The sequence below is a fragment of the Thamnophis elegans genome, chromosome 3 (assembly GCF_009769535.1).
Source record: "Thamnophis elegans isolate rThaEle1 chromosome 3, rThaEle1.pri, whole genome shotgun sequence".
Taxonomy (NCBI): Eukaryota; Metazoa; Chordata; class Lepidosauria; order Squamata; family Colubridae; genus Thamnophis; species Thamnophis elegans.
In genome coordinates this window covers 30,495,975-30,612,818 of record NC_045543.1, presented here as the reverse complement: position 1 = coordinate 30,612,818, position 116,844 = coordinate 30,495,975, and the positions used below count along the sequence as shown (strand labels likewise).

The 116,844-nt window shown below is 37.7% G+C and overlaps 5 protein-coding genes across 8 annotated transcripts; 2 read left to right on the top strand and 3 right to left on the bottom strand.

Annotated features, from left to right (window-relative positions):
- Window positions 1-3,717: 3,717 nt before the first annotated feature.
- Window positions 3,718-24,980, bottom strand: MMUT (methylmalonyl-CoA mutase). Of its 2 annotated transcripts, none has more exons than XM_032213358.1 (13): window positions 24,871-24,980; window positions 23,444-23,865; window positions 21,819-22,186; window positions 21,563-21,720; window positions 20,529-20,700; window positions 18,782-19,030; window positions 15,602-15,713; window positions 13,859-13,974; window positions 11,334-11,449; window positions 7,952-8,083; window positions 5,605-5,752; window positions 5,194-5,361; window positions 3,718-4,349 (listed from the first exon to the last, which is right to left on the bottom strand). In XM_032213358.1, the coding sequence occupies exons 2-13, from the start codon at window positions 23,820-23,822 to the stop codon at window positions 4,221-4,223; spliced, it is 2,247 nt and encodes a 748-aa protein (XP_032069249.1). In that variant the 5' UTR covers window positions 23,823-23,865; window positions 24,871-24,980; the 3' UTR covers window positions 3,718-4,220. The 2 variants fall into 2 exon arrangements, with proteins under 2 accessions (XP_032069249.1, XP_032069250.1); XM_032213359.1 differs by having other exon boundaries at window positions 4,221-4,349; window positions 24,913-24,977.
- Window positions 24,981-25,044: 64 nt separating this feature from the next.
- On the top strand, window positions 25,045-43,260 carry LOC116505403 (centromere protein Q-like). The gene is made up of 8 exons (XM_032212622.1): window positions 25,045-25,126; window positions 29,423-29,484; window positions 31,000-31,120; window positions 31,953-32,021; window positions 36,750-36,879; window positions 40,298-40,417; window positions 41,312-41,389; window positions 41,512-43,260. The coding sequence occupies exons 2-8, from the start codon at window positions 29,451-29,453 to the stop codon at window positions 41,653-41,655; spliced, it is 696 nt and encodes a 231-aa protein (XP_032068513.1). The 5' UTR covers window positions 25,045-25,126; window positions 29,423-29,450; the 3' UTR covers window positions 41,656-43,260.
- Window positions 43,261-46,681: 3,421 nt separating this feature from the next.
- Window positions 46,682-64,308, top strand: GLYATL3 (glycine-N-acyltransferase like 3). The gene is made up of 5 exons (XM_032213300.1): window positions 46,682-46,760; window positions 51,286-51,401; window positions 55,357-55,475; window positions 62,722-62,848; window positions 63,263-64,308. Exons 1-5 carry the CDS (start codon window positions 46,683-46,685, stop codon window positions 63,684-63,686), a joined length of 864 nt encoding a protein of 287 aa, XP_032069191.1. The 5' UTR covers window position 46,682; the 3' UTR covers window positions 63,687-64,308.
- Window positions 64,309-64,446: 138 nt separating this feature from the next.
- LOC116505849 (cytochrome P450 2K6-like) lies at window positions 64,447-100,209 on the bottom strand. 3 transcript variants are annotated; one of them, XM_032213287.1, is made up of 9 exons: window positions 99,914-100,209; window positions 98,283-98,445; window positions 90,330-90,479; window positions 84,731-84,891; window positions 83,146-83,319; window positions 78,329-78,473; window positions 76,984-77,168; window positions 75,587-75,728; window positions 64,447-64,791 (listed from the first exon to the last, which is right to left on the bottom strand). In XM_032213287.1, the coding sequence occupies exons 1-9, from the start codon at window positions 100,094-100,096 to the stop codon at window positions 64,589-64,591; spliced, it is 1,506 nt and encodes a 501-aa protein (XP_032069178.1). In that variant the 5' UTR covers window positions 100,097-100,209; the 3' UTR covers window positions 64,447-64,588. The 3 variants fall into 3 exon arrangements, with proteins under 3 accessions (XP_032069178.1, XP_032069180.1, XP_032069179.1); XM_032213289.1 differs by lacking the exon at window positions 64,447-64,791 and adding an exon at window positions 66,408-66,929 and having other exon boundaries at window positions 75,583-75,728; window positions 99,914-100,205; XM_032213288.1 differs by lacking the exon at window positions 64,447-64,791 and adding an exon at window positions 66,408-66,933 and having other exon boundaries at window positions 99,914-100,205.
- Window positions 100,210-106,420: 6,211 nt separating this feature from the next.
- LOC116505684 (cytochrome P450 2K1-like) lies at window positions 106,421-107,117 on the bottom strand. The gene is made up of 2 exons (XM_032213032.1): window positions 106,979-107,117; window positions 106,421-106,799 (listed from the first exon to the last, which is right to left on the bottom strand). Exons 1-2 carry the CDS (start codon window positions 107,115-107,117, stop codon window positions 106,615-106,617), a joined length of 324 nt encoding a protein of 107 aa, XP_032068923.1. The 3' UTR covers window positions 106,421-106,614.
- Window positions 107,118-116,844: the final 9,727 nt, after the last annotated feature.

The window sequence follows — 116,844 nt, the reverse complement described above, 5'->3', positions numbered from 1 at the left end:
CCAGCTGACGATGCAGGGTATTGGGTGCCAGACCGCTATCGAGTCTGACCTGTAAAAATTCCAACCCCTGTGGCACGGAGGCCAACCAGGGCTCAATGTTATGAGGCCTGCACCATGGGAAGAAAGTCACCCAAGTGGCATTATAAATGCGTGTTGTGAATGGATGCCTGGCAGCTTGAATAGTGTGGATTACCTTGCTGGAAAAGTTAGGACACATCAGGATATCCCTTTCAAATGCCACACGGCAAGATGTAGCCACTGGGGCTCTGGATGGAGAAGAGACCCCTAGTTGAGGGATATACTGTTGTCCAGAATTCTCCATGGTCTGGCGACGGAGAGATTGACCAAGTCGGTGTACCAGGGGCTCCTTGCCAGTGAGGAGCTATGAGCAGTACTTCCGCTCCTTCTGTCAATATCTTCTGAATGACTCCGGATGAGAGGCAGAAGTGGAAAAGCGTAGAGCAGACCTGGTGGCCAAGGGCTGCGCAGAGTGTTTACTCTCTTTGCCCCTTGTATGGGAAATTGGGCGAACAATCTTGGGAGATGCATGTTGCTGGGATGTGTGAACAGGTCCCCGGTTGGAATCCTGAACCTGTGTGTCAGTTGGGAAAGAGTGGCCAATGACACTGACCTCTGTGACAGTACCTGACTGACCAACTTGGGGAGGCTGGTGCATCTGTCCGGAGATAGGTATACCACACATGTGGCTGAGTTGATCATGGCTCCCAGATGCACCAGGCTGGTCAATGGGAAGAGATGACTCTTTGGTAGATTCGCCGAGAAGCCGTGCTGATGTAGGATCCAGAGAGTGATATATAGGTCTCAATGTGCTTGTGCTGGGGATGACAAAAGAATCAAGATGTTATTGAGATAACACTGGATTCTTACCGGAAATGACCGCAGATATGCCGCAACAGCTGCCAGCCGCCTTGTGAAATTCCTGGGTGCAGAGGACAGACCGAACGGCAGCGCTCTGTACTGGTAATGCCGGTCTGCGAACTGGAACCACAGGAACTTCCTGTGAGCTGGACGTATGGGCATGTGGAGATAAGCCTCCTTGATATCTATGGACATTAGCCAATTCCCTTGACGGATGCGGCCCAAGATGGATTTGAGGGACTGCATCTTGAAGTGTTTGTACGCTAGATGCACATTTAACTTTTTCAAGTCCAAAATAGCTTGCCAACCTCCAGAGCTTTTGGGCACTAAGAATAGGATTGAGTAAAATCCCCTGCCCTCGTGTGCTGATGGAACTGGTTCTATGACTAATATGTCCAGCAGGTGCTGGATCTCGGTGTTCATGAGATTCCTCTTTATTTGACACCGGAACGGGACACCTGATAAAACATCTCGGGGTGGTGGCGGGGAATTCGAGGGTGAGGCCCAGCCTCACCTTCTGTAACACCCAGGTAGACGCTTCCCACTGTCTTACGAAATGGGCAAGTCGTCCGTCGATGGGATGGGGTGGTTGGGAATCCCTTGTATCTGCGAAATGGTCAGTTGCTTGACCCCCAAAAGGACCATTTCACAGGAGGTTGGTGCTGCTGTTGCTGCCTGCCTCTGTCGCAAAACCCCGACCTATCCTGAAATCTGTCTTGGTACCTGTCAAATCCCTGATCATATGGGCGATGGTACTGGGATGAATATTGAGAATATTGTGAGACTCCAAATTCCTGGTCAGCCGACTGAAAGGACTCACGTCTAAAGTAAGGTTGTGCCCTGTGATCTGCCCGCCTGTGAGCCAGGGGAAGCACCTTACACTTGTCCTTATTCTCCACAAGTATAGGGACAAGAGCTTCTCCAAAGAGAAGTCCGCCATTAAATAGAGCAGAGGCAAGACACCACTTGGAGCGCAAGTCAGCCTGCCAGTGACGTAGTCACAGGAGCCTACAGGATGTGACATTGGAGGCTAACCCTCTAGATGCAAACTTAGCAGGGTTGAGCATCGTGTCCAATGAAAACTCAATGGCTGCCAATAACTTGTTAATGTCTTGGTGGAGCCGGAGGTTCTCCAGAGTGACTCTGGCCTGCAGTTGTTTGAGCCAGACCATAGAGGTCCTATTGAAAAAGGATGCCACCATAGATACTGTCAGCGCCCAGGTGGCCGCCTGATGTGTCTTGTGAAGAGTCATCTCCGCTTTGCGGTCCTCTGCTTTTGATCCATCCAATACATCAGAAGGCACAATAGCTGGCGGATCCACTGGAGGAACTTGTAATAAAGTTTCAATTCTGAGCTAGCACTATAAAGCTTCCTATCATTATTGCTTGGAGGAGGCACTGAACTGGGTTGGGCCCACTGTCTTTGAATGACATCAAGAAAGTTTGGGCACTGGAACTGCTTCTTGTTCTGGTGTCTGCTCTGCGAAGAGGCACAGTGAAGTCTAACCCCAATGCTGATCCAGCAGGATTAGCAGTACCCCCCACGTTAGCTGTGGTGTGGCCTTGTAAAGTAAGGACTTAAAACAGATGGTGGCGAAATAGGCCCAAGAAGGCTGGCTTTTCAGGGACTTGGCCTTAATCGTCTGAGAATTTCTGATCCCCTAGGTCCTCCTCTGCAATCAGTGAATCATCATTGCACAGAGAATGAGCCAGTGAAGAAGGCTCCTGAATAACTACTAATGGTCTGGTCGATGACCGTGACCTGGACCCTTGTTCCCTGCGCTGTAATTCAGATTCCACCCCTTGTGCTATGGCTGTAGAAATGAGGTGGTGGATCTCTCTAGGCAGGAACAGGGCTTGAATTTCCACAGGGCGGAGCCATGCCGTTGTGGAGCTGAGGGAAGTCAAAGGAACCGATTGTTCTGGTTGTTCTAGCAACGTGCCAACACCCAAAAGGCCGGATGTACTTAAAGGAGACGCTGAAATCGTGCTGCACTGAAGCAAGACGATCCACGCAATGGTGAGATCGGTTTCCTGGCGCTGAAAAGGAACTTCCTGGCGCCAAATAAAATGGCCTCCTTGTATTCAAATTAGCTCCAAAATGGCCAACTGTCACTCAAGCAATAGCCACTCTCAATCGGTGCACGATTTGAATCTTCTTTCCTCAGAGTGTGAAAAACACGGTGCACCGGGTCTTTCGGCTCCCAATTGCCCAGGGCTGGTTCTAAAGACAATCCCAGTAATAGGCAGCAAGAGAATGGTGTACCTGACTCTCAAAACCTCACCTGCTGCACTCGCGGCAATTAAGACACCTGTCCGAGTGATCAGACAATATTCCGGCTACAAATAGATCGCCTCTGGTCGCTGAATCTACTAAGTGATCTCTATTTGTGGTGGTTCTATCCAGCAGACCGGGGGCAACCAGCGCATGCAACTGCAGCCGAACAAACACAAGTAATCCTTAGCAATTCATAATTAATTCAGAGAAATTACAGAAAGAAATTTAAAAACTGAAAATAAATACACTAATTCAAATAAGCTTGCTTAGAAAAATTATTTATGTCTTTCCAAGGCTGGACTGAGTTAAAAAAAACTGGGCTCTACCAGCTAGAGGGGGCATGGTCAAGACTTTTCTAACTCAGTCTCAAGGCTATTGGACAAAAGTTAAACCTATGCTTGGATTCTCCAAGTGGCACACAGGAGAACATAGCTCATTCTTTCATTTCATTCATTTATTCTCTATCGCTACCTATTTCAATAACTCTGGGTGGCTTACAAAAATGTAATACAATTAAAACATTTACAACTTTATAAAACAATGTGTCTCTCATTAACATGTAAGGACTAACATCCACATGAATATTTATTTCTCTGCATATTGCTCATGTTACATCAATAAAGTTTCCATCACATTGTATAAACTATCCCAGCAACATATTTGTGCCAAAAGCTAAATTTGAATACATTTGAGATGTTGCCTCTCTACTCAATTTTCACAGCTTTATTTTACAATTTGTTTAAATGCAGAGATTGTAAAATAAAGCTGCTAGAATATATGTATATATGAAACAACTTCTATGCAATAGCTATTTAAGCATTCAATTGAATTTTTATTGAACCATTTTGATTTTATTGATAAATTTTATACATCCCCATTCATAAAATAATGTCTCATGTTTAAGTCCACATACATTTTCTACTTTCTTAGAAAGCACAACAAAATATCAGATATTGAAGCTGATTTAAATTGATTATTTTCCTCGCAATTGATCATATCACATTCATATAATAAATCTGTACATGTATATAATGTGAAGAATTAATTATTAAATGATAATGGTTTATAGTGATTGCTGCCTCTTATCCAGACATTTTTCAATATCATCAAGAACCTGGACAGCTGCTTTAGGGATTCGAGTTCCTGGACCAAATATATTGGAAACGCCAGTTTCATACAGGTAGTCATAATCCTATTCAGGGAGAGAAAAAGACAGATCAACATATATAGATAAGATTTTGCTAGTAAAGTTCTGCAGAACATGTATTGCAAGATGACACTTTCATGGTGACCTGCTGAGATGGCAGCAAGTGGGAAAACAACACAGTAACCATGGACTAGAAAATTGATGCTCTTATTACAAATTCTTTGAGTTTGCATAGTCATAGTGAGAATGCACTGCTTGAAGCCACTGAGAAGTCTGCAATTTCTAAGCAAGTATTAATCTAATCTAAAATTAAAAATCCTCAGAAAAGTGCATATTACCTCCTGCATAAGGCAGCTACCATGATTAGGAGGTCCACAACTATTAAAGTAAAAAATGCTCAAACAAAAAAAACCACTGAAAAAATAGGCTTTGTATTCAGTATAGTTTTACATTAGTTTCTTTGTTTATATATATTTAAAAATGATCTATGGGTACACTGTTGACTTAGAAGATTTTGTACCCAAAGGTACGTTATGTTCTCACAACTATGTAACTGCAAAACATTTTTCAAGGTAATTTAGTTAATGTGAGAGGTTGTTATACAGTTGGATATACTTTGTACCTTTAGTATTTTGAAAATATTCAACATCAGGTTCTTGGTATTATTTAACAAGATATAGTAGATGGGGAAAAAAAATCCTTGAATGATATTAATAATTTGTAAGAAATGAAAAAGATAGAAAAATGTAAAAACAATCCACCAACCCACCACAAACAAATCACCCCAGATATAAAATAAACTTCTCCCAAAGTTTATAATACTAAGAGGAACTGAATAATCTCCCAATTAGCCTGTGTCCTTAGATGTGCAATGTATGGTACTCAATACCTGAGGAGGGATGACACCTCCACACATGACAAGAATATCTGGGCGTCCAAGGTAATTTAGCTGTTTGATAAGTTCAGGAACAAGAGTTTTGTGACCAGCAGCTAGTGTGCTCACCCCTACACAGTGCACATCAGCATCTACAGCCTGCTGGGCCACTTCAAGGGGTGTCTAAGCAAGAAAGAGCAAATAAAGAATATGTAAAAATTAACAGTTTGTTTATTTTTCATATACAACAGCAGAACTAAAACACTGTATGAACTACTGCAGCAAATTGGTTCTTATTTTTCTAAAATCTTTAAAAAAAAAATTTAATACTTTAGCATTTTCGAGTCACTTGGATCGGAGAGAATATAGATTGATTTAATCTGCCAATCAGAAAGCAAGCAACAAAACAATTAAAAGGCTAAATACCTGGAATAGTGGACCTATATCTACATCAAAACCAAGGTCAGCAAATCCTGTAGCAATTACTTTGGCTCCTCTGTCATGGCCATCCTGGCCCATTTTAGCAACCAGAAGACGTGGTCTACGACCTTCCCGTTCCAGAAACTTGTTAACTCTAAAAAAATAAATAGCAGACAGAGTACTACAGAACCACTGAACATGTTCACTGTTAGTCGAAGAAAATATTAAAAAACCATTAAGGATGAAAATTGGAGATGTACACAAGCGCCACACATGCATTGTAATGGCATGTTGAGGGCTGCCCTGCAAAAGAGGACAAGATTTTAAATGAGATATTTTTGAATTTTCTATGATTTATTATTTTCTTCCTCATACACATATCTTCAATGTAAGTGCAGGTAGACCCCGACGTACTACCATAATTAAGCTCCAAATTTCTGTCGTAAGCGAGACAGTTGTTAAGTGAATTTAGCCCCATTTTACAATGTTCTTGCCACAGTTGTTAAATGAATCACTGCAGTTGTTCAGTTAGTAATATGGCTAAGTTTCCCCATTGACTTTGCTTATTAGAAGATAGCAAACAGTGATCACATGACACTGGGATACTGTAACTATCATAAATATGAATCAGTTGCCAAATGTCTGAATCTTCATCATGTGACCATGGCGATGGTACAACAGTCATAAGTATGAAAAACAGTGATAAATCACTTTTTTCAGGGCTATTTTAACATCAAATAGTCACTAAATGAACTGTTAAGTCAAGGACTACCTGTATTCTCCTCTGAAAGGAAAAAGTAAACAAGATTTCTAGCTCCAGCTATGTGTGTATTATATAGTTTGTTGTATTAATTTTATACTGGTTGGTTTTTCATTCTTTGTTAATTACTAATATTCTCCCCCCCCCCCCCCAAAAAAAAACCCCGGAGTTATTGCTGTGTATTTTAAAAGTAGTGCAGAATTGTTTCACTATTAAGGCAGCTGTAAATGCAATCGTTTTTTAAACTAACGATAAAGATAAAAATTGCTGAGGGTTTCTGTTCTTTTGGAACAAAGAAATAAAGCATGGTGCTCTAGTCGTACCAGGCTTGAAACCTGGAGACTGAATTCTAATCCCACTTTAAGCCTGAGGGCTGGCTGGGTGATTTTGGGTCAGTCAGTCTCTCAGATCAATATACTAAACAGGATTGTTGTTGTAGGGAATGTAGGATGAGAAAGGAGTATTAGGTTTTGTTCACTGCCTTGAGTTATTTATGAAAGTAACAAAGGCAGAATATAAATAAATAATAAAGCAAAGGAAAAGGGGAGAAGAAGGGATAAAGGATTGGGTATAGACGGAATGGAAAAGTAGAGACAGAAAGAATAGGAAAAAAATTGAGGAAATAGATGAAAGGTAGAGGAAGATAGCTGATAGAAAGAAATTTAGTGAAGAATATAAGCAGGAAAAAGAAGAGGCTTTAAGGAAATGGAGGGACACGGCAGTTCATGTCACACATATCCTGGAAACCATAGAGTTATTATTTCCAATGTACAGACATAACTTTGAATTGTGTAAACACTATGAGCATAAAATTACATGTACATTATCAGTTTATAGTTTTGAAACTGAAAATTAAGAAAATATGTTTTTAAAATCATATTCAAAATATAATTGGCTAAATTTTAATTTCAAAATATTCTCAAATCTCATTAGGAAAATGATAGATTGTGAATGAATTATTAAACAATTAAACTAAAAAATAATGTGGAGTCCCTACATAGAAACATTAAACGTTCTTTAGATATTCAGAAAAATACAAAGGTTTAAAGGTATTAGTGGATCTTACAAAATTTTGAAAAATTACATTTACTAAAGAAATATAATTGGCTTAAAGAATGGAAAAGAGAGAAAGAGACCTAAGATATACTGCTGGTAATCCTCAATATACAACCATAAGTTGTGCCAATCATTAAGTAAGTCACCATGTGAGTGTGCTCAATTTTATGAGCTCTTGCAGTGGTCATTAAGCAAACTCCATGGTTGCTAATTAAATGTGGTGGTTGTTAAGCAAGCCCATTTAGCCATTTTTCTTGGAAGATGGAATTAAACACTATTTTCAAGTTAAAAAGTCATAAATCAGTGTCACACTGCCAAACAGCTGTAAATATGGGCAGTTGCCAACCACGCAAAATGCAATTGTGAGATTATGTGGAGTGGCCATTGGAACTTTGAAACTGAGTTGTAAGTTGCTTTTGGAGATCTGTCTTTGCTTCTCTAAGCAAGCAGTCGTAAATCAAGGGAATTTGACTTTGGGAATTTGAACTCTTGGAAAATAAGACACATAAACCCAAAGAAAAAGAGTACATGTCATACCTGCTGATGGCTTGAGTAATCTCATCACTCTCTCCAAATTCCTGACGGTAAGCACCACTCACCATGCGATCACTGGCTCTGTGCTCACCAAACACCTTTTTCATGGCATCTGTTATTTCACCAACTGTACATCTGAAGCAAGAATACAATCAAAACATTAGATTTATTTCTTTTGAAGATGTATAAACCATCCAAAATACCATTAGCAAAATATGTATGCTTGTACTATAGCAGTATGCTGTACAAATAGCATACTTATTCACGTTTTCCAGTTCAATATTTAAAATTATAATAGCATGCATATATATATGCATAATCTTTTAACATATATATCTTGATTTTTGTTCAAAAATGCAAGGAAATATATACCATGCTCCTGCTTCTCATCCCCCATCTCCTGAAAATCCCCCATTCCCGAGGTAGGTGGGCTGATAGATGCCTAGCCTAGGGTCACTCAGTGAGCGTCTCTGGATAAGGATGGATTTCTGCTGTTAATCCACACCTTTATTGCTAAATCACTCTGCCTCCTAGTTCAGTTTTGTGGGATTAAATACTCTCAAGGAGAACTGTTTTTGAAGTGATTAACAGAAATTTACTGTTTTCAGCGGAATGCATTACAACGAATAGCATGATTGAGATATGTGATTATATCAGTTTCTCAACTACAGTATGGGCTTTTACAGTTCTTGTGTAGGCTTTCATGTCAACATGGTGGTAGGCATTCAGAATTGCATGGGAATAAATTAAAGCTAGGTTTTAGCACATCCAACTACTAAATCTAGCCTGGTGCCTTAACCACTAGACCAAATTCTTTTGTATATAATCTCATATGTCTATGGAGATTCTCCATGGAGAGTCATGGTTATTCCAAAGGTGTGTCCCCCGCTCCCCCAAGACAACTAGGCTTTGTTTTTCCTTGAAGATGTTTCTCTTCTCATCTAAGAAGCTTCTTCAGTTCTGCAGTAATCTCTTCAGTATACATTTTTGGAAGCAATGGACACACTGGGTATTCTAAGCATATTCTAGTAATTTATCTCCATGTTCCTTCATACCACGAAAACCCTAAGTGAACCTCAGGTGCTTTGCAGATTGAGTGCAGAGAGGCACTATGCCTCTCAAGTATACAACTCCACTATGAAATAAAAGTGTAGCTCTAAATGGAAGGAGGAGCCTACGTTGCTATGAAATGGTCGCCCAATCTTGATGCTCCGAGATCCCCGCCAATACTTTTATCGCTGGGTGGTCCAATCGGACATAAACCGTAGAGACGGGGAATAGGAAGACTACGTTCTGCTGATCACAGAGACATCACAAAGTCACTGATTGATGCAGGAGAAGGTCTCTCAACTGACATTAAAAGCTCAGCCCCCAAGCTGACCAAGTAGGGATGGCTCCAAAATGGAAGGAAACGGAAGAAACAGTGTTTACAGCTGGTGAGGAATTTTTATCCGTTTTAAAAGAGCCTGCCTATAAAATACTTAAAGCTAATTTAAATCTAAGAAAAGAAATAAGTGGCAGAATTAAGCTTTGGATGGTTTTGTCAGTGTGTTATCTTAATTTTTAAACATTATTTTCATGGATGGAATTTATGCAAATCGTTTGAAATGAATGGATCCAGTTTTCTTCTTCTATAATTTTAACTATTATTTTCACAACCTATGGACTAAACTTCTCCTTATTCATCACTACATGTGTCTTTTACTCTTTCTTCTCTATTTCATGTAAGAATTTGACTTTTTTTAATTTGGAATATTAAAAGATACAAAAAGAACAAAGAGAATTGCAACAATTGTAACAAAGCGAGAGATAACACTGCTACTCGAAGACTGGAAACTTGAGTATTGAAAACAAAATACTTTTACTTTCCCTGCTGATTATTCTGGTCTGGAACTTTAAAGTATCACAGTTTGTTTATAGAAAGTGATAAGAAGTAAAGCACCATTTGTTTATACAAATGTTCCTTTGAAGTATATCCTTAACCAGAGATTTCATGGTGAACCTAGGTATAACCTTGTAAAACTCTTCCTAGTCAGAGCAGCAGTGTTTTAACAGCTGGAAACAATGGCTTATTTCCAACAACAGAGAGAAACTGTCAGCTTGCAAGAGATGATGTTTGCAATACAGAAACTATCAAATACATTTGAGAAAATGTTTGAAAAATTAGAGCACCTAACAGAAAAATATGATGAAAAGGATGGAGATGCTTATCAAATGGGAAAAATAGAGGGTAGAGTCCCAAGCAATAAAGAGAAAAATGACTACAAAGAAATCAAATCTGCTGACATCTATGATGAATGGTTTCTGTCTGGAAATGGAAAAAGTGGAATATGGAAAGGGCAACTAGATGGATGGGAACCCTACCCTAGATGGCAAGACATAGAAGAAGAAAAAATAAAAGAACTTATGGACTTAAAGGGAGAAATTTTATTAGTAACACCATCGATAACAACATTGACAATTAAAGACAAGCTGATTAAGGAAAAAAGAAGGGCATCGAAATTACATGAGAGAATTAATAAACAGTGAGTTGCAAAGAAGGACCCATACAAACTTGATTAAGGAGACGATTAGAGGACTGTTGCCACAAATGGCAAAGACATGAGCCTGTTTCGCTACTGGAAAGATACAGGCTGATAGATGAAAGTGTTTAATTTAAAACTAGTTGGACTTAGTGAAATTTAGTGACAATAGATATGGTTAAATAAACAATTGAAATGATAATAATGTATACATATGTATTGGTATAAGAAGTAGTAATTGGATATAAATATTGAATGGTACCTATAAAAGGAAGATGAAAAATGGTTTGGTTACATATAAAGATTAATAAAAAAGAACTAAATTATGATAATGGATATAGTCAAATAAAGGAGAGATAATGATAACAATGTATATATAGGTATGTGTATAACATGGGAAAATTGGATGTAAATTGTAAACGGTGATTTGGAAAGGAAGATTAGAAACCTTTGTTACTAAATGTTACTGATGTTTAGCTAGAATAGGCCATAAGGAATAGTGTTATTGGGATACTAGAAATAGCAAATGAGATGCCAGTATGTGGCTATGTCTTGCATTTTGGTATGTTTTATGATGAAGGACATTTAAACAATTACAGTCAAACGAGAATGGGGGTAGGATGATGGTAATATGTACAAATATATTTGATTTAAAATACTAGAATTAATATGAAACATGGGTGACTGTGAAAGAAACGCACAAAAAAGTTTTGTAATCAACTGATACACTTTCTACAGTATGTAAAGAAAGAGGATTTTTTTGTGTTGTGTCTGTTTTGAAAAAAAAAAAACTTTTAATAAAAAAGTGTAGTTCTAAAGTCCACTTAGTTATTTGATAAATGTACACATTCCTTTTCACCTACCTTGCACGTGCTGCGTCTACTGCCAGGGCCAGCAAGTTACCTTGCCTTGTAGCCGCACATTCAGTTAAAGCAGTGAGGCATTTTTGGGCTGCTACTTCATCTCTGCAAGCTTTCACCTTTAAGGGGAAGTATGAAAAAAAGTAATATTGTACACTACTAATCCCAGCCCATTCAGTGTATAAGACGCACCCAGATTTTCAGCCTCTTTTCTGACGGAAAAAGGTGCATCTTATACTCTGAAAAATACAGTATGTTGATGAAAAAAGACATATTGAACCTCTCAGTTACAAAATACGTGTATGTATGAAACTGGGGTTTGAAGCCAAGCAATTCAGTTTCAATCACAAACCAAAAGGTTGCTAAGTTTGCAAATCAACTGCTCTTAAACTGCTAAAACCATTGGTCCTCCACTTACAACCACAATTGAACCCAAATTTTGTTTTGCCCCATGTTATGACATTTTCTTGCCACAACTGTTAAGTTAATCATTGCAGTTGTTAAATTAGTAATATGGTTAAGTGAATTTGGCTTACCCATTGACTTTGCTTGTCAGAAATTTGCAAAATATGATTACATGACCTCAGGACACTGCAACTGTCATAAATATGAACCAGTTGCCAGGCTTCTGAATTTTGATCATGTGACCATGGGGATGCTTCAATGGTCATGTGAAAAATGTTCATAAGTCACTTTTTTAAGGGCAATTGTAATTTTGAATGGTCACTAAATGAATGGTTTTAAGTTAAGAACTACCTGTAGGCATAAATTCTGAGATTCTTAACCTTAAATATTGAGGCCTATTAAATAATCAATAAAATGTGTAGATTTTACTATTTTTAAAATCAAAGCCATCTTAAGAATATTAGTTTTCCTTGTATCTAATGTATTACAATTGATTTGGAGTGTGTCCAATTTTTATCAATTTAAAAAACCAAATCACATGATTTCCCAGCACTTATATTCATTCATTTTAACTTTTTTAAATATTAAAGTGTTACATGTATTGTGACTCCTGACCACTACCTATCAACTATACACTTTTCACAAAAAATAACAAGCTCCCATGAAATGTGCTGAGATATATCTGAATATAATAAGGAAGCCATTGTTTCCTATAGTTTCTATAGTTAATGAAAGCATGTTACTTCTCATTAGAGTTGTTCTGAGCTATTGTTTTAAACTAGACCAACCTTTTGTACCTTACTATAAAGCCATATTATAGATGGCTAAAACCTAAGGTTTATTTCATGAATTATGCAACCATGTTCTTCAAAGCAAATTTCTGTTTAACAATGGAATGTAATGGAATCCTGCCTTCAAAATAATTTCAAACATCCAAAACAAGTTTAGTCTTTGCACAATAATTTGTTAAGCTATTTGAGTCATTTCCTATACCACGTTCTTGAAGATCAGTTTTAGTTGGCTGTTAGGTTCAATGGAATGTAATGGAATCCTGCCTTCAAAATAATTTCAAACATCCAAAACATGTTTAGTCTTTGCACAATAATTTGTTAAACTATTTGAGTCATTCCCTATACCACATTCTTGAAGAGCAGTTTTAGTTGGCTGTTAGGTTCAAGGTAAATAAAATTGGGGGGGGGGGGGGGCAAAGCAGACAAATGTCTCAAATGTTTATAACTCTGAGTTCAGATTTAAGTGATCCAAAATAAGCCACTGTCTCCCACAACTGTTTATTAGTTCATCTGCTGAAATGTTACAGGATATTTACAAACATTTCCAATATTTACAAAACTGATCTTAAAACTAGAAAATGTAAGAGATAGATAGTGCTTTAAGCAGCAGTGAAATTCATTTTTTTTTTACTACCGGTGTGGCTTGGTGGGTGTGGCAGAGGAAGAATACTGCAAAATCTCCATTCCCACCCACTCTACAGGAAGGATATTGCAAAATCTCCATTATCACCCCACTCTGGGACCAGTCAGAGATAGTATTTGCCGGTTTTCAGAACTATTAAAATGTCCGCTACCGGTTCCCTAGAACCTGCTGAATTTCACCCCTGCTTTAAGGTATTCATAGGGTGATCTTCAGCAAAATAAGGAATAGACAAACATCAGTACTGAAAAGCTGCTTCTTTCAAGTTGTATATATGAATATTATACATAGTAATAACATGCAATATGTGTAAACAACACTCTTGGCGTTACGGGAAAGGGGAATCAGATTTTTTGCACGTATTTACTATAAACCTGCACTGTAAAATTCAGATTCCATACATTTACAGTCTTCTGGAAACTTCTGTAGAAAAGACCAGAGCTGTGATAGCTGGAGCTAAGAGACTGTACTAGAAATCTCCAACACAAACCTCAACCCTAAATAAAGAACAGATTAAGATAGTTCATATAAAACACTCTTTAAAAAGACTATGAAGCATTCTTTTTTTAAAAAATCATCTGTTGCTGAACAATTTGACTATAACCCTATTCCTAAGCACAACTCAGTTTTTGTTGAGAAAATGAAAAACAAAACATCTTTTCTTCTTCTTAAAAGAACTGCACAGCATTTACCTTTATCAGCTTCTCAATTTGTTTGTTACGGACTGATGTATTATCAATTGCCAAAACTTCAACAGTCTCTTCTTTTTCTAATTGGTATTTGTTTACTCCAACAATTACTTCTGAACCTGTTATTTTTCAAATATTTTTTTAAAAATAATGTTTGTTATTCTGTACATGCAGTCAGCTGAAATGAGTTCACAAAGTGAAATCAGTTCAAATACACATTCAATATAAAATAACTTTTACACACAGACCCACATTTAGAGAAGCTAAGTCATTTTCAATGTACAGTGCATTCAGAAAGCATTCAGACTCCCTTCACTTTTATCTATTTTGTTATGATGCAGCCTGATTCTACAGTTGCTGAAATTCATTTTTTTCTCATTAATCTACATTCAGTACCCCATAATGACTGAAAACAGAATTTTAGAAATGTCTCTACATTACTAAAAAAAAACCCTGAAATATCACATTGGTATAATAATTAGACCCTTTACTCAGCACTTTGTTGAAGCACCTTTGGCAGAAATTACAGCCTCAGGACTTTTTGGGTACGATGTGACAAGCTTTGCACACCTGGATTGGGGAATTTTCTGCCACTCTTTCTTGCAAATCCTCTCAAGCTCAGTCAGATTAGATGGCAACCATCAGTGGACAGCCATTTTCAGGGCCCTCCAGATATGTTCCATAGGGTTCAACAGGGCTCTGGTTGGGCCACTATAGGGCATTCACAGAATTTTCACTAAGCCATTCCTGTGTTAGGATCTTTGTCATGTTGTCATGTACTTTGCTTCATTCAGCTTTCCCTCAACCGGTCTCCCAGTCCTTGCTGCTGAAGAACACCTCCACAGCACAATTCTGCCACCCTGCTTGATTTTTGGGAAGATATTGGGCAGGTGACGAGCGGTGCCTGGCTTCTTCCAGTTATAACATTTAAAATTGAGGCCAAACCGTTCAATTTTGGTATCATAATATCAGAGAATATTTTTCCTCATGGTCTGAGAGTCCTTCAGGCCAGGGGTGGGTTCCTAAAAGCTGAAAAAACAGTTCGCTTCACGTGCGCTTTGCCCATGCGCTCTCACTTCTCTCACTGACTGCTGAATTCCCATAACTATTCTACTTCAAAGAATGTTTGTGCACATATAGTAAGTGTAGTTATCATAGTACAGAATCATTTTCAAATGTTGGAATTTGGATTATATATCATATATATAGTGGAAAAGTTAGAAGAAATATTTGTGACTGTAATTTACAGAACAAAATAATAATATAGCTGTCTAACCACAATCACTTCAAACATATTTAAGTCTTGTAGAGCAATTATATGTTTTGTCTTAATAAATTATTGAGCAGGAAAGGAGCCAAATAATTACTTAAGTGAACTTAAATGCTTTGGTCTGTCCAAGAAATTTGAGGATGGGAGTGGGAAACAGTCTTTATTCTTCTATTTAAAAGTTATGCAATATAGAAGACTGCTTGAGAAATATGAATAGTCTCCTTGGTCATACAAAACTAACAGCAGTCTTCATGCTAAACAATACAATGTTCCAATGCTCTTCTTTTATTCAAAATATTGCTAAAAGTCAAAATGTCTTCACTGTTTTACATTTATTTTGGAATAGAAGTTAAAAACATACAGAAAGTTGAAATCAAATTCTTATTATTCATGCACATATATTAACTTCAGTGAGATAAGAGAAGACCTTCTAAATGCTTACATGGTTGAAGAATAAATAATTTTGATTTCCTTACCAGAATCAATCCTGGCTTGTCTTCGAGCAGCACATTCTTCAATGTGAAGTTTTGGTATTCCTTCAGCTACAGCTTTGGCCATTCCACCCATCTCCTCAATCTCATTGATGAGCTAACAAAGAAAAGTTGTTAATGACTATAAGTGTGCTTATTATCTAATATTATATTTATTTAATAAAATTTCTAGGCTCCCTAGTACATAAAAATTAATTACCAAAAAGGAAAAAAATAAGAACCCTCTTTAATAAAGAAGTAGTTAATATAAGAAAATACATTTCCTAATTCTTAAAAGGATTGATGTCCCATGATAGTTTAAAAGTAGCTTAAACTCAAAATGAAAGAACTTAAAAGTTCTTCTACAAATGGTGCACACCTAACCCCCAAATTCAACATATTAAGTATGTTCTTAACTGGTTTGAAGTAGAGAGGCTAGACATCGCAACGACACGACATGCAATCTTGGGGCTCCAGGATTACTGTCGATATCTCTGTTCCTGGATGATCCTTTTTGACCTAAACTGTGTTGAAGGAACAGTGATAGAGAAGAGCATGTCCTGCTGATCTCAGGGACATTGCAAAGTCCCTGATTGATCCAGGAGAAAGCTCTTTTTTGCCAGCTACAAGAGAAGCAGTCAAAATGGCTGCAGAAGGTTGGGACAACTCCTGAAACAGAAGCAGTACAGGAGAGACAGTGTGTCAAAATGATGAGAAAAAAATGTATTATTAGAGAAGGGAAAACTCAAAAGACTTGGGAGTTTAAAATAAAATTGAAGACAGAAGAAAATAAGTGGCGAATTAACCCTGGTTCAAAACTATCGTGTTATCTTTTCTACCTTAACCTTGTTTGTTTTCTATGGATGGACTTTTTACAAATGCCTCTTACTTTTAACTGGACTGGTCTCTTTTTTTCCTTATTCCTCTATACTTTTTCAATTTTTTGTATTGGGTTAAAAGTTTCTTCTCTCATAAGGCTTGGTCGGAACGTAATTTTTAAACATTTTTTTCTCTCTTCCGGAGCTTGGAGTTTACAGAGAGGCAAAAACAGATGGAAAAGAGGTAACACTGCCATCTAGTGGCTAGAGGCTTGGCAATGTCTGATATTACAAAGCTATTTGTTTACTGAAAGCGTCAGTGGAAAACGTTTTGTTTATACAGGTGTTCCTTTGAAGGAAAGAGAAAGCTTTGATTTGAAAAACTCCACTGAATTTGTTTGAAATCTAAAAAGTCTCGGATGTTTTGGCAGTGTTTATAACCTGGAAAATGACACAATGTGAAGAAGAATTCACATTGCAAAGAATTTTCTCAGAAATTCAAAAAGTTTTAATAATCACAGAGAGAATTGAAAAGAGACTTGAAATTATAGATCAAAATACAGAAAGTACGATGAAGTTTGAGGACAGAGCTCAAGAAATCACTGAGATATATGAAAGTGATAATAAAATTGTTGACACTGACATCAAACTGAGAGTGGAGGGAAATGACAAGTGTGAAATATGGCAAGGAGAGATTGATGAACTGGAACTTTATTTCAGATGTCAGAACATAGATGAAGAAAGGAGAGAAAATTTGGCAGAAATAATGAGAGTAATCTTGGCAGAAGCACTAATGATAACAAAAGTTAAGGTGATAAAAGGAGCAGATAGAGGGTTTTGAATCCTTACAAAACATGCAATGAACAACAAGTTCTTAAGAGAAGTCCATAAGACACTTAGAATACAGACTTTACAAATTGCAAGAGATATTAGACTACACTATTTCCTGAAGGATACAGGATGATGAAATGTCACAATAAAATTTAGATAAATGTAGTTAAATTTTGAGTGCTATGTACAATGTAATAATAGCTATAGTCAAATAAAAGATTAATAATGATAACAAAGCATTTATATATACTAGATTGATAGTAAGAAATTTTATACTGTGAGGATTATGGAGATGATGTTGAAAAGCCTTTTTATAAAAGATAAAACAATTCTATGAAGAATAGAATATAGAGATGTAATATCATTGGATGATTTCAGGATGACATAATGAAATGCCATAATATAAATTCTTCAAATTTAATATGCCTTATGTTGACAGGATGTAATTATAGCTAGGCTTAATGGATGTTTAATAATTATAACCATTTGTGTGTGTGTGTGTGTGTGTGTGTGTGTGTATATTAGATTGATGATAATAATGGGGCAAAACATGGAATTTAAAAATTACTAGAGAATGTTATCAATGCTAAAATAATAGAATGACTTAGAATAGGATAAAATAACTCTTTATTATTGGATATATTGAAGATGATATAATGAATCATTATAATATTAATGGTTATATATTTAGAATACCTTGTCTAAAATGGAGAAACAATAGTGATAATCAAACAAAGGAAGCATAACAATGTATACAAAGATATCTTGATTGACAATATGTGAATTTTGATAAAATTCAAGTGATGACTATGGAAAGGACGCAGAAAGACCTTGTAACCAATCGACACATTGTATGTAGTTGAAAAAGCTTTTGTGTTATATGTGTTGTGTGAAAATAAAAAAAATATTATTAAAAAAAAAGACTTAACTGGTTTCTCCCTTAATCCACAAACTTGTCTTCTATTTGGCCTAAAGCCAGTTGGAGTGCCTGGAGTCCAGTTGCACTCCTTTTCAGTCCTAGTAAGAAAAATATGGTTGGCTTACCTGAACGGTCGTTCTCTGGGCGCTGCGAAGAGAGTCCAAGCATGGGTTAACACAGTCTATCTGCCCTAGGACTGAGTGAGTTTTTCCTCCTTTTGCCTCCATTATTCAGTTTAAAAAACGAAGAGACCACCGAGCAGGAAGCCTGTTCAACAGTCACATCCAGTCATCATCCTCAAAGTTGCAAGGACCCCGGGCGGGATTGGACTCTCCTCGCAGTGCCCAGAGAACGACCGTTCAGGTAAGCCAACGGTCTTTCTCCAGTGCGCTGCTTGGTGGGACATGCCCAAGCTATAGTGTCCCTGGGTGGGAAGAGACCTGAGTCTCCGGAGCCTCTGCGACTTTCTGTATAATTCTCCTTCCAAAAGAGGCTTCGGCTGAGGCAAAGATGTCAGTTTTATAGTTCATGATAAATGCAGTTGGAGAAGCCCACGCTCATATAAAAGATTACAAAAGCATCTTCTTATTCCTCATTCTCTATACTAAACAAACTAACCTTTAAAGCAGCTTCATAAACATCATTGGTAAGAGATTCCATTAGAAATGAACCACCCCATGGATCAGCAACTTTAGGTATGCCAGATTCTTCTTGTATTATTATCTGTGTATTCCTTGCAATTCGAGCACTTTTCACAGTTGGCAGTCCTAAAGCTTCATCAAATGAATTTGTATGCAAGGACTGGGTACCACCAAACACAGCTGCCATTGCTTCAACTGTGGTGCGGATGATGTTATTGTAAGGATCCTATTACAAAAATAATAACTTTATTTTTAAAAAATGAAACAGATGCAGAGTAATACATGTTGTCTTTTGAGCACAGCAATATTCTGAGTAATATTATTGAATTAGACTTTGACATGTTATGTCCTGGAAACTTTTAACAAAATCGGATTAAAAATATACTATGGCAATATAAATATTATTTCTGCAGGTTGAACCTATCATAACCAGATGAAAGTGAGTTACATTGGGTTGGGATGCTCCCAATGATGAAATGGAGGGTGGAGAATCAGAAGATCAAATACATTATAAGGGAAACTATTTTTATTAAACATCTTAAACTAGCTTTCCCTAATATGAAGTCTTTCAAATGTGTCAAGAACACTCCTAGGAATTCCTACCTAAACTGCTACTTGGCTGGCCTAGAACATATCTACTAAACGTCAAGCTGATGCTTCAAACTTGTCACTGGTTGTGTAATGGCTCCTCTCCTAACTTGAGAAAGTAAAGACTCTTGAATATTTCAAAAGGAATCTTTAATCAAGCAGGATGGAAACCATTAGAAGCAAAGTAGCATCTGAAAACCTTTAGGCCAGGCAATTTGGGATAAAGCTGATAATGACCCTTTCCCTTTGTCCGAATGCAGATTCTGACCAATACACAAGTGTGAAGATGCTTCCTTAACTCTTCTGCCCTGGGAGTAATTAAAGCACATGTTCCCATAGCTATCTCTAGTTAGACATCAAAATTATATATCCCACATGGCTACCATAAACATCCCTCGAGAGATGTTGGGACCTTCAGTCTCCCGGTGACAGGAAACCAGTTGTAAAGTTGTAAAACTCAGTTGTTTCAGATGTAGCTAATGATTTAACTCCGAGGCTCCCCTCCTCCCAATTGAATAGCAGTATCACTTTTAGGGATCTGACAGGTTGTTGTGAATCTATTTGTATGTACAACAGTACTAATGCTAAGATTGGCAGAGAAGCAACTGACAAGTCTTCAAATCAATGTCCCAAAGACTGTAGTTGCTTTAAGTTTTTAAGGACAGATGCTTCTCTCACTAATGTGAAACACCACTTTTTTCTACTCTGAACAGTTCTAACACTCCTGAGTGCCTAAGTTCTCTTTCTTAATTTATAAAATTTTAATCAAATAAAAATATGTTTTACTCTGTAACACATCCGCAAACACAGGATATTAGGTTGCAGGAAAATCTGGGCAAAGCTTTAATGATCAATGAAATAATTAAAATACTTGTGGAGAGTAATGTTTTCATTTTTTCTTATTCCAGCCATTATGCTGCAGATTCCAGGAAACTAACTTTGCCACCTCCTCGTGTCCTCAGCTGATCCCAGAATCTTCCCCCAAATTCAGCAGTGGTGGGCGGGGGGTATGAATTGGATTTATCTCTAATTAAGTTCTAAAGAAAAACACCTTCAGGAGTGCAACATGTTGAGTATATACTATATTTACTTCTTTAAAATTTGCATGTCATCATAACTGATACTCTGATTTGTACCTGCTCAGTTAGTGACCATCCTGAAGTCTGACAATGAGCTCGAAGGAGAAGTGATTTGGTGTCCTTGGGCTGAAACATTTTCTCTATTAAGTGAGCCCAAAGCCGTCTTCCAGCTCTTAATTTAGCTATTTCCATATAGAAGTTCATACCAATTCCCCAGAAGAAAGAAAGTCTGCAATAAAATAACAGGATCATATCTAGAATAAGCAATAAATGATAATATAAAACCTATATTTTAAATTTAATTTTAAAAAAAAATCCTAATTTTCTTTAGGCTAGTAAAACTACAGGCAATTTACTAAAAGGTCACTGAATCATGGCTATAAACCTGGATTTTTCTATGTAAGAACAACAAATACTATATTTTCAGAGGGATGGAAATGATATGTAGTTCATAGTGAAAGCAGAGGTTTGATGAACGTTTTAATTTAAATTAGTAGTATAGTATTCCACACTCACCTACAAAACCACGAATAAATATATACCATCTTTTAAAGTTAATAATTATAACTTATTGGGCTATTCATGCACTGGGAATACTGATAGGAAGTATTTTAGTAAGATGCCGAATTAAAAAACAAAACACCCCCCCCCCAATCTATAGCATTCCTAATAGAATAGAAAATAGTACCTATTTTATTTTTATTTTATTTTGATTCAGATAATCAAAAAGGAAAAAAAATGTTCCTTTCTTGTTTATCTTTCTCCCCTCCCCACTAAATGAATAAATATTCTGTTACATCATTCTGTTGTTCTAAATGGGTACAATTCAAGATAATAACTAGTATTAAATTGAATGCAACTGTTAGAACTTTTATCTCCACCTTCAAGAACTGACTGGACTATATTAAAACCATACTAAAAAAGATCACTTACGTAATTTAACTAAAAGGCAAGAAAATCCCACAACTATAATAGTAAGCCATTGTAAGACTATGGAATATAACAGTTCAATTCACAATATGTGCTTTGACCCTGAGGATAGAGAAGACTCCACCTCCCCCGCCACCCCAAAAAACCCTGAATTCATGTACCTTGGTGCAAATTCATCAATGGTGAGACCAGCTTTAAGTCCAGTTCTGCAGTACTCCAAGCCATCAGCTATTGTATATGCTAACTCCAAAATGGCATCAGCTCCAGCCTCTTGCATATGGTATCCACTGATAGAAATAGAATTAAATTTTGGCATGTGCTGTAAGAAAATATGTACAAATTTGTTCTGTAACAAACACTGATCCTTATAGACATGATAACCACTTGGTAATTAAAGGAAACAAAACTAAACAATACCTTTGATGTATATTGGAAGATGTCAGCAATTATTTGCATTGATGGTTCTGGTGGGAAAATGTACGTATTTCGAACCATGAATTCCTTCAATATATCATTTTGTATTGTCCCTGTCAGTTTGGATTGAGGCACTCCTTGTTCTTCCCCAGTAACAATGAATGTGGCTAAGATAGGAATTACTGCCCCATTCATTGTCATTGAAACAGACATTTTCTCCAAGGGAATTCCATCAAAAAGAATCTTAGTATCTTCTACTGTGTCAATGGCAACTCCAGCCATTCCAACATCACCCCGAACTCGAGGATTATCCGAGTCATAACCACGATGAGTTGCTAAATCAAATGCGACGGATAAACCCTGCTGACCAGCTTGAAAATGAAATTAATAATTTAGTAAAAATATACAATATGACATATACAATTGTATCTTCATCTTTGTTAAATGGAATTTGACTGAAAAGGGTTATTCGTTGTTCAAAACAGTACAGACCAAAGGAATCACATTAAAATTTAGGGAAGAATTCAGTGTTGCACAAGCAAACGTCCAATTACACAAGGCTTTCTTTCATCCTGCAGCCCCTCAATTTTCATCAAAGGACCCACAATCCTCCAACACTCAGTTATTCTGAGTAAGCACAGAGGGCTATTTGTTATTGCAGAGCTGCTCTTCCTGATTATATTCTTGTAAGCAATTTTATTAATGAAAGAAATCCATCCTAAATATTTAAATAGATTTCATATTATGTATTTACAGGACTGCAATTTATTTTTGAGCAGAGAAAATATTCAACATTTCTCAGTCTTTCTAATGAAATAAATTACATCTCTTCTGAGCAAGTACTTACAAAAATATAAAATGTAAACTGAGTGCTGTATATCGGGGTGTCAAACTCAATTGAGGGCTATATCAGGGTTGTGTTTGACCTCGAGGGGCCACAGTGGATGTGGCCAGGATAGGCATGGCCAGCTCGAGGTCACTCATGTCTGGGGCACCTGTGGTGGCTAGAGAAAATGGGCTACTGAGCTCCGTTTTCGGCTGCGATGCTCTCCTGCAACCCTCTGCCAGTGAAAACAGAGCTCTCCTGAGCTCCATGTGCAGCCCTCCTGACCTCCATTTTTGGTGACAGAGGCACCGCAGGCCAGTCCTTCACTGTTTCCAGGGCGGCCCTGCAGGCCAGATCTAAGCACACCACGAGCTGGATCCAGCCCCTGGGCCTAGAGTTTGACATCCCTACTATATATAATCATCTGAACAGGATGATTATAGTTCCTAAGCAACTTATTTCTGATATGAATTACCTATACATATATGTAAATAAATTAATATAAGTAAATACAGTTACAACTGAGAGCCAATTTGATTTAGTGGTTAAAGACATTTGGCTAGCAATTGGGAGACCATGACTTTTAGTCCTGCTTAGGCATGAAAGGTGACTTTCAGCCAGTTACTTTCAGCTCTTAAATAAAGGAGCAGAAACCCACTTCTACAAAGGTGGCCACGAAAACTGCAGGGATTCATCTAGAAGTCAAAACTAACTTACAGGTATAAAATATATATTAAAAATATCTGATTACAACCGCAACAGTATTGTCCTTAATGCCCAATCCCTAAGGAACACATCTCACCCTTGATGTTATCTTTATAAAACTTGTTGCTTTCCTCCACAGTACTGAAGCCAGCATATTGGCGGATGGTCCAAGGCCTGTATGTATACATGGTAGGATAAGGACCTCTTGTGAAGGGCTTTACTCCAGGTAATTCTTCAGGAAAGCCTGCTGTGTCACGTGTAGAATACAGTGGCTTGATGGCAATTCCCTCTGGAGTGTGCCATATCAACTCTTCAGGGCTTTTGCCCTTTAGCTGTTTTTTAGCCATTGCAGTCCATTCAGGATGGAGTACATGCTGATGCAGCAAACGCCAACTTGGTTGGAGGGGAAACAGACTTGCTTCTCTCTTGCAACATAAGGGCCAATGACGCAGAAGTCCATTCTTGACCCGTAACATTTTCTACTAAAATAGTCGTGAAGATGTACCTGTATTCCAAGAGCTGGATAAAATTAATGAAGCAATTCGTTATTTTTAAGAAGGCCAAAGAGGGAGTATATCTTCCTTTTATATACCCCCATGTAAAACTAGATGCATCCGTTTTGTTTCATGAGAAGAACAAGTTGTGATTTACAGACTTCTGAGATTCTAATTTCAAATTAACTTTTACATTTGTTTTGCACAGACTGTCTCTTAACAGCTCAGAACCTAAGTGCAATTCAGTTGTAGCATGCCTACAAATAATCTTAAAGATTGGGAGCACAAAAGGACCAGGAAGGACCAGGATTGTTTAGAGCTATTAAGCAAGCTACTTGATATCTCCACCTATCAGAATATGGAGGGAACAAAGAATGAAATGAAAGCAGGCACTGTTTTTCTAACTGTTCACCTTAACAGGTGACCTCAGTAAAAATGCCATAGGGAAGAACAGCTGTTAGGGTCACTGGGTGAGAATATATACTAAATTAGTAATAAAACATCTATATAAACTCATGATGCCTTTTAAAAAAGACATCACACTTTTGATCAAATATAAAAAAGTAAAATGTGTGAATCTTGAGTGTAAACTGTTACCTCACATTTTACAAGGCAAATGAGGAGATTTGGCGCTTAAGAGACTGGCATTCATCATATCTCCCAGTGCCCGACAGTAAACATGTATAGGCCTGCATTGTTTTGATTGTCTAACTATTATTTCCAAAATGTATGTATGCCCAAAGACACTTCCTTGCAAAAGAGGAAGACGGATTAAGAGTGGTGGTAGCTCCGCGATAGGAGAATATGTCAAAGTAAACTAACACCAAATCACAAGATGTGTTCACACGGCACACTGACCCATAGAAACGTATCTATAATTTCTAGAATTAGCCTAATTTTCTCGGGTACCGTGACACAATAAAGGAATCGCCGTACAATCTGGGTTCACGCCGCCCGCAAAACTTAAATTGGCCTAACTGGTTTGCGACTCCTTGTGTTAGGTTAAAAAAAAAAACAATGGCTAACGCACCTCAACCACATCAATCAGCACTTGCGGCTGTCCAAACAATACCTATTAACCGACGCCACTACTTTTCACTGGCGAGGAAGATCGACTTCTTTGCGCAGGCGCCGTTGCGTTGAAAGCCCACCCAGACACGCAAGCGCAATTGCCCTTCCTTAACGCATGCGCACTAATACTTGCGGGGGAAACCATGAGCGCCCGCAATTTTTGAATTCGCACGAACGGCCGATCTGGAGAGGGAGTAACCGTAGAAATAAAAACGGTGAGTTCTACAATGGGTGGGTAGCCTGCATTGTGACAAAACTGGCATTTCAGTAGGGAGTTCGGGAAGAAGAGCGCAGGCTTTCAGCTGCCGCGGATTACTTTTGTAGGATAAATTGCAATGTACGGTAACTCCCGTGCGGCGTTTGAAAAGCGAATGGGTTTATTGGGGCATTGAAATATCGATGCTGGCATTAGGTAGAATAGCCTTATAGCCTAGTGGCGTTTTCAGCCGGGGAAACCGTATTCAAAGGACAGGTTTAAGTAGCGGTGCACTTCGCCAACTCTAGGCGACTTACAATAAGTAAAAACAATAGAATAAAGCATTAAAATATTACAATAACAAATATTGACATTAAAATTAACTTTAAAATTGACAAAGATGGCGAGAAAGACTGCCAGCTGCCGAACCTCACCAGGTTCAAGGTTGATTCAGCCTTTCATCCTTCAGAGATGGGTAAAATGACTTAGATTGTTGGGAGCAATATGCTGACTCTGTAAACCGCTTAGGCAGAGCTGCAAAGCGCCGTGAAGCAGTATGTGAATCTAAATACTTTTTTCTGGCTCTTCTCACTGAAGCTGTTCTCACATAAAAATGTGATTTTGAAGGCTGGAAGAGATTTGATTAGTTGTGCAAGTTTCCTAGTTAAAAAGCTGATGCAAAAGTATTGCCTGCATCCTGAGGATATAAACTGCAGGTGATATTATCTTTGATCATCAATCTTGCACAATCTGGTATTAAAAAAATTCCCAACTGATATATTGAATAGATGTTTAGAAAAAATAGAAATCAGCTGTAATGGTTTTGCTCAATGCAGAAAATGTCTGTAAATTACTTAGGGTTGTAAAGCACTATGAAGTGATACATAAATCTAAATGCTTTTGCTATTAGCCACCTCCAGCAGCTCAATGGGGGGGGGGGGGATTGGCAAGCCCTTTCAGAATGTTGCCAAAGATAACCTGTTTACAAGGCTGCATAAGGCTCCAGTTTCTGGACCCCCAAAATGGCACCGAGGATCCTACTCCCCACTCCCCATTAATATCATTGGCAGTAACCAAGACAGGGAAATGAAATGCAAAACGTGCAGCCTAGGATAATTCTTGCTTCAATTTAGGGGCATTTGGCAGCAGAGATTCTACTGGAAATTGTTATAAGTAGACTTCTGCGACCTTCTGACAAACAGAGTCAAACCAGATTCACTTAGCAAGCCTGTTACTAAACTGCAGTGATTCATTTAACAACTGTGGCAAGAAAGGTCGTAAAATGAGGCAAAATTCACTTAACAACTATTTCACTTTTTTATGTCATCTTTTTATATATGACTTAATAATACCTGCCTATTCTTTTTTTGCTGATATAGCTGCATGACTTTATTATGTTGATTTTTATTTAAAGGACTAGAATTTCATTCTAAGACCCAGTCCTATATGTGTTTACTCAGAAGAAATTGCCATTGATTTCAGCAAGATCAAATGAACAGGTGTAAAATTGTTGTTAAAATTCCGCTTATACAATAATACCATTTTCTGAGCCTAACGTGTATTGGAAATATACAAGTATATTTTCAATATACAACAAATATATGCAAAGTGTTCTTTTCTTTTTTTTCTTTTTTGCATAAATAAGACCATTGGAAAAGCACTAGGCATTGTTTATAATTACCGTATGTATTATTGAAGTAGATTGGCCACTAGGAGGTATAGAAGCTCTACAGTGAACATGCTGAATAGTTATTATATAAAGGGCTCAGTACTTTTGAAGTGTTGGTGAAAAGAATAGTGCTGTAGCTGTGTGTGTGTGTGTGTGTGTGTGTGTAGTATTTGTGCCCAAATGTAACAAAGGCAACAGTAAAATATTGGGCTTTCTGTCTGGATGGTCTCTTGTGCCGAGCTGATGGACAGAGAATGGAAGCAGTTAGCTTCCTCCCATAATTGGGGCATACCAGGGGTTGTGACTTTATGTGTGTGTGTGTGTGTGTGTGTTTTATTTGTGCTGATAAATAAATAAAGGGAGACTAGTATAGATCTATTTCAAGCTATTTAGCTCTCATCAGCTAGCCATACCCTTACTGGGATTCGAACCTGTGCTGTATTGCATCTTAGGCAAACGTCTTAGCCATTATGCCACAGGTCTCTTCCTTATGAGCTAAAGCCAGGGAAGAAGGTATATATTTAGTGTCACAACCCCTGGTAAGCCCCAATTATGGGAGGAAGCTAACTGCTTCCATCATCTGTCAATCGGCTCGTCACAAGAGTCCATCACGACAGAAACCCAATATTTTTACTGTTACCTTTGTTATATTTGTGTTTTTTATTTGTGCTGATAAATAAATAAAGGGAGACTAGTATAGATCTATTTCAAGCTATTTAGCTCTCATCAGCTAGCCATACCCTTACTGGGATTCGAACCTGTGCTGTATTGCATCTTAGGCAAACGTCTTAGCCATTATGCTAAGTTGTGACACTAAATATATACCTTCTTCCCTGGCTTCAGCTGATAAGGAAGAGACCTGTGGCATAATTGTGACGAGCCGATTGACAGATGATGGAAGCAGTTAGCTTCCTCCCATAATTGGGGCTTATCAGGGGGTGTGACACTATACACACACACACACACACACACATTTTCTGTCCCGACCTTTTATTTATTTAATTATATTGTAAAGCAAACATTGCAGAGGCTAAGCAACCAGTTGTAAGATGAAGTACCTATAAGTATCTATTTTTATATAGTTGACTGAGCTATTGAAATCTTTATTGGACATAATGTAGTAAAACAAAAGCTGAAGGCATTGCATGAATATGAACTTTATATAGGGATTTCAGTTTTGATTACTGGTCTATATAAACAAAAATATAGCAAGACATGTTGCTATATGTCATCACATGCTCTTTTGCAATGAATTAACCTCAACATTTAATGAGTCCTTTGTACTAAATGTCCAGAAAAAATAATGAAAAAATTGTATTGTATTCCAGAAAATTATATGTTGCTGAGCAGTATCAAAAGATGAGAGTAAGATGTATCAGCAACTATCATAGAAATATGTCCTAATATAAAGTAAATGCTGTTGATCATTATTGGGGCTTTACAATGATTTTGCAGTGTATTGTCACAAAAGAAGCATGCACTTGGTCATTTGAGGCACATGCATTTCCCAAATGGTCAGCACAGCTTCTAGGATTTTTCAAATGAAGAATTGTTTTACTTTGCTGAAAAAGTTATCTGTGTTGGGTTCAGCATGTGCATATAAGTGATATGGGAAAGACTGGAAACAGCTGGAGCAAATCTTTCAGAGGACATGGTTGTTTGGGGGAGGATGCTTTTCTTGTACTGCATGGTTTGAAAAGTGCCCTTCAGATCCTTTGCACAGCTCTAATAATAATTTATGGTACTGCATAATTCTAAGTTTATCTAGTTAGAAGTATACCACAGTGAAATTATATGGCATTCAGGGAAATAAAATAAAATTCTATGGGTAAAGATGGTATTTGGTAAAGATAGGATTAGAGAGAACAAACGTTTTTAGACCCAGTATGAGAATGATGAGTGCAATGATTATCTTAGAAATAAGACATTGTGGAAAGTTATCACCCAGCCCTCTCCTAGAAAAATGAAATATCCTAGGAAATATTGAAATGGCAGATAATATTGGCCCTTTACCCAACTCACCACATGGCATCTGAGAACTCAACCAAACCTGGATTCAAAATACAGCCTAGAGAGTTGCCCCTGCATGGCCCCATGGAAGTCTGACAACCAATCAGAATACAAGCTCAAGACCAAAGGACAGAGAAGGCATAAAACCAGGAACTCAGCATCTCAGGCCTTCCTTCTCTTTTTCTCCACCAACATTGAAGCATGTGATCACCTTTTCTGTTCAGGACTCAAGCCATGTGGTCCTGTCCACCATTAAACCATCTTTCCAAGCAGCCTCCATGTCTCCAGTGTCTTTTTCCCCACTTGGAACCGAACCCAGAAGGACATTTCTTTCAACAACATAAAATTCAAACATTTCATAAATACAACAGAACATGCTACCTATTTATAAAGGAAATTTATAAAGAATGGCAGAAGAAAGCTTCAGACAGAAGAAAGCCCTGCTATTTGGTAGGACTTCATTCCAATGGGTATACACAGGATTGATAAAGAGCAAGATTGAGTGGGCATATTAAAATACATTAAAAGATTACCATAAGCTATCATGCAGGTTGATAAGCCAAGTTGTATAGAGCATACATTTTTTTAAAAAACTGTTGCCTGTTTTTAAAATATAAATGTCGTGTTTTTGGATAGAAAGAAATACTGCTTGCTAGCTTGGAAAATGGAAGAGGAAGAGGAAACAATGTTTCTTGACGGTATTATTTTACATTTCTTATCTATAAGAACCCTGAAAATGAATATCTAAGACATATTAGTATTTATAATGCGGTTGTTTTGATTTATTCTTGTCTCTTGACTGTCTTTACCCTGTCCCACAGAATTTGGGACAAAACTGGGGCAGTGATCGACAAAAGAAAATATTTGCCAGGTTGATTTACAGACATTTCTAAAAATCTGTTTTCATTCTGTCTTTATGGGGTACTGAGTGTAGACTAATGAGGAAAAAAATGAATTTCAAAAATGGTAGAATCAGGCTGCAGCATAGCAATATTGACAATAGTGAAGGGTCTGAATACTTTTTGAATGCACTGTATACATAGGTTGGACAATAAGAAGAAAATTCTCATACAAATACATTGTTATTTTAAAATCTCAGGGTCCTTTACATCAAATAACTAACTATATGAATTGAAAATAAGTAATCATACATAGCAAAATAAATTCAAAGTATGTCTCAAACTTCAAAGCAAATGATAGAAGATAATGTTAATTCTGTAAAAAAATATTTGACAGAACAAGTTAAACTAACAAAACCAAAGAGTCTTGTGTTGTTTTTATTCTTGGGAGACTTAAACTTAACCTTTCAAACACATTAGGTAGTGTGCTCCCTTTCCTTGGTAATCCACAAAAGCTTTATGGAAATTTTTATTAATAGTGCATACATTTTTGAAGCTTTTTCTTTTGTCACCCTATCAGAAATATAACTGAACACCTGATATAGTTATAAAACTATTATTGGAGCAAAAACCTATATAACAGTAATTCTCCATGTAGAAAATAATTTCAGTGCTGCTATCCAGCACTCCCTTCATTTATCAAGTTTTAAATGACAAATAGTTATTGAATTGCATGGTCTCACTCAACATTGAAATAAAATCTATATTTATTTTGTAATATCTGTTATAAAATAAGATCTCGAGGATTTCTACAAGAATGTATCATGATTTTCTGGTACAGACATCATGTAACTGCAGCTGACAAGTAGACACGTGAGCTGTCATTCAGCTCCACCGCACATGCATGCATGCCCCCCACCAGCCAACTGGTTGTTGAGTCTGCTGTGCATCCATGGAGTGCATGCGGGGGGGGGGGTGGTTCTGCTACGCATGCATGGGGAGTAGGGCACATGCATGAGAGCCGTGTGTGCATTGCATTTTGGGGGTTGGACACACGTTTTGGGCACTTGTTTCAGAAAAGGCTAGCTACCACTGTTCTATACTTTTTGTTGGTTGTTTCCTTAGGATTGTACTGCAAAAACGCTGATATAAAAATCTAACCAAATCCTAATATTTTGAGAACCAGTTCAGGATTTAGCCACATTGGTTTAAATTTATTTGTTGTAATTTCCCTAGTGTTTATAAAGGAAATCTTTTACTGAGAAAATACTGCAACATCTCACTTGAATTATATAACACTAAGTATTATAACACTAAGCATAGCAGTCTAACCAGATTTAGGTGAAAGTCTTCCAGCATTCTTACTTTTTGCAGTTGAAACAGAATCTCCGGAAACAAAATTCAAGATAGTATCTTCAAAACAAAAGGTGAAATGCCAACGACTTCCAAAGAACATTAAAAAGAGTCTAGAATCCAAGATCCATTGGACAATAATGTAAGTACTCATTATCTCCTCCCTTTAAGGATTAATAAATCCAGTTGTCATTAATAATATCTTCTAAGTAAAAGAACTTAGGAAATTTTTAAAAAGATATTGATTTGATTATAGCAATAGGAGTTAGACTTATATACCGCTTCATAGGGCTTTCAGCCCTCTCTAAGCGGTTTACAGAGTGAGCATATTGCCCCCAACAACAATCCGGGTCCTCATTTTACCCACCTCGGAAGGATGGAAGGCTGAGTCAACCCTGAGCCGGTGAGATTTGAACCGCCAAACTGCAAATAACAGTCAGCTGAAGTGGCCGGCAGTACTGCACTCTAACCACTGCGCCACCTCGGCTGGATTTTTGCAATTTTGAATGATTTCTTTAATTGCACAATAATTTTGATTGCACTGATTTCACCTAAATGGACACCTCTGAAATGCAGTTCTGGTATTTGCTGGATTTTTGGCAAAAACAAATGATGTCTTCACTTGCACAGTAGTTTCAGTTGCACAGAGTGCATGTAAACACACATCTGGAATAAAAAGGAATTAGTATTGATTGCTAGCTGAATGCTGGCACAATGGTTTCGGTTGCACTTCTAATTACATGTAAACAAATACATCTGGTGTTACATAACATCAACACATATAAATGCTAACAATTATACAGGAAATTTTCAAAAGCAGAAAGCAAGACAAATCAATCCTGTTTATACTGAGAATATCTTGGTGTGCAAATGATTTTGTGTCTGCTATTAACACTTTTTCCAGGCAAAGACATAAAAGCATCACATAATGTGCATATGGGTAAAAAATGTTAATATATTATCTGTCTTTACAGAGCTATTCTCTATGAAATTACACAAGATTACAATGAAACTGAAAAGCACTTGAATATCCTCAAGGAAAGGTAAAGAAAACACTTAAACAATAACAGCCCAAAACTCCTGCCAATGTTCATCCAATGTTAGGATAATATAAATGCTTTGAATTCAATAGGTTTTATCCTCAAAAAAGATTTAAAATAAGTTGTCTGCAGTTAGCAGTGTAATACAGGTATTCCTTGAGTTACGACAGTTCATTTAGTGATGGTTTGAAATTATGCTACCCCCCTCCCAAAAAAAGTACTTACGACCCAGTTCTGAAGTTATGTATGTTGCAGTACCACAGCAGCCATTCATCCTTCGACTGACCGCATTGACCCTGTAACATGCACCCTGCCTACGCCCCCCCCCCCCCATTCCACTCCCACTGGATCTGCTTTGCTAGCCCCCCTCCCCGGATTCCACTTGCTCCTCCTCACGTGTTTCTAATCGCTTGCTTACCTTTCGAAGAGCTCTAGAGCAGGCTAACTCATGTGACAGAAAAATGACCACCTTTTACTCTGATACTGGTGAAGCTGTAAGAATGTGAGATCTAAGGAAAACAGCTTCATCAGCTTCTGACTAAAAAAACTTGGGTTTTCTGCCACAAAGCTAGCGTCCCTGCAAACCTTGTTTGGTCCCAGCCTGGGCAGTGCCGCAGCAGCCTTCTGCTTGTGACTGGGTGGCTAGTTTGAATCAGCTTCAGGGATTGTTGCATGAAGGCAGCGGCAACTAATCAATGCAGAGCTTGTTTCCTTTGTCTCAGGCTGAACTGCAATCTCTGTCTCTTACTCAGATGGTGGTAAAGCTGTTTCCTTAGATTTCACCTATGCAGACGCAGCTGGGCAGGATTCAGGGGGGCGAAGCAACTATGGGGACCCCAAGGGATCATGAGATATCTCAGTGGATGTGGGGGGAGGCTTTGGGTAGTTGGAAGCAGGTGGCCTGTTCCAGCTCTAGGTCCCCCCATGGTCTTTCCCAGCCTGAGATACCTCATGTGCACTTAACAACCTGTGCATTAGATTAATGAATGCATTAGGGAAACCAGGGAGTCCCAGATAAGGAACATGGGATAGGTCCTGGGAGGCCGTGTAAGAACATGCATGAATGGGGGAGGGCTTGGAAGGCTAGATGCAACACCCAAGTTTTGGGAGCAAGTTGTAGCAGTGCAGAAAGGTTGGAGAGTAGATTGATGACGTCATTTTCCTCATTGACATTACATTCCCGTCATTTTCCTCATTGACATTACTTGTGAGAAGCCAGCAGGAAGGATTGTAAATCTCCATAATGTGACCATGAGGTGTGGGTTGCATGTCATAAATGTAAGTTGGTTGCCAAGTGCCTGAATCTCAATCACCATATGGGAGCTATGACATCTGGAACATTGCAGATTAGCTATAAGTATAACTAGGAAGTTCTAAGTTCAGGGTCATCACAATTTTAAACAGTCACTGAACAAGTGGTCAGTAGGTGAGGACTACCTATATACATCAAGTAATAGTACAAATAGGGGTTTCTTTTCTTACATCATTAATAGCCAAGTAATAGCAATCAAATTGAAATGGTGTTTCTGAAATTCCTCTGAATTCTAAATATGCTCAAGAAAGCCTGCACATAAAACAGAGGATAATTAGGACTTCACATGTTATTTACACCAGTGGTAGTCAATCTGGTCCCTACCACCCACTAGTGGGTGTTCCAGCTTTCATGGTGGGTGGTGGGGGTTTGCTGTAACTCTTCTTTGTAAATTTTATAAAGTTACTTCCCTACTTTATAAATCACCATTACTGTGGAACCTGTGGACAGTCAGAAAATTTTACTACTAACAGAGATACAAAAGTGGGCAGTAGGTATAAAAAGGTTGACTACCCCTGATTTACACAGTGCTTCTTAATGTACCCTGAAACTATTAGTTATTTTTGGAGCAACTATGCCACATATTGGGTCAAGTTTAGCTTGTCACTGACTGTCTGGTATTAGATTTTTTATAAATTATTTCTTAATGTTTTTCCATGTTTATAGGAAAAATCATTAGAATATCATTGGTTCCTGAATTTTAATATTTCTGCCTATAACATCTAGAATCAGAATTATTGCCAATTAGAACCTAATAAAACACATTCAGCTTATTAAAAGATGAAAAGATAAAGAGAAGTAACATATTTATTTCAATTGGTATGTTAGTGCATATGTTGAAATGTTGAACGTTCTAGTATGCAGCTATTCTCTTAAGCGTTTCCACTCTCTTAAGCAGGTGTAGGAAAATAAGGTATAAAGGTAGTCTCAACTTATGACCAGAATTTCTATTGCTAAGCAAGGTGGTTGTTTAGTGAGTCATGCCAGATTTTACAAAAAATTTTTTGCCACAATTAACCGAATCACTGCAGTTTCTAAATGAATCATGGTCATTAAACAAATCCAGCTTCCCCTATTGAGTTTGTTTGTTTGAAGCTAGGTGGGAAGGTTGCAAGTGATCTGGAATGCTGCAACCATTTGTGCTGGTTGCCAAGTGCCTGAATTTTGATCATGTTACTAGGGGTACTTATAAGTGTGAGGTTGTAAGTGTGAGGATTCGTAAGTCACTTTTTTCAATGTTGTAACTTCAGACAGGTGCTAAACAAATGGTTATAAGATAAGAATTATTGTATTTTTCCGAGTATAAGACACAACTTTTTCTCCCCCAAAAGAGGGTGAAAATCTGGGTGCGTCTTATACACTGAATACAACATTTTTGGCCTCTTGAAAATGCACCCCACACATCCTGTTTTTCACAAAAATTGATGCACAGACGGTTTGAGAGGCCTGCAAAGTGGGTCTGGGGGCTGGGAAGGGCAAAAAAGAGTGAAAAAAGAGCCAGTTTTTTTACAAAAACAGGGCTGTTTTTGCCCACCCTAGCCCCCAGTAGCACTCTAAAGGCCTCCCACACACTCTGCATGCCCTGTTTTTGTGAAAAACTGGCCAGTTTTTGCTTGTTTTTTGCCCTCCCCAGCCCTCAGGAGCACTCTAAAGGCCTCCCACATCCTCTGCACACACCATTTTTGCAAAAAACATTCCCAGTTTCGCCTTCCCAAACCCCCGCGTGTCGCATTTTTGCCTTCCCTGGCCCCCAGGAGCACTTTGCAGGCATCTCAAACTCTCTGCATGACCCTTTTCCACAAAAAACGGTGTGTGCAGAGGGTTTGGGAGGCCTGCAGAGTGCTTCTGGGGGCTGGGGAGCACAAAACCTTTTTTTAAAAAAATTACCTCTTTAAAATCGTGGTGTGTCGTATACTCCAGTGTGTCTTTTAGCCTGAAAAATACAGTAGCTGCACCAATAACCATAAACTATAAACCTGGCTAGGTAACTAATGGTATATGTGAATGACCTTGGGTGATTCACAAGGTGAAGAGCCACAGCCAGGGGAACAGTTGAATAAGAGGCATAGTAAACATTTCAAAAGGAACCATTCCTATTTTCGTGAGCTGTATAGGAGAAAAATACTTTGAAACGTACAAGGTTCTTTTAAAATAACCTTACAATAAAGAAAAATGAATTCATCTGGACATGTTTCCAATCTGAATTACTTTGTAAACCTGATAGTAACTTTTAAGCATATGTTAGAAAGAATTTGTAATATTATAAGCTGCCCCAAAACACTTTTTATGAGAATGGTGGATATTTAAATTTGCCAAATTACAAAGTTTTCTGAATTTTATGCAAATTGCTTCAGCAGGATAAATAACTTTTTCTATTTCTATATAATACAATATGTATTAAGGGACCTACCCCACCATCTCTTTGATATTCTTCTGTGATTGCCAATATGTGTGACTTTACTTTTTTTTAAAAAAAATCAATTTCTTTCATTAAATAATAATATATTGAATTGCACAATACCATTCTTAATTATAAGAAAATTCTAATCCTTGCATGGTCCATATAGGCATTTTCAGGGGGAAATGGCATATATTAGCTTAAGCCATAGTGTTTTCCCTTAGTTTTACTTTAAGTAGATGTTTGAACTAAATAACTGTGGTCTGTAATTTAGGATTATTTGCTTTAACCCAGTAGAATACAGCTTTATCACTAAGGCAAAGGCCTACGTTATATGTTGACTTCAAACATTTATGTGTGCATACTGTCACTATCCAGATAAAGACATGTTGCACTAATTGATATATAGATAGCCCTTGACTTACAACTATAATTCAGGATGGTAATTATGATTATAAGTTGTGATGGTCATAAATCAGATCATCATATGACTGACCCAGTTTTTCCAGCAGTTATTAGATTGAACACCATGGCAGTTAAGCAAACTCATTGTTTGCTATGGGTGATTTTTGCTGGAAACTGGAAGGAAACAGTTTTTGGTAAAAAAAAAAAAAAAAGTAAATTGCAGTTACATGACTGAGGCCACAAATGGGGCTAGTTGCTGAACACCCAAAATGTGGTCACATATCTGAGGGGGTGTCAAATTCTTGTTGCGGGGGGGCTGTTGTAACTTAAGCAATTGATCATACTCAGTTTTGGACTTGACAGTTTTCTCTATGGGCCAAGTGCTTTACATTTCTTTTGTTGACGTCAAAGATCAGAGATGGTGGGAAGCAAATATATTACAAATTGAAGAACTTCATTGATCTTCAACAGGGAGACATTTTTAGCACAGTAATTTTAGTGCTAGTATCAAGTTATCTCATTTGGTTTGATATTTTCATTGCATGATTTCATATATTACAGATAACCATGATAGTATTAACATAAAGTGATAATATTGTTTAACAATTTACTGAAGGCTTCTGAAATGTATTGCAACTTTGGAAGTTCCTGTGGATGAGCTGAATTATCTGAGCAATGTACAAAAGGTTCTAAAAGAAGAAAACAAAAAGTATATTTTAATGGAAGAAGGATTGCAGCATCTGGAGGTAAATAAGGAAGAGAAGATGGATTTTAAGAATTTATATAACACATTGTGTGAGTAAATAGTTAATATGATATCCTAAACAATGTTCCACAAATGAGATTTTCCCATAGCTGTGTTATACAAAATCAATGAACAGTCTTGCCTGACTTTATTATTTCCATTCATATATTATTATTACTACTCCAAGCATCTGTAACATGTCATAATAAATTATTAATCTTCCATACATTGCAAAATGTTGTTGATACTTATAAAAAGGAATATCACATCATTACTGTTCTTTCCTTTTAAATCTTTTTTATTTTGCTTTAAGGTGAGTTATGAACTTTAAAAATCAGTTGGTCGTCAAAGGTGCAGAGAGCCACTATGATTTGAAACACTGAGTGGTGGATTTTGATTGATGGTTCCTTCTGAATAAACTGCAGAAATTGAAAAGTTTTCTCAGTTGGCTTGAGAGTTGAGCTTCCAGAGTTCTAGAATTCCATCTGTGCTCTTAATTCAGTGGCACCAACATGGACATTAAGGTTCACCTTCCCCATCTCTTAATCATTTTGGGGAATAATTAATGTACAGATGAAGAGATTTCCTCTTCCAAACAAAAACAAGAGAGACTTTGCTTTAAAAAATTTGCAAAAGGGTTATTAATTAAATTACCGAGCAATATTATTGAAATATGTTTACAAATTGTTTACAACAATTTTAGCTGAAAGACTGAAAATAATTTTACAAGATTTATTCATGGTTTTTGATAAAAGACCTTTGAAGGATGATGTTAGAACTAAGTTTGATATTTGGAATAACATAATGAAAAACAAGCCACATTGATCTTTTTTGATGGAGAAAAGGCTTTTGACAATATGCATTTGGCTTTTCTTAAATATTTAGAACTCATGAATTTTGGACAAAATTTTATAAAATGTGTGAAATTGATTTTACTTCACTGAAGGCACAAATAGATATTAATGGAGATTTAACTAAATCATGCGAGCCACTATAAGCAACAGTAAAATGAAATTAAGAAAAGATTTGATGATAGAAGGATATACTTATCAATGTTTTTTTTATATCAGAAAAGTTTAAAATGCATAAAAGGTTTTATGACTTTGAATGATGTAAGACTAATTTTGAATCAGAACTATGTAGTAACAATGAACGTGTTATTGCTAAAATGTATGAACTTCTGTTGAAATGTGAAACAGAAGAACAAGTGAAATGTACAGTATGTTAAAACAGGTTAAAAATTTTTTGATTACAATATATAAATGAATCAATGGGAAAAATGTAGTTGAAAAAACTGCATTTACATTATCTTCTAATCTTAAAGAGAAGGTTTATAAATGATGTATTATTGGTGCTTGTCATCAGAGAAATACTCTAGAATGTTTAACGGTACTTTAAATCTTTTTGGAAATGTGAATGACATGAAAGAACATTTTTATCATGTCCATTGGATGTGTAAAAAAGCCAAAAATGTTAACATACGAATATATTGTAATATTTTTTCTGTGCACTTTAGATAATTGATTAGCAATACATTCATTTATTTCCTCTGGGTGTTTGGATGGTCTGTAGTATACACCTATGGCAACGTCATTCTTTTTTTACATTAACCCAAATGGATTCAAGAAGAGTTTTTTCCCCCTTCATTTCTGCAGAAGTGTAGTTATCTGTTACATACAATATAAACTCACCTCCTCTTGTCAGGTCTGTTTCTTTTGAACCATTTAAATCCTCCTAGCAGTACATTCAAGTCATGGGTTTTATCTCTCCCAAGTTTCAGTAATGACAACAATGTTATATCTGGCCTCATGCACTAGGAGGTCAAGTTCACCTTGTTTGTTCCTCATACTTTGAGCATTAGTATATAGGCATCTGAGTTCTTTTTGACTGACTCTGCATTTGCTTCCTACATCACCTATTTTATATTTGAGTTTCCCTTTCTTCTCACCATGATTGAATGTCTTAAGGTTTATGCTTGGGATTAGGTTCTAAAGCTTGATCTCCCTCCTCTTCCAATTTTAGCTTTAAACTCTTTGGATAAGCCCAGTCAGATGTTTTTCAAACATGTTCTTCCTGGTTCTTGTGATGTGTAGCCCATTTCCTGCCAGAAGCCCTTCATTAAAGTAATGTAGATTGGTCTAAGAATACAAAGTTATCTAGACAGCACTATCCATTCAGCCAGTGATTTACTTCTAAATTCTCTGTGCCCTCATTGAGTTTAAATGCAGGGTTTTATTTCTTTATTCGTTTGATCTTTTGTGGTTAATGCTGAAATATTCAAGGTTGCACTGTTTCACCTGCCATGTTCCATGCTGTCTTTCCACCATTCTCAGCTGTTGCACTGTAAGTCTTTCTGCCATTCCGTTCCAACGCCTTTCTGTTCTGACACCATGCCTTCTCCCTCTTTTCTTCTGTTTCTTTAACTTGCTTAATTTTATCTTATATACATGTTAACTTTTCCTCCTTTTTCTTCATCTTCTCTACACTAAGTTTCTTGTTGCACCCAATGCCCTGCTGCTGCTGCCCTTGAAAAACATATTGTGTCATTTGCATCTCCTGCCACTGGTTGCACTTGCCAGTTGTGCCTGCATTCTTGCTCGCTGGTTGCACTCGCCAGATGCATCTGCTACCAATGCTGCTCAGTAAGCATCTTGTTGCCTAGTTGCGACTACTGTTGCACTGGTCACACTCATAGTTACGCCTGCCAGCTCAGCAGTAGATGTGGCTGCTCACTGATTGCGGCTGCTACTGCTAATTGCCTCATCACCATTGCTTTGCTTTCCTCCCATCCCCCTCCTTTTCTTCTCCTGTCCTCCTCTTCCTGTTCCTCTCTTTCTCCTTCCTTTACTTCAAATTTAACTTTGTTTGAACTTTAGTTCACCTCCTCCACCCCTTTCCCTCATGGTGGAGCATCTTCCAATTATTAATGCACATGTTTTTAAAGGCTAAAGTGTAATTAAAACCAGAGGCTTCTGTTTTGGGACTAATGGATAAGCAACTGGAAACATAGTTGATTTCATTTCCTTGAAAGACAATACCTACATTTCTAGAAGAATTTTTTAAAGCTTTTAATAAAGTTTATATAAACTTTATATAGTTCCTCCTTCTCAAAGTAGAATAGAAAACTAAATTTTGAAACCCAAGGTGCTGCATATGTGAATCCTTAAATGACTTTTTTTTATTCCAGTTTACAAATTATAACTTGTAAATTATAACTTGTAGCATAATTACAAATTATATATTAATATTTCTAATATTTATTTAACAGGAAATTTTTTCAATACATTCCATGTAATGAGAGAAGAAATATGTTATATAAACTTTATGACTTATATAAAATTTGTCTTAATTCTAACACAAATGCAGTATATCCTTACTTTAAATACATTTATTGCCATCCTCTTTCATTTTAACCATAGGAAGAAATAACCAAAGATGTCTCAACATTACATACAGTGGATGAAAAAGTGCAAATACTTCAAAAGAAAATAAAAGCATTAAAACATGAGCTGGCAACATTAGAAACAGAAGCAGATGAGGTATTTGGGAGCCAGTGCTGGATTTAGTTTTGGGCAGTAGAATTATACAAGACTTACTTTTTTCTTGACAAAGCAATTTGAGAAATGAAAATAACAGTCTCTTTTTTCCAGAAGCAGATACAGGTAGTCTTCAATTTACAAGCAGTTGTTTAGTGACTGATGTTACATCAGCCTTGGAATAGTTCTTTATGGCTCTTCAAGTTATTCCAGCCATTGTAAAATGTTGTGTATTGGCTGCTTGGCAACCAGTTCACATTTATGACTGATTGCAGCATCCCACAGTCACATGACCACAATTTGCAATACAGGTAGTCCTTGACTTACATTTAGTGACCATTCAAAGTTACAATGGCACCGAAAAGAACAACTTAGAATTGTTTTTCACATTTACGGCCATTGCAGCATCCCCATGATCACATAATCTAAATTTGGACACTTGTATTTATGATGGTTGCAGCATCTTGGGGGTCTTGTGATCACCTTTTGTTACCTTCTGACAAGCAGAAGTCAATGGGGAAGCCAGATTCACTTAACCATATTACTAACTTAACAACTTCAGTGATTCATTTAACAATTATAGCAAGATATGTAAAATGGAGCAAAATTCATGTAACAGCTGTTCTTGATTAGCAATGGAAATTTTGGACACAATTGTGGTTGTAAATCAAGGACTACCTATTTTTTTTGTTAGTTTCCTGCACCCATTTGGGAGAATGTATTCAGGTAACAGTGTGATTCACTTAATGATTGCCATTAACATGATTATAAAATTGAGTTTGGTCATGTGGGTACCTTGATTTAACATTTTTTTCCAGTCCCAATTGACTATCTTTATGGGGAAAGAATTAAACATTTGGTGTTCTATATCAACATTGTTTTCTCCGTTCTTTCCAGTTATTTCATAGAGATGCTAAACATGACCTAGGTCTTCCTGGTCTTTCAGTGGAATATTTCAAACTACCTACTCTTCAGGTGAGTAGAAATAATGGTAGTATGTTTCAAGTCGCTTGTCTTGAACGTATGCCATTGATTGAATAAAAAATATTCCATTCATTTTAATTTCATTTTGTACTGTTACACTTTCTATTTTATAGAATGAGATTTTGAAGATTGGAAACCCACACGCTCTTCTTGATGACATGAATATCATTCAGCAATCAGATGAGATGAAGAATATGATGGGATTTCTAGAACAATTATATGAAAAGGCAGACCATCGATGTACAGAAGAACAATGAAGTAGCCTATATCTTTAGTTCCTTTCGTCTTCCAAGGAAATATTTGAAAGAAATAGTTTCCCTAACATGATTTGCATTCTGCAATTCTCCAGTGACATTGTGAAAATTTTGGATGTAATTAAGAAAATATAATCTATGATTTTATTCGGGTAAAGATATCAAGAGATAGACTTTTCACTAACAAGCTAATCCCATTCTTTTGACTAACTACCATTAAGATTTGATGCAAAACTCTTCATGTTGACAAAATAAATTTTTAAAAGCCTTTGGGACTAGTATTCCACATAAGGGGTTGTAGTTTCTTTTTGAATATGCTAGTGTAATTTAGCTGCAAGGAGATCTGATGCTTGAGAAACATGTACAAATGCAGATAACAACATTTAATTACTTCATTGGCAAGCTGATTTAAGCATAAACAAGTTTTCACTAGAGACTTACGGCTCAGTTAAACTCTGAGCTAATGAGCAACAAGTTTCTGGCTCTGAAAAATCAAAGAGTAGCAGTTTATTTTTCCCCTGGAACTGGATATTTGTCATCTGCAAATTTTTGTGGATGTGGGTAAAGAATATAAGCTGCTTACTTAGGAGGCTAATGCTCCAGGATTCTTAAATATGTTTTTTTTCTTTCACTCTTTCTTTCACCTGTAGTTGCAGAGTATTATACAGCAGGTTAAGGTATCTTTCTTCACTTGGAATTGTATCTGAGAAAAAGAGAATGAGAGTCAAAACAACACTATGCTCAACCAGCATTATTATTTTTTGGGAACCTATAATACTTAAATTTCTAGATCTTAAATGGAAAAAGCAGTTGCTTCTTCCATTTTTGTCTTTAGAAATAGGTCTAGGGGGGAAAGGTGGTATTAGTTTCAAGAAAGATTAATCATGTCATTCTTTTAAACTGTTGTTGAATGAGTTGCTCACTTGGCCACCAAAGGTAAGTCTTTACTCCTTCCAGATGGTGGTGGGAGAAAATCTTTAAAATGGACTGGGCTTATTGTGTTGTTCTCTCTTTAGATATCAGGCAATATCATTAGTTGCTTCAAGTATCCCGGTTAATACTGAACATTAAGATGTCCAATCACATCTAATGAAAATGATAATTTTATTTTTATATTTAAAAAGATCAATCTTGTATATAATCAAGCAATAGACCTGCTATTGGCTGTTGCCTGTCCTTTGAAGTATAATTGGTTCTCATGGATATTGAAATTAATACTTAAAAGTAGGAGAAGCCTAAATTTGAACTATTTTAATTATAGAGTATCATTCTTCACTCAGATTACCATTGAAAGAAAATAATACCTGATTCTCCTTGGATTTAAGAACAAGATTAGGGGATAATTCTCTTTCTCAGGGTTGTATTTCTCTCTGTTAATTTTTAAGGGATATTCGCTTTTGGAAAATAAGATAAATTTCTGTAGTTATCACCTTGGCCTAGATATCCTTTTTCCTTTTTTTGAGAGAGTTGTATATATTAAAAATAAACATGCTTTTTTGATACAGCCCTAAAGAATACTGTGTTGTCAGTGAGGTAAAGAGCCAAGGTGGCACCGTGGTTAGAGTGCATTACTGCAAGCCAGCTGCAGTTTGGCAATTCAAATCTCACCGGCTCAAGGTTGTCTCAACCTTCCATCCTTCCGAGGTGGGTAAAATGAGAACCCAGATTGTTGGGGGCAATACACTGACTCTGTAAACTGCTTAGAGAGGGCTGTAAAGCACTGCGAAGCAGTATATAAGTCTAAGTGCTATTGCTATATTTTTATAATTTATTTACATGTTTCTATGAGGAAAACCTACAGTAGTCTGGTTCCCAGAGGTAAAATTTTATGTATGGTTATAAGGGACATCAGAAGTTTAAGTAAAGGAGGCATGTTTGAGAGACAGATTTTAGTTAAAATGTGTAAATAAATAAAATATTATAAATCTACATTTTCTATAATAGAATATTGTATTTTAATTTTCAGTCTGTGATATGTTTGTATTCAGCAATGATTTTATAGCTTTCTGGGATAAAGATTTAAATCACTAGTATATAGACATGTAAATTGTCAAGGACAATTTGGCTGTGGCAGCTGTCTACAAAAAACAAAATAATATTGCCGTAAACTAATAAAAAAGGTGTTTACTACCTAATAGGAAACGTTGTACTGCTTTTTAAAATGTCAATTTAGCTTAAACACAAAAGTTTTAAGTATAAAAATTTTCTATAGACATAAAATTACTTTAGATTGACCACAACAATCGTCCTATATTCCAAAATAAATGATTCTAGAAACAATTACCTATATTTCTGTAGGATACATTTTTACAGGTGTTTTATGAGTTTTTCTTTGAAGTTTCTTTTCCCTTTTCAACCACTCTATAAGAGAAATATATGTGACCCTTGTTTCTTTTCTTTGGTCCATACATCACTTCAGGATCATTCTGCTGAAATCTCAGGCACAATGAATTGTATGGGGGTTGGGGTGGCTTAAGGAATAAAATAAATTTAAGTCTCTGATACGCTTGATGTATTTACATTCATTGACATCCCTGTCTCACACTACCTCTTAAAACACTCCTATCAAAGTACCACTAACTGCAAAAAGCATCCTCATTCCTGTTATACTTTTAGATGATATAGATATAAACCATGATCCACAAAAGATTAAGTCAGGCAAATAAGATTGTGAAGAGATAGAGTTGCATACAGAAATTTTTCCCTGACAAACATATAAAAGAAAATGGGTATCAAATATCTGAAGCTGAATGTTTTAAAGGCAGAGAATTTACCTACTTTTCACAATTATGCACAATTTTGAGAATTCTACAATAATGCTTAGAACTAAGAATGACTTGATTGTATTGATTAATAGCAGTTCTTATTTAAAGTATGTCAAAACATTTTGTTGCAATAAATGCAAGAATGATTGCAGAGGTGGATATGTGTAACAAAATACACACAGAACATGTATGATTTATTCAGCCAATATTTCAAATCCCTCCTCCAAAAGTGGAGCTAGTTTCCACCCACCTGGTGACCCATCCTAGAAGGTTTATATATAATCTGAAGTGCAAGTCCCTCTTCATGTTTTGGCTGTGTTCTCCGTCTGTATAATAACGCTCTAGAGTCAACTCCAGGTATGTGAGGACAGCTCCAGCTAACTGAGAATTGGGATTATGGTCTTTGAAATGATTGTCTAGACAGATGAATGCATTAAGTATTCAGTGTTCCCTAATTTATGAGTAATTTCTTTAAATGGATAGATCTTTTTAAAAGTACCTAATTTTGAAATGCAAAATTTCCAATGATTTTCTTTTTACTACCTATAATATACATTCTGCATGCCAGCAGTATAATTTCTGTGTTTCTAGCTTGGGACTGTTTTTTACATGCACTCTTCCACTATCTCAGTTCAAAGCTGCTATATATATTTTCTTAGTATATGGCAATGATGGCACCCAAACTCCCAAAATGCAGTGCGCACAAGGCTCCCATGCACATCTGCTCCCTATGCATGTGCAGCAGAGATCTCCCGCATCCATTCACCCCACACATGCACAGCAGAGACCTGATGACCAGCTGGCCGGTGGGAGGTGCATGCTCGCCCTGGAACTGAACCAGGGCAATGACTCACATGCCCACAAAGAGAGCGCAACGTGCCACAGGTTCGCCATCATGGGTATATGGTATTGAGTTTGAAAAGCAATATAGTTTAAGACTTTTCCTGTACTATACAGGATATGGTATTTTTTCAGCAATAATGCCTGATTTTTGTTCATTGTGTATTGCTTTGGATAGCCTTTAATGAAGGAACTAATATATTCAATACATAAACTCAGAATCATACAGAATTGACTAATGAATGGAAAAAAGGACATAAAGCAATCACCTAATAAGTGCTGGTAGAAAACCAATGACGTAATGTTTACTGGGAATTAAAATGCTGATTGGCAATTACAGGTAATCCTCGACAGATCATTTAATGATCGTTCAAAGTTACAACAACCCCACAACAACAACAAAATGTATGACTGTTTCAAAGTAACAAATTCTACAGAAACCACCCAGTCATTTGCCCTTATGAATGACCAGATGGCTTCGGAATTCTTTGCAGAGATGCTGCAGCATGCCCCACCCCCATCCTGCCCTGCTGGGTCCCCAAAGGTATGGGCTTTGCCCCTCACCAGATTTCAAGTGGTCCTCTTGCATTCCTCGCACACTTATCTTCTGAAGATCTGCAGAACTCAGGAAGCTGGGGAGGAGGAGGCCACATGGGAGGATTTACACTGGCTGGAGGGAAGCAAAACCAGCAGGATTTCTTCTCAGTTGTGCTATGTGACCTGAATATCTTCAAAAGATAAGTGAATATGATTGGGTGGGGCCTGGAGGAGGCCCATAGGTCTTTAGCAAATCAAAGGGGCAGGAGGCAGATCATGGGATATCTCAGGTGGGGGAAGTCTCCCAGAGTCACCTGTGCCAACGCTAGGCTTCCCCAGTTTCCTCCATCCCTGAATCACCCCATCCTCTACCTAATGACCCATGCACTTGACCCATGCAATCATTTAATGAATGCATCAGGGAAAGCAGGGACAGGGAAGTTGTTAATTATATGCTTCATTTAACATAGTCCTTGAATCCTGACATGAATGGGCTGACTACATTTAACGTAGTCTAACTCTTGATATGAATGGGACCTATGACATTGCTGTCATGTCAAGGACTACTTGTACAGGTAATCCGGTTTATAAGTTCCACTGTAAAGCCTTGGTTGGTTTATTCTTGAGGCCACCAAACTCCATGAGATAATTTGTGTCTGATACAGTGATACAGTTGGTATTGAATATTCAGAGCCCTCTTTACAGTATTAGTAAATGTAGAAACATCTTTACAAAGAATTTAAGATAAAGTTCATATTATTTAAGGCAATGTTAATCTTACAAAGCATTGAGTAATATCTAGGAACGCCATTTGTCCAATCCATCGAAGTTCTTTTTTCCCCAGATATCTCCTTTTGTACTAGGTTGCTGTTAAGTGGGCAAGTGGAGATGTTGGTGCTTAACTGTTCCACAAAACTGCAGATTCTAGAACAAATGTTAAAGAAGAATTTTCCTGAATCCCTCAAGGTAATGTAGATAATTCAAGATAAAATATTAGAATACATGAAAAGATCAAATCAATCTGTTTTTATTTATTTGTCACATGTATATAACTACTCATCTAACAGTGATTCTGGGCAGCATACATAATAACCATTAAATACCACAATTTAAATTTTAAAAAGATAAACAAAATCCCTATCATACAGTCATCTAGCAAGCTCTATTCTGTCATGGGATCCCCAAGCTTGTTGGCAAAACCACATTTTGAGGGCCTTCCAGAGGGCCAATGCGATTGAGGTCAGGCTTACCTCAGGAGAAATGATCCACAGGACGGTGGTCTGAAGAGCAAAGGCTTTCCTCCTAGGTCTGCTCAATAAAACTCAAGCTGATGGTCCATAATATATCCCTGAACTGATAAGATGATAGATGTAACTGGGGGCAGGCAGTCCCTCAAATAACCTGTCCACACACCATGTAAAGCTTTAAATTGGCCCAGAAGTAAATTTGTAGACAATACAGCTTGCAAAACAGAAGTATAATGTGTGCAGTTCTTGGAGCACACACAACTGCCTATGCTTCTGCATTTTGTAGCAGCAGAAGCTATTTCAAGAGCAGCCCTATGTACAGCATGTTACAGTACTCCAGCTGGAAGGAGTCTGTGGCATGAATAACTGAAAGTAGAACTTCCCAGTCCAGAAATGGGTGTAACAAGTGCAACACAGCTGTGCAATGGCCCTTCTGGCTATAACTGCTACCTGTTCTATGACCAGGACTCATGAATCCAGAAGAAACCCCAGAGTGTACACTGGGTCTCTTTGTCGCAATGCAAACTCATGATGATAAATCTCCAAATACAGAAGGCTTTAAAGCCCAAAGCCCCTCAGTCTAATGAGGGTTTAATTGATATCTGATGTTCCCCATCAGTCCTTAACAGCTTCCAGAAATCAAAATAGGACATCAACAGTGTCAACTCATTAGGGATGAAGATAAGCAGCTGGTGTGATGCCACATTTCATGGCAATGAATGACCTAATACAGCAGCTTCATCTCCATGTCAAATAGTAGAAAGTACTGAACCCTGCAGCACCTAACAAAGCGGGCCAGGAGCAGGAACTTTTGTGGTATTGGACTTCACGGCCAGTGGAGGCATCAGAGTATAGAGACAGGGGAACATAGGCAGATGAAGCAAGTTGAAGCATATTATGTAGTCATAAATATGAGGACTGCTACTGTAAATGCTGGAATTTTGGTCATGTAACTATAATAGCTACGATGCCCATTACTTCATGGACTGAGTGTAAATCTCATTAGTTCAGCACTACTGTAACTGCGGTCACTAAGCAAATGTGTTCCCTTGAAACGGAAAACATTAATTCAGAAAGTAGAGGAATTCGGTAAAGTTGCAGGCTTAAAAATAAATAAAAATAAAATGAAGATAATTACTAAAAATCTTACACAAAGGCAAAATGAGGAATTATAGAGAGAATTGGAAATACAAATAGTGAAAAAGGTAAAATAAATTGGAATCTGGCTAACGGCTAAATGTTCTCCTATAAAAGAAGACAATTATTCAAAATTACTACAACAAATACGAAAGGACTTGGAAAATTGGTCTAAATTACAATTATCGCTGATTGGAAGAATTGTGACCATAAAAATGAATATCCAAGCAAAAATTTTATTTCTATTCCAAACAGTACCAGTAAAATTAGGAAAAAGTTTCGTGGAACTAAATAAAATAATTTTAAAATTCATTTAGCTGGGAAAAAAGCTAGGATAAAATTAAAGCTACTACAGGACTATAGAATCAAAGGAGGATTTGGCCTCCCAGATTGGAAGCTTTACTACCAGGCAGCAGCGGTAACATGGCTCAAAGAACGGATAGTACTCCAAAATAAAAGAATATTGATGATAGAGGACCATGATTTAGAGCTGGGCTGGCATGCCTTTATCTGGGAGGGAAAGAGTAAAGCCCATAAATATTTTCAGAGACACCAGGTAAAAGAGCTTTATTAAAAATTTAGATGAAAATCAAAAGAAATTTCTACACAAAAATTCCCAGATGGATATCAACTATAGAAGCAATGATCTACCCCAATGTAATAGATTTGAACAGGATATTGACATATAAGGAGTTATTGGATGGGCAAGGAAAACTTTAAAATTACAGGGAATTGAAATAGGCTGGTGGCAGTATAGATTCAAAGAAGATATAAAAAGGATTTAGAACAGTACGGATTTCAAAAGGAACAAGAAATGGACAAAATAGTAACAGGAACAGAAGAAAAAATGATTACAAAAACATACAATTGCCTTTTAAAATTCAAAATGGAGGAGGAAACCATGAAGGAAACAATGATAATTTGGGCTAAAATCTTCGGGTACAATATTGAATTGGAGCACTGGGAAAAACTATGGGGAAAAAATTATAAATTGACAATGTTGGCATCATACAAGGAAAACATCTACAAAATGTTTTATAGATGACATTTATCCCTGGCGAGATTGCCCAAAATGTTCCTAAATTGATCTCCAAACTGTTGGAAATGTAACTACCAATAGGGGACTTTCTATCATATGTGGTGGACATGTCCAAAAGCCAAAGAATTCTGGAGAAAAATTCAGAAATGTTTAGAAGAAATAACAACAAAAAATTGACATGAAGCCTGTGCTGTTTCTTCTAGGAATAATAATAATAATAAATATTAATAAGGATATCCAATATATAATGCTTCTTATAATCATTGCTGTCAGAATCTCATTCGCCCAAAGTTGGAACCAAAAAACCATTCCCTCAAATGCACAGTTCATAAAAAAGATGATGATCATAAAAATCAGATCATAAAAAAGAATGCACAGAGATGGACAAACTAACGATAGAACTAAGAGATAGAGAGGAAACAATCTACTACAAGATATGAAATAGGTGGTATAACTGGCTTAAAAAGAGATGTAAAATCAATGCATAAGGAATACATAGTAAACACAATAAAAGGAGATGACATATACTTAGAATGTAATAGAGATGGAAATATTGTAAAAATGAGAAAGTATGAAACAAAGAAGGTTGAGGTTTGTTTTATTTATATGCCGCCCTATTCCCAAAAGGGACTCAGGGCGGCGAACAACTCAAGCGGGAAAGGGAACACACAAATACAAGACAAGCATTTAAAATAGCCAACAACCACACCTGTCGAGAGGGGAAGGGAGCTCATCAACCCCAGGCCTGCCGACACAGCCAGGTTTTAACGGCTTTTCGGAAGGCCAGGAGAGAGGTGAGGGTCCGAATCTCCGTGGGGAGTTCATTCCAAAGAAGAATATGTATAAGACAACAGGTTGTAAAATGGAAAACCCGAAATTAGAAAAAAAGAAATACCGATAACGGAAAGCTGTAAAAGTGTAATTGTGATTTTAATGTTTGGAAAATGTCAAATAAAAACACTTAAAAACAAACAAAAAACAAAAACAAAAAACAAATGTGCATTAAGCGAGGACTACCTATACATAAGACCTATACAGAAGACATAAGTATGTCTTCAACCTGCCACCAGTTGCTTAATGACCATTTGAAATTATGACAGACCCTGAATGAGTCCTTTATTGCTTGTAAAGCACTTCTGGTTGTTTATAAAATGTTGTGCCACACTCCATCTTTCCCCCATCCTCCCATGATTGCATTTTGGGTGCTTGGAAACTGGCTCACCTTCACAACAGTTTGCAACATCCTTTGGTCATGTAACCATTATTTGCAAAAAAAAAATTGCCAGTGTTGTAAGTTGATGACTACCTGTATATATAGAAGGTTTTACATAAGTGTTCTAATAAAAGGACCATATCTCATAGTACACATCCCTAAATAAGTCTGTAAGCAATTCATTTATAAGTTGGGGTTTTACTGGTGCTTTTTGGGGAGTAATTTGTGGGAAAGGGAGAGTATAAATTTATTTTCCTGATGTTGAAAGATTAGTCCTTTGACAGCTAGAATTGCATACAGAATCCATTTCTGTTGGTCAGCGGCCTGTCTCCATTTAATAGGTAATTAAAAAGAATATGGATGTTGAAAAATGTTAAACTATCCTAAGGTCAGTATTGTTTTCTAGAACATAAAACCTTACACCATTACTTCAATGTTTTGATGAAACATTGCTCTTATTATATCTCCAGCATGATGATTTACTTATTCCTTTTCTATACAAATGCAATTAAGATCTGTAAATATAATCTATTCTTTTTGTTGAATAAGCCATAATTTAAGATCCATTAAAATTGTTGACAGCAATATTAGAGAAATTTTCCATTGTTTAAACAAAATGAAAATCTCTAATTGCTTTTCCCGTTCATTTGTCTTTGTCTTGTAACATATAATAGTTGCCTCTAATACTTTACGTGTCTGAAAATGCTGTTAGTCTGAATGAAGATGTCAATAAATGCTGAAGTTGCAAATAGTGCCAGTTGGTAAAAGCTTTGAGAATATAAAAAAAACTGAAAAAATAGATTTTTAAAAGCGTTATTGTTTAATAAAACTGTGTAAACTCACCTTTTTTTGTAGGTTTATGGAGCAGTGTTGAATATAAACAGGGGAAATCCATTCAAAAAGGAAGTGGTTGTGGATTCATGGCCAGAATTTAAAGCTGTGATTACTCGCCGACAAAAAGAGGTAAAATGGTAATGGATCTATCCTAAGTACCCTGAAATGCACAATGAGGGGCATTAATCTAAAATTTATACAGATTTTCTTGAGCTGGTGTCCTCCAAAAATGTGGATGTCTATTATATTAACGTGTAGAGTTACAAAATTCAATGTCCTGGCTACTTTTGCTTTCATTTTTATTCTAATTTGCTTTTATGTCAAAACTGTAGTTGTCATTGGTTATTTTAACTATGTTTTCAAGGAACCAACCAATTTCTAAGTTTTGATTGTTTCTCTAAATTAAGAGTGGACAACCATTTTGGTCTTAATGCAACTATGATTACTGGGTGGGCACCAAGCACTTCATTTAGAATGTACCTGTAAAAAAATGAGCTTTTAAAGAAGAGGCTCAAAATCAGTTGGGGAAATTTTAGAGGAAAGTGAGAAATTTGGTGAGCTAGGGACTGTGAGCTAGGTTTACCTATTCTTCCTCTAAACTATAATTAATTTTAATTGACATTTCAGATTTAGTTATAAGTAGAACTAAAAGTGTAAATGAAAATTTCTAATAGCCTCTGAGAAGATCACACTAATAATACCAAACATAACATTAAAATGAAATAAGCAACAAGTGGTGAATGTGCTATCTCTATTATAATTCCTAAAAAAGAAAGATTGTACTCATTGTGGCTCTTAACCATCTTCCTAAAGGCCTGCTTTTCCCAAGGAAAATGATGGACTTCCTTTCACTGCATGAGCTCAAGCAAAGTCTAGATCAGTAGTAGTCAACTTGGTCCCTACTGCCCACTAGTGGGCGTTCCAGCTTTCATGGTGGGTGGTAGGGTTTGCTGTAACTCTGCTTTATAAATTTTATAAAGTAAAGTTACTTCCCTACTTTATAAATCACCATTACTGTGGAACCGGTGCGCGGTTAGAAAATATTACTACTACAGAGATACAAAAGTGGGTGGTAGGTATAAAAAGGCTGACTACTCCAGGTCTAGATAGACATTTCGCTACCTCAGAATTACAGGGTTCTAATCTTCCATAGCAAAGGTTGTCTTTTTTTTAAAATAAAAATTTTATTTTTTGAATAAACACAAACAAATACCTTAAAATCATCTTCCATTACAAATTGTAGAAAGTGTGTCAATTGGTTACAAAGAACTTTAGTGCATCCCTTCCACAGTCATCACTTATGATTCATATCAAGTTATATATTTTACATCACATATATTTATATATATATATTGCTATCATCATACCTCATCCTTCATATGACTATAGTTGTTTTAACGTCCCTTTATAACAAACATTCCAAAATTTAAAACAAAACCACATATTGGCATTCCCTTATCTATTTTCAATATCATCCAGCTACATTATACCTTTATAACACATTCAAAATAAAAATTAATTATGTTTAATAACAAAACTTTTAGACCTCTTTTCTTAATCATTGTTTACAATTTATATCCAATTTCCCTTTTATCATGTCAATACAAATTATTACATTATTATCATTATCAGTCATTTATTTAACAATAGTTTGGCTAAGTTTAATTTACTTTTTCCCCTTTTTTCACTATTTAAAATTTATACCAAATTTCCTCTTATCAAACCAAAACCAGTATACATTGTTATCACTATCAGTTTTACTTTATCCATTATCCATTATCACTACATTTTTAACATAATGCTCTAATTTTAACTAAATTTAACTAGTGTTTTATTATTGACTTTCATATCTCAACCTGCATCTTTCCAGTAATAGTGTAGTCCTTGTTACATATCTTGTAAAATCTCAAAACCCTCCATCAGGTTCTTTAATCAGCTTATCTTTGGTTATCAGTAGTGTTTCTGTCAAAGTTTCTCTCCATCCATTCTTCTCTTTTTTCTTCTTCTATACCTTGAAATCTGTAATAAAGCACCCTTCCATCTATGTTCCTTTTCTTTGTTCCACTCTTCCCAACTCCAACCACACTCAGTTCACTGTCAATATCCATGGTTATCTTGCCTCTTTGTTCATTTTTACCTTGGGTTTTTAGGACTCTAGCCTCCACTTTTCCCATTTGCTGAATATCTTCCATTTTTCCATCAGGTTTTACCACATTAAAATTTATATTTTCAATATTTTCCCATCTCTTCTCAATTCTCTCTGTTGTTTCTAATAATTTTTGAATTCCAAACATAATCTGTTGTAATGTTATGTTTTCTTTTTGAAGTCATGCCATCCTTCCAATTAGTAAACACTACCACTCTAGTTTAAAAACAAATCTTTGTTTTCACTTCTTTCCAGCTACTAACAAGCTTCCAGAGAGCACCTGCATAAACAACCTATGCTCTTCTCTATAAACAAGCTGAAGCCTTTGAAGTGCAACGTCAAAATGATCAAAGGGGAAAAAGAAAAAACAATTTTTCAAGGTCTCAACCTCCAACCTCCAAGTGACAGTGTAACTTCTTTTCCCTCTAAGATTACTGCCCTCTTTATATTCCTTTTATATCTTCTTTATGTTTTAGGCTTAGAAGAAACAAAATTCTTAAATGAAACAAAATAAAAAGAAAGAAACCATCCCAACCAGTATTGTAGAAATAAAGGAAAAGATTTAATCCGTAGGTAAAAAAAGAAATAGAAGAAGAAAATCCAATACTTTCACTTTAAAAAGTAAAAAATGTTCATAAAACTTCCATCGATAGAAAAAAACAAAAACAAAAAAGATAACACACTGTCCAATAATGCTTATTTTCGCCGTTTATTTCCTTTTCTTTATCAGTTTAATTTAACTTCAATCTTTTTGGGGCAATCTTTTATAAAAATAAGATTTCCTCACCAGATGGGCACACTTTCTCTTTCCGCTTTCCTCCTGTTGAGGAGCTGTCCCAACTTCAGCAACTTGAGGCTGTGCTTTTTGTCACCAACTAGAAGAAATTCTCTTGAATCAATCAGGGACTTTGTGATGTCCCTGAGATCAGCAAGACCTACTCTTCCCTGTCACCGTATCTTCGGGACGGTTTAGATCCAGATGGACCATCCAGCAGCAAAAGTGTCCGAGGTCACACGTCATACCATCGCGATGTCAGCTCCTTTCTCCCCATATATATAAATAAATTACTAGGATCAAAATGCAAGGTTTCCGGGCCTGTATTGCAATAGCTTTTGTGAATAGACTTAAAGCACAGACTACTCATTCGTTTTCAATTAGAAGTTTCATATCTGATTGGTCATCTTCAGTTTCTGGAACATACTCGGATCCACTTGGTTCATATAAGTCTGAACTTGCTTCCATATTGTGAAAAAGAGACATTATTTCGGCATTCACGTGTCAGAAACGGAGGCAACGCTAGGCGCTGCAGGCTCCATCCTTGCTCCGTCACAAGCACAACAATTGGATGCTGCAAATAGAACCTTATAATTCTGAGTTTTCGTGCGATAGTGCAGATAGAACCTTATAATTTTGCTACTTGTGGCAAATTTATTTAGAAATTTTACAAAATAAGTTGTTAAAAAATAAAATCATATTTAATTATATTAAATATATAGAACCTTGTCACACTCTTAACTCATTTTCGTCAGATAGAACCCTGTAATTTTGAGGTAGCGATTTGTTGAAGTTATTTTGATTTGGTCTCTGCACATAGAGTAGGGTTGAATTCAGTGGTTAATGGTTATTTCAATTGAATTGTTTTGTTTTGTGTAATGCATTATGTGAATGCAGTCCAGGCAACATAGGAAAAGGATTTCTTAATCATTTTGCAGGTTGAAAGTAGTCAATTCTTCCTTCCCAAACCAAGAAAACTCCCAACTGGTATCCTAGCTGCAGTTCCTTGTAGGTTCTCCTATTAATCTGCAGCTAGTCAGTGCCCTGATCTGCAGACCTCCTCGTTTCATTTCTATGACCTTTATCAATAGCAACAAACTAGGTGCATATCTGCGTGCATAATACTATGAATTGAATTAAGATGCTGCTTTTTTCACACATAGTCCAAAAGTGATGCCCTAGACTACTTTACAAATGCCTGTGCTGTCTTCTACAAAAATCTGGATGCTTACCAGGCATTGTTGGAGAACCCAAAAACTATAAACTGGGAGCAAGCCTTCCAGATACAAGGTAAAAGCTATTATTTGCTATGAAAAAGAACACATTAATAATTATCTTGAATTTTTAAAAATATTTTAAAATGAGAGACTGAAAAATTCTGATGGTACAGAGTTGAGAATTTCAACTATTGTCTTTCTCCATTCAATTTTTACACCAATATGCTTAATTATACCATCTATTATCCCAGAGTTTATCAAGTGAGAAAAGCTGCTTCAAATAGATTATTAATAACAGATAAACCAGACTCTAATACAGCGATAGCGAACCTTTTTTGGCTCGTGTGCCATAAGTGGGGGGAGTGCAGGGAGGGTCATGTGCGGGTGTGCTGCACCCATAATGCAATGCACAATCCCCCCAGTGCGCATGCACGCAATACAAGCACTCGCCCCCATTTTTTGCATGCTTTTTTCACCCTCCCCAGGCTCCAGAGGCTTTATAGGAGCCTGGGGTGGGTGAAAACAGCCTCCCCCGCCCCCCGGAAGCCCTCCAGAGGCTTCAGGGACCTTCAGGAGGCTTCCCTGAAGCTTCCGGAGCAGTCACAATGACCCTCGGAGCAAACTGGAAGTCCGTCCCCGAATTTCCGGTTTGCCCATAGGGCTGGTTTTTTGCACTCCGGAGGCTTCAGGGAAGCTCATGACGCCTCCGGGGGGGAGGCTCTTTTTGCCCTCCCCAGGCTCCTATAAAGCCTCTGGAACCTGGGGAGGGTGAAAAATGGTTTTAAAAAAGGGTGAACTCAGCTGGCCAGCATGCGCATGCCCTGACAAATGGCTCCACATGCCACCTGTGGCACGCGTGCCATAGGTTCACCATCACTGCTCTAATAGGATGCTGTTTTTTTCATCAATCTTTTATGATGGGATGTTTCTCCTGAGCTTCCCAAAAAATTGGTCTGACAAGGTATCTGGAACAAGTAAGCAACTTTTTTGAATTCTCCAGGTGCAGGAGCCATATCGTTTCCCATATGAAACTTGTTTAGCAAACAGAGTAATGTCAGTGGATTGGAGCTCCTTAACAGCACCATTTTCCTCTCTAAATTACCTTATATAACTTTGAACTTACCGTATTTTTCAGAGTATAAGACACACCTTTCTCCCCCTAAAAAGGGTGAAAATTTGGTTGCATCTTATACACTAAATGTAGCCCCACCAACCCACCTGCCCCAACCCTTAGGCCTCTGCCTCCCAGCAATTTACCTCCTTGCAGCAAACAAGGAAGTGGCAATAGGCTATGGCAACTCTTCAGCCTGAAACAGCTTATGATCAGGAGGCCCATGTTGAAATTGAAAGTGAAACTTGCTGTTTGCTGCAAGAGGCAAATTGCTGGAAGGCAGAGGCAGATTGTTTTTTTCTTGTGCTAATCTGGCTGTTTGCTGTTGCTGCAAGGAGGTAAGTCAATAAGTATATATGCTTATAGACTGTTCAAATTATTAGACTTATTTTTTTAAAGCCTTGAAGAACTGGCTCGCCCGTCAGGCCTGGGGATAAGAATTGCTACCCCGCCCGAATGATGAATGAATGTTGCTTACTATTTTTATTATATGTTGTTGTCTTAATATTGTATTCCCCTCTCCCTGGTTTTCTGTGAGCCGCCCTGAGTCCCCTCAGGGAAAAGGGCGGCCTACAAATGCTAATAAACCACTAATAAACCAAACCACTAAAGAGTGATTTATTATTGTTCTAGACAAATTAACAAAAATGAAGTAAATTTTGTTATGTAAATACTTGATCTGAAGAGGCCCAGGGCTATTGTATCTTCTTTTAAATAGCAGAGAATAAATATACTTCCAGAAAGCCACATCAATTTTAACAGCATCTGTACAAGTATAGTCTGAAATGTAATACCACAAACAATGTACTGTATATTGTCTGTACTGTTTGCTGTTCATTGCAAGGAGGCTAATTGCTGGAAGGCAGAGGCATATATTTTTCCCTTGTTTTCCTCCCCAAAAGCTAGGTGCATGTTATACTTCGGAGGATCTTTTTTTTGAAAAGTTTTTCTTTATTTTAATTAAACAAAAACAAAAAAAAAGAATCATCCTTCATTACATCTTGTAGAAAGCGTGTTGATTGGTTACAGATAACTTTCGTGCATTTCTTCCACAGTCATTACTTATAGTTCATATTAGATTATACACTTTAAATCAAAAATCTTTGTATATCTCACTATCAATGTACCACAATTCTCATTTGAGTACAATTATTTGAACATGCTTTTATCTCAAATAATTCATACTTAAAGACACAACCACATAATGGCATTCATTAGCTATTTCAAAAATCCTATAACGTTACACCTTTATGACATGTTCTAAGTAAAAGTCAATTAGTAAAGTTTCTAAACCCTTTCCCCCCCTTTTTTTCAACTCGGTGTTTAGAGTTTGTATCCAAGTTTCTTTTGCCAAAACCAGAGCATATATATATTATTAAACAATATCCATTGACATTTCCTTGTTGTTATTATAGTTGGCTAAAAATCATTTACTATTTAAATCCTCTCGTCAAACCCCCAAAACATCACAGCTTTATGACAAGATCTGAATAAAAATTGGTTAATAAAACTTATAGGTCTTTTTCCCAGATCACAATTTGCAATTTATATCCAAATTTCTTTTACTAGTTTGCCAGTACATGTATCTTTCATTAAGCTGTATTCATTATCATTTCATTATTGTTATTATAATTAATTATTTGTTAACGAATAAACATTTAATAACAAACTAAAACAATCTAAAAATTACTAAATTCCTACTTATTGATCACCAAAATGAACTAATTTTTTATTATCAACTTTCATTGTCAACCAGTATCTTTCCAGTAACAAAGCAGTCTTATCTCTCTTGCCAATTGTGGTGTCAGTCTTCTTTTTGTCTCCTTTATAACGTTTTTATAGACTTCTCTCCACACTTTGCTACTTGAAGGATCTCTCAGGTAATCTCGTTGCCCTCCATCTGCTATTAAAATTAGCTTGTCTTTGGTTGTCAATCATGCTTCTGAAAAAAATTCTCTTCTTAAATCCATCATCATTTCTCTTTTTCTTCTGTATCTTGGAATCTGAGGTAGAGCTCCAGTTCGTCGAATTCCCTTTTCCATATTCCCTTCTTTCCACTTTCACCCACATTTGCTCTATTAATAAAATCATCTATTGTCTTGTCTTTATCTTCTATGTCTTTATTCTCCCCTTAAATTTTGGGGGCTCCAACCCCTTCATCTTTTGCTGTGAGGAAACTAGTTTTCCAACTTCTTCTCAATTCTCCCATATCCTTCCAGTAGATTTTGAATTCCAGCCAAGATATTTTGGAATTTTAAAGTTTCCTCATCTGAGTATTGATCCATGTTTCCAAAAAAGAAGGAGGAAAAAGAAAAACTAATAACCACTGCTGCTCTAGCCTTCCAGGCCTCTTTTATTTTTTTTATTTTAGATTGACTTAAACACAAGTTCTTTTATGCTCTTCAAAGAAGAAGGGTTCTTTTTTTTCCCCTTTCTCTCCCCTGCAAAATAGTTCTCAAAGGGCACCTGCAAAAACAATTCGTGCCCTTGGCTCTTTATCAGTTTCTGTAAACAAATTGCAAACCCTTCAGCTACAAAGTCAGTAAGATCAAAGAGGAAAAGAGAAGAAGTATGTTGTTTCAAAAACTCCAGCCTCTGACCTCCGAGTGGCAGTGTTGCTACCTTTCACTTTCTAATATTTATCTCTGACTTATAGGAAACAAAGTTCTTTAATGAAATTTAATAACAAGTAATACGAAGAATTGTTAAAATTAAAAGGAAGGTTTTAATTCAAAAGTCAAAAAATAAAGTAACAAAAAACAGAAGAAAAATTAATTCATTCACTTTAAGAGGAGAAACAAAAAACGTTGCAAGCACTTCAATCCACAAAGTATAGTTACAAAGAAAAACCCAATATAGGTTAATTTCACCTATTTCGCTTAATTCTTTTGCTTAAGGATTTAATTTGGCTTTAAAAAAGTTTCTTTGGGCAGTTTTTCTCAAAATAGAAAAAATACCTCACCAGATGGACTCACTTTCTCTTTTCACTTCCTTCCGTCCGGAGCTGTCCCAACTTCATCAGCCTGGGGCTGCTTGTTTACCGCTGGCTTGAAGAGCTTCCCTTGGGTCAATCAGGGACTTTGCGGTGTCCCTGAGACCAGCAAGGCTTCGTCTTCCTGATCATTGTCTCTGCAGGATGTTTTAGGTACAAATGGACCGTTCAGCAGCAAAAGTATCAACGGCGGTCTCGGAGTGTCGAGACCGCACATTGTATCGTCATGACATTGGCTCCTTATATTGGCATCTTATACTCCGAAAAATGCAGTATATAATTTGGATTCTAAACAGGAGAAAAGCTTGTGAGGGCCAATAGCATGCTTCCTTGGCATGGAGGATCTTTTCCTTTATTATCCTTGTCTTCCACTGCCACCATTAAAATCTTGTTCTGACATTTTTAAAATTCTGAGGCACATGGGAAAGGATAGCATAGGTCAGTGATGGCAAAACTTTTTGACATTGTGTGTCAAAAGTGGGGGGAGCACAGAGGGGTCATGGGCGGGCAGGCCACACCCATAATCCTATGCATGCGACCCTCATGTCCATGCACGTGCAACCCCCCTGCACATGTGACCCCATGGTGGAAGGTGCTGGGCATCGGAGCCACCGTCCCTGCCTGGTTTGCAATGATGCTGAGAAAGCCGCAAGCTTAAAGGCACCCTCACTCCTGTGTGCAAGCCAGGATCTCCTTGCTCCCTCAGCTGGGACCCGCTGGGTACTGACTGCCCCAATGGAGCCACTCACTTCACTCTTCCGAAGCCAAGCAGGGCATGAAGATGCTGCGGCCCTCTGCCATGCCACAATGGGAAAACACTGCAGCCCCCACCACTCAGGGCAAAGGGGAGTGCCCCCAAAAGCGAAGGATGCACCGGCCGCAAACCATCTGCCCATTTTCAAGCCAGCCTGCCTCCTCTCTCCTAAACATGCTCTCTGGTCTCTGCCAAGACCAGCTTCTTTCCTGCCCTCTCGCAGCATCTGTCTGTGTCCAGAAGCTGGGAGAATACTTCTCCAGACAGGGGCGGAGAAAAGCCACCGCTTTACCCCTCCTGTGGCTCCTGCCCAGCACTCTCTCTTTTCTCTCACCTTTGCCTCCCACTTGCTTACCCGTCCCAGAGAGCTTGAGCTATGCCTCCCTCCGATGCGGCGGCCTTCCTTGCCGGTGTCGCTCCTGAGGAACTCTTTCATCCTCGGCTGTTGCAAAACACAACACAACACGAAAACTGGAAGGGGAAGCCTCTGGAGGGTGAAAAATGGCCAGAAATGAAGTCCAAAGTCAGCTGGCCAGTGTGCATGCATGCTGGAGTTGACAGGTCAACGCCTTATGTGCCCCAACAAATGGCTCCACGTGCCACCTGTGGCACACGTGCATAGGTTTGCCATCACGTGAATAGGCACTTGGTTTACACAGAAATAAAGAAACAAATTGATTTCTATTAAAGAATTTAAAATGAGTTTTAAAAGAGATTTGCTTATTTCTACAGTTTATGTATATCCCATCAATACTAGCCCATTCTAACCTTAAACGTATTCCTAATCTTATTATCCTGACACTTATTACAGGATGGAATGTTCATTCTTCCTTAAACCTGCCCTTCCCAAATCCTACTTGCTTCCAGCTGCTGGAATATAAACTGGGAGGACATGCCCAGTGTTGTTATCCTTTGACTGCTAACTTCAGAATCCCAATCATCACAGAGACTTAGCACTCTGAAGGTGTATCTTCCTTTCCCTCTGTTTCCTGACATTCTTTCTATTCAGTCAGAGCTATAATGAGATAAAATGGCTGAGATTTGATAGAGCACTTCAGGTGCTTCATTACTATTCCATGGCCAGCCCCAAAGAAAGGAGAAGCAGAAAATATCTTCTCCAATGTGCCTCCATGACTGTCCTTTCTGGCTTCTAACAGGTCCTTCTGACTGCCTTTTCTTAAAATAAGTCAAGGAGATAAATACATGGTGCCACCTCTCAAATTCTGCCACTGCTCCTAAATTGATATCCAAGGGCAAAGAGAGGGTAAGACTTAAGGGCTTAGAGAAACCTTGCTGGGAAACAAAAGAATGTTATGCTCAAGTGGCAATGAGTACTGCTTTATATAATAATCCCTCTGAAATTAATTATATATCCCTACTCCCAGAAGAATTTATTTACTTATCAAATTTCTACACCGCCTAGCTCATCTAAGTGACTTTGCAAACAATATGTATTAATAGGTAGTAGCCTATGTCACAGATTCTTTGAGGGATGACAAAACATATATTTAAACCTTGGTGAGTTATTACTTTTAAGTGATAATAAATGTGATAAAAAACTGAACTCCAATAAGTTTGTGTTTATTTTTATCAATAGATTTAATTTTGTATTAATATAGTAGATTTCTTATCTTTGCTTCCAGTGACTATTGCTTCTATTCTTAGTTGATATTTAACTTTGGGTACAAATAATTAAAAGAAACGTCAATAATGCCCTTCTGACCCTGTTTGAAAGTAGAGTTCTTTTCTCTACTTCAATTCCTGTGTAAAGAACTCATATTTATATAACACATTGATGGGCATGTTCTGTTCTGGAGCATCCTTCTATACTCCTTGGACAATGCCATGTACCATCAAGACTAACAGCATTATTTTTTATCAAAGAAGAGTTTCTTTGTATACTCCCCCGCCTCCAACAATATGTGGAATATTTGTGGGTAGGCACTTTTATTGGGCAGCAGCTAGATAGAAGAATAGAGGTGGCTCCATTGCAAAAGGTCAGTCTACAGCCTACCAAAGGAAGGGAAAAAGGTTGGGTAACCTGAAGCACTAGATTAGGGATAAATTGTCATAGACAAAATCTGTCTGGTCTCTAAGAGTTGATATTGACAGTGGCAAATAATTATGGTAATCAAATGTTCTTGTGAATGACTATTTTGCTGGATTTCTTTCAGTCATGTGTTAGGTACTTCTGGCAAATAAGAATGAATTTATTATTTGAGTAATCCAGCATGTGATACCAATTTGACTGTAGATTTGGTTTCATAGTGTCACCTACAATTGAATTATTTTGGTTTTTATTCATTTCAAAATAGTTTCCAAAAATGTCAAAGTATTTTAAGCAAGATTACAATATTGTAGATATTAATAGTTTTGTAGATCATTAATAGTTTTCATTATATTTAAAAAGGGTGTTTTGTTTAATGTTTTATTTAAAATATAATATTTTTTTCTGAACATAGGTTTACAGGATGGCTTATACAAAACTTCCAAGATTGTTGCTGATGCCAAGCATGTAAATTTGAAGTTGTCTTCTTTCAAAATGGTAATCTACCCAGAACCAGATGCACTTCCAGATGTTCAACTTCCGTATGTCTAACTCTATTATTACAGGATTTTTTAATAGTAATAGTCCTTTTTGGTAAATGTCAAAGTAAAATTTTATGAGAGTGGATATAAAAGTTTTAATTAAGTCAAGCATTTCCAGCAGTCTGATGCCTCCTGCCCCTATTACTCCAGTAATTTCTGAAATTCTCAGGATAATTTTTAATTTTAATAAACTTACTCTGAAGGTTGTAATTACCAATATATATTTGTGTGGAGAGGAAGGAAGACTCCCTAACTGAATATTTTTCTCCTCATTTTTCCCATTGAGCAAATTATGTGTTAATAGTCCTACTTTTGGGTATTTCTTTGCAAACATAAATGGATTCAATTCCCTCATGTGTTCCTATATTCATTTACAGTTGTTTACATTAAATGTTAAGAAAAAAACTTTTTTAGGTTAGTTCCTGCACCAAAACTTACTTCCCTTGATGCATCTCATGCAAGTCTGCTGAATAACACCTGGTCCCGAGGAGGAAGTGATCAATGCCAGAAATACCTCATCAACCTCATTTGCTGTTTCCCCAGCATGTGCATTTTGGATGAACATGGATGCCCCATCTCCTGGGGTCTGACAGACCAATTTGCTACTATGATCCATGGCTACACTTTGCCCAAGCATCGTAGGAAAGGGTACAGCCGTCTCATTGCAACAAATCTAGCTAAGATGTTACACAGCAAGGGGTTTCCAGCTCAAGGAAATGTTCTGGAGGATAACTTACCATCATTAACTCTGCTAAAAAGCATGAATGCCAGATTATTACCTTGTCAGTTTGTCAGACTTATCCACACCCCTTTCTGCCTTTTAGCTAAACCTGAGTGAACTTGGTGGATTTAAAAAAAAAAAATCTATGATGATAGCTACCTAATTTGAGGTATTTGAGGTACCTTGTATTTGATGTTATACACGTATGAACATGTTATGATATATTTAGACATAACCTTGAAGTCCATTTATGAAACGGCAATGCTATTCCATATTAAAGTTAATGCGAGTTTTAAAGGAACAACAGTTGTTTTCAAGCTTAGACAGAAGACTGAGAAGAGATATTTAACAAATAATAAAATAATGTTCAATTGGAAGCACTTATTGATAATTGTTTTCATAGAATGCAAAGACTTTTTAAATTCTCCAACTCAAATCATTCAATCTTCTCCATATTACTTTCCAAACCCATTGAATCTTGTATATTCTTTGATTCTTGTATATCCTTTGAATCTACATAGATGTGATGAAAAATAAAAAGGAGGTGGATTCCCAAGAGAGAAAGGGTGCATTGCAGAGGAGTAAGAGGCAACTCAGTTCAGATTCTACGTATGTGAGAAATAGGGTGAAGACAGCCCTTCCCTTTGCAGCGTATATCGTATACAGATAGCAGAGTGCTCTGTCTGGCAAGATTTTGTGTAGATCATTACAATTTAGGTTTTGAACAACATATGAAAACTAAATAATATAGAGAGCCAGCCCGCCTTAGCCATGATACTACTACATGGGTGACTTTGGGCCAGTCACACTCTCAGACCAAACCACCACACAAGGTACACAAGGTTATTGTTGTGGAGAAAAGAGGAGTAGTAAGATGTATTGGATATGTTCACCAAATTGGGTTGTTTATAATATGAATAAAGATGGGAGACAAATAAATAAATAAATATCGAATTATGTTGTCAGAGTTTGCCTCTCTGTTAAAATAAAGCCATTTCGAAGACTAAGGAAACACCTTGTTATGATTTTTTCTGTTGGATTAACATAACACAGCACAGATTTTGTAAAGAATGGGGGCGACATAAGTCCCAAAACAGGAGTGGGGTCCAGATCATCTTTAGATGTTCCTGGGGATGGCTAGAAGTAACTCTCTGAAAGAGGCTGGTAAAAAAGAGGAATAGCTCCATTTTAACAAGGTTCTCCCCAGCACGTATTCTCTGACCTGGAAGAAAATCCACAAAAGGTGGCTTTATTTATTTCTTAAAATATTTTAAACTATAGGTTCCCAATCTAACATTGTCCCAAAGGAATAATTATATTCTTAAATATTTAAATGCTAATATAAATATATTCTTAAAATACGTTAATCAAGGAATCTCTTTTAATACATATATTAATGTAACAATTTTTACATTTTCTTTCTTTACAGAGTCAAAGACAATGCCAACCATATGTTCAAGCTTGAAATAAACAGAAAAAATTGCATCCTACTAACAAAGATTTTTCTTTGAATAATTGTTGTAGCATATTTAAACAAATGCAAACACCAAGTTAATGTCCTTTTTATAGACTTTGATAGATTCCTTAGAACCAGCAAGGACCATATCAGTTAACTGGATAACCTGATTAATTGCTAGAATTTATACCAGCATCAATATATTTAGGAATATTCATAGTTATTAGTCATCAGGTTTACCTTTAACATTGTCTTATAAGGCCTCCTCAAATCCATTGTGTGCAGCCTGTCAAACATTGGAACACCGCTATAATGCCACCCCTAGTTCTTCTTTTCACTAGACTACTCAATTCCTGCAATCATTCTTTCTATGTTTTAGCCTCCAGCCCTCTAATCCTCTTTGTTGCTCTTCTCTGAACTCTTTCTAGTATCTCAACATCTTTTTTTGTATTGTGGTGACCGAAACTGGATATAATATTCCAAATGTGGTCTTACCAAGGCCTTATCAGTATTAAAACTTAACATGATCTTGCCTCTATCCCTTTGTTATTTCAGCCTAGGATTGCATTGGCTTCTTTGGTGGCTGCAGCACACTGTTGGCTCATATTTAAGTAGTTGTCCTCTAGGAATCCAAGATCCCTCTTGCAGTTGCTGCTATTGAATGAAATTTTAGGGCTCAGTGTTCAAGCTTGTCAAGATCTATCTGGGCTGTTGGCTATTCCTGCAAGCTTGGTGTCATCTGCAAATTTGATGAACTCTTCTCTCATCTAAATCGTTTATAAAGGTATTGAAGAGTACTGGGCCTAAAACAGACTCTTGGGGCATGTAGTTTAATTAAGTAGTTGTAAGTAACTACATGTAAATTTAGTTTCATTAAGGACTACACGTTGAGTGTAGCTTGTCAGCCAGTTTCGGATCCATCAGGTAGTGATGCTGTCTATCTTGCATTTTTCTACCTTATCAAGAAGTATGTTGTGGTCTACTTTGTCAAATGCCTTACTAAAATCTAACTATACTATGTCCACAGAACAACATGGAACCTAAGAAGTCTAGAACATGGACTTTTTCAATTATTATTGTTTTTGTTAACATTGATAACCTGTAACAAACAAATTTTATGTATATGTATGTGAGTGTGTGTGTGTGTGTGTGTGTGTGTGTGTGTATTGTGGCACAACCCCTGGTATGCCCAAATATGGGAGGGAGCATACTGCTTCCCTTTTCTGTCTTTAGGTTCACCCTAGGAGCCATCCAGGCAAAAAGTCATTTTTTTATGTTGCCTTTGTTATATTTGTGTTGCATTTGTACTGATAATTTTATTTATTTATCTATCAGCACAAATGCAATATATATATGTGTGTGTGTGTCTGTGTGTGTGTGTGTGTGTTTGTGTGTGTGTGTGTATTGTGTATGTATGTATACACACACACATACATACACACATAATTATTGTGAAAAATCTGTATTGATTAAAATGAATTTAATAAAAAGCAAAACTAACAAAATTGAATAGGAGAAAAAAGGATAAAAGGAAACAAACAAAAATAACCAATAAGAGTACCAAGAACTTAGCATGATTTCTCTACCCTTTTCACTCTCAGAATCTAGATTTTGTGTGTATGCAAATAATTATAGTATAGTTTCAGACAGACTCCTAAGACAAGATTATACAGAATCACATTCCCCGTACTGAGAAAGGCTGTTATGAAGGTCTTTTGTCTTATGAACATGGAATGGCACAGGTCTTATACGGTACAGGAGGGGTTGTAAATCCAATTGCAGGCGTTAGATCCAGATCATTTTTAGATGTTCCCGGGGTTGGTTGAAAGGTAAATTTCTGAAGGAGGCTGGTAAAGAAGAGGAAGAGCTCCATTTTGGCAAGGGTCTCACCTGCACATATTCTCCTTCCTGGAGGAAAGCATAAGGTGGGGGGGGGGGAAGAGGCTTATTGGTTTCTTCAACCATTTTACATGTCATATTGTCATGGAGAGAGAAGTAAGACACAATTATGACAAAACATTCACATTTAAAATACAGCAATACAAAAATAAGGCATGTTTCATAAACATGCTAATCTTAAAAGAGGAATGAGCCTTCATAAGTATCATTCTACAATGATGTCCTGAAACGAAGGCTGACTGAGCATCCCACTTGAGCTAGAGATTGTGATTGCAACTACAGGAATACCTTTATTGAAAATTCATTTGTGGGGAGGAGATATCTTTCTTTAAACTCTTGGTTGTCAGAATGTTCCCCTGATCCACAACCTCAATGATAAATTAGTAGTGTTTAGGGGGGAAAGTATATATTAATATTCATGAATTCCCCCCCCCCCACATGAATGAGTTAGACAATTTCCAAGAATGCCTTCATGAACTCCTCCCCCCTATGAATGAGTTAAACAATTTCTAAGAATGCCTTCATGTTCTTAGTAAGTATCCTTAGCCCCTCATTTTGATAAAGATTGATTTCAAATATATCATGAAGAACCTTGAATGATAATGACAATCTAGTGATGACATAAACCGGAGTTTCCCAGCATTTCCAGCTTTGTGAATCAGTGTGGGAGAGAAGGGATGGTTCTGTGTGAGCAGCGGGCAAGTGCGCATGCAGCTCCATTTGCACAAGCAGTGTGCACATGCATGTGCTAGCCTGCTACTTGTGCAATGAGAATGTACCTGTGCACACATGCCAGCCATTTCCACAGCCCATTTGCAAACCCCTCATAGCCCACTAGTGGGCTGTGGCCCACAGGTTGGGGACCCCTGACATAAACAATGTCTTTGTTAGTTATAGTATATGACTGCCATAACATCTCATAGACTCCTTCACAGAAGCATAGGCCTGGAAGTGACCTTGAAGGTCTTCTAGTCCAACCCTCTGCTTATACAGTTAAATGGTTGTGCAGTCTATTTCTGGAAACCTCCAGTGATGGAACACCTACAACTCTAGGAGTATGGCTATTCTATTGATTAATTGCTCTTACTGTCAGAAAATTCTTCTTTACTTCTAGGTTGTATCTTTCTTTAACAAACTTCCACCCATTATTTCTTGTCCTGCCCTCTAGTGATCTAGACAATAAGTCAATCCCCTCTTCTTTGTGACAGCTCCTCAAGTACTGGAAGACGGTTATCATGTCCTTCTATTCTCCCCAGTTTAGTTCATCTGCAAATTTGATGAGTTACACTTCTATCCCCTCATCAAGATCATTTATGAAAATGTTGTGTTTCAAATGTTTTATTCATTTTCATTTTTCAATTTTGTACATTCACTTATATACTGAATATTTGCAATAATAATAATATAATAAAAAAAAACCCAACCTAAACACAACTCATCATAAACCCAACCTGTCGCTTTCATACACCCCTTCTTCTCCCCCTCCAACTTTCCTTTCTCCCTCCAACAATCACCCCTCCTACTTCCCTTTCCCCTCCTATCTTCCTTTCTCGCCTTCCTCACCCTCCTTCCCCTCTCATCCTCCTTACATTCCCCTCTTCTTCCCTCCTTACTTCTCCCTCTTCTTTTCCTCTACTTCTCACTTTGGTGCATTTCTCTATTCATTAATCTATTCAATTACTAAAAATTGCGCTAAAAAGAAAAGAGAAGGAAAAAAAATAAAAAGAAAAAGAAAAAAAAAGAGAAAAAGAAAAAGAAAAGATAAGGAACAACAGTATACAAGTGTATTCTTCTTATTCTATATATTGAGACTATATCTCCACCCACCCACCCACCCCCAATGAACCCCCCTCCCTAATCCCCTCCGACTTCCCAGGTCCCACACCCGGCACAGTTCAGTACCATTCACCTTCTAGAATATCTTATTAACAATAATAATGAAAATAAAATAAAAAGAACACTCCGAAAAAGAAAAAAAACGAAAAAAAAATAAAAAAAATAAAAATCTTTTGCATTATGCTCAGCCTCCCATCATTCTTAAAATTTAAACAGTATAGATCATTCCATTTATATTTTATCTTCGTCCCTTGCTTCTTTGATATTTACCCCCATCTTCCTGTAGACTCTCCAGATAGCCTTTCTTAACCTTATATTCAAATAATAGTTTATACAAAAATCAATTTACCTTCAAATACAGAGCAGTCTAATCATACTTTCGCTACTCATCTTCCTACCCCTCGTTTCTCATCTCCATTCCTCCCAAGCCCAAATTCCATAAGATTAGGATCTCGCTCTTCACTTTAAAATCCTGAGCTTTTTATGTTATACTTCAAGCATGTAAATCCGTAAAATGTGTGCCCAAAATCCATACCACTTCATTCAGTCCCAGGATCCCTTCATCGATGTCCCGCTCCACCTTCCCTTCTGCCCCACTCCTCCCAACTCCATTCATCCCAAACCGCAATTCAAATAAATCTTGGTCCCCGCTTTCCTCACACCAGAAAACAATTCATGCGCAGTTTGGATTAAAATTCAAATAAGTCTTATAAAGATCCCATACAATATCTGTCCAAAATAAGCAATGCTTCTTTCCATTCCTCATCGGTACACAGCTTTACCATTTCATACCAAACAGGAATCCTAAAATTTTAATCAGTCCAAGAGCTTAAAAAGTATTTTAAAGACATCGCTGGATCTTTATTCTTTACTCTTCTGCCCTTCCGGAAAGAGAAGGCAACCCTCTGCCTTATAACCGCTGCTTTGAAAATATGGCTAAATGGGAAAACACTGCAGCCCCCACCACTCAGGGCAAAGGGGAGTGCCCCCAAAAGCGAAGGATGCACCGGCCGCAAACCATCTGCCCATTGTGTTCCCGCTGCTTTGAAAATATGGCTAAATCCTCAGTTTCCGCTCTTCTGCCTCTCCGGTAGGGGGAGAACAACTCCCTCCATCTTGTAACCAAGTAAATTGCTGCTTGTCTTTCCTTCACCTTGTCTTTCCGCATTTCCGAGTGAGTCAAGAAGCCCCGCCTTCAGAGTTTTATAATAAAAGTCCCGAGCTTCCGAAACAGAATTGAGACGAAATCTTTGATTCTCGAGTGTAACTGTGATTCCAACTGGAGCTTCCCATTTATACTGTATTTGACGATTTTTAAGCTCTTGGGTTAAAAAAGTATAGTCTCTCCTTGCTTGCAGCATCTGGAGTGGTATTTCTTTAAAGACAAAAAATCTTGCCCATCGATTCGGAGCCTGTTGTTGTAAAACTTATGGATGATCGCATTTCTGGATTCTCTTGTGAAAAAGTATATAATTATGTCTCTTGGAAGCTGTCGCTGTTCTGCTACACACGAATTCTGGCGATAGATTTTTCGAATATTCCAATCAAAATTGAATCCCGGACTTCCCACCGCTTGACTGAAAGCCTCTACAAACGTCTGTTTCAAGTTCTCTCCTTTCTTTTCGGGCAGTCCTCTGACTCTTATTGCAAACGCCTTTCTGTTATAATTTATCATTATAAGTTGTGTTTGAGTATCTCTAATCTCTTGTTGTAATGCTTGGATGTTGGAAGTCAAATTAGAATTAGCCTCCTCCAAAGTTTCCAGTTTAGTCTCCATTTCTTCGATATAATCTGTCAAAGTAGACATAGCTTCAAACATATCCACCTTTATTAGGGCAATCTTAGTCTGTATTTTGTCCCATAAATCCAGCACAAATTCTTTGATTTCTTGTTTAAAATCATTGAGTATTTGAAAAAGAAGCTCCTGTGTTAAGGAATCTCCAGTAGGGGGTGTAGGAGGCGAGGGCAGCGATTTACTAACAAGTTCTTTAAGCACATGCGGGGGGGAGCGTTTTGCCTGCTTAGACCTGGGAGGCATTATAGATAAAAGCTGAGAATAAACAGATAAACAGTGTCTTCACCTGCTCAGTTCTCAATAAGTTATTTGTAGATTTTGCTTGTTAATGAGTAGCAGTCTCCGGGGAGATAAAGCCGGTTAATTACGTCATCAATCACCAACATAGTAAAAACGCCATTTTGCAGCACGATTGAACAAAGAAGTTTCAAAGGAAGACGAGGCTGGTGTTTAGATAGTTAAAAAAAAGGAACATCACAGGAGTAAAACCCGCTCGTGTTGGTCTTAAGTTGCTTTAAGCAGTTTATCATTGTCCTGAGGGGGGGGATCGCCTGTCTAGGGCTGCAAAAAAAAAAAGCAGCTGAGAGGAACTGGCTGGAGATAAGAGCTCAGTTACGCTGGATCTTTTCTCCGTTCACAGCCCAAAGAAAAAAGAAAAGGGGCTGTGAACTACGAATAAATCCTAGCACCTGAGCTTCTGCCTGCCCCTTTCTGCCAAAAAGGGGTGATATCTATTGATCTTAATTAGATATACAGACCAGAACCCTGAGAGGAGCTCCGTTGAGCTCCTTCGGCGACAGGCTCCGCCCCCAGGAAGTCCGAAAATGTTGAAGTGTACAGAGGCCAAGACCAAACTTTGTGGTACTCCACTGCATGCTTCCCTCCATGTAGCTGTAGTTCCGTTGAAAACTACCATCTGGTCAGTCAATTGCGAATCCATCTAGTGGTGGTACTGTCTATCCCATATTTTCTATCTTACCAAGAAGTAGGTTGTAGCTACTTTGTCAAACACCTTGCTGAAGTCTAAGTATGTTATGTTGACAGCATTTCACTGGTCCATTAATTTAGGCAATAAGGTTTGTGTACCATAATCTGTATTGAACAAATCTGTGCTGGCTTCTAATAATTATCTTATTTGTTTCTAGGTGCACACAAATCCTTCACTTGCTTATTTCTTATTTATTTTTTATTAAATTTATTGGCTGCCGATATTACCAAGGGTAACTCTGGATGGTTTACAATATTAAAAAGATAAAACTATACAACACCTATAAGTAGTACAAATAAAATACTATAAAATATAAATGCTCAAGTCTCCAAAGATGAGGAGGGAGAGAGTAGGATGAGAAGGGGAGGTGGTGAAATCTAGTATTAATCTACCATATTTTTCAGACTATAAGACATACCAAGGTTTTGAAGAAGATAATAATAATAATAATAATAATAATAATAATTAATAATAATTAATCGAAGTAAAGAACAAAAATCTACTGAAGGCCCAACAGACGAAACAAGAATACAGAAAAGATGTGATAAAATCAAGAATGAAGAGTTGGCACAACAAAGCACTGCATGGCCAATTTCTGGAAAAAATAAAAGATAAAATGGACAGTGAACAAACTTGGTTATGGTTAACAACAGGTACATTAAAGAAAGAAACAGAGTCACTAATCCTGGCTGCGCAAGAACAAGCTATCCGCACAAATGCCATTAAGGCCAAAATCGAAAAATCCTCTGATGATGCCAAATGCAGACTTTGCAAAGAAGCTGATGAAACTGTTGATCACATACTCAGCTGCTGTAAAAAAAATCGCACAGACTGATTATAAATTGCGGCACAATTCAGTAGCACAAATGATCCATTGGAATTTGTGCAAAAATTTTAATATTAAAACAGCAACAAACTGGTGGGAACATCAGCCTGAAAAAGTCACCAAAAATCAGATGGCCAAGATCTTGTGGGATTTCCGTATACAAACGGACAAAATACTGGCGCATAATACACCAGACATCACACTGGTTGAGAAAAACAAGGTTACAATCATAGATATTGCAATACCAGGTGATAGCAGGGTCGCCGAGAAGGAACATGAAAAAATCGCAAAATACCAGGACTTAAAAATCGAAATTCAATGACTATGGCACAAACCAGCAGTGGTAATTCCAGTGGTAATTGGCACACTGGGTGCTATTCCAAAAGCACTGGAATTACATTTAAAACAGTTAAAAATTTACAAAATCACCATCAGTCAAATGCAAAAAGCCGCACTGCTTGGATCTGCATGCATATTACGAAAATACGTTATGACGTCCTAGGCCCCTGGGTGGGGCCCAACTAGTAACCAATGCCAAATCCTGTGAAACAACTGGCCGCTGTGATACAATTGTATAATCATCATCATCATCATCATCATCATCCAGGGCGATTCACTTTCACCTCTTCTCTTCATCATCGTAATGATCCCACTATCAGTAATCTTAAAAAAAATGAAATTAGGCTACCAAACAGCCAAAGAAGCTGAAAAAATTTCGCATTTACTATATATGGATGACTTGAAACTCTATGGAAAGTCAGAAATAGAAATCCAATCATTGACAAACACAGTCCGAGTATTCAGCACCGATATTTCAATGCAGTTTGGCATGGAAAAATGCACCACTGTATCCATAAAAAGAGGCAAAATCACTGCATGTGAGGGAATTGAAATGCCCAATGGCCAACTAATTAAATGCAACGAAAATGAAGCCTACAAATACTTAGGCATTCTGCAGTTGGATAATATCAAGCATAGAGAAGTAAAAACTATTGTCAGGCGAGAGTACACCAACAGAGTTAGGAAAATTTTGAAATCTAAATTGAATGGTGGAAATACAATCAAGGCCATAAATACCTGGGCAATACCAGTTATAAGATACACAGCTGGTATAGTTAACTGGACACAAGCTGATTTGGACATTTTGGACCGAAAAACCAGGAAACTAATGACAATGCACTACAGTTTACATCCACGTGGTGATACTGATAGACTATACTGCCTCGAAAATCAGGTGGCAGAGGATTATTACAAGTGAAGCAAACAGTTGAAGAAGAAAAACATGCACTGGCTGATTATTTAAAAGAAAGTCAAGAACATCTATTAATTGAAGTAAAGAACAAAAAACTACTGAAGGCCCAACAGACGAAACAAGAATATAGAAAACGTGATAAAATCAAGAATGGAGAGTTGACAGAACAAAGCACTGCATGGCCAATTTCTGGAAAAAATAAAAGATAAAGTGGACAGTGAACAAACTTGGTTATGGTTAACAACAGGTACATTAAAGAAAGAAACAGTCACTAATCCTGGCTGCGCAAGAACAAGCTATCCGCACAAATGCCATTAAGGCCAAAATCGAAAAATCCTCTGATGATGCCAAATGCAGACTTTGCAAAGAAGCTGATGAAACTGTTGATCACATACTCAGCTGCTGTAAAAAAATCGTGCAGACTGATTATAAATTGCGGCACAATTCAGTAGCACAAATGATCCACTGGAATTTGTGCAAAAATTATAATATTAAACCAACAACAAACTGATGGGAATATAAGCCTGAAAAAGTCATTGAAAATCAGATGGTCAAGATCTTATGGGATTTTCGTATACAAACGGACAAAATACTGGCGCATAATACACCAGACATCACACTGGTTGAGAAAAATAAGGTTACAATCATAGACATCGCACTACCAGGTGATAGCAGGGTTGACGAGAAGGAACATGAAAAAATCACGAAATACCAGGATTTAAAAATAGAAATTCAACGATTATGGCACAAACCAGCAGTGGTAATCGGCACACTGGGTGCTATTCCAAAAGCACTGGAATTACATTTAAAACAGTTAAAAATTGACAAAATCACCATCAGTCAAATGCAAAAAGCCGTACTGCTTGGATCCCCACGGATATTATGAAAATACGTTACAACGTCCTAGGCCCCTGAGTGGGGCCTGACTAGTAATCAATGCCAAATCCAGCGAAACAACTGGCCGCTGTGATACAATTGTGATAATAATGATGATGATGATGTTTTTGCATGCTGCAAACCTCCAAAAAACGGCCCATTTTTCATGAAAATGGCTGGGTTTTGTTTTTTTTTCAAAAAATGGGCATGAATAGCCCTTAGAATGCTTGTAGAGTGTTCCTGGAGGGGCAAAAATGAGCAAAAACCGGCTCATTTTTCATGAAAACGGCTCAATTTTTTGTAAAAAAAAGGTGTTAGGCAGCTTATGAAGTGCTCCTTGGGGCTGGGGGGGGGGAATTACCAAAAAATGGGCCGTTTTTGGCTCATTCCTGCCCTCCCCAGACCCAAGGAGCTCTCTGAAAGCCTCCTACAAGCTATGCATGGCCATTTTGGTGAAGGGGTGGGGTTTCAGGAGGCAAAAAATGCCGTATTCAGTGTATAAGATGCATCCAGATTTTCAGCCTCTTTTTTGAGGGAAAAAGGTGCGTCTTACAGTCTGAAAAATACGGTATTAACCATCTCCAACATGAAATCCCCACATTGGAACCTGAAGCCAAGTGACAGAGCCAGCTCTTTAAGCTCTTGCAGAAGGTCAGGAGGATTGGATCTGAGCTCACCCCGGGGAGAAAGATGCTTCAAGGGGCAGGTGCAATGGCCCTTCTGGACCCAGCCAGGTGGAATACCCTGGCCAATGGGACCCACAGCATGCTCCTCTGCTGGCATAGTTGGGGCGGGCCAATTCCAATGGGACGAGACAGGCCCTCAAATAACTGTTACGATTGTTTTATGTTCAGAAGCTTAACTGTTTTTAGTTAATGGTTGTCATAATAGTGTAGTCTCATAGGGAGTGTAAGTTTGTGGGCGCATCAGGCAATCTTATTCTAAATTCTGTTAAATGGAAGTTATTACATCATAGTTTTATTATTACTTTCTCAAATGCTCCACTGTATCTTGTGAACTTTTCTTTCCAAAATATAAAGCATTGCCCATTATGCATGGACACATGGACACATATATAGAGAATATTACCTGCAGAAAATGGCATGAATGCATCCCTCTTCATAAATTTTCCTTCAGAGTCAAGAAAATGCTCAGGATAAAATTTATAGGGTTTCTCCCACTGAGATTCATCATGGAGCACTGATGATAGCAAAGGAACAATTTGCATGCCCTAAACATCAAAAGGGAAATCCTATATTAAAAAGTGTGACTATTTAATACATTATTATAGAAGTAATTACATTTTTAAAATGACACTGGAAATATATGAATTTTGAATAAATACTAGGCAAGGAGAAAGACAAAGGTTTAAAAACATTGTAAGGAACAATAGGGAAATAGAGTATCAGTGCTCAATAATTCAATAACTATATCTACATGAAGGAAAGTAAGCAGTGGGGTACCACAAGATTCCATCTTAGGTTCAATATCATCAATATCTTCAAAAATGACTTAGATGAGGGAATAGAAGAGAAGTCATCAAATTTGTAGATGACACTACTGTAGGCTGACAGGAATAGCCAACACCCCAAAAGATCGGGATTCAAAAAGATCTTGACAGACTTGGCCCTATTCAACAAAAAGGAATTTAATGTGGAAAAAAGCAAAGTTTTACACCTAGGCAGGAAAAACCAAAGGTACAAGTACAGATTAGGTGAAACCTGGCTCAAAAACTATAATTGTGAGAAAGATCTTGGAGACTAGTGGTCAATCACTTTAAATATGAGCCAGCAGTGTGCAGCAACAGCCAAAAAAGCTAATATAACCCTTGGTTGTATAAACATAGGCATAGAATCAAAATCACGTAAAGTATTAGTACCACTTTATAAAGCCTTAATAAGGCCACATCTGGAATACTGCAACCAGTTTTGGTCACCACATTGCAAAAAAAGATGTTGAGAATTTGGAAAAAATGCAAAGAAAAGCAAATAAAATGATTAAGGGCCTGCAGACAAAACATGAGCAACAGGTGCAGTTTGGGTTTGGCTAGCCTAGAGAAAAGAGTGGGGGATATGATAGCAGTATTACAGTATTTGAGAGGTTGCCACAAAGAGGAGGGGGTCAACTTATTTTCTAAAGCACCAGAGGGCAGGACAAAAAACAATGGGTGGAATCTAATCAAGGAGCGAAGCAACCTGGAATTGAGAAACTTCCTGACAGAGAGAACAATTAACCAGTGGAACAGTTTGTCTTCAGAACCTGTGGGTGCTTCATCACTGAAGGTTTTTAAAAAGAGACTAGACAGTCACTTGTCTGAAATGATATAGGGTTTCTTGCTTGAGCAGAGGGTTGGACTAGAAGACCTCCAAGGATCTTTTCAGCTCTATTCTGTTTGAACTAAAAGTGTACTTTAGTAGGTAAAAATGGTTTATACGGTATTTAAAAAGATTGGAACCTGTACAATGCAGTAATTTCAGAGTGATCACCTTGGGAATGAAGAAGCCTTTGAAAGTTATGTCCATGGTGGTTGCATGTGGCAAGTTAGTTGGAACAATATCAGCAAACCTTTGGACCTCATGAATTACAGCGTTGGTGTAAGGCATTTTGAATCGGTCTTCTGTCCTTGGCTGACGAACCCCAATCTCCTTTGCAATTTCTTCTTGGACCTTCCCTGGGAGAATAGATTATGTATCAAGATGACTCGTTGCTTGAATTTTGTTTTAAATTGGAGTTTATGTAAAAATTTCAAATTGTGAAGAATAGAACATGAAGGACTTGGTTGCACAGATAGTCTTTGACTTACAACCATTTATTTAGCAACTGCTTGAAGTTACAATGGCACTGAAAAAATTATGCATAACCAATCTTCACCCTTGCAAACATTATAGCATCCCTGCGGTTATGAGATCAAAATCAAAGCACTTGACAACCAGCATGTATTTTGGATAGTTGCAGCTCTCTGTGGTCAAGTGATGGTAATTTGTGAATTTGTCAGCTGGCTTCTGACAAGCAGGGTCAATGTGGGAAGCCGCATTTGCTTAATGAACAATTGATTCATCTAACAACTGTGGTGATTCACTTAACTGTTGCAATTTTTTTTAAAAATTGGGTATGACTCAGTTAATAATTGTCTCGTTTAGCAATGGAAGTTCCAGTTCCAATTGTGGTTGTAAGTTGATGACTATCTGTACATTAGAGAAACACAATATTATTCTCTAAAGAAAATAGATACAGAAAATGTTAGCGACAATTTTTAAAAATAGTAAGGATAATATTTGAAAGTTTTAACTTAAGAAGATTCAGAATGATTAAACAGCTAAATACATCTATAGTGCATATCTAATAACATAAAGCTATGATCTTTTATGTTAGCATTTTGCCATATTTTTCCTTGTTTATTAATATTTGTATCCAGAGGAGAGATGGATTATTAATTGACTATCAGTTTACATTTTCAAACTCTAGAAAGAATGAAAGGTTGGGTGGAGCACATAGAGATGAGTCAAGTTCATATCATGATTGAAATACATCATGCTTAACAGAACAGTCTTGGCTCATATTACGGTGTGATCTGCTATTCTTCTAAGAAATAGTAGAGTGGGTGATGAGAGCATAAAATGAAACATAGATGTGTGAATCCTCAATGGAGAAATATCATACTTCTTTCTTCATATTCTCACATTGATGAGTTCCTTAAAATATCAACAGAAAGGACAATTTATTCTTACTTCCTCTTTTTCCTTGTGCAAATAACACTCTCATCTACCCAAAGACTTCTTTTAATTACTATTCCATTTTTGATTGGAAGCCAATAAAATGAAACATGCTTACTCTGGATTTCTGGGTATTTCATCATCAGGAGTATGGCCCAGCACAGAGTGCTTCCAGTTGTTTCTGTACCAGCAGCAAATAAGTTACCCGAAAGAGCTTTAAGATTTTCATTATGGAAATATCCATTAGTCATTTTCTTATTTTCCTGAAGTGTATTTTAAAAAAAGAGAACAATTACTAAGGAAATACAATATACTCATACAATCTAAATTTTAGAAGATTAATAGGACACTTCTTCATTAGTGGACTATATACTTTAGTGGAGTCCAGATTTGGAGGCATCATTTACCTTTTACAAAATGATAAAGGACTATTGAAGCTGTCACCCCAAAATAGTGACAGATGCCGTACTTCTTTAGAGGAAAGGAAATAAAAGAGTAAATGTTGAGAAAAGTCATCTGCATTAGTCATGAATATTGATGACTATACAAAGAAAAACATTGACATAGTGCATTGAACCTGCTATATATTAACTTACTTACTTTGTTTTCATTGCATTTTATTTCACCCTTTTCTCTAAAAGAAACGCTTACAGAATCTGATAAGACAGTCTCTGTCATCAGTCTAAAATATATAATTGGCAAAAGGAAGAACAGAATGAAGAAAAGAAGGGCACCATTCTCAAAAGAATTAGACTATAGAATTATAGCTACAATGGAAAAACAATCAGGAGAATGGACTGCTGAGGGTCTTCCCTCAAGATGATGTGATGAGTGGCAGGCAATTTTTTCTGTCTGTCACTGAATAGCAATAGTACTTAGACATATACCATTTCAAAGTGCTTTTACAGCCCTCTCTAAGCGGTTTTCAGAGTCAGCATATTGGCCCCACAATCTGGGATGAAAGGCTGAGTCAACCTTGAGCATGGTGAGATTTGAACTGCCTAATTGTAGGCAGCAGAAGTAGCCTGCAGTATTGCATTCTAACCACTGCTCCACCATAAATGTGAGCAGAAGATTATTTTTGGATGATCATGAACCTTTGAAGTAGAGAGATCTTGAAGACTGCAATCGGTAAGAAGCAATTAGATAGTTGTGTTTTTAACCAATATTTGCCCTTCAGTTGTTTATTTGTTTTATGCATACCTTTGTTTTAACTGCACTTTTAAAATTCTCCTATTTTTATCTGTACTTTAATAGACTAGTGATTGCTGACTTATTTGACAACTATTTACAATTTTTTCTTTGTTTTTTCATTGTTTACTATTGAACTATAAATCATTTTCACTTTCCATAAGCAGTGATAATTCATTTTACGGTAGTGAGTCACCCAACTTGCATTGGATAATAAGGATTTTATTCTTACCAGCTTTTTTATAGAAAGAAAGAAAGTCTTATAATCTTATTATTCCTAAATATTACATTTTATTTCCATTGCTTCATATTATTTATACATGTCTTTTATTATCACCCTTCCTTTCTGAACCATCTTTCTGTCCTTTTGTATATCTTAACATATTAATATATAATTATTATTTCCCCCCCTATTTTCTACCCCTATTTTAACTTTTCCCCTCTTTCATATCACTATACTATTCAAAAATGTGTTTTCCATCTTTTGTTGTTCTTATTTCCATAGTTAAATCAATGTTCCATCCTTCATTCTTCCATTTTTCAATATCTCCTTATACAGTTTTAGTATCAATCACAATCATTTATACATTTAAGGTATTTCTATTCATGTTCTTTCCAGTTCTTCAAACCATATAATTATATTATTAATACACACACACACACACACACACCCTAATCACCCCTTAAGTTCCACTGTTATTCATATTTTTATACATATTTAGTAGTGCAGTCATTCAAAGTCTATTTTTCCCATTCTTCATATCCATTTTTATTACAATGTTATCCTGATATCTGTCACACTGCTAAAATAATAATCCAACTTCTATAATTCTGGTATTAATACACATTATGGAAATATATTCATAAAATTATTATTTTGCGCTATTTTCCCTTATTTTTCATCTTTTACCCACTTCCGATCCTTTAATCTTATTTTCTTTTTAGTTTTCCTCCCATATTTGTCCCTTAGGTCTTTTATTCCCTCTACTTGTCTATGCAATCTAACGTTTCCTCCCAAGTCTACCTTTTCCCACTGTCTAATTCAGGGGTGGGTTCCTCCCGGATCGCCCTGGTTCGCGCGAACCGGATGGTCGGTGAACCCGGAAGTAATTAACTTCTGGGAACGGTGGTACCGCTCCTGGCCCCTGTTGCTGCAAATAGGGACAGGAGAGGAGTTCCAAGCAGGGCTTTTCGAACAGCCAAACTCCTCTCCTGTCCCTTCTTTTGCTCTTTGAACAAGCCGTGCGGGTTGTGCTCCTTTTTCTTTCATAGCCAGCTCATTTCCAATTGGGGTGGGGATCCATGGAGAAGGATGGAAAAAATCGATTTCTTCCCCCCTCCCCCAATTGGAAACAAGCTGGCTATAAAAGAAAAGGAAGCGCAACCCGCACTGCATGTACAGACAGCAAAAGAAGGGACAGGAGAGGAGTTCCAAGCAGGGCTTTTCAAACAGCCAAACTCCTCTCCTGTCCCTTTCTTTTGCTCTTTGAACCCATGCGGGTTGCGCTCCTGGTTCTGGAGATTCCCTCCCCCCCCAAAAAAAGACTGGCTGCCTGTCTCTCCAAATCTTGTGGCTTTTCAGGATTTTCTTTTTAAAAAACGCCTCTCCGGGTGATCTTGAAAACCTGCAAGGTTGCTTTGGAAGGGGACAGATGGGCAGCATTTCCCCCTGCCCCCTCCCTGGGTGCCTGCAGCCTCGGAGCCTGCAGCCTTAAAGCAAGCCTTTGCACAATAAAGAAAATCTCACGAGCGAGAGAAGTTCTTAATTGCCTTTACTGTGCAAGCTGCTGCAGGCTCCGAGGCTGCAGGCAACCAGGGATGGGGTGGGGGGGAATGCTGCCTGTCTTCCCCCTCCCAAAGCAACCTCGCGGGTTTTCAAGATCATCTGCAGAGGCGTTTTAAAAAAGAAAATGGTCTTGTTGGGAGGGGGAATGGGCTGCACTCAGAGGAGCCGGCGCCTGGGGCGCCCTGAAGCAGCATCAGCCAACATGTCCATAAGAAAAGCCCCAAGGGCAAGTGCGGCAGTGCCGCACCCACCTCCGCCCTGCTGGCCGCCTAGCAATGCATCCCCGCCGCCTCCTTCTACTCAGCAGACTGGCCAGGTAGGGGCGCGGGCATGGCCCAGGAGAGGGTGGTTAACAGGGGGCGCTGCCCAGCCAGTCCTCACTCAGCAGCGGGGCTCACCGGTGCCCACCCAGCCACCACTCAATGGGTGGGCTGGTGGGTGGGCAGAAGGTTGCCCTGGCATGACCGAGGTGGCATGTTGTATTCGGGTCTTTTCCCGTGTAAGATTGAGATTGTCTTGGCAACATTTCAGCGAGGTCCCACACGCCATCTTCAGGCTGGTGTTTTCTTTTGTGTTGTAATGACCTGGGTGGTGGGTGGAGTTCGTTTGTTGACTACACCTGGTTTCCAGATGTCTGGTAGGTGGGAGGTATCGTCACATTTATTCATGTTGTGGGGGTTCCTTCAAAATCAATTTCATGCCCTGTTGCTTTAAGGTGGTGGAAAAGGGAGGAAGTTCTTTCTTTTTTTCTGACTGCATTGTTGTGTTCTGCGATGTGTGCATTTATTCTCCTATTAGTTGTCCAATGTATGTGACAGGGCAGATTTTGCATGGTATTTCGTAGACTCCTTGGTTTTCTAGCTGGATCTTGTTTTTGGGGTTTCTTAAGATGTTGCCTATTTTTGGGTCAGTGTTTAAGGTTGTCTTGATATTGTGCTTGTGGAGAATTTTGCTGATTTTATCTGTGGTGCCTTTGATGTAAGGGAGGACGGCGATGCCGTTGTCCTGTTCTGTGTCTCGGTTCTTGGGGGGAGTCTCCCTTTGGATTAGGTTGGTAATTGTTTTTCTTTGGAATCCGTTGGAGATTAATATGTTTGTGAGAGTGTGTAATTCAGTTTTCAGGAGGAACACAAGAATGCAGTCAGAAAAAAAAGAAAAAACTTCCTCCCTTTCCCAGCACCTTAAAGCAACAGGACATGAAATTGATTTTGTAGGAACCAAATTAATCTCCAAAACAGAACACTTCAACAAGAGAATAATTATGGAAGCCATCGAAATAGAGAAACACTCCCACAACATGAATAAACATGATGATACCTCCCACCTGCCAGCCCTAGTCAACAAATGAACCCCACCCACCACCCAGGTTGTTAACAACACAAAAGAAAACACCTGAAGATGGCGAGTGGGACCTCGCCGAAACATTGCCATGACAATCTCAATCTTACATGGGAAAAGTCCTGAATACAACAAGACCAGCATACCTACACCCGTGAAAATCTACAAAAACAAGTATGCATGCATGCATGCACGCACACGCACACACACACACACACACACACATATATACAGGTGTAGGAATGTTGGTCGTGTTGTATTCGGGTCTTTTCCCATGTAAGATTGAGAGTATCTTACACACGAAAAGACCCGAATACAACAAGACCAGCATACACACACACACACACACACACACACACACACACACACACACACAGAGTCTGTTTAATGCAAACAGTGACAACACAGTAAATTGACTGTAATTGAAATGACTGCAGACTCTGAAACAAATAATCAAGAAGGAATGATTAGAAAGGAGAACAAATTTGTTCCCCCCCTGTTGACACACAAATTTCTAAAGCAAGACTTTTTACTAACCACATGTAATTTACAAGTAGGGATATTTTTTAAAATGTTAAAAATCACTTGTAATTCAAGGCATATATAAAATAATCCATTACCTCTCTTTGCCGAATAAGAAATGAATCAATAAAACTCCTTTGGTCATTTTCATCAAGATTTTTGAGATATTCTATGAAGGTAGTCTGTATGAAATCGTGGAACTCCTTTCTGTTATTAATTATTTTTTTACGTGTACTCAAAAGGAAGCTCAGCTTAGGAAACATGTTATATAGCTGAAAGAATGATGAAGGAAAACATATATTAAGAACATTGAATACCGTATTTTTCAGAGTATAAGATGCTCCGAAGTATAAAACACACCTAGCTTTTGGGGAGCAAAACAAGGGAAAAATATCTCCCTCTGCCTCCCAGCAATTTGCCTCCTTGCAACAAACAGCAAACAGTACAGACAATATACACTTTGTAGTGTTATATTTCAGACTATACTTGTACAGATGCTGTTAAAATTGATATGCTTTCTGGAAGTACAGTTATTCTCTGCCATTTAAAAGTATAGCACTTTTTAAAACAATAGCACCGGGCCTCTTCAAACCAAGCATTTATTTTAAAAAGCTTCTTCATTTTGTTAAGTTGTCTAGAATAATAATAAAGCAGTCTTTAAAAAATAAGTCTAATAATTTGAACATTCTATAGGCATTTATAGTTGTTGACTTACCTCCTTGCAGCAAACAGCCTGATTAGCACAAGAAAAAAAGTCTGCCTCTGTCTTCCAGCAATTTGCCTCATGGAGCAAACCGCAATTTCATTTTCAATTTCTCCCGATCATCAGCTGTTTCAGGCTGCAGGGATTGTTATAGTCTATTGAAGCCTTGCAAGCCCCTGTTTGCTGCGAAGAGGTAAATTGCTGGGTGGCAGAGCCAAAGGGTTGGGGTCAGTGGGGCTACATTCAGTATTAAAGACACACCCAAATTTTCACTTTCTTTTAGGGAGAAAAAGTATGTTTTATACTCCGAAAAATACAGTACTCTGAATACAATTGTCAGACATCTCAAAGCTTTTTTTTTTAATGAAAATGATGTTTCATAAGCCTACAAAAATAAACCCCAATAATAAGCAAAAGCACATGATTGAGGAAGCTGTACATAGTCAATATTTCAAATTCACTAAAGCCCAAATCCCATGAATCTCCACACAATTATTGGGAGAATAAATGTTCATTTTCCAGTATACTCTTAAATGAATTTCTCACGCTCACATCTTGTTGAGTCCCAAACAACGAGAATGATCAATCTAAGAAATTGAATGCAAATTCAAGTCAAGGAAACTATTTAGTACATTTAGAGTTGTGGAGTAAGGTGTGTGTGTGAGAGAGAGAGAAGGAAAGAGATTGAAATGGTTTTTTCAATAGAAGGCTGTCAACCCTACAATTTGAGTCCATTCACAAGTAGTAACATGGGCATTTGCTTATAGAAAAAAGGGACACTAAGTGATGTCACAGAAAAAGGTGACTTGCATCATATATTTCAAGGCAACTATATAAAATTTGAATATGATATACTCATTTTATTATTTGAACACAATCTTGTTATGATAAGCAAAATGATTTGCTTAGCAATAAAGTAAAATGACACACATCTGCCTATACTACATGCATTTTTTTCTTCGAACAACATATTAGATTACCGATATATTGGGGGTCCCTGAAAGACGTAGATTTTCACTGATTATCTTCAGAAGTCGTAGAAATGTGGCATTTTCATAGTCATAGCGCTTCCCAAGTAGAATAGAAACTATGATGTTGGAAACAGCAGGAGTCACAACTGTTTGGATCTCAAAGGGCTTTCCTGGACAACAAACAATAGATCAAAATAGAATTCTGAATGAATGCTAATGAATTTAGAGTCAAAATCAGCATACATAAAGGAAGCATATCATAGAAACTGCAGTCAGTGCTGATAAAATAGGAGGCATTTAAATTAAAAAAAACATGAACAACTACTTGAATGGAAACTGATTGTCACAGAGGCACAATTGTATTTTTATTGTTCATATATACGTAATGGTTTCTTCGCAGATGAGGAAGTCCTTAAGGGTAAACTCTTCATATTCAGTTTGGATTATTATAGGGTATTGGATGGGAAATCCTGGGTTGTATTGAGTGGGATTGTTAATATGTTGGAGGCAGGCATGAGAGCATGGTGTTTTGGTGGACACTTTGGAGTCTATCTGGTTATGTTTGGCACATTCTGGTGGAGTGCCAGTTTATCCTGAGTCAGACCTTGGCCCAATGTGTTGGATTTCAGGACTCAGACTTCCTTTCAGGCTATTGTCAGCTTTTCTATTTTGTGGTAGCAATGCATCTGGCAGCTGGATGAGTGGTAGTAAAGATCTGGTTCTTGGTGGCAGTCCCGAGATTTTGTGTGTGTGACAACAGCACTCTTGTTACAACAAGGAGTGTTTTGCCTGTTGTTGATGGTCAAAGGCTGGGGAGGGGGGTGGTTCTCCTGGGCTGATGAGGGAGGTTATGTATTGGTGCACAGCCAAAAGCTAGCAAAAGTTAGTTTCTTAATGATGGTGGTGACTTGTCACCTAAGGAGATTATGTTGAGGACTAGTTCCCTATAGCTTCTTGAATGGAGAGCTTTTGCTTCTCTTTCAGAGCAGGGTGATTTTGGGTAAATAAACTGGGAATAATTAGTAACAGTGGAGGGCTTGTTCTTGAAGGTTGCTGTGGGTCATTTGTGGGAACCATCTTGTCTTCTTTTTTATTTTTTATTTTTAAATTTTAAATTTTGTTTATACAATCATATCATCTTTGCAGCACATTTTACAACTTTTACATATCCATTGCATTTCATTTGTCTGTACATATATATATTATATAACTATATCTATGTAGATATACATATTTTGTTTTATATATCTTTTCTATTAATTCCGTATGTAACATCCGTTATATACACTTAATTCTCTTATTTTTCTTATTTCATACTATTTTTATCTACAGTCTATCTTGTATTTCCTCCTCTTGTTCATTCTGCAGTTTTGTGCTTGTTTTGTAGTTTCTTGATCTTCTCTTTATTGCTTTCCTACTTTTTTCCTCTTTCCTCCAGCTAATTATACCATAAGTCCTATACTGAGTAATACTCTGATTCCTCTTTGTCTTTTAGCTCTTTTGTGAGCCTGTCCATTTTGGTGCATTCCAATATTTTTTTATCATGTTATCTTCCATTGGTATGTGTTTATTTTTTTCAATTCTGTGCATATGAGATTCTTGCTCCCATAATTACATGTAGAATTAGGTATTTGATTTTTTTCTTATACTTTCCCTTAATTATTCCTAATAGAAATAATTCCGATTTTAGTTCTATTTGATGTGCAGTGATCTCTTCAAGCCAGTCTTTTATTTTTGTCCAGTATTTTTTTGCAAATGCGCACATCCACCACATATGATAGTTTGTTCCATGTTGTTGATTGCACTTCCAGCAGGCTGGGGAGTATTCTGGGAACATTCTTGCAATTCTCACAGGTGGTAGATGCCATCTGTAAAACATCTTATATATGTTCTCCCTATATGCCATTGCCATTGTTAATTTATAGTTTGTTTCCCAAATGTGTTCCCATTCTTCCAATGCTATAGTATATCCAAAATTCATCACGCATATTATCATGGTGTCTTTCACTACAACTTCTTCCATCTTAAATCTTAATAAAGTAGTGATATATTTTTTTGATCAATTTCTCTTTGGTTCCCTGTAGAATTTTATCTAATTCTTATGGCTCCTTATAGAATTTGTCCATTTCTCGATCTTTTTTGTACCATGCTTTTATTTGTAGCTATGGCCACCAATCTATATCTTATTCTCTCATTTTTTAAAATTTTTGCCTTGTTTTTAATCTCTCCTGATTGTCTAATATATCTTTGCATCTTATTATTTTATTTATATCCAATGTGTTTGGGTAGATTAATGCTTCCATAGTGAGTAACCAAATTGGGATTTGATTACAATGTTTTCTTTTTCTTTTTTACCATGTTTAAAGTAGGGCATTTCTAATTTGTTATCTTTGAAAGTAACCATGAGTTTTGTCTTTCCCGTCCCAGATAAAGGAATGCCAACCTAATTCTAAATTATGCCCTTCTATTGTTAAGATTCTCTTGTTCTTTAGGCTTATCCAGTCCCTTATCCAGATGAGAGCTGCTGCCTGATAGTAGAGCTCCCAATCTGGGAGTCCAAAACTTCCTTTCTCTCTATTGTCCTGTAATAATTTTAGCCTGATTTGTGATTTTTTTTTTCCTAACCAGATAAATTGTGCTATTAATTTGTTTAAATCTACGGAAATTTTTTCCCCTAAATTTATTGGTGTTACCTGGAATAGCAACAAGATTTTTGGTAGGACGTTCATTTTAACTATGCAGATTCTTCCCATTAATGCTATTTGCAGTTTTGTCCAATTTTCCAAATATTTTTAAATTTTCTGTATTGTTTTATCATAATTGTCTTCCTTAATTATTGAGCATTTCCCTGTTAGCCAAATTCCTAAATATTTTACCCTTTTTACTATCTGCATTCCCATAATTTCTTCTAGTTCTCTTTCTTGTTTTTTTAGTAAGTTTTTTTGTAATGATCTTTGTTTTGCTCTTATTAATTTTAAGTCCCGCTACTTTGCAAAATTCCTCTATTTTTTATTAGTTTGGTTCCTGTTTCTAATGGCTCTTCTAAAATAAATACGATGTCCTCTTTCTCCTTCCTTTTCTTCTACTAAGTATTCTTCTTGACTTTTACTGTCTGGTTCCCCTCTACTCTAGTGTTCTTCCTCAGCTGTGAAATGGTGCTCGAAAAATCTGTGTACCTTATCTATTGTATCTATTTTAAACCTTTTTTCCTGCCAAGTGATCATAACTCCCTCTGGTGTAAGTCATCTGAACATTACATTGTATCTTATTAGTTGTGATGTAAGAAACTGGTAATGTCGTCTCTGATCTCTAACTATTTTTTGGTATTTGTCTTAGGATTTGTATTTCTCTTCCTTTGTATGTTATCTGTTCTTCTCTCACTTTCTTATATATTTCATCCCTTACTGATTTTCTTGTGAAGCATACATGTATTTATTTTGGAAGTCCATGTCTCCTAGCAAAGTTCATGTGAATTCAATACACATCATCTATGTCCCTTCTTATTTCTTGTTTATTTTTTTGTAGTATGTTCTCCACAATTTCTGTAATTGTTTCCCCTAGGTCCTCCTCCTTCTCTTTTACTATATTTTGAAAATGGAGAAAGAAAGCAGCTTTTTCCATTGCCAGGAAGATTATTTTTTCCTCTTAATTCCCTATTTACTGTAGTCAGCTTCTGATCTACTGTTTCTATTTTTTTCTCCATTTGTTCTACCTTTGTTTCTACTTTTTAGATATTTTGTTCATTTTTTGTTATCTCATTTTGTATTTTCCCTATTTTGTCATCTGTTCTTCTAATCTAATCGTTCATTTCTCCCACCTCCATTTTAATTTCTTCATAATTTTTCCTAGTCTCCTCATGATTTTTTGTAATTGTTTCTTGCATCTTCATCATTGTTTCCTGTATCATAATTAATGTTGCTTGCATGCACTGATGGTTTGTTGTTGAACTCGCTTTTTCAATGCCTAGCGTACTCGCTATTGTACGCTTATTTGAGGGTGATGATGTTGCTGATGCCAGGTTGGATTCTACCTTCTTGTTCATTTTACTAATAGCTGTTGTACTCATCACTTTTATCTTCTTTTCCCACAATAGTGTATACTTCTCCCCACGCACTTCTTATTTTCCATCTCTTACCAGCCCTTTTAATCTCTAAACTGAAACATTGAAAACTGAATCGTTTGGTGAAAATTTTTGGATAAAAATGAATGTTCTGGTAAAAATTACATTTTTATTTCAGATAATGCATGTTTTAACAACAGATTTGCCATTTAAACAATCAGTACCCAGAGATAATATTTTATTTCATCTTAAAATTCTCAGATCATTGAATGTAAATATATTGTTATTCTGGGTTTCAAAAGTTTAAACAATCATATATGCCAATGGTTATCTCTTTGCTGCTATCCCATTGTCATGCCAATTTTTGCAGCTCTGATATCATGTGTTAGGCTTATCAAACATATTTTATAATCTGGAGTGGGGGCTTCAAGGATTAATATTTTAGAAAATATGGAATGATTTTTCCCTTTGTATTAGCTACCAGTTAGGTATGATGATGAATAATTAGAGACATTGTACATTACCCAGAGTCACTGTGTGCATTGGGCAGTCATATAAATCTGTTTGGTAAATAAATTAATAAGTAACAATTAAGGATCAATTTGATCCTTAAAACTGAGTTGAAATTATCATGCAGGGTAATTCAATATTGACAATTAATAAACAGTACTTTTGTTGGGGAATGTGGTAGAGTATGATGTATATCTTTTCATGCACCTAGATGATGTGTTTATGTTCTTTGAGAAACTGAAACGTTATTACAGAGCCGAGGTGGCGCAGAGGTTAAATGCATCACTGCAGGCTACTTCAGCTGACTGCAGTTCTGCAGTTCGGCTGTTCAAATCTCACCGGCTCAAGGTTGTCTCAGCCTTCCATCCTTCCGAGGTGGGTAAAATGAGGACCCAGATTGTTGTTGGGGGCAATATGCTGACTCTGTAAACCACTTAGAGAGGGCTGAAAGCCCTATGAAGCGGTATATAAGTCTAACTGCTATTGCTATTGCTATTATCGTTGACCCAAAGCAGGAAGGAGCAACAACTCCAGTTTATAACATTCTTATATCTTTATAAGGAGAGTTATACTCTAGTACTGTCCCTTATGTGATACAAATTAGTAAGCCTAGAATGTTCATTTATAAGAGATTATTCGCTTGTACAAAACTAGCTATTCAAGAATTTGAAATAAGAAACTATTCCCACTATGAACATTACCAGAAGGGATTTTGATATCCTGTCAGCTTACTAGGTAGATCAGACAGGAAACATGACCAGATGAGCTAATTCTAGTTTATTGTACAGTTATACTAACCTAATTTTTCAATTCTGAAATGGCTTCTCTCCATCTATCACTTTTGCAGCCCCAAAAGCTAAGGAAGATCTTTTCTGAGCCCATTGCCCAATCCACATTTCTGCTGTGTTCTAAGTTGCCTTTTATCTGATGATTCCTTGGCTGCATCTAGTTGCCCTGTCTCTCAAATTATTATTATTTCACACTCTACATTTGTCCTGAAAGATATCAGTAAAGCATTAGGAGGAAACGACAACCTACCTGCATAAGTCTGAATTGTTTTTGTCAAGACGTTACACTCTTCAATGATTTTGTCTTCAATAGTCTTCTTGCCCATTCCATAATCCCGTAATGTGGACAATGTAAATCGTCGCATTGTTTTCCAGTTCTCACCATGAGAAAAAATAAGACCTGAAGATTAAGACAAGAGATCAAATTTAAAATCCATTTGTAATAGCAAAGTGCCACCATTAAAAGGCATATCATCTCTTTTGAAAGTATTTCCACAATTGTTAGATTATCAAATATAAAAGATGTGAAAAACAGTTGTTTCTTTTTTATAATATATTTTTAATTTCATTCAAAACAAAATTAAAATACAAAACTTAAAAAAAAATCCAAGAAGACATAAAGGGAAAAAAAACCCCACAAAACAAACAAAACATTAAAAAGATACAGCAAGGAAAAAATACATTATACATATATAATGGATATTGATTAACATATCACTACAACATTAATTCCCACCCCTTGTGAAACAGGGTTTTCCAACATTTTTAAGCTACTAAATCTATTTGCAACTTTTGATCTGTCCTTTATAAGTTATATTAATGACAAAGCAGTTAACAGGAACAACAATAATAGCAAAACAGAACAAAATTAAAGTTTCAAAGCTCTGTTAACAAGGTATTATTGTAATCCACTGTAAAAAACTTGCCATGGCATTTTATCTATCCCAAATCATTCCAAAAGTTATAAATAGATCATCCTGGGTCAAATACCCATGTTTGTTCCTTAATATCATCTCTTTCAATTGTTGTTTAATTAAATATAGCAGATTCAATCTCCAGAATAGGTCTATTTTCCTATCAAATTGCAAGCAAAAGTAGTTGCCAGTTAACAGCAATAAATCCATCCCGTCTCCCTCCATCTTTATAGGTTAGGTTAGGTTAGGTTTATTGGATTTATATGCCGCCCTTCTCCCAAGGACTCAGGGCGGCGTACAACATAAAAGAAAACACATATTACAAAAATTAAAAGGGACATTAAATAAAGTATCCAAAAAAACCCCAATTGATATTTACAATAAAAATTTAAAAATTAAATTAAAATTAACAACCAAATTAATCCTATATTTTATTCTATTCAGGCCAGGCTGGCTTTCTGGAAAAGCCAACTTTTTAGGGCGCGTCAGAAGGACCGGAGATCGGGGATTATGCGAAGCTCTGGGGGCAGCTCATTCCAGAGGAAAGGCGCTCCCACAGAGAAGGCTCTCCCCCTGGGGGTCACTATCCAACACTGTCTGGCCGATGGCACCCTGAGGAGGCTAACTTTGTGGGATCACACGGGATGGTGGGATGTTACTGGTGGCAGTAGGTGGTCTCGCAGGTATCCTGGGCCTAAGCCATGGAGCGCTTTAAAGGTCATAATTAGTACCTTGAATTGCACCCGGAAGACAACCGGCAACCAGTGCAGGCCGCTTAAAAGGGGTGTAACATGAGAGCACCTAGGTACCCCCATGATAACCCACGCAGCCGCATTCTGGACCAGTTGAAGTCTCCTGGTGTTCTTCAAGGGCAGCCCCATGTAGAGAGCATTACAGTAGTCCAGGCGAGAAAGGAAGAGGGCATGAGTGACTGTGCACAGAGCATCCCAATCCAGAAATGGGTGCAACTGACGTATCAGGTGAACCTGGTAAAAGGCCCCCCTGGTCACGGCCGTCAGGTGTTCTTCTAAACTAAGCCGCGTATCCAGGAGGACTCCCAGATTGCGAGCCCTCTCTGCGGGGGGTAAAGTTTCTCCCCCTATCATCAAAGATGGAACAAGATGCACAAATCAGGATGACGGAAACCACAGCCACTCAGTCTTGGAGGGATTGAGCTTGAGCCTGTTCCTCCCCATCCAGATCCACACAGCCTCCAGGCATCGGGACATCACATCAAGGGCAACGTTCGGGTGGTTTGGGGTAGAGATGAAAAGCTGGGTATCATCAGCATATTGATGATACCATACCCCAAAACCACGGATGATCTCGTCCAGCAGTTTCATATATATGTTGAACAGGAAGGGTGAGAGAACCGATCCCTGGGGCACACCACAAGTGATGCGCCTCGGGGTCGATCCCTGTCCTCCCGTCAACATGAACTGTGACCGATTCGACAGGTAGGAGGAGAACCACTGCAAAACGATGCCCCCCACTCCCAACCCCCCGGGTCGCAGTAGGATACCATGGTCGATGGTATCGAAAGCTGCTGAGAGATCTAATAGTACCAGGATAGAGGAGCAGCCCCTGTCCCGGGCCTGCCAGAGATCATCAACCAATGTGACCAATGCCGTCTCCATGCTGTACCCAGGTCTGAAACCCAACTGAAATGGATCCAGATAGGCAGCTTCATCCAGGTACTGGGGAAGCTGATGTGCTACCACACTCTCGACAACCTTCGCTACAAAGTGAAGGTTGGAGATTGGACGATAGTTGGATAAAGAGGCTGGGTCCAGGGAAGGCTTCTTAAGGAGAGGCCTCACCACCGCCTCCTTCAAGGCGGTGGGAAAGAACCCCTCTCTCAATGAAGCATTGGTAATCGCTTGGAGCCATCCTTGTGTCACCTCCCGGGAAGCCGAAACTAACCAAGAGGGACATGGGTCCAGCACACAAGTGGCAGCACTGAGTCTCCCCATAATCCTGTCCATGCCCTCGGGGATCACAGGGTCAAACTCATCCCAGATAGTCTCCAAAAGATTTATCCCCGCCAACTCACCCAAATCTATGCAGTCAGAGTCCAAGCCTGTCCAGATCTGAGTGATTTTATCCTGCAGATACTGAACAAATTCTTCAGCCCTACCCTACAAGGGGTGTTCCCCAATTCCTTGGTTAAGTAAGGAGTGGGTCACCCTAAACAGGGGGGTTGGGCAGTTATCTGCGGATGCGATAAGAGTGGAAAAATGTTGCCATTTTGCCGCTTTTATCACCACTAAGTAGGATTTAATATGAATTCTTACTAGTGTTCGATCAGATTCGGACCAGCTGGCCCTCCAACCACTCTCTAGGCGTCTTTTCCGGTGTTTCATCTCCTGGAGTTCCTCAGTAAACCAGGGAGCTACCTAGGATCGACACTGGGTCAGAGGCCACAAAGGCACAACATGGTCCAAGGCCCCAGTGGCCGCCCTATCCCAGGCTTCCACTAGGGCTTCGGTCGAGCTGTGAGCAAGGGATTCAGGAAAAGTCCCAAGCTCCATCAGGAACTTTCAGGGTCCATCAGGCGTCTGGGGACGGAACCATCTAGTCAGTTCCGCCTCCCTGCGGCGAAGGGTAGCAGTATGGAAGTCAAGCCTGATGAGGAAATGATCAAACCACGATAAGGGTTGGATAGAAATATCCCCTAAATCTAGATCATTCATCCACTGTCCAGAGACCAAAATCAGGTCGAGCGTGTGTCCCCTGTTATGGGTGGGGTCTTGAATTAACTGAATTAAGTCCATAGCCATCATGGAAGCCATGAATTCCCGAGCTGACTCGGATTTTTTGCCAATGAAAGGCAGATTGAAACCCCCCAGGATCATAAGCCTGGGGAAATCAACCGCCAATCTGGCTAATACAATCAGCAGCTCCGGCAGGGCCGATGAAATGTAGCAGGGAGACAGGTTTGTAACAAAAAGGCCCACCTGAACTCCAAGGCCCCATTTCACAAAAAGGGACTCACACCCGCCTATCTGAGGCACAGTGACCTCCTGAGGTCCGAGACTTTCCCTAATAACCACCGCCACCCCCCACCCCTGCCCTGGGCTCTTGGCTGGTGAAATGCCTGGAAGCCTGGTGGGCATAATTCACTAAGGGGAACACCCCCCTCATGGCCCAACCAGGTCTCCATAATGCATGCCAGGTCTGCTCTACCCTCTTGTATGAGGTTGTAAATGAGGGGAGCCTTATGTACAACCTGGTGTTAAGCGACACCAGCCGGAGACCAGGGTCCTATAATCCCGAGCACCTGGGGGTGCAAGAAGGGCAATGAGGGTCAGAATATGCAATCACTCTTAAACAACAAACCCGCGTCCCCTGAACATAATTTGGCCCTCGGCCCCCACCATATCTGCCTCTCCCACAAACAGTAGAGATGGTAAACCCCCTAATGTGGTGGCTTAATGTCTCCCCCGGAATCCCAACCCTTCCCAGCACTCCCAATCCATGCCCATTAGTTAGCTCTGGCCTGTGCCCTGGCAGACTCTCCCCCTCCCAAGCCTGTATGAGACAGCCGGATCAACCCCCCCACCCCCCTTTAAAATTTGATTTAAAAAACCCTGTAAGAAACCCCTAAGAAGTCTCTTCTTCGCATGCCACCTCTCAGGATCCCAAGATCTGTCATTAAGGAAGTGTCTTGATAGGCAAGAAGGCCATCCCCGGGGAAAGGGGGAGTTCCCAAAGGGAGTAAAGTTATGTCGCAGTATAACATAGAGGAGAGTGTGGCATCAACCAAATGGGATGACATCACGAGGAGATGGAATGGGGAGATGACATGTCCACAAGGGAAGCAGCTGACAGTGTTCAAGGGGGTAGCGGGAAGCTTATGTCAATCATAGCAATGGTCGGTGTTAAGGACAATATGTAGGGGTAACAGCCAGATGTCAGAATAGAAGCAGATGATAAATTGCGAAGTGGTGAAGCGGCCAGTGATGGCAGTGGTGAGGACAGTGGCGGCAGCGGCGGCTGCTCCAACAGCTCCAACAACTCCAACAACTAAGCTCCATCCATGCCAGCCACACTCATATCCATCACCAGGGCCGCACTCCGTTGGCCCAGTCCATAGTGTCACAAGAGGAAGGGCCAAATGGCCAAATGGCACAGTACAGTGGCCCAGGGAACAGCGGTGATATCGGAGGGGGTCACAACGAAGGACACCCTCCCACTCCAACTGCGCCCATGCCAACTACTGAAGCCATCTTCCGCTTGCATCAATATCCATGCCAGCTGCTTCAACCACTCCCTGCTGGTCCAGCCTATCACATCCATAAGCAAGGTTGGTGGGGGGAGCAACCGGGATAACACAATGGCATGGGGAGCGGCAGTGGCAGAAACCCCAGGCAGGGCGTCCTGCCGCCGCCGCTGACCACACCCACGCTGGCAGCTGCAGACACTCTCCATTCTCCATTCACCACCAACTGCCCTGTTTCACTCACGACATTCCAGCTACAAGGCAGGAAATTGCAGCTCAAGAGTACCCCCGAGGTCCCAGGACGTTCTCGTAGCTGGACCTGGAGCCAACAATGGAACAGGGTACCCCCTGCAAGCCCCGAGAAGGACAATCAGCTCCCCGAAGCTCTCCTCAAACACGACAGGACACCATCTTGGGCATGCTCAGTAGAGAACTTTATAGAGGAAAGGAATTTGTCTCTCTCCCTTCTATGATGTTGAAGAAATGTACAGATTTAAGCTTTGGAACAACAGATGAAATTTACTTTGCTGGTTCTCCCGCCGTGAGTTCTCTAGCTGTGAGAGCTCCTGGATATGGAACTGGATCAAAGTCCTTTTGTATAGCTTTATTCAAAGATAAAGCCTCAGATCCTAACGCTTTTTTTGGACAATCATAGCTTGTTCAAGCTTTTTGAAGAAAAATCCAGCTAGAAGCTGCATATTTCCCGACCCTTCTTTCGTAGGTTTCAGGCACTGTTCAGCCATTTACTTCCTCTTAATATGGCTGCTGCACGGTAAGAGTTCCTTTCTTTCTCTTACCAGTGATCGGCTGATTTCACTGCTAAAGCTGATTCTTTGGAAGTGCTGTTTCCTGATTTTGAATAGGAGCACTTAGGAGTGACCTAAGACAACTTTTAGAGGACCATGGACCCAGTGGGGAAGGGGGTCTTAAAGATTCCAATTCCCTCTGGAAGCAGTCAAAAAGTCACTGTATATACAACTTCCTGTCAAGCAGTTTCATTTTCTAAGCATGCTTGAGTATTAACTTTCATTTTTTGAATTTATTGTTTTATATTGCTTTTTGCTTTAAAAATTGATTCGTAGTTGAATGTTTTTATTTCAACCCCTTATTGGACTTTAATTACTTTCCCCCTTTTTTTCCTTTTGATATACAGTAAATTATTCTGGATAACCTCTGTCCCTTCCGTATGAAAAGCCCAGTGGTGAAGAGCTACCAGACTCTTACAACTGGATACTGTATTTTTTGAATTTGTAAAATATCTGGATTTTATTACTATTAAATTTTTCTTATAACCTTGAATTGAAATCATATATTCTTCTTCTTTGTTCCATGACTAAATTTCACAGATTAATGAAAAGCAGTTAAAAGCAGCTTCTTTCTATGTAATCTTTCCATCAAACATTTATTGATCTCTTTATAAGGGAACTGTCAAAGCAGTAGGCATGCTCTGCGGAATCTACATACATACAAATGGCTGTGATTGTGTGTGAGTATTTGTGTGTGTGTGTGTGTTCCAGCATAACTGACAATTTCAACCAAACTTGGTACACAGATGAGTTACTTTCTGGAAACAAATACTGTGGGGTTAAGACTCCCCTCAGTGTGTATATTCTGTTAAGATACAGACTGTTGTGCCTTAAAATAGCTTCTACTGTACTGCCTTAAAATGGCTTCTACTGTACAGCGCAATGGAGTTGCCATAGTAATGGCTACACAGTACTCCACAAGAAGGCTCCCTCTGGTATGGGGGAAAATCCAACATTAGAAATGGAGGCATAGGGAAAACATTCTGAACTAATTTAATTGTTGCCAAAATCAGGGCTCAGGGAGAAGTTACTCTTGTCATCGTCTTTTTAGGAATTGCAGTGACATTCATGGAAGGAGGAAGGGCAGCCAATTCAGCACTTATGTTACCACTTGATATTTAATACAGGATTGGGATAAATACCCGGGAAATGCCGGGTTATCAGCTAGGTGATTAAAAAAACTGGAAGATTAGCTAAAAGTTGTGAGAATTTATACCACTGAGGAAAAAAATCATTGTGGAACTGAGTGAAATTAATTCCCCATTTGATTGTCAGGTAAGGTAAACTACCTAAATCCTGAAAAGTTCCCTGGAGATTAAGGATAAATTCAAGGAATCACCCCATACATCCCTGGACAGTTAGAGTTCTTGGAGAGATCATTGAAGCTGCATTTATGATTCCTTTGGTGGGTGGACAATTAAGAGGAAAGGAAGGAAATCTTGTCCGCCAGGTGGGGCATAGCCCCATAAAGGACTCTAGTGCCAACACTCTAATTTCTAAGCATTTCTCTTTTTTGTTTAGTTTTGTGTCTGACAGACGCTTTCTTTTAGCACAGAGTTATTTTTTCTTCCTGGAATCAGCATTTTTAAACTATTTTTGTAATGACTTTAGTAAGGATGATGGAATTGTGATAATAATTAGAAAAGAAATGTGAATGTTCAGGGACTATTTAACTGAAGTTGTGTGGACTGATAAATTTGAAGAAAAGTTTTTTGGCTATTTGGAGACTCTACATTTGAAATTCTAAGCTTAGTTTCCTTTATTTTACTTGTTCTCTGGGAAAGTTATTCTTTTATTTTTCAATATGCAGAGTGGCTAAGGAGGACAAACAAATATAATTTGATGCTTTCTGCAGTCCTTTTTAAAATTTACACAGATTATTCATTATTGAGTAGCTGTACATACATGGAGCTGTATATATATGGAGAAAAATAAAAAGAAATATATGCATAACATTGGGATACTTCAAACCGAAATTTTCAAAGTGGAACCAAACCGTGTCTGTGTATGTGTAGTGGGGAAAATGTTTTTGCTACAGTTTTGCCATTACTTTTTATTCTCTTTTTATTCCCAATTATTAAGAGTTGGGATCAGGCCAAAATAGCAACACAAATATTGTTTCTCTATCCTGTTTGGATTGACAGAAGTTATCCCGGTTCTCTGAGGTTATTGCCCAGGAAAAATTCAGGTGAAAGGTTCTACAGAATACTGATCACACATTGAAATGATTGTCACCTATGATCCAGAATGAAACAACTCACCAAAGCCCTTTGCAAAATCCTCAAAAAAGGGGACGGAGGCTCTCTCTGCAAATGCATCAGCCTGGTTCACTAGAGCCTCTTTCACTGTCTCATAACCAGTCAGCACCACCATTTCCTGGAATCCCAGTCTGAGGCGGAAAACAGGACCATATTTTTTGGACAACTGAAATTCAACAGATGAAAAGCAAAAGACTGTTTGATCAACCATTAATAATTAATCATGCAGAATTTTGTTTAAATTTTAACATCTCACTATTCCAAGGTTGAGATCATGTTTTTCTCTGTTTTTGCTTTATGCTTTATGCATTTATTATTATTATTATTGTGTTTGTGTGTGTGTATCAAATCAAAATGACCATTATGTAATAAGAGAGTTCTTGCATACTGAATGATCATATCAAATAAATGTTTCTCATAAACATTCTCATAAAAGCCTCAACTACGTAGGACACTATATGAAGATGAAGCCTGCACAAGAGGTATACTTATATTCCAGCATTTTGCAAAGCTGCCTTGAAGCCTCTAGTGCTAGACATACAGTTGAATTTTAATTAAAATAGACTCTTCTCAGTTGTTGAAAGGATCACACAGAAACTTTCCTATTGTGTCCCTTGTAGTTTCTGATCATGGGAATTCCTTAAGGAAACAAAATAAAATATATTCTTGTAAGTGACTCTGAAAATCAGAAAAATAGCCTCTTCCTCTTCTTAAAAAGATGTAAGAAAATCTTGCATCTAATGTTGCTCCCTGAAGAAATTATTTTAATTAAAATGTTGCTTAAAACATAGGAGTGCCTCTAAGAACTTATAGAAATCATTCAGTTTAACAGTATTTATATTTCCATGGAGTTTGAAGCAGCTCTGCAAATCTGAATGAACAACTACAAAATTTTACATCTATTAACAAATGTCAGTGAAGATTCTCAGTCAGTCAGGTACAGTTGCCTAGAAGTTGAGTCATGGCAAGTGGACTTCTTTTCTTTTTTTGTTTGAAACTTTTGACTGCTTATCCAATTAGCTTCTTCAGTCTGAGCAAGTTGGGGAAGGGGACCCCATGTATGTCCTCCAGGGTAGTTAAGTGAGTAGGCAGAAAGTTGTTAAGGGTCATTGCTCAAAATTCCTTCTCTTAAATGGGTTCTAATGAGCCTATCCAGATTAGGTGAGACATAGCAATAGCACTTAGACCACTTGAGACCAGCCTGGAGAACATATAGTGTCAGGCCTGGAAGCCATCCTTTCCTTTGGAGATTCTGGACATATAGTATATGGGGTCCCCCTAACCAACTTGAAGTTATTTGGAATAAATAGTCAAATGTTTCAAACCAAAAAAGAAAAGAAGCCCAGTTGCCATCATTCAACTTCCAGACATCCATCAAAAAGAAAAAGATTTTTTTGAATAATTCTTCCAGGACTCACAAATATAACAGAATAACATAACAAAGTTGGGATGGACCTTGGAGGTCTTCTAGTCCAAACCCTTGTTCAAGCAGGATATATTCAGATTTAGGTAAATCTGATTTTTAAAATATGTCCATAGACATTGAAAAACTTCAGCGAACATACAAGACTTATTATTATTTCAATATATTTTGGCAAAGAATGTAAAGATACCTGTTAATCACCACACTTTACCTTGATCATTGTTCTGTAAGGCCTCTTTAGATCCATCATGTGCAGGTTTCCCAAAATGGGTATAGTCCTGGGTCCTGGGGGGAGATTGGGGCAGCTGTTATTCCAGAAACTTCCCTTTTGCAAAAGGAACATAATTGCAAGAATAAATAGTAATACAATTAAAATTGTTCCAGTCCAATCCATTTCCTTTTAGTAATAAGTTTTCAGTAACAACTACAACGAACTGAATTAGATGTAGCTTATCTTCTCTTTCTACTGAATCATTGGCACGCCCTTTCACTTGTTTTCTCTTTCCTCCTCAGGCCTTTGACCTGAATTGCATGGGTGGGATCTATGAAACCTTTGGCAAGTTTAAACTTATTTGAGTTGTGCAATAATCCAACATTTAGGATAGATGTTAATAATATTGTATATAGCCCTCATGTAAATGTTTCACTCTACAGTTAAGAATTCCAACAAATGGAATTAAATTAAGCAATACTGGGTCCGAAGAACAAAATAAGCGTGCCTTCTTGAATAATTATATAGTTACTTATTGAGCAAATGTTTTTACGTTGGCTGAATGATAAAGAATTTTCCATGTCTTTATGAGTAGGAAAAAAGAGTCTTTTCTGGGGGTGGGGGAGTTGCATGATCTCTTATTGGCCACAAAGATTTTGTAAGAAGCCCCTTCCCCCAGAGAATGAAATATTTTGGGGAGTATTAAAAAAGGCAGAATATTATATTTCTCCAAAGGAGAAATGGAGAAAAATCCTAAGAAAGGCAGAAAGCAGCACCAACAGCCTCCAGCAGTCTGGAGATGGATATTTTGTCTAGAGTCTAGAGTCTAGAGATGGATATTTTGTACCCATTAAGAAAGACTGGGTCACTATTCATAAACAAAAGATCTTCAGTTCCAGTTGATGGGATTAAGAAGGACAGGACTTTTAGCACATAATAGGATTAACTGTTAACCCACCACCATTAGAATAGCAAAAGACACAAGGCTCACTACATTGTTGTTGGTTCTGCTCATTGATAAACAGAGTCCTTCTTTCCAATCAGCCTCCATTTTATTTACAATGCCTTTGTCCCGGCTTGGAAGTGGACCACATTTTTCTTCCAACAGTTTTTTCCCCACAAACTTTCTATCTTCTTGCGGCACTGGGGTCTCAGAGGCCTATCTGTATGGGAGGAGTGGGAGATATGTTGTAGGTGAGAGCTGCCAAACAGCTAAAACCTCTAATCTAAATTGGTACCTCCCTTGGCATTGCACAGTGTTGGCATAAAAGTGGGGGCAATGTATGCAAATTTTCATACATGACTACTAATGGGTCCTTTTCATTTCTTCCACTTTATATGCTGAGAAAACGAGTTTATTTGTTGGTCTTTCCCTCCCTCCTTCCCTTTCTCCCTGGGACTAGTTAACTTTGGGGCTAACACATAATTTGGTGATTTTGGATCCACAATTTCATGATATTTGAACTTTACTCAAATATCAATTGCATCCATATTTAGACTGAGAGGCCCTTGTGTGCTCTCAGGTAACTCATTAACACATACATTGCCCTGGAAAATTGCCATACTCGAATCAGTTTCAACTGAACACTGAGGCACAAACAGTTCTTTAGAATGCATGGAGACCCAGTGAATTTAAAATAATAGTAAATTTACTCATGACAGTATATTTGCTTGCTCTTTCATACACATACACTCTCTCTGATTCACATTTATGCAACATCCTCAGCTAGGATGCCAGATGCTAGTCAGAGGGACGGAAGCCACCAAGTCTGAATCCCAAAATGAGTCAAAATGAACAGGCTTCAGGACCCCTTTTATTTCCCCAAATCTTTGCTTTGTTGTTGGGGAGGGCCTTACCACGTGTCAAGACCCAACTCCTTTGTTTGTTAGCTGCTGGTGAGACTTGGGTAGGGGCTTCCCCATATGCTCCAGCCCACCTTTTGTTCTTTTGATTCCTTAATGACTTGATTCTGTTCCCTGAAGGAGCTTTTCCTGGCTTTGGTCCACTCTGCTTATGTGCTTTCACCACTTTTAGGTATGGTGGTTTAGGCCTATTTTCACACCCTCAAAAGTCATGGTCTGGTCACTGTACACTTGCACTAGTGCAATGCACTCTAATGGGGCTGCCCTTGAAGGCCACTCAGAAGGTGCAGTTCTGCTTCTTGAATTGCAATGGTATAGTGCTGGGAGCAACTCAAAGTCCTGGTTATAACCTTTAAAGCCTTTAATAGAACAGGGTCCTATTATTCAGGGACCACTTATAACCTTGTCTTTTTGTTTAGAAAAAGTCACCAATAATTTCTCTTGAAAATCCAAAACAGTCCTCTTTCACACAGAGGCATGTGCTAATTAATTGATTAATTAAATTAATGAAATTAATTAAAAGGGTTTTAAAATACACAAAGTTCAAATTCAGCTAACTCTTTATCCATTTTAAATGCTCAATATCCAAATTTTTAGCAAACTTTTTTGTTGTGGAATATTTTTAAATCGTTATATTTATTTCTTCTCATTTCCCTTTATTCAAGCTCCAGAGAAAAGGAAAACTCACCAGGAGATATAGTTACTCTACTTCTCTGAAGATCTCTGTAGTTTTTAAGTGGTTATGATGCAAATATGTTTTAGAAAGTGGGCCATGGATTGACCTAGTACCCTTTACAGGCTCCATTTGAGATTGTAGGTTTGATGTTTCTTGTTGTTTCCTTACAAGAAGCTAATTTCTTGAATACACACGGGCAATCTTTCTGGCTTCTCTTTGTCTGAAGAAGTTTCACTGATTACATTTTTTGGCCTGTATGCAGTTGTTCATGTAAGTGATGTCTGCATTGTTTGGATGTGCATCAGTCTCCTATTACTCTCCAACTAGAAGCACCTTTTTGATGGTATTCTTGAGAGTCTTAAAGACTTGACTGTTTTCCTAGGACATGAAGAAGAGAGATCAGATTCCCTTGTGGACCATATCTTTGTATATTTTGTTTATTGCTGGCTGAATTTGCTATTTTGTTTCCTCTACAATGTTTTTATTTGGTTTTTAAAAAACATATTAATATTGTATTTTAATTGTTTATTTTGTTCATTTAATTCATATTGTTATGCACTGAAGTGTTATTCTGCAGTCAGACAGAATCTATATCAAATAAATTAAATTAAATATATCTCACCACTCTTACCACCCCAAGGTAATTCTTAATGTAGGCTCTCACCTGTACTTGGTCATATACTTTCAGTGCCAAACTTTCTAGCATGACAATGATTACACAAACATACTGCCCTGAATTATCTACTGAGTCTACTGACTCAGGCTTAAATCCAATTGGCCACATTCACCTCCTCCCCTCCAATGCACCCAGAGCCACTCAGTAATGCATGACAAACAATTTATTACACATTAACCTGATAATTGGCTGCCAGCAAGCAACAGCTGGGGTCTTGAAAGCTCCAGGGTAAAGCAGAAGTAGCTGGAGTGCAACAGTGATACCAAACACCAGGGCAAGTGAAGAAGGGAGCTTCTATTTTTTAGATACTTAAAAAGATAGATTTGCCCAGTATTGTATTGACTCACCTCAAGTCACCAAGAGTGAGTTGTCTACTGTGTCTGATGATATCTTCCCATTGGTTGTCAATCACCATGATGTCACTGTTTCTTCCCTTAAAATACTCACCCTTGTTCTTATTCTCCCACATGTATCTCTAGTTATCCCTCATGTATTGGTAGTCCTCAATTTATAATCTATCATTTAATGACTCTACATTAATGACAACTACCATAAAATGTCACACTCCCCCTCCTATGCCTCTATGCCAATTGTATTCTTCTCTGCCAGCTTCCTTAGAAAATCAAAGGAAAATCTGGTAGGGAAGTTTAGCAAGATGATGCTGCCTGCTGTAAGGACTCCCTCTCATTTTTAGGAGCTGAGCAAGGGGAATTGAACTTCAACGGTGGGATGAGAAACAGACCTCATATCCCAAAGATCCAAGCTCTGTTCCTGCAGCAGCCACTCCCGCAAAAAAAGCAGTTCCCTGCTACACATGGAAAGGAACTGAATTTGGTAGGCAGCTCTTTCTTTCTGGTTAAGGACCTAGAAGATTGCTTAATCCTAGGAGTGCTGGAATAGCGGTCCTTGAACAAAACAATCTCATTTAACAACTGCTTTGTTGAATGACTGAATTTCTGGTCCCAATTGTGGTTGTAAGATGTGGACTACTTATTTTTCTTAGGAACAAATACAGTCTCATAAGGATGTATATATTTATTTAAAACAACATTTAGTCTTTTTCATCCACATTAAATAATGAAGTGAGTCAATACAATACTGGGCAAATCTATCTTTTTAAGTATCTAAAAGATAGAAGCTCCCTTCTAAAAAGGAGGCTGTTGGTGTTGCTGAATCTCATTTGTCACCTTAATTTGGTCTTACTTTGGTCAGAATTTCCTGTTATATGCTGCATTCTAAAGCTGAACTTTTTATCATGATGGTGATGATAATTACCATGTTTCCCTCAAAATAAGTCCCACCCCGAAAATAAGCCCTGGGCTGGGAACCATTTCCCACTTGCATCTCTCCCCTGTGGGCCGCACTGTCCAGGTGGCCACACACCTGTGCTACCCAGGAGGCCTCATGCCCGTGCTGGCCAGGACTGCTTGACCGCACAGGCCAAGAGATCACTTGTTCACACTGGCCAGGAGGTCGTTTGCCCAGGCTATCTAAGAGGCCACTCACCTGCACTGCCCAGGAGGCCGCCTTCCCACTTGGCCAGTGTCAGAAGAAATGATTTCCTGTGGGATGGAAGTTTTGTCTAGAAGAAAAAGCATCCAGAAACCAGTTTGACCATAAGTAATCCAAATGTTATGTCCCATATTTCCTACAACTAGAAATTTTAAGAGCATTCCATGCACCTTCAGCATTTAGTCATGCCATCCACATGACCACGGAGACGTCTTTGGACAGCACTGGCTCTTTAGCTTTGAAACGGAGATGAGCACTCTCCCCTAGAGTTGGGAATAACTAGCACATATGTGTGAGGGGAACCTTTACCATTATCTCTTAGCATAAGTACATAAGTAGACTTCCTTTATTATTTAGTAGAAACAAATTATTTTAACAAAAGAATAAGTAAGGTTGGGAAATTTGGAGAAGATGAAATTGCAGTTTGTTTCTTGCATTATCCCTAGCTTCTGCAGCTTCATCCACTATTATTTCCATTTTAAAATGAAAAGGCTTAAAGTTGCAAAAATAATAGTTCTATACTAAAGGGACATTTCTCAGGATGCTGCATTGTCTATTTAATGCAACCACATGAGATGATCACAGAAAACAAATATATAAATTCGTAATTGGAGAATAAGCATATTTCTTTATTGTAACGACTTATCAGACAAAGAAGCAGAACAGAAAAATATATCTGGGGACTATGGAAAATTTCACTGCTAAAATAAATAGGACAAATAGTTTATCTGGCTACAAATGTGTAAGTACAGTTGATATGGTTAGCAGATGGTATTGCATTGAAACAAAAAATGCATATATGTTGAAGAAGTGTAGGTCAGGTGAGGTGAGAGTGTCAGAGTTTTGGCAGCATGACTAATATTATGAGATAAACCCCAGGAGCATAACACAGCACATAGCACACAGAGCCTCAATACAATTAATAGTGGTTTATATATAGACATGTACATGCAGAGATAAATCCCTTACCACACAGTTCGGACACAAGGAGAGAAAATGAGATACACGATGAGAGAGAGAAACACCCTCTAATGACCACCTATATATATAGACTTGTGTGGACCTCCCATCAGAGTCTTAAAAGGGTTACACCATAGATGCAATGAATCAACCTCATTGCATCAGCCTTGCCTTACATTGCATCAGCTTACTGATTACAGCTTACAACCTTTCATCAGCTGGCAGCTATTAAATCCTTAGTACCTTGCTAGAGAAGCTGGGAGGTGAGGCGAGCAGCTGGGAGGCGAGTGGCTGGGCAAGGCAAGGGGCAAGGCAAGGCCAAGTGTGACAAGGAGTGGTTGGGAGTAGAGGGTAAGGCATGGCCAGGCATAGTGAAGCCCCCTCGATATGAGTAATGTCAAGTTAACCACACCCACCCAGTCACATGACCATCCAGCCAAGACTACTCAGCTAGTCATTAGGGCAGAGAACCGGTTGTTAAATTATTTGAATCCCACCACTGCTTAGAACTATTGCAAAAAAAAAAAAGATTTTTAAAAATTAAAAATAGTCAATTACAGGAAAAAAGACAAAAAATATAAACAGAAATAGGAAGGAGAAAAATAGTAAAAATCAAAGGAAACCAATGGCCCCAAAAGACAATTTCAGTAATAATGATATGAAGCACTTTGTTTTTCATGATTTTCCTACTGCTCTTCCCCATCAGAACAGAAGTGGGTTTCTGCTGGTTCGACCCTGATTGGGCGAACTGGTAATGGTGGCAGCGGGAGGCTCTGTCCACCCGCCCTGACACTTCTGCGCATGTATGAGCAAACCGGTAATAAAATAAATTGAAACCCACCACTGCATCAGAACCAAGGTTTTTATGTATCTATAGATCATTGCTATTCAGCTTTTACACAATACATAAAACTTAAACAATATTGAATCTGGTTGTCAGATTTTGCCTCTTTATCAATGTAAAGACATTTAAAGGCTGAGAAAACAGCTTGTTATGATTTTTTTCCTGTCAGATCAAGATAAGACAGCACAGGTCTTGCAAGGCATGGGAGGAGTGGTAAGTCCAAGAGCAGGAGTCAGGTCCAGATCATTTTTAGATGTTCCTAAAGGTGACTGGAAGATAAATCTCTGGAGGAGATTGGTAAAGAAGAGGAAGATCTCCATTTTGGCAAGGTTCTCACTAGCACATATTCTCTGATCTGGAAGAAAACATAGGTGGCAAAAAAGGTGGTTTTAATGGTTTCTTAAACTATTTTCCATGGCTTCCCAATATAATACCTCAAAGGAATAATCTTAAAGAAATAATGAACCCTCCTAACTATCCTGCTTCATTCATACTCTTTCAAGATAGCTTTACACATACACAGAGTGATCTTACCTGCAGAGAAAGGCATGAATGCATCTTTCTTCACAAACATTCCTTCAGAGTCAAGAAAATGCTCAGGATAGAATTCATGAAGTTTCTCCCACTGACATTCAGCATGGAGCATTGATGACAGCAATGGAACAACATGCATTCCCTAAACAATGAAAGTATAAAAAGAAGAGCATTTTGCTTTGAAAACATTGCTGTAAAAATATTATAATGAAATTTTATGTCATTGGTTAAAATGCAAATCAGTTGACAATATCAATCTAGTCTGAAATAAAAATAACATCCTGAATAAGACATTCATCTTAATAACCAAACGTCTACCCAATAAAGACAATAATTTTTTCCAACCCCCCCCCCCCTAACATCATTACATATTTTAACAGTTTTTTTAAAACAACATGCTATTCATATTGGTGAGTGTGACCCCTAGAATTCATCTTCTCTATTTTTTCATCTTTTTTCTATTATTTTATCGTGAAGATTTTTCTTTTCTTTTGATTCATTTTCAAACCAGCTAATATGCGCAAATGCTTCTGTTTCTTCATTAGATGTTCTCAGAGGTGGGCTGCACTTTCTTTAACAAAGGATTCGCTGGTTGTGAGCATAGCTGAATCAGATGCCATAGCAAACAATGAGCTCACAATGACTATGGCATTCACTTTATGAACTCAATGTTTAGAGCCGAGGTGGCGCAGTGGTTAAATGCAGCACTGCAGGCTACTTCAGCTGACTGCAGTTCTGCAGTTCGGCTGTTCAAATCTCACCGGCTCAGGGTTGACTCAGCCTTCCATCCTTCTGAGGTGGGTAAAATGAGGACCCAGATTGTTGTTGGGGGCAATATGCTGACTCTGTAAACCGCTTAGAGAGGGCTGAAAGCCCTATGAAGCGGTATATAAGTCTAACTGCTATTGCTATTGCTTAACAACTGCCAAAAACACAATCATAATATTGGGCATGGTCACATGATGATCCACTTCATATCCATCATGACCACGTGGGTTTCAAATTTTTTTACTACCTATTCTGTGGGCATGGTCTAATTTGTGGGTCATGTGACTGGGTGGGTGTGGCCAACTTGATGTCGCTCACCAGGAGATGTCATGCATTGGGTAAAATGTGGGGAGGCTCACTTAACAATGCTCTTGCTTAGCAACCAACATTTTGGGCTCAATTGTAGTCATAAGTTAAGGACTACCTCTGCATGGCAGCCTTGTCCTAGTAAACTCTTTCTCCTTTCTGACACTTTTCCTCTCTGTTAGAGGCACCAAAATATTTCAGAGAATGTAAGGTTTCCTGCTACAGCAGGGGGTTGGACTAGATGAGTAGCCTTCTAGCCCTAAATTGCTATGTTGTTTTGTTTTGTTTTGTTTTGTTTTGTTTTGTTTTGTTTTGTTTTGTTTTGTTCTTTCTTTCTTTCTTTCTTTCTTTCTTTCTTTCTTTCTTTCTTTCTTTCCTTCCTTCCTTCCTTCCTTCCTTCCTTCCTTCCTTCATTCCTTCCTTCCTTCCTTCCTTCCTTCTTTCTTTCTTTCTTTATTTCTTTCTTTCTTTCTTTCTTTCATTATTTCTTTCTTTCTTTCTTTCTTTCTCCATTCCCTCTGTGGGAAGTAACCACCTCCTCTTCCAATAAAATATTACTCCCAGAAAGGCTCATTCCACATTCCTGCACATTCCTGCCAGATAGAGATAATGAGCCTATAGAAAGTTTGGCTCCATTCACAAGCAGTGAATCACCCAAAGCCCATATTGCACAAGCCTCAAAACTTCAAAAACATAGAACCATATACGAATCCTACTTTTTATCCAGTTTATTGTTCAGCTGAGTCAGAAACAAACTGCTGAATGTCATTTTGCAAACCTGCTCCTGAGTAGCTTTTCAATTTAAAGCAGGTTTCAATTTAAAGTTTGCAGCATTAAGACTTGTGGACTAGAATTCCACAAAGCACTGGAAGGCACTTACTTTTTTCCCCCAAGGAAAATAATGGGTCTAGAAGAAGCTCTATCTGGGTGGGGATCAGTCATATTCATCCAAAATTTCATGTTCCCTTCCACTGCAGGCCTGACAAGCTTGCCATCACTTGGAATTTAATGATGTTTTTCCTATTGTAGTGTTGGGATGAGTGTAGTCTGTGCTTGACACATTTAGCACATGGAAAAAATTTTCTCTTGCCAACAATCTGCTAATTTTGCTGCTAAAGCTGTTCTTTGGCACTGTTGCTCCCTGATTATAAATGGGAGCATGTAGCAATGACTGAAGATTTAAGTTCACAGGTTTTTATTTTATTTTAACATTTATATGTTATTTTTCTTTGTTTCTCTCTGAAAGTTGATCGCTGATTGATGACTGATTTATTATAACCCCCTGGTGGACACTACTTGTTTGTTTGTTTTTTGGTCTCTTTTTAAAATCTATTTTCTAGATCAGAATAACTTTCATTTTTCCATAAGAAAATCACAGTGTGTTTCTGGGTAATGAAAATGTTTTCACTTGATTTACATATTGATTGGACATTCATTACAGGGATTTTGTATTTTATTACTTTGCAAAAAGTGTGGAGCTTATTTTTTAATCTTTCTTTTAATTTTGGATCAAAGTATCCGAAAAATACTTTCCCTGCTTCTCTATTTTCTTATTCCCATGGATATTAATTTCGTGCATGTTTCCTGTGTTTAAAGAATTCTCTTATCTACCATTGCTAAATTACATAAAACAATAAGATATCAGATTACAGACACATATTACAGTGGCTGGCATATGAAAAAAATAACACACGGTCATGTGCAATTCCTAGTTGAAAGTTTTTTTTAAAAAGTTGAATGAAATGGTAATGGCTTCAGAAAATATTCAGATACAAGTAAATGCAGATAAATCAGATTCACGAAAGTAACTGAAAGTAACAGATTCATTGTCAAGAAATATTTTATTGTTTATTTATTTATTTATAAACTTTATTGGCCACCCATCTTACCATAGGACAAACCTTTTAGGCACAGAGTGCCCAAACCGGAAGGCATGTGATTGTGCACCAGAGCCCTGGAAACCCAATGACAGCTTGCCAGCGTGCATGCATGCCTTGGAAACATGACGACCAGTTGGCCAGAGCACATGCTCATGTTGGAAACCTGATGACCAGCTGGCTGAATTGGGGTGATGGCGTGCATGCCCACAGAGAAGGCTTGGCATACTACCTCTGGCATACGTGCCATAGGTTCGCCATCATGGTCATAGGGTAACTCTAAGCAGCCTACAGGGACATACAGAGTTAAAACATAAACAGTTAAAATTAGACATTAAAACCAAGAACATATGGGGAGGGGGGGCAAGTGGGGAGGGGGAAGGAGGGATCAGTCAAATCAGTCAACCACCTACATATGGACCCTACAGACTTAGAACTCTCCGAGTTTACTGCCTGCCTGATGTTCAAGCCTGCAAGAGCAGAAAACTGAGTGGATAAGTGGATAAATTAGTCTTCTTTGAGAGGATTGAAGAAGATTGAGAAATGGATTTATCACATTTAACTGGAAACCAATTTCATCTGGATTTTTTTGGGAAGATAGATCAACTTTGGATATTGAACATTATATTTAACCAGACAATTATTGGTAAGAGGTGGTATTAAGAAGGAAAAATGGATATTTGATCCAGGATGAATCAATGCTAACTCTTGGAATGATTTGGAATAGGTAAGAAGCCGTGGTAAATTTTCTACAAGTTGATTACAATAAAAGTTTGTTAACAGAGGATTTTGAAACTTTAATCTTGCTCTTTTAATATTATTATTGTTATTTTTTGTTCCAAAGGGTTTTATTTCTTTTAAAAAACACAAATATTTCATCATTCGTCAATCATTAAAACATTGAAGTACAATTTTTTTGTATGCCCCTCCCTCCCTCCACCCCCCCAACCCCCCTCCTCCTCCCCCCCCCGACTTCCCAGAACCCATACATGGTATGGATTTTTAACTAACACAGTCTAAAATCTATTGAGAAAAAAGAAATAAAGAAATTAATGACATTCTACATTGACCTTAGCTTCTTCTTGCTGAACTAACTTTAAACAATTTAAACCATTTCTGATCTTAAGCATAGGCTAACTGGAATTTCTTGGTCCCGTATTTATTTTGTATATAGTCAATCCATTTTTTCCAGTCTCGTTTATATCTTTCATTTGAGTGATCTTTAAGATATGCCGATATTTTAGCCATCTCGGCTAATTTTGTGACTTTCATGTCCATTCTTGGATTGTAGGCAAGTCTTCCTTCTTCCAGTATTGCGCCACCAACAGTCTTGCTGCCGTTATTAGGTGCAGAATCAAGTTAGTCTCTACCACTGTAAAATCAGTACATATACCTAATAAAAATAACTGAGGAGTAAACTTTATCCTTCTTTTAAAGATATTTTGCATAACCCACCATATTTTTATCCAGAATGCCTTAACCTTTTGGCAGGTCCACCATATATGATAATATGTAGCATCGAGAGAACCACACCTCCAACATTTAGGCTGTACATTTGGATACATAGAAGCCAACTTTTTAGGATCTAAATGCCATCTATAGAACATCTTGTAAAAATTTTCTCTCAGATTTTGAGCTTGTGTAAATTTCACATTTCTTACCCAGATTCTTTCCCATGTCTCCAACATTATTGGTTCTTCAATATTTTGAGCCCATTTTATCATACAATCTTTAACTAATTCTGTTTCCGAATCCATCTGTATTAATACATTATATATCCTCTTTATATGCATTAAGCTTTGATCTCTTATTTGTTTAAACAAATTATCCTCAACTTGGATAAAACCAATTTTTTGATCTATTTTCCACCTAGCCTGTAATTGCCCATACTGGAACCATGTTTGAACTACCTTCTCCTCTTTTAATACCTCTAAGGATTTTAATTGTAATACCCCCTTTCCGAGGTAAGAAGCTGTCTGTAAGTAATTCTATCCTGTTTTTGTGCTATATTCATATTTTCAATTGCGTGTCTAGGAATTGCCCACATGGGTATCTTGTCATTTAATTTATATTGGTATTTTTTCCAGACCCGCAGTAAAGCATTTCTTAAGATATGACTTTTAAAATTCTTATCCAATTTTTTGTTGAATAACAGGTAAGCATGCCAACCATGTACCAGATCGTGTCCCTCAATATTCAATATTCTATCATTGGTTAAATGTGTCCAATCACTAATTACAGATAATGCCACTGCATCATAATATAGTTTTAAATTAGGTAGTTTCAATCCTCCTCTCTCATGTACATCTTGCATTATTTTCATCTTTACCCTCGGCTTCTTTCCTGCCCATACAAATTTGTGGATACCCTTCTGCCATTCTAAAAGATTCACATCTTTTTAAGTATAGGTAACATTTGGAAAAGAAATCAAAATTTTGGTAAAATGTTCATTTTCACTGCCGCTATCCTACCCAGCAAAGATAAGTGCAATTTCTCCCATTTTTTCATCTCCGACTGTATACTATGCCAAAGTGGTTCATAATTATGCTTATATAATTTCCCATTTGAAGTTAAAATGTTAACTCCAAGATATTTGACTTTTTTAACTACCTCACATCCTAGCATCACTCCTAATTCTTCCTTTTGTTTAGTATTCATATTTATAGCTAATATTTTTGTTTTTCCTAAATTTATTTTAAAGCCAGACACTTGACCATATTGATTAATCGTATTCATTAAGACCATACTGGATTCCTGCGGTTGTTCCAATATTATGACCAAATCATCCGCAAAAGCGCGGACTCTATATTCTTGCTGCCTAATCTTGATTTTTTTTGTATTTGTTTATTATTTATAGGCCGCCCTTTTCCCTGAGGGGACTCAGGGCGGCTTACAATTTATGGGAGGGGAATACAAGACAAGACATGAGACAGTACATAAGTAAAAATAGAACACAACATTCATTCATCATTCAGGTGGGGACGGATTAGAATCTTTATCCCCAGGCCTGACGGGATAGCCAGGTCTTGAGGGCTGTGCGGAAGGTCTGGACGGTGGTGAGGGTGCGAATCTCCACGGGGAGATCGTTCCAAAGGGTCGGAGCTACTACTGAAAAGGCTCTCCTCCGCGTAGTTGCCAGTCGACACTGACTGGCAGATGGAACTCGGAGGAGGCCTAATCTGTGTGATCTAATAGATCCCTTTTAAACCATCCAAGCCCCGTATTTTATTCAACAGTACTTCCAAAGTTATAATAAACAATAATGGGGACAAAGGACAGCCCTTGTACCTTTTCCAATTTGAAAAGAGTCTGTTAAACTTCCATTGACTATGATTTGTGCTGTTTGCTGTTGGTATATTGCTTTAATTGACTGTAAAAAATTATCTCCTATCTGCATTTTTTGCAATATCTTCAGCAGAAATTGCCAGTTAACTCGACCAAAGGCCTTCTCAGCATCCAAAAATATAAATGCAGCAGGGATCTGGTTATTCTTTCCCAAATATTCTAATGCATTAATAATTAATCTGACATTACTTTTCATCTGTCTCCCCTGTATAAAACCTGTTTGGTCTGTGTATATCAATTGTTGAATAACCAACATTAACCTATTTGCTAATATTTTAGTAAAAAAATTATAATTACATTCAGTAATGAAATAGGTCTATAATTTTTAGGTTGAGTAGTATCTTGATCTTCTTTGGGTATCAAAGATATAAATGCTGTCTTCCAAGATGGAGGCACTTTACCTTCCAATTGAATCATATTAAATAATTCTCTAAGAGGTTCTACCATTTCTAACTGTAAGTTTTTATAGTAAATCACAGTCAAGCCATCTGTACCTGGTGCTTTCCCTGACTTTAATTGCTTAATTACCTGCAAGATTTCCCCCAAGGTTATTGGTTGATTCAATTTTTGCCTGTGCTCTTCTCTAACTGAAGGTATTTTCTCTTTATCTAAATATTTGTCTATATCTAAACCATTAATTTTACCCCCTTTATACAGTTCTGTAAAAAATTCCCGAAAGGCCTTTTGAATCTCTTCCTGTTGAAACACCTCCTTCCCTCTGTAAATCAGTTTAGATATATTTCAAGTTTTCCTTTTTTTCCTAATCTGATAAGCTAACCATCTGCCAGGTTTGTTTGCATTACAAAAAGTATTGTGTTTTGCATATAATAAATTAGTGGCTACCTGGTCAGAGATCAACATGTCAAATTGAGATTTTAATATGTTAATAGCTTCCTTAACCTTTGTATCGTCTGGGTTCATTGTTAACTCCAACTCTTTTCTCTTAATTTCCTCTTCCAGTTCTGTTCGTTTCAACCCTTGTTTATTTCTATGTGTTTTATTTATATTCATCAGCACTCCTCTCATATACGCTTTGCTTGCATCCCATACGAATTCCATAGATGTACCCTTATTCATATTCAAAACAAAATATTCAGATAGTAATTTTTTACAATCATTAATATACTTTTCATATCTAAATAAGTTTTCATTCAATCTCCAAGACCTTCTTGCCTGCACTACCCTTCCCAACTCCATCCAAACTGGGTTATGGTCCGAAAGGATCCTAGCCGCAATCTTTGTCTTCTTGACCCTAGAAAGCAAATCATTAGTGGTTAGTATAAAATCAATCCTTGAAAGGGATTGATGCCTGTCTGAGAAGAAAGTGAAGTCATATTCCTCTGCATTTCTTTCTCGCCAAATATCTCTCAATTCAAAGTCATCCATGATGTCAAAAAAAGGTTTGGGTAACTTTGCTCGCATCTTAGTATTTAGGCGGGAAGTCTTCTTATCTCTCTTAGTGTCTATCACACCATTCCAGTCACCCAATAGTATACAGGAACTATAGTCCCACTGTACTAATTTAGCATGAAGATTTCTATAGAATCTATCTTGCTGTTGATTGGGAGCATAAATTCTCAAAAGTAATGTCTTTTTCCCTTCTAGGATTAAGTCTAAAGCAATATATCTTCCGAAGGGATCTGCTTCTATTAATTTAGCTTTCATATCTTTTCTTAAGTATACAACTATACCATTCTTCTTTTCCATAGTGGAAGCTGCAAAATGTTGACCAAGTTTTGAGTTAATCAAATATTTTTGATCAGTTGACTTGATATGAGTTTCTTGCAAACAAATTACATCATTCTTAAACTGTTTGAGATAATGAAATATTTTCTTCCTCTTCTGTGGAGAATTCAGTCCGTTGACATTCCATGTTAAAATCTTAGTTGTCATCTTTGGTTGGCTGAAGCATTTTTAGAGCTTCCTGCATGGCCTGTTTAACCTTGGGTCTAGCTCCTCCCACTGCTTCCAGACTTGTTATTGTAGTTCCTTGATCGATGGCCGGTGATTGTTGATGCTGTTGCTTTTTAGCTTGTTTCTCCATTCGTCTAGTAGTCATGCGGCTAGGTCTTGGTTCCATAACACCTTGCACTTCTAGAAAAGAGAGATGCTCCATCTTGTCTGGTGGTTGTGTAGTTTGCTGTCTATCCTGTCCTTCTTGTGGTCTTTCTCCAGGTCCAGATGGTGCAGGGTATCCGGCCTTCAATATATTATAATAAAAATCTTGGGCTTTCCGTACAGAGTTGAGGCGATATCTTTGCTTATCAAATGTAAATATAATGCCAAATGGTGCATCCCATCTATACTGTATCTGACGATTTCTGAGTTCTTCGACCAAAAAAGCGTAGTCTCTCCTGGCTCTTAACATTTGAGGTGGTATCTCTTTCAAAACAATCAGGTCTTGACCGCCAATTTGAAGCTTAGTGTTATAAGACGCTTGCAGTACCATATTTCTAAGCTCTCTTGTAGTAAAATATATAACGATGTCTCGAGGAAGCTGCTTCTGCTTTGCCAGCCAAGAATTAACGCGGTAAGCTTTGTCGATTTGCCAGTCAAGGTTGGTCCCTGGTCTTCCCATCAGGCGGTCAAAAGCTTCTGATAGGATCTGTTTCAAGTTCTCCTGTTTCTCCTCACGCAGCCCGCTTACTCTGTTTTCAATGTCAAGTTAGCATTGGCATCATTAAGAACCTCTAGAGTATCTTCCATTCCAGAAGTATGTTCTGTCAATACAGTTACAAGTCTCAGCATTTCATCTCTAATTTTAACAACCTTAGCGTTGATTTTCTCATACAGCTCCTGTTTAAGTCCTTTTATTTCACTTTTGATTTCTTCTTTCATTTCTTTTATTTCCTCTTTTCTCTCCTGCTTTATCACCTCTCTGTTATCTCTAAGCTTATCTTCCATTTTAATTGTCAGTGCATTAAGAGCCTCGCTTAGTTTGCTCAGGAAAAATTCTTTCGTTAACACATCCCCAACAGGGGGCGTAGGAAGCGGAGGCTGCAGCTTTGTGCCAGGCACTGGGGATGTGCCTCTGGAAGTAGAGGGTGACGACTTCAAATTAATATTTAGTTTTGAAGCCATTTCCAAATTTATTTGCCTGCAATTAATAAAACTCTGTTGCCTGAATATGCAGCTTTAAGTAAAGAGGCTGAGTTCCCCTTTTACTTTGAAGTTTAAGGCTTGGCAAAACTTTCAGTGAGTAAACATTGTAACAAGACAGTTCAGCAGATTCATCACCATTTAACTTCCAGATAAGCAAGATTAATGAGGGAGTGAAAATCTTGTAGAAATGAAACTAATTAAAAAGCTTCTGCTGGCCGATTGTGAAACAAATGATAAGCATTCTCCTTTGTTTTGAATTCTTGTAATAGTTAACAAAAAGTGTTCATTATTACCGGAGAAACCAGCCTGCTCGGCGCCATTTTAAAAGCCTCTAAGTAAATAGTTTTTCGGAGGAGAAAAAGAAAAGAAGCTAAAATCTTGATAAACAATTATTGCCCACATAATACAGATCCAGCTCGTGATAAGATTAAATCAATCAAAACTTTGAACTGAGTGGGGGAGACCTAC

Coding starts and splice junctions, on each gene's coding strand:
- MMUT (XM_032213358.1), bottom strand. CDS start 23,822: ATGTTACGGGTCAAGAATGGACTTCTGCGTCATTGGCCCTTATGTTGC. Junction 22,187..23,443: donor TTATAAAGATAACATCAAGG/GTGAGATGTGTT, acceptor TTCATTTTCAAG/CTGGTCAGCAGGGTTTATCC. Junction 13,975..15,601: donor ACAAGCCAGGATTGATTCTG/GTAAGGAAATCA, acceptor GAAAAATAACAG/GTTCAGAAGTAATTGTTGGA.
- LOC116505403 (XM_032212622.1), top strand. CDS start 29,451: ATGGAAGAGGAAGAGGAAACAATGTTTCTTGACG. Junction 40,418..41,311: donor TAGAAACAGAAGCAGATGAG/GTATTTGGGAGC, acceptor CGTTCTTTCCAG/TTATTTCATAGAGATGCTAA. Junction 41,390..41,511: donor TCAAACTACCTACTCTTCAG/GTGAGTAGAAAT, acceptor TCTATTTTATAG/AATGAGATTTTGAAGATTGG.
- GLYATL3 (XM_032213300.1), top strand. CDS start 46,683: ATGTTGGTGCTTAACTGTTCCACAAAACTGCAGATTCTAGAACAAATG. Junction 51,402..55,356: donor CGACAAAAAGAGGTAAAATG/GTAATGGATCTA, acceptor ATAGTCCAAAAG/TGATGCCCTAGACTACTTTA. Junction 62,849..63,262: donor CTTCCAGATGTTCAACTTCC/GTATGTCTAACT, acceptor AAACTTTTTTAG/GTTAGTTCCTGCACCAAAAC.
- LOC116505849 (XM_032213287.1), bottom strand. CDS start 100,096: ATGGATTGGACTGGAACAATTTTAATTGTATTACTATTTATTCTTGCA. Junction 90,480..98,282: donor GGATTTTGCAAAGGGCTTTG/GTGAGTTGTTTC, acceptor CTTAATCTTCAG/GTCTTATTTTTTCTCATGGT. Junction 83,320..84,730: donor CAGGGACCCCCAATATATCG/GTAATCTAATAT, acceptor TCATTCTTTCAG/CTATATAACATGTTTCCTAA.
- LOC116505684 (XM_032213032.1), bottom strand. CDS start 107,117: ATGCATGTTGTTCCATTGCTGTCATCAATGCTCCATGCTGAATGTCAG. Junction 106,800..106,978: donor ATTCATGCCTTTCTCTGCAG/GTAAGATCACTC, acceptor GTTTTCTTCCAG/ATCAGAGAATATGTGCTAGT.